The sequence below is a fragment of the Elaeis guineensis genome, chromosome 2, assembly GCF_000442705.2.
Source record: "Elaeis guineensis isolate ETL-2024a chromosome 2, EG11, whole genome shotgun sequence".
Classification (NCBI taxonomy): Eukaryota; Viridiplantae; Streptophyta; class Magnoliopsida; order Arecales; family Arecaceae; genus Elaeis; species Elaeis guineensis.
The window spans coordinates 114,251,508-114,375,046 of record NC_025994.2 but is presented as its reverse complement, the minus strand read 5'-3'; the positions used below and the strand labels follow the sequence as shown (position 1 = coordinate 114,375,046).

The window sequence follows — 123,539 nt, the reverse complement described above, 5'->3', positions numbered from 1 at the left end:
ACCGCCTCCACCTCCGCTCCCTCCCCTCCCCTCCCCTTGTAACTTTCTTCTATTTCTTTTAACAAATTCTCTTTTCCCACCTCACGCACAATTCATGGCCCTCGCCTGGATCATGTTTGAGAGAATCGTAGGAGAAAACCTGTCTTGCTCGCACCTCATTTCTTATTGGTTTTAAACCTCTAGCTCGCACCTCATTTCTTTTTGGTTTTTTCTTTCAAATAAAGGATGCCAAACCCTAAGACCTTAGGTTAAAAACCCTTCAGAAAAATAGAGGGCATATAAGAATATTAGACAGAGAGCAAATAAGACCAGCTTCATAGTCAGCTAGAGCCACTAGAACATGGCTTTTCATGATACACAATCCTTACAATCTCTGATTGGCTAGCAGCCGATCATCAAGAACAATGACACCAATTTCATGTTTCTGCTAGGATATATACTAGCCAGAATATAGCACTAATCAAGAAGTTCACCAGCTACAAAAGCTTTAGTGCTATGTTGCCATGGATGAGTGCCACATGTTAACTCGTGATAGTTGCCATCGGGGGTCACATCTGGATTCAATATGCCATGTACCTTCTGACCTTAACGGTTCTTATTTTGTTGCTGAAAAAAAAATATAAATTCATCAAACATCATTACTCACGTCAAAATATTGCAACATACAATAATAAATTACATGTATAAGATCACTGCAAGACCGATCGTATCTGCTAGCCTTAGAAAATAAATTAGAACTTAAATTCTTGTTATATCATGTGTACCACTTCACAGATAAATGACAATCACCGGTTCAACGCATTTTATAATGCTGAGTTCTGGAGACCTGGCAACGCTGTCCATTTAATGAATATTTGAGCATAATCTCAATATCCCGTGGATTTTTCTTGTTCGGCTCCACGGTCATGCTACCAACCAATGCTTCTCCCTCACAAATGGTCAGAACATCTTCAAGATACAGGACAGTTTGCTTCCAGTGGGTAGCCTTCGATCTTGGCCCTGCAGAAAGATCATCAATCTTCATGTGGCACAGTCTATTCATCAGAAATTATCAAATTTAAACATATGCAGAGCCATGTAAAATCAAGAATGTGCAGCCCAGACATGACCATCTAATTTTCTGAACAATGAGACGATCCTAATCTTTAGGGAGGATGATGCACAATTAAGCCTATAACTTGCATCATTCGTTTCAATCTAGTATATGATGCTGTATCTTAACCAAGGTAGATAATGACAACACATGCTATATATCAAATGCACAACTGCTTATTACCGTGTATGATGGTCCTAGAAGCCATACCTGTCAACTATATTGATGCCACAAACCACCTGTTCACCACATTAGCCTCTCAAAACGTGTGATAACTTATAGCTCTTTTATTTGACTACTCTCCAGATCCTAAGGACTAGAGGCACCATCAAGATTCAATTTAATATCAGGTGAATTCCCATGTTACTAGCAAAGTTTATAGTTGAGAGGAAAACTTTTACCTGTGGGAACATGACTTTCAGTTATTTAAGCAATGTTCTTAATCAATTTTGCCCATTTATATAAGAACTTTTTTGAAGCATAATGATATAGTATTATTTCCCGCTCTCTGGTCCAGTGAATTTCTTTGAGACGTGGGTTAAGTTTTGAATAAAAGGCAGCAGTTGTAAAATTCCAAAATGCATAAATAAAGAAAATGACATGGTACTCATGTCAAAATGCACTACCCTTTTCATAAATGCAAAAGCCAAACTTGCGCACAAACGGCCGGAAGCCACAGTACACAATAAATCCAGAACATAAAATCTTCCAAGATGGTTCACAATTATAGCTAAGACAGAAAAAGAACCTGTAGAGAATCCCATCATCTTGTGACATTTGGTGAATGAGACATCGAAGTAAGCCACAAGAGCATGGATGTAATCATTGCGTTGTGCCACAAGTTTAAATGGTGCTGTGAAAGAGGCATCCCCTGGAGCCATTTTTGAAATATCCATGGTCTGAACGCAATGAGCAAGGAAAGAAAAAAAATGAAGAAACCCATTAATCAAAGGAAGAAATACAGGGACAGAAGGATAAAAAAAAAAAAGGATCAACCAAATCACCTTGAGCAACTGGCAGTTGGTGACTATTTGATTTTGGTCCACGGTATCAACAAGCGGTTCCATCATAGCCTGTTTCTTGATGCAACTCATGTCAAAGCCATATACATTGTTCCAGACTGGAGACGGAGGGAGATATGCCATCAGAAACAGAACTAACCATAAGGACAGACAGCATCTTGGCGCAAACAAACTTCACAGCATGTTTGAAAGGAATGAGAAGTTCGACAAATGTTGCAGGGATATAATGTTCACATGTAATGGGTGTTGGTGATTATAAGCATGCACAAACCATAATTTTTTTTTAAAAAAAAAAAGAAAGAGCTCACATTCAATCTTGTCCTCCTTATATTCAGCATCCTCAATTGCAGTCAAAAATAGAGAGGCTTTGTCCGGTAGCACAATTCCATCATTAATCTGCATCACGGACAGGGAGAAAACCAAATAAGTGAGGTTCCACTTACTCTTGGATAAGTAGGATTCAAGCAATATAGTGATCAGAAATTATGAAAAAGAGTATTTAACCTCCAGAAGATATTGAAATGAACTGGCACACCTAAACATAATCAAGTAACCAATCTACAGCCATAAAGATTCAAATAATTATCATCACTATAAATCTTATTGGTAATGCAAGGGTCCGTTTCCAGTGGTTAGACTCTGGGTTTTTTTTTGTGAATATAATCATATTTCACCAAGGTTTCAAGTATCAATGTCAAGTGGGGCCAGTGATCACCCACTGGCACAGTACATGCTGTGCTATGCAGCAAGCACGCCACATTGTGCCAAAACAGGTAAAAATAAAAAGATCCCTTTTGTAATTAAAGAATATTTTAAAAGGGTTTTTTTTTTCCTTGAAAAAAGGGTTAAATAGGCAAACATGCCAAACTGCATTGGGTGCCAGTATTGACCAGACACTCTGTGATGACAAGTGCAGAAAGGCACTTGAAACCACACACTTCACATAGCTATGGTGATAATGTAACAAGGTTGAGTTTGGATCAAAGTAGCAGCATGATATGACAAAATTTTAACACATTGCCATCATGTGACAGACCTACCTCAGCCTGAACAAGTAAACCACAAAATTTGAGAGACTGAGTTGCATCCACAATTAAAATTTCAGCTAAGGTCAGTAAATGCTAGACATTTAACATCATTTCATGATAATTTAACAGCAATGTCCTATACAACTGCCTCAAAAATGAAAACCGTTTTCTTCCACTTATGCTATCACAACCTTGCAAAAACTGTTAGGATGGTGACAATTGGAACATGCAACTGCCAAAATCAACCTACATGTTTAATTGATTACACCCTTCCAATAGGCTACTCAACTCAACTAAGCCTTAATGCCAAGCTAGTTGGGGTCAGCTAAATGAATCCTTTTCCTCCATTCTGCACGGTTTAGGGCCATACTTTCAGAAATATGTTAAGGTATCAAGTCTTAGTTGAGCGAACTTCAATAGGCTACTAATTTGCTAAAATATATTTTTGATCTGATTGAGGCATTGCAATGTCTATGCCCACGTTTACTCTCAGTTTTGGCGTAATTTGTAGGCCTAAAACTTCTTACACGTCCTGGACTTGGTCCTAGAAAGGCCAGCTGATATGGACACATGACAAATTCCCAACTGTCAGTGGGTTAGGATCAACCTAAATAAACCAGTTGACAATCCACAAGCACATGGCAATATCCCACAATCAGAAAACCACTGTGAGCTGCATGAAATTTGAACTTCATGTGAGGCATGAAAAAGAAAATAAAATGAATGTGAAGCATCACTTACAAGCCATTTATCGCGTGCATACAACACCGTGTTCAACATATTCTCAAAGAGTAGGAAATAACCCATCCACTCAGAAATGATTACATCGACATGGGTGACCGGAAGCTCAATCTCTTCAACCTTTCCCTTCAAGACTGTTACAACTGAAACATTTAATAAAGAACAATAAGATGCACAGCAGTGACAGAAAATAAAAATACAATATGAAGTAAAGAATCACCATTAGAAAATCCATTTGCTTGAACAATTTCTTTTGCCATGTCAGCCATGAGGGAGCACTCTATCTGCAGAAGGGTTTTGATTGCAATTGAATTAACAACAAGATGAATTCATATTGACAAAAAATAACTTGAACATTGAAACAAGCATAAGTGATCATCAGAGGAAAAGAATTCATGCTGCATGACAAATAGTAAATAGACCATCTAGGACAAAAACATCACTTTCTATGCTACAAATGGGAAAGAAGCCTCCTAGATCTGATTTGGCTACATGCACTTGGAATTCACCAGCCACCTTGGGACGTCCTTCCACCTTGATGTCAAACCATTGAGCTCAAACATTTCACAGCCTAAAATACTATGCAAACCATATGGAACATCTAAATCAAACTTCAGATAAATGACATATTCATGTTCATCTATCAATGAGGTAGATTTTTAACAAAACAACTTCAATTATAGCTCTATCAGTCAAAATTGAACTGAATAAGCAAAGCAAGTTCATACAAAGTCTATTACTAACATAACCATTGTAACAACACAGAGGATTATTAGATCCACTACCAAATTGATAATAGATAGACCTTAATATGAAATCCAAACTTGTAACAGGAAAAGTTTAAAGAAGAGAAGAATATGACAGATGTCAAAATGCCGCCAAAGAAAAACATCTTTCAAATAATCAGTATCCAAGTTGAAAATTTTCTAACTCCTTAAACCCTTACATACATATATAGAAAAAAATAATTCCAAACAAAATCCTGATAAATCTAGAACCTTTCTGAAGCAAGTTTTTTTTTTTAATCCTATTTAAACTAGCAGCTGAATGAGACAACAATTTAAAGCTTTCACACCGAGAAACTTATAAACATAATACAAAGTTCTTTTTTTATATTTCTAGTACAAGTATAACTCACTATAAAAACCCTTCAGTATAACTGCCTTAATTGTTTCAGTTAACCCCTCCATAGCATCTTCTACTCCTGCAGCTAAATAACATCTTGGAGCTAAATAATATCTTGCAACAGGCTTTCATTGTGATGATATGAGGTTTGTTAGTAAGATACTACTCTGCTGGTGGTTCTGATCAAACCCTAAGTCATCACTATCTGAAGAGTCTTCAGATGAATCAGACCTTATCACTACTACAGTGTAACAGTACCTTAGTCTTCCTTCCTCTTAACTAGGCCCTTCAGTATCACCTTGACCATGGTAAACTCCATGCAACTAAGCCTAATAAGTCATAGCTGTTGAGCAATCTGCCTGCTCATCTCTTGAAAGCAAGTGAATAGAAGCATACTTAGGAAGTACTTTGGTCCTCAGCCTTGCCAGGTCGGTCAACCTTGTTACACACTAAAACCATATGGAAGAAAGAAAACCAAAAAAGACACTCTTAAAGCACGAACAAATAGGAAGGAAACCTACCGCGTATACATGTTTTGCTCCTGCTTTTGCACAGAAAAGAGAAAGAATTCCTGTTCCTGCACCCACATCAAGAACCACCTTATTCTTGAAAAGAAAGGTGTTCTGATAAATGACATTCTGATAAGTCTTTGTCCTGACAACATCTTTCAACATTTCCTGCAGAATGAATACAGTCACTTGAAGCATTCCAAGCTCTAAAATAAACTAACATTTCCACAAAAGTTAACAAACACTTCAAAAAATTAGTGATGGCTACACCATATGATACATGTAACATTCTAAATCCACAAGATTCACTCAGATAAAACTCTCACTTAAGCTGGTTTATAACCAACAAGTTCGTTGTTGCAGGTTTATCATTTTATGGAAGGATAGCAAATCTTCTCTTCTTATAATAAGATTTTCTCCTTAAAAACAAGGACAACAAGACAGTAAAGGGAAACGACCAACATAGAATTTATTCGTGGAAAACATGATTGATCATATGCAATTAACGTATATAATTGTTACAGCCCTCAAAAGATGCACACCTATTATTTGATCTTTCTAGTCATACTGGTTGATATATGCAATTAACATACACAATCATCATAACTCTCAAAAGATGCATACCTATTATTTTATCTTTCCAGTCATATAGGATGAAATATCAACCTTAAATCAATGTAACAGCAAAAAGCACCATTTAAAAAGAAAAACTTAATTTGAAATCAAACTTAAAAAAAGAAAAAATTTGCCCTAAAACAACCTACTTCTGTGAAACAAGATAAGCACTCCTCAAGATGTCACAATCCCAGAAAAATTAGGAAAAAAATTCTTAAGACATGTGACCAGATATGTCTCAAGAGACATAGATGGATATGGTCATTAAGGAAATAAGAGAAAGCTAGCAGTTTCCACTTGGAATGGCCTTTGATCATTTATGCTCCTCTGAACATTCATGCCCTTCTTTAAGAGAATTGGTGATGTCAATTGGTCTCAACTTTTGTCAACCTCCTGACTCTAAACATAACACAAATACATTCTGGAAACTTAAAATTACTCTGAAAACATACCATGATAACATAGATTCACTGAATACATGGCTATAACAATTCCCCTTCTTTAAAATAAACCAAATAAAGGCTAAAGCTCTGATTAGAATAACTAAATTAACCACCAATTGCAAATTCCAAGAATTCAAATACTAACTAGTCTAAAAGGCAGAAAAGAAATGCAATATCATCATCCTTGCTTTGAACATAGACCAACTTGAATTGCTATGCTGATTTAATTGAAAGTAACACCTCAGTGAACTGCCAAAATGCACCTGGAAACATGTTCAATATTATATTACATACAGCTACTTCAACATAAGTGATTTAATGTGGTCACAAACTCCTATAGCAGAAGCAAAAAGGGAAAGGGGAGGGGAATTTGGGGGGATGAATCATGGATTGCTCTGCCAAAATAAGAATCCATGAGTACCAACACATCCTCGAATTTCGGGAGCATATGCCATGAAACTGCTACTCTCGCAAGTATATCAGACCTCCCTAGAAAAAAAACTAACAGGATTATGACTTGTCCAAGCACTTAAAATATCATGAAACACACTTATAATGCAAAAATAGTATCAAGCAAAATAACAGGTTATCCACAACGCGCTATACAAAGCATTATGTACATTGTTTTTATATCACAAGAGGGAAGCACATATACAGCTATGAGAGAGATTAATTCAGGACATTTCAGACAAAGTTAAGCAGAATACTAGTTAAAATGTTCAGATGTAATTTTATAGATCAAAATAAAGCATGCTCGGTCAGCTGGAATCCAAGACTCTTGATTATGCATTTGAATTATTCTGTGTTAAGTTTCTTGATGACAAGGAGCAAGATACAAGCATGGCCAAGAATCACCATGGAGTAATATATACAATTTTCTCCAAGATTCTGGATCCAAGCTTAAAATAAAGTTAAAAACACTACTACAAAAACTGCAGCACTATATAGTGCGAAGTCATATTTAACTTAAAAGCCAAATCTGACATGGCAGTCAATAATAAGAACACCGAGAATGCCATCTGCCTGTCTCTGCGCTCTTTAATGCCATAAAATCCGCTCTTAAATGACAAAGAACATAACAAATTTGACTTTCTAATGAAATTATGATTGTACGCAATTCCTTTCATATCAACACCATTGACAAATCATGATTACCGATACTTCCTCGCAAAGTTGAATGTGATGTACTTACTTCATGAATGCCTGCAAGTACAAGGAGAAAAAAAATAAGTTGCTGAATTGACAAGAACAAATTCAAGAACAACTCTCACATATAAGAAATTCCTATAGCTAACTTAAGAAAACACGCAAATATACTATCAGAGCTTGAAATAACTAAATAAACAAAATTAGCTTCGTTGAAGAAAATATGATATCAACAATGATCCTATTTGAAGATAAAGAGAGCGAGAGTAAGAGAGATGAACAAAAACGAATTTCCTTATTTTGCGAACCAACATAGACTCTGCATTAATAAGAAAACCAAAGAAAGGTCTTTCCCCAAAAACAGAAACAATATCTTGACAACCCAGAATAAAAATTAGGCATCAGATAAACAAAATAAAAATTGAACAGGGCGCAAAAGGATGGAATCTTGAAGAGAGCAGAACAAGGAAAAAACACGATATTAAATCAAGATCAAATATCTTTTTCGGTTTAAACAACCAAAATCACCCAACTGAAGTCAAAACTCGCAATGATATATAAGACCGGATCAATTTCGAGTCATTACAACGCATTACCGAAGTGGGAGTAGGAATCGAAGTAATAGTCGGCGCTGGTCTTGTCGCTGCCGATTAGGGCTAGGGATTCGGCTGGGTCATCGAGGTTGGAACTCTCCGTCCTCTCCTCCATCACCTCGTCCACCTCCTCCCCGCCGGCGATGCTCATCCTGGTGGCCGCGTCGAGGAGGCCATTGCTCGAGCTGCCCTTCTGGCCACCTCCCGGAGCGGAGTTCTTGTTCCCGCCCTTCCGCCGTCCCATTTACGGAAAGATTAGGGTTTTAGGAGTGCGCGCGCTCAGAAACGTTTAGAGGGCAGCGCAAGAAGGGTTTGGACAGGGAGAAACATTTTGACTTATATATGGGGGTTCAAGTATGGAGGATGTTTTGTGGCGCTTAACATGTCTCGCGGAGAAGCATTATCTTGCTATCGACTCCCGAAGATATGTATGCTAATATATTCTTTCCACGTGCATGGTGCAACCGGACAAGTAGAGGTGAGCATGGTCCAATTCGAAACGGTTTCATGCTCAAATTTAAATCAAATCAGTCTTAAATAATTTAATATTTTTAAAAAATAAATTAAATTAATAAAATATTAAAATTACGATCTGATTTGATTTAATTTATCAATTTATTTTATAATTTATAAAAAAAATTATATAAGAATAAAATTAAAAAAATTATCAAATAAAATAATTTAAATTGACTTAAGATATTGTCACTCGATAAAATAAAATTTTCAAATAAACATCATCATTAAAAATTAAGACAAAAATTTTCGATACATTACAATAAAAATAAATAATTCAGTAAGTAAATCACTTAAGATTTAAGACTAATCAATATAAAATTAAATTAATAAATAATATTATAAATTAAAAATAATTTTTTAATATATTAATATTTCAATATAGATAATATTTTAATCAAAACAACGTCGTTTTATTAAAATCGATTCGATTCAATTTAAAAATGATTTTATTTACTGATAAATTTGAATTAAATTAAATTTATTTTTTATATATTAAAAATTAATCAAATTAAATCGAATAAAATTTTAAAGTAAACCAACTTTATGGTTTGATTTATTTTTACTAGTTTGATTGGTTCAAATTTGATTTTTGCTCACTCCTGCGGACACGGATGCTATACATGGGCTTGGTTATATTTGGGCTTCATTGTATGGCCACGGAGGACCAAGGGTTACATCCGGATTCAAGTACAAAATTGCTTTGTTGCTGAGCCACTGAAATCTCAACATCTATGATGCAACTATTCAATTAATAATTAGTTTTGCAATGTATTAGAGTTAAGAAATCTATGAACTAAGGCTTAGTCAATGCTGTTGGAACTTTTTCAAATGCAATTTCATGAAGTATTGAGTATTAATTTTTTGGGCAATAAAAGTATTAATATTGATTCTGAATTGTAGAGATTGCAAGGGTCAATGCCCACCATGGAGGGCCTTCATATGACAAGTGGCATGCTTTGGCATATAGTTGATTTTAGATACACACATAATAACAGTTGGGCTTAATAAAATAAGGCTCGGATGTTGTTGACTCGCAGGATTTATTATAACAGATTAACAATGCATTTGTTATTCAAATAAGTAATAGTTAATACAGGATTTAGCTTAAAAACTTGCAATCCTTTCTATTTTGAATAATGCTATAAAGTGCCCATTCCGAGGATAAGAGACAGTTCCATCTCCCACCTGCAAGAAGATTAGTGCAGCAAACCATAATTAGAGTGAGTGACATTCGAATTGTTATTTGCCAAACAATAACATGTGGATCAAAGGATTTTTTCCTCTCATTAGAAACTAGATATTAGCTTAACCAAATTTATTACTTCAAACAATTGTACATAGTAGAAATTGCCCTAAATTGCTTTATCTTTTTCTTCTTTGGGTACATGTACATTTCTTTATTTGATAAGTAATAATTGCTAATCAACTAATCACTTTATTCATCATCACTCAATACATACATGCAAACACTAATTAACCACTAATAGAGAGAAAAATGACTCTTTGGTAGTAGACGTGATTGTTGCATTAAGCAAAGAATAAATCAAGCTATATATAGATAAAAGATCAAGTGGTAAACTGTTGGAGTTAATTTGTATTCCTAGAGCAACAAATTATAATTTGAATGTTATCATCTTTCAAATAAAATAACATTAAGAATAATGTACTAAAGGATAGAATATTAACCTATAAATTTATTGCTTCATAAATATTCTCATATGCTTTTGTCCTTTAAACTATGTAATCATGCATGTTAGTTGAAATGATTTTATGAGAGCAACTTACAAAATGTACATGGAGAGAAATCCCAACAAACACACAATATACATACATACGTGTATATATGTGTGTGTATATATATGTACGTATATCTATATATGTATGTATGTATGTATACATATATACATACATACATACACACACACACACACACACACACACACACACACACACATATATATATATATATATATATATATATATATATATATATATATATATATATATATATAATCATTTTTCACAATAAACCTTATTAGATCTCTTTTATGGAGATTTTGGCCATGCTAAATTTTTGTAGCCAATGGATGTTATAATGCTTGGCTATAAAGATTGGAGGAAACTCTCCTTAAATTGAGATTTTTCAAGATTCTATACACACTAAAAAATTCTAATTGGCTGAAAAAATTTAATATATTATATAAATTTAAATATTTTATAAGAAAGATATTTTAACACTAAAATATGCTACAAACTCTTCAAAATTTATTATTTTATTTCTTAATTATTCCATGTATTTGCACATATATTATAACTAACATCAATTAAATGTTGAAGTAAATAAGAAACACTTTACAAAGAAAGAAAAAAATTAGGGGTATCAAAATGAAAAACTCCAAAGCTAAAACATCCAAATTCCTTCTTTGTTGACGTTCCCATGCTTTGGCTTTGTTTTCTGATAAGATCAAGCGATTCTTCCGTTCTAATCAAACAAATCCATCTGGCACAAATCTCGAGGCAGTTTTCATCACCCATGATCCTCTGCGGAGCCCACACCTCCTCCCGGCGAACAGTCACCCATGTCCCGGCCACCGCCCACCCGACGCAAAGCGCCGCCACCACGACGGCGGCCCACTGGCAGCATGCCGCGTATGTTGAGTGGCCTTCGCAGTGCAGGATCGCCACGGCGGAGCCCAAGGTGGCAAAGAGGCGGGCGGCGACCAGGGCTTCGAACGCCTCCGGCCGGTCGTGGAAGAGGGCGACGGCGGGATCAGCTCGCCGTCATACTTCCCGTAGGGGAGCTGGGCGATGGTGATCCCCGCGACGACGATGGCCCAAAAGATCAGGGCTTCGGGCGGGACCCAGGGGTTTGCCGCAGGGAGAGGGAAGGGAAGCGCGATGCTGATCTCTAAGAGTTCCCATTCTTCTGAAAAAGATCTCTCGGTCGCCATAGAATTCGAAGTTGGAAGTGGAAATGGACGGGGATTGCATTTTTATTATAACATCCAATCGGGGTTGGAAAGCTTTGGTTGGATTGGATTTCGAAGAGAAAGGGGATGACGGTGATTTCTAGGACTGCTTGCAGGATGGAATCAAGAGGATGTTACCTGCCTAAACCTTCGCCGGACCTGAAAAAAAATAAATGGCCAAAATGATGTCTGCCTTCGCACAAATCCATCATTAAATCGTACAACGGTCGTTTCGAGATCTGTGCAGATTGATGAATGAGAGTATCCGGAGTGCTTTGAGGGCTGTGAAATGGTCGACGTTTTTTTTGTTTTTTGGTAGAACTGAAAAGCTTTCATTGAAGTATGCAGTAAATGTTGCAGATGATATTGAAAGAGCAGACAATCCAAACAAGGTTTAAGCTTACATTCAAGATCCCTAAACACCGAAGAAGTAATAGAGGTAACAACAGGACTAACCACAGAAGAAATACGAAAGGTAGCAAGAAGACCCAAATATGATATAAACCCAAAACCATACAGCATTGACAGACGCCACCCGAAACCCAGCAGGATTGATTCAAAGAAGACAACCGCATCTTCATGAGACAGAAAGCCAAGACAAGTTGATATGCTTCAACATACAAGATTGAATGGAATGAAATGGTCGACGTTTCGAAAGAAGATCCTTTTGGGCGAAAGAGGCAACCCGAACCCATTTGAGAGGAGGGAGAGTAGGGGGAGACTGTACGACCGATATTTGCACAAAGAAAAGGCCTCACGAGATTTTTTCTGCCCTTTCGCGCAGGATACAAAGATACAAATTGGGGTGGACAGATTGAGAAAGGCAGGCTGAAGTAGTTGTCCAATCTACAAATCCACCAAGGACTCGTCCAGCCATTCTTGCTTGATTACACCAGCCAGCTTTTAACATTTCTTAAGACCATCCTATATATGGGTCACCCAAGCGCGTGGATTGCATCTTTTGCTTGGAAGAAATATTGATCTTCTCTCGCGACGTCGATTGTTAGATCACATACTACACAGATCTCAAATCATTCTAATTTTCTTCTTCCATCTGTCTTTATAGATCTCGGACGTTGCGCGATCCAACGTGCAAAAGATACAACCCGAACCACGAATTTACCAAACAGCTTTCTTATAGACGTTCAAGTTGGACTGTTATAGAAACCCATGTAATGGCTAGGCTAGGGTGAGAGACTTTATACGGAATGAGTTTGGGTTGGGTGAAGCAAAAGCCAACCATAAAAATGAGAGTTACATTTGGGTTGTACAAGTATTTTAACTCATACTCTATCCAAATTAAAATGAATCAACTTGAAGCAATATGAGTTTTGTCTGATAGTGTTGGTTAACGTTCTCAAATTACTCTCCTAACTTCTAGAAGGCATTAGACTTATAAGTTTAAATAATTTGAATTTTTGTCAAGTCTACCTTTAAGCAGAGCTCAAATTCTTGGTATAAGTATAATAAAAATAATGCTTATGACTGATATTATTATTATGATTATTATTTATCTATGTATTTGTCAAATCTCACTGTATGATGCAAATTTTTAAGAGTTTTTAACTAATCTTCACCAAATCTTTCAACTCCTCTTTAATGTACCGAACACTTTTTAATGACAATGATCAGAGGTTCTAGCTCTCCTTGTATTACAGCCTCTTTTAAATATTAAAATAAACTATAAACATAGTTATCAAGTTCATTACAAATAAATTGATTATTTATGTCATAACCATCATCAAACGCCCCCATCTTGGTTAAAATATGTTGACTTGAACTTGTCAAACACTAATTGATCAACTGATTCAAATTATAGTTGACAATAATGTAAACAAATCTCATACTTTTGAAAACATGATGTATTACTGTCAAATATTTTTGCTATCGAAATCAGGGGCTACAAAAGAATATTATGTTCCATGTGTACCTTAAAAATGTGATTAATCTTTGAGTTAAAATTAGCTAATACATTACCTAGCAACACTTGCAGGAAAATAAAGCAACAACTGCTGCCACAACATCAAAGAAAGATGTTTGGTAAACTCATGGTTCGGGTTGATATTTATCCGTGGATAAATATCAGGCTGCATGAAACAAGCATGATAACCATTGAGAGTTCTCACAAATATTGTCTGCATACAGCCTCATATATAAGATGACCAACTTAAACATATGCGCATCCGCACCAATTATCTTTGCTACAATAAACCAAAGATGCTCCCATAGCAACACACAACTAATCATTCACCAAGAGCACAATAACCAACTCATTTCCTGGCTTCATTCATCAAACTGCCTCAAGAACACCAGTGCGCTACTCTGCTGTTCGGTGATCTGTAGAAAATTTTGCCAGTAAAGAAGCCTTTCAGATGATTAAATGTTGTTCACATGTTCTATAAGGACCAAGCATCTCAAAATTTGTATAATGACATGCCTGTCTCTGACCAAATCAACCAGCATGAGCTGAGAACATTGCCAATACAAAGTCATGTGCAGCATGGCCGCCAAAAATCAGAAAGCAGATAATGAAGCTTTCTCCATCTCCATTTCCACTGAGCGCATCAAAGAGGCTCGTTGAAACCACGTCACCTGATTATGACTGCTGATACTGGAAATAATTGTAAACCATATCTGAAACTTCAAGATAACAAGCATATGTATGACAAAGCCATCCATTCCTGGCATCCCCAATTTAGTTACAAGTGAATATGCGGCATTTAATAGTTAACCACAGCATACCAAACAAAACACAAGCATTCATTCAACCATCACTTATTCTAATGATAAGCACAAGGCTGGCAACTCTTTCGATATTTAAAAAAGGGTTAGCACTGAAGAGATGAACAATAATAATGATAACAAACTTTAACAAGCCTTAAAATGCTTGTCCTAAAGATACAAGCCCCCATGCTCATGCATGACAGGCAGCAGAACAGCCCTCTCATAGCATCTGAGACACAGACTCTTGATCAGCCTTTCGTTTGGTTGTAGGAGAGCTACAATCACACCTTGGGACCTAGCTGAACATTATAACAAAAGATGTGAATCTTTTCCCAGAAAAAAGAAAAGAAAAGAAAAGAAAAGAGAAAAATCAGAGCTGAGCTGCCCTCCCGGGAAGAAAAGATGGATTACTCCCTCATGGATTCTGACAGCTCCTCTGGCCCCAATTTTAAACACGTGTGATCATTTAATGGCACACCCTCCTCCCGGCTTTTGCTGGTTGCATGAAAAGCAAATTGCTTTCACTGGAAGCAACCCCTCCCCCCTCGCTGGAAAAAATTGCTTGCTAATTCATTTCCTTCCATGGCCTTCTCTATGCATAATACATGTACAAGCTGTTGGCAGCAGCACAGGCAATCGAGTTCTCAGTTGGGTGCCATGCTAAATGGAGCAACTTGGTTGTGAAATCATATGAGTTTCCATTTGCATCAATGCCCGGGCTTTCAGCTCCTGCAACAGGTTGGTCTATGTGTGTGTCTTAGAAGCAGCAAAGATTTCTAAGAGAAAAACAACTATGCAGTATAAGCTGTTGCAAGCTACCAAAATTGATGGCTGGATACTCACCTCGTCTGACAACACGTGTCAAACTGCTCAGAGACCTTGCAGTCCTCGCAGGGCTTTGCACTTGTCTCCTGAATAACAACATCAAGGCAGGATCGAGCAAATACGTTATTGTACACATCTCAAACAAGGCATCTTCTATCACTCAAGTAAATCTCTCTCTTTTAATATCATAAACATGGTCCCTTAATGCCTGTTTCACCCAGCGTTGGTTTCATACACCACCAGCAAAGAGTTGCAGTATGCAAACAAGGAATCAACAATAAGGAATTTCTGAACATTTAACATTTTCTATTGTTATAAACTAATGATGTCAAAAAAAAAATTGTAGTGACTCAGAAAACCTAAAACTGCTTTATCAATGTCATTGACATATTGACAGGCTAAGCATCTATAATTGGCATATCAATGTTGTAAAGACATCAATGCCACATCCAACAACTCATCAGCGCTCAATCATCTCTGAATCATCCAATCACTTTATTCAAACCTATTATACCAGCAATTCTAGCATTCATCCTAGCAGGGTTGTACAATACAGCAATAACCACAGGCATTCATGATGATGTGATTCATGCCTCAAAGCAATTACTGCTGCTGCTATGCCATCACTCCACAACAAATAACAGCTGAATTACAGGCATAATTTTCTACTTGTAGCTTCTCCGCCACCACAGCATCTTCTGGTGCCTGCTCTTGTGCATTATAGACATTAATCAGATAGCTTACTATACAAGAAATTTGATTACACTGCATATCCTTCCCCAGCATTCACTAATATAAAAGGCTAATTTTACCAAATCCAGATCCTTGTAACTGAAGCTTAATAAATAAAAAAAATTTAAAAAAAAAAAAAGAAAAATCAGCACATGTTCTTTCAGCTAATATGATATTAAGGTTAAGTATACATATTTCATGTGTTTTCAACCATACAACTTAAATTGTATTGGCCAGATCTGGATATGTGCAAAGACACAATGCCTTCATATCATGGTATTTAAGCAAATTCTAAATCAAGAAAGATAAAAATGTCCATCTGACTATTTTCTCTCCCTCAATCCTCAACTTTGTTTTGAGTTCCCCACTTTAATCAATTTTCGTTAGAAATTAAATACTTAAAATTTCAATAGTTATTACGGTTGTACCTCATAGGATTTTTGCTGGCCTCCAAAGTCATTGCCTCTGTGCTTCCAGCAACACAACCAAAAACACGGAAGAGATTGCTTGTTGCACAAACAGCAGTAACATCGTCAATATTAAGGAAAGAAATGGCAACAAACTAATAAACAGGCCAGAAAAATGTATACCTGTAAGAACCAGTTGCTACCCGTAGTCCATCACCACTTAGGCAGCACTCAAATTTGTCGAAGATGGAGTCATTTTCATATAAATCACATAGCTGTGTGAAAATGGAACTATCATAGCCTAAGTACTGGAACATTGAACTGTACCAACAATAATTGAACTGTAACAAAACAAATTACCTTAGGCCTTAAATATTCATGGACCTGGAAAGTTGCAACAGGACGAGAATCCATGTTGATGTCCCATAGCTGAAAAATCACATGAAAAAAGAAAAGAAAAGAAAAGAAAAGAGCAGATTTAAATGAGAGGCAACAAAATACTATAAAAACCAGCATCATGAGCTATGATCTCTGCTTGATCCATAATACTGCAAAAGACATAACAGAGTTACAAACAGACATCAACATGACTACAGGTAGATCCTACAGAAACCAGAAATAGTTACACATAAATCAAGGTACAGCTGCAATACTGCTACACTAATAGCACCATTCTTCATATTAGAAAATTAACAGGAAAGGGGAAAACTTCCATATGCCTCAATTAAATGGCAGAATTACTAGCTCATAAATGAACTAGAATGAAGCTGTACCATGCCAGGGGACAAAAATTTCACCTATATTTGTTTTTTTTTTGTGTCCATGCCAGGGGACAAAAATAAAAATGCATTCAACCATAAACCATTTGCTATTATCACCTTGCAAACGTGAGGCACATATGATTAGTTTTATTAATGTGTTTGTATGGTCGAGAGCTTGTACATAAAGACTATCAGCCTTGCCAATCCAGGATTACGGGTGCATCAGTTTTATAAGGATGGGTATTTGACTTTATCTTCTACTAACTTCTCATGATACCAAATGGAGTAAAGCAGTGTCTAAGGCTCGATTGGTACTGATCAATACCAGGCACCCCTTGAATCCTCATTTGCCTTCAAATTAGAATCACAAATTGTATAACAAGGAGAAACCTCATTTCTCCATCAAAACCTTGCACAGCTTAAAAAAATTGAGAGTCCATTCTTTGATCTTTTCAGACACTGGCGAAAGTCATCATAGACTTGAAAAACTAGAAGGGCCAACTGCAAAAGTTACATTGTTGCGCATAATGGCAGCATACTGTCAAATGATTTCTAAATATCTAGAATGTGTCATCCAAAAGAAAGCTGTAAGAGTTACACAGCATAAGGACATAAGTAGTGTTCCATAAGCTTGTGAGATGACTTAATTGTGCAGCTTAGGCACTTAGTTTGCAACACTGACATAGTTCTGATCCACACAATTTCTCCTTATGATACTGCAGTATATAACTTCTTCCTTCTGTGCGCATCTTTTAAACACCATTATTACCTTGTTCTAGTATCATCTGGGCCAAAGAATTGAAAACTCACTAAAGATACTTCATGTCTTAGACAATCTAGTTCAGCATTATTGTATGAGAGAATGTCATGATCAAATATAGATGTTCTGAAACTAGTAAGTTCTTCTTTACAATGGATTTGAACCTCTCGATCCCAGCAGTAGTAGATCACAACCTTCATGGCTCAAGTATCCATTTCATGTGACTATTAAATTTTTAAACCATTTAATTGTCATCGTATAACTGGAAATTATACAAACTATCAACTCAAAATAATGTGACCAAAACAGCTAACAAAGCCTGTTAAAAAAGTCACAATATTAATTCAGCTGAACTCCTCTCACCAATGACATCTTCAGAGTATTACATACTTTCAGCAATTACTACAAAAATTCATATCATTCACCACAACATCTTGACCATTCTTGATTAATTAAAATGATCCATCAAGTGCTTAAAAAGGATGTCAAATTTATCAAATACTATTTTCAGAACATTTCTGACTCAGGTCCTTCATAAGTACTGGTTAATTATCTTATCCCCAAAATTACTGTCAAATTTAGAAACCACTGCACATGAATTCCAGAACAAAAGACCATTTACTTTTGGAATACTACATTAACAACATATAAAATATGATGCTGTTCCAGCAAGCATAATTCATATTGCTAATCACTCAAAAAAAAAACAAATAATTAAAAAAAATAAACTGCAAGACAGATACAAATGTATGACCTTAAGCGTCATATAATCACGACTTAGGATGTGTCTTCCATCTTTTCCAAATTTAATATCTGAAATTGAAGCAATAATCTCGGTAAAAAAGGACCTTGAACTTGATGCCTCATGCTCCTCGAACCTGTGAATGGAAAAGTCTCATTACATAAAGCAACACCAGACATGCTAAAGAGTCCAAAAAGATACTTCTTCTTCGAGCAGTAGATTGCAATTTCATTGTCTGCTCAACATCAGCATAGTTACTTGCAAGATTTTCATGTGAAAAGTGAAAAAAAAAAAAAAAAAGAGTGGTTCCTTACAGCTGGGAATGATTATCACATAAAGCAGATTGACGCAGATCAAGAAGCCGTATTGAGCCCTTTGAGCTACTGTATGCCAATGTGTTGCAATGAGTAGGGTGAAACTCAGCAGATGTTATCACCTCTGGCAGGGTCAGAAAATGAGTTAATTTCGCTTATTTTCTTTGTTACAACCATATGATACATAATGAAAACCCCACAAATCAGTTGAGCTATATTTCAAACGAAATAGTGCTAGAAGAACTGTAAATAATAGAACATGGAGTTCTACATAGGAGTGCTGGTAGGCTGGTGCAGTTCAAGCAGATAGAAGGCCTACCAAAGAAATAACCATCCTGAGCTCAAGGACAAGCCTTTTGGGCCAGCCCTTGACTTAAGAGATGGGAAAAAATGACTCAGGCCTTTTTGCCCAGCCCAGATAAATAAGAAACCTATGCTTGAGTTAGCTTCGGGGATGGCCGGTCTCAAGCATAAGGTTTGAACTCAACTCAGGTAACAACCAGGCATTGCCCATTGACACCCTTAATTTTACATTTATCATTAACACTACATGACATGTGGATTAGCATCAAATCATCAAAATATGTAATTTTACCGGAAAATCCTTTATATATGTTTGATTAGCTTCGGCAAACTATGATGCTTGGTAAACTCAAAAATTCCAGCTCCAAATTTATTAGATGGAAGTATCATCCATGCAGGCCAAATATTCATACCAGTAAGATCTTCCATATTTGCAGGTTTCACATCAACAATGTTAAAACTCTGGTTGCTAATTTCCAAATTCCAAAGGTTTATTCGCAAATCATCTGCTGATATGAAAGTCTCACCATCACTGGTCAATAGGAAAATAATGGAATTACATAAGTGACTATCTAATAAGAAATTTACAAGAAGAAAGAGTGCAGATATCCAAACAAATAAGGTAAGAATATGCATAACGAGTTAAATCTAAATTAAATACTACATCCTCCTAAAAACATTAAGGGCCTGTCTGGATATTCTTGTAGGATTTTCAGTCCAATCCTACACATATTGGGCCTGGCCCGTGTAGCACATATCTTCTAAACTATATGCACAGATTATGCCTAATATTATAGAATATAAGGCCTAGGCCAAGCTGGCCCAGCCCATGTCAACTGGACCTTTTCCAGTCCATTCTTGTTTCTTGTAGGATGGAAAAAAAGACCGGGTGAGGTCTTCTTTTTCTCCCTATGGGATTTGGTCGGCCCACTCTAAAAAGATACCCGTGAATACTGTGAAATGGGCCTGCATGACCTGTGTTCTTGTGAATCCTGTTGGATAGCACAGGATTATCCAAGCAGGACCTAAAGGTTATGTATTGCTGTCAAGACAGAGAAAAAACACCAGGTCAGGCATAAGCCAAAAGAATTCAATCATATGCAATCCAAAACATTACCATAAGGTCAGGAGAACCAATATTAACAAACAAGAAAAACAAATTAAAATAGATCACTACAGTTAATCATAAAAGTTCCAAAGGATATGATAGTTGAGTTCAGTAAATTCATAATCTTCAAATTTTAAAAAAAAAAAAAAAGAAGGAAAGAGAAAAGGATTAAATTGAAATTCTATACAAGGATATAAATGTAAAACGATTAAGGTTATTTTTTTGGAGAATACCAAAAAAATAACCAGTATACTATCCAATCCTCCAAACACATTAGCCATGGTCAAATGCTAAAAAGAAACTTTGTTAAATCACATTTTCATGTACAATCTAAACCTTGCCAAGTAGTTTGCACTCTCAAGGGATGTTCCAAACCAAGCCACCTTTTCAGCAGTGGAATTTATAGCCTTTTTTACAAACTGACAAAACATTTCCACCTAAACAACAAATTCTACATATAACCCATTCAAGTTTTTCAAGGTGTTCACTATATTCTTAAATTTCTAGCAGCATATTTTCCTCTTCCACTGTTCATCTCTATGCGCTTAGCTTAATTAGTAGCAAAACTTACAATCTGATTTAAGACACACTAAATTGTCCCTAGCAATAAGCATATAATCCAACAGGAGGTTCAGCTGTTCCCAACAAAGAAAAATGGAGAACACATGAAACTTGCATCAAAAATTTCCAAAGTAAAAATATACAACATCTAAAGCAAAACCAGAGAATTTATAACACTAGAAGGAAAGATGAAAGGTGCAACATGAACCTGTTATTGGAAATTGAATTGATGTGATAATCATGTGCATGAGCATATATTCTCCGACATTTAGCAACCAGGCTTGTTTCTTGGCCTGCTACCTGTTCATAATATATAAATGGATGCAAGAATCTTAGTGATCAGTTCAAAAGATGGAAATAATTATAATTAATGGATATCACATACGCACACTGATAATTCATAAGAAGGTCAAGACAAAGAGTTAAAGAAAAAAAATATATAACTGGACGACATAGGATAGTTGATGCATATGGTGTGAGAAAACACAACAGGGCAACTAATCCAATAGATATACATGAGTGACACTGTGACATGTGCAAACACAGGCATCCCTCTCCTCTTCTTTATGAACACATGTATATTAACATCATGTGTGTGCGTTTAACGATTCAAAAGTTATACATGAATGACATAATAGTCAGTAGATTGGGCTCAGTACAACTACCACAGGCAATCGTAGTGATGGAAATCCACCAGGAGGAAAGGAAAAGTCGTTGCACATATAATTGTATGAACATCCACCATTTGGAAGGCATGCTCTTGGGCCAGCAGTACTTGAGCTAGCACTGCTATCATTTCCCCCAGCTTGTGAAGGATCCAAATTCATCTCAGAAATTCTTTTCACCTTCTTTTCCTGCACCTGTATATCGGCAAACAAACTTTAGAAATTTAACAGGGAATATTTGCAAGAAGGTCAAACAAAAATGCCCAGACAAACCAATCAACAAGACAGGGTGAAATCACACCCTGAAACAGCCAACAGCAGGCAATAAGAGCAACTGTTTCAGAATTGTTACAGTATGTGGAATTCCTAACTCAGATCTGTTTTAATTGTTACGGTATGTGCACAATGACAGCTATGGATGGTTTTTCTCGGGAAAGTTAAGAAATTTCAAAAGCTTTCAGTCAGAATATATATTAACGATATAAAATATCTGTAATAGAAAAAGAATTATGACAGATCAAATATTCCTCATTCATGACTGCCTTGAAGAGAATGATTCACCGTATATGATCTTTAGATAGTTTATCATTCCAAAGAACAGTTCTGGTTTGTTTAATTCACCTGATTGATGCTTGCAATTTACTAATTTATGTAGCAAAATCTCTGATGAATGTCTTCAGCAATAAAACTGCAGAAAAACATTTAGGATTTTACAACAGATAGACAACACGGATACATTTTTACCGAAGAACACCATTAGATGGAAGAACATATCACAAGATTATAATGCTCTTGCTGATTTTCAAATTCAGAAACTTAAAGAAGCATGACAAATCTTGGAGAGCACACAAACAGACCAGTGGGGCACATAAGAAACAAATCCATCAGCAATCATGTTAAATCATGATTCACAAATATCTTTCTAAAAAAAGGTAATAGATGCTAAAGGGAACTGCACGCCTACCTTCCAAAATTTGATTGTCTTATCATTGGTGGAGAGGAGAAACAGTGCACTGTTGGCCGTTTGGCACCATCGGATCTTGTTGATCTTCTCTTCTATTTCCAAGCTTTTGAGGTAGTCAAACTGATGGTGCAAACATCAAACTAGACCAAATCACATGATTGATCAAGCAAGAAGTATCACATTTCTATCAGTAACACTCCAGAAGGATGGTACCTCTGGTTCATGACTCTGAAATTCTGTTTGATAGCGGAATTCAGGATGCCTGCTGACAGGATAGTCTAGCCTCTCTAGATCCCTTCTGCAACCATGCTATGAATCAAAGAGATAAAAGGTGTAAAATAATATCAGAAGCGGAAGAACAACAAGTCAAACAGAAAAAAGCAGCAAAGAGATAAGTTGTAGAACATACAGCTCTAACATCTGTCCTTTCAAATAAAACTACACGACCACCTCTATCTCCGGTAGCAAGATGGTCCCCAGATTTATCAAATTCTATTGCTGAAATAATGTCAACTGCAACACGCAAGATTAAAAGCATCAGCAGGCACACCAGAAATATCACAATCCTGCCAGGAAACCAAGAAAGACAGCAACTAGCTAGCGTGCAACAAGCACCATAGTACAACATCATAAACTCAGAATTCAAAATTGAGTAGTTCAAAAAAATAATCCAGCACTGTCTGCACATCAAGTGAAACATGTTGGATGGGGAAGGGGGGCTGATGAAGGTAAATAGACAATGTGATGTTCATTCATTCACAAAGGTTACTTTTTGTGTTGCTTCATTAATTATTGATTCAATCATATTTTGATGTATGAGAATCCAATTTGTTGAAGATTTTGATTTATTTTTTTGGGTGGTATAACAAAACAATGGCTGACTATCTATGAGTTAAGAGATCGAACGAAATAGTGCTTAAAAAGAGGAGAGAAATATTCGTTAAAATGTAATTCACATTGTTAAAGTTCCTTTACATTTTCCTATTTCAGCTATAACTGAAATAATAATTTCGTAACGAAAAAAACCACTTGAGTGATGAGTTGGAACCATTCGAGGAAGGCCTCTCTCCTACACAAATAAGATAAAGCGATAATACCCTTTAAAAAAAATAAACAGAAGCACCAGAATAAATAGCACAGGTCCTAACCTTGCTTCACACATGCAACGTATTGATCTAGAATTATCCTAAGATATGACTCAAATTCATAGCCTATCCTAATCTTAACCTTGGTTAGGTTTTCAGCATTAATAGAAGTTGAGATGCAAGATTTACCTTTTGCATTAGAGCTCAGACATGTTAAAATTTCAACATTCATCTAATTATGCCATTGGAAAGGCAGTGCCTTGAACCTAAAGGCCTCTAAAACCCTGAATTCTAAGAATATATAAAAATGGGACTCAGAGTACAAAATTTTAACCTAAGAAAAATTCAAAGTGATTTCTGTTGGCAGAACAAGACAAAATGAACAGTTGTTGCCCACATGTATTGATTGTAAACAGCTTTTAGATCAAACAAAATGCAGGTGAAGCCCCTGAATCCAGCACGCCTGTTGTTAGATGTGAACTGTTCTACTGCAGTGTGCAGTTTCATGAAAGCACCTTTCGAAAATGTAGCATGAACCACAAATGGACTGGAGTAATGAAGAATGAGATAGCCACCACAACTATTGCGTCATGAACCATGATTTGACATGGTCAATGTTAAAAAGTATTGACCACGGAGGTAATGGATGGTTATAAAAGGTGATTCTTGCGATAAGATGGCTGGGACCGACATGGTGTCGATGCTTGGATACTAATGAGTTCAGTCAATAGCAATTGTAATCTTACTAGGATTGACATGACATATTCTAAAGGTTGAGAAAAGCATTGGGTAGCTTGTGAATAATGCAAATAATCAGTCCTTGTTCAAAGACTGTGCCTCGGATGAGTTCTGAGAAGTCAGGTATGATTGCAGTCGCAATGCTCAAACCCTTCAATGACACTAGGCAAACAACAGTGTTAAGTCATTTCTATTCGATAACTCATATCTAAGCAACAGTGTCCTCCAGCTACTATAGACTGTTAATTGCAAAGTTTCAATTTAAAATTCAGCTAAGAATTCTCTTAGATCAATTAAAATTTCACAGTTTGACACAAGTTGGGGTTCTTGGTAAACAAAAATATGGCCAAGCAATTCTTCCTCGATGCTGATGTCAATTGTTGTCCTAAAAGCATCTCAAAGTTTAAAGATATAATTAATCAAATTTGCAGGTTTCTCCTTCAGGCGTGCTATCAATAATAACTAAAGGGCGGCCAATCCAAAGTATTAAACAGTAACCTCAAATAATGTAAAGAAAAAAAATTAATGAAATGCGAAAAGATGATGGAAATCCATATCCAAAACAGTCAGTGCATGCTGTCACTCAAGTTCATTATTCCTGAAGGCATGAGATCATGTTGAGTAACAAATAAGACAGTATACTTCCCACACATTTCCCTCCAACATTCATAGCAAGACCCACCCTCTTACAAAGTTGCATTACCAGGAATTGAAGACCATTTTGTCAAGGATTGACATTAAATAGAGAAACTATCTGCAACATTTCCTTCTTGACACATCCATATTTCATCAGCATCGTTTAAGGTAATGATCTATTCCTTGTGTTCAGCATTTAATCCATATGTTTATAATTAGCTACCCTAGAGTACACACAGAGAGAGAAGAAAAAATTTTTGCACCCAGGAACAGCAGATAGGACTAGAATCTGGAAACTGTTTCGACTGATGACAAACAGAAATTAAAAAAAATGTTCTGATTATTTATGAGCCAATTTTGGCATTAAATGGTTACAGAACCCGGCTAAACAAACACATTCAGATGAACCTTGGCCAAATGTCACTTCCAAACTCAAAACAGGTTCACCAAGCTAAGGACAATGGAAACAGCAAGTACATCGTGACATTCACTAAAAAAAGGCAGTGGATTTCACCTATAAACGACGCTACAAAGCAACAAAAGTAATGACGAGGAAGTTCTTCCACATCTACTAGTAAATTCCATAATCCAATGAGTAAAAAAAAAAAAATTCATAAAAACTCCCGATTAGGAAACGAAAATAACCAAGATATTTAACTCAAACATTTAATTTCTATCATGAGGGGGAAAAAGGCCAGATTCATGTATCAAGTTCCATTCGTTTAAGACATACTGCAATATACCATTCCGCATCAATCTGATCGTATTTTTTCGATGACATATTTCACACTTATTCATCAAAAACTAATCGTATGAACAAAAAAAAATGGAAGGTTCGGTGACGATAATTTCCAATCCAAGCAAAAGGCAAAAAAAAAATCAACCGGTTACAGCTACGCCAGACTCAAGAAACCCTAAGCCCCAACCTCGGCTATCGGAAGCCCTACAGTCTCAACAATCGAGCGGATCTATACTGGATTGAAAGAATGGGACGAAGGGCAAAAAGAAGATCGTACCTTCCTGGACTTCCTCTCCCGCGGTACGCTCACCGAAAACCTGGGCGAATTTCCATTCGAGAGCGGGCGGCGCCGCCGGATCCCTGGCGTCCTCGGGTCCTTTTCCGTTCATTTTCCAATCGGAATTCCGTCGAGATCGGGGCCGAGGCGGTCGGGCATCAACGATCCGGGCGGCTATAGCGGCGAGATCAGCTGTCGGGGCTCGCCGGGGCGCCGTCTCCGATTTCTGCCATAGGAGAAGGGTCGCCGAGGGGCAGAAAAAAAGGCGAGGGTTTTGGGCGAAACAGGGGGAGGATGTGGTGGCGAAATGGGTTGGTGATTGGGATTGATTTGATGGAGGAGAAAAATGCTCCCCTTTCCTCTCTTTCTTCTCTTTCGCCCTAGCGAGGTTCTGCGTCCCTTTCCCCTTTGTTTTCTTCTCCCCGCCTTTTTTATCTATTATTTTTGGATACACCTTCTGTTAGAGGATGTAAAATGACCAAAACAATCCTCTGATTACGCAATCCCGGCTATCTTATTCGGAAACCCGGAATTGTTTGATTTGGTTGCATATCTAGCTATGATCTCGGATTGTTTATGAGTTCCATGAGGGTTTCTTGATTGCAGAAGGCTCTAAATGGCAACAGTATTGATTGCTTTTTTTTTTTTTTTTTCATGAGTGTGAACACATGTAGCTTCAACTTTAAAAAACAATTAGAATGCTATAACTTCATCCATTGGATATCAAATTGCAGTTGTTCAAGATAACTAAGAATGGTTTTTCGAAAGTCATGCTCCATGTATCTCGAGTTATTTGCAGTCGTTAAAGGTAATTAGGATCATTACAAAGATTATTTCAGATATAGCAGGAGTTGTTCTATATAAGTAGTTGATCTAATTTCAAGTTTATATGATTAGTAATTAAATGGCATGACGCAATTAGTCCTCTTTCAATGTGTGAATGCAAATCTGCCAATAAAATACAAGAGTCCAAGCTCACATCAATATGCATCTTCCAAGAGGAGACTCTGTGCCTCGTAATCTAATCAGCAATCAAAATGGTTTCGGATTGAGTAGTATATGGGCATTACACTGATTACAGTATAATGCAACTATGGGTTTTTTAAGGCTAATTTCTAAATGTACCAACAAACAATGAGAGAGAGAGAGAGAGAGCAGGTATGTAACGTTATTTGATCTACTGAATCTATGTACACATTGTGCCTCTTGTTGGACCCTCAAAATGATGACAATAAGCCAAGAGTTCTTCAAAGCTCCTGAAAAGTGAGTGTAGTGCTAGGCTTTCTGGTGAGATAACCATACGCTGCATTTGATCTTGGGCATGCGAGTACCGGAGGATGGAAGCAGAATATGGAATATTTAGTATTATGACTCCAGCATCATGATGTGGGAGGATAAAAATGGAATATGAATTTTCTGGGCATGTGGTAATAACTGTTATTGCAACCACCTAGCCCTGGCGCCCGTGAGAGTGGAATACGTTGGTATTGGAATCATGTGCTTGGTAATCTTGAAAACAATGAGAGAGAATATATTATCAGGAAAACGGTTTCACATCTCACCTTTCTTCATAGATAGTGACATGGCCTGCCAATTCCATGCGGTAGAAAATTAGAAATGCATGGATGGCTCTCTATGTCCCTTTTTTGATTCTCTTTTTCACCAATTAGCATTATCAGATTTGAGGTTTCTTGAGTTTTAAGATTTTGTTTGTGATAACCCATGGCCTCACAAAAAAAAAAAAAAAGATTAATCAAAAGATACTATTTAAATTTCTCGATCCTATATCAGCATCCAAAAGTCGTCCAATACATAGCTAATGTGGGATTAAATATATGCTTGTACAAATTCTCACATATTCTCTCTATTTAAACTCTAGCATCCTCGCTAAGCTAAAAATTAAAATTCAAATAAAAACATCATGCTCAACTTGTATAGCCAAATGAACCCATGCTCCAATGTCTCTTAGCCTATAAAGCTTATGAGTTGGGTCCACTCTGGTATCATTTATCACAATCTAGAAACTTATCTACCTAGTACACAGCTGATGTGAAATTAGACATATGTCCATAAAGATTCTCACATTGTTTGTTTGTTTTACAGTTCCATAAACTTTACCAGGCAATATGTCCTAGGCATTACCATTCTCCATCTACATATATTTTTATTTGTGATTTCTAATGCTAACTTCTTTTTTTTTTCAAATTTCTATGATTTATTATTTTCATCCATTTGTCGTATGCTATTTCATGCAATACCCACTTCTAGATGAATTCATCTATTCTAGCCTTGTCAGTTGGTCCATGTAGCACAAGGCTTACATGGGCAATTGTTGATTTGTTGCGAGGAGAGCCATCTGTACTCCAATACTGTATGTCAACGTAGTTCATGCAGACCTCCTTCCCATCTTTTTCAGCTCTACCAAGACGGGAGTCTAAGGGATTAGAAAGATGTAAGTGGGAGAATCCAAGCTGTGCCACTAGTAGAATCAGTATCTTTTGTCTCAAATATGCCAATGATTTGCCCATAGATGTTATTTAATTCTGGCAGAGAGACAACTAGGCAATCAGAGGCACCCTTCGGAGGGCCAGGGGAAGGATATATTAGTACTACAATGGCATCTTCTTAGACTTGCAACCTATGGCATTGCTGTAATTGGCGGTAATCATTCTGTTGATGAGCTGCAGGAAAAATCTTTATAGTTTAATTCTTGCTATTACTCTATTCGTGGATCTCCTTAGGCAGCTGACTGTTGCTACAGATGATTCCCACAGAGAAATTGCAACTTCGTACATAGAAACGATCCTTTCAGATATATTTTATTATGTAACAGTCCAAGCTTGATATGGTTCATAAAGTAATTGCAATGATTTGAATGTGCAACAATCTTCGGTATATACTAAATTTATCAATTAGTTTGTCTAAGATGTGCTGTTGAGGACTTAAAAGCAAGTATGAAATGCCAAACTCTGCTCTGAAATTTTTTGGAAAGTCGTGAATGTGTTCTGAAATCACAATTCAAGGTAGTCCTGAAAATGATAACTTGAGATCTGACTGAGGTTAGAAAAGATCGTTGTTCTGATTCGTTTTTTTAAGATAAAAAAGAGAAAAAGGAAATCCCAATTCAATAATAAAGTTACTACTGACAGAATGTTGAACTGAGAAACTACTATAGCTGTTTAGAAAGATTGATCAAGTTACTGTTTGAAGGGATGACATGATTTTTGCTTTACTGTTTGCAGGTTATGAAGAAGATCAGTAATCCTTTGCATAATATGGGCAACAAAAAACGAAACAGAGATAACAAAAACATCATAATTCATAAAGAAAAGGTTTTCTTGGCTCTTGGAAATATGTAACTGTTATTTTTCAAGAGGTAAGATAAGAAATAAAAGTTATTTCACACAAGTTTTAAGGGCAGAGGCCGCAGCCAAGAGAACAGGCAGTGAAGTCATGATAAAGGACTCAATTTCTCATCAATATAGCTTGGGTTGGCATTGATCTCCGAGAAGCACCTCTAGAAACCCTTGCTGTTTGAGAATTGTCTCTAGGAAGAAGAAGCAAGCGCCACTGACTGCTCCAGCGCAAACTTTTGAAGCCCTGTTCACTTACAGAAAAAGATGGAATAAAACCTCTGTAACTCATTAACCCACTTATTCCTGCTATCCTTGTTTGACATTCTTCCAAAAGCTACTTTTCTCCAAGATAGTATTGGCATTTTCAGAAGCCCATATCACCTGTTTTCCCTTTAAAAGAAATGGTATTTGCGGCTTGTATATATGCTTGGACCCTGATCCTGGTGAACATAAATTTGTCCAGGAAAAATAGATGAGATGTGATTGAAGTCATTTATTTCCAAATAACTTATCTTGTAATTAATTACGTACTCTGTTTTTCCCTCTCCTTTCTAACAAAAAGTTCTTTTCTTTTAATTACAAATTTCTGTTATCTGTTGCAGTAAAGAAATGCTCCATAGGATTTGCCAATATATCCATGCATGCTGGTCATTCTAATTCAGAAATAAAGTCCTGCACACGGTGAGCGTTCATACCTTCATATCTACGCTTATTAGCCAGCTAGTCTACACATATATCCGCTTTTCTGTGTATATTATACCTTTGAAGTCTTGAAGAAGTGTTTAAAAACATAGATAATATCTCCTATCATATTGCATTATCCAACGTACCTGTTCACCATGTCACCATGAGTCCATGAGGGAGCCACTTTTTTGACAATAATCCGTTGTATATCATATACAATGACCACCTAAAGCAAATAAAGGCCTATTCTTGCAAAATCTTGAAGCCCCAATCTTTTGCAGGAAAAGATGGAATAAAACCCCTTTAACTCATTTTAATACACTTATTACTGCTATTATTGTTTAAATTCTTTTGAAGGATACTTTTACTAGAACAGTATAGACATTGCAAGAGACTCGCATTTAAAAATTGATAGGTGATGCATTCCTACGTTGACCTCGATCTTATGAAGTGAAAATAACTTTGTCCAAGAAAAAATATGTTAAACATGGTCTAATTCATTTATTTCTAGACTAACTAATTCTATAAACAAATAGGTACTAAATTTTTTTCTCTTTTCCACCAAAAAGTTCTTCTTTTTTTTATTAACAGATGAATATTGTTGTTGCAATTAACAATGCTCCATAGAAGTTGTTGATATATCCATGCGTGCCGGCCATTTTAATTTGAAAGTCCTGCATATCGTTAGTATCTATCCCTTCATGTATACTCTTATTAGCCAGCTAGTCTACATATATATATATATATATATATCCACCTCTCTCTCTCCACACACACACTATACATGGAAGTATTTGGGGTGTGTGACATTTTTCATCGTGTATTTAACACCTCAGTGACATAAGTTCCAATGTTTAACAGGTTAAAAGTTTGTGAGTCCAATTGTGAGAAATTAAAGTTTAGGATTTAAATTAAACACAGACACAAAGTTAAAAATCTTATCTGAAATTAACCCTAAAAATGTTGTCAATCACACATAATGAAACCTAATCCAGGTGAAGAGAGCCATCACTGCCAACATTTTTCCCATCCCAAAGGGAAAGGCACCTATCATCTCAGCATCCACTGGTGTAGCTGTGGGAGGTTTTGCATATTCCATCACCATTCTTATAGCTTTTTTATTGAACATCCAAGACATGTCCTATCTACTACTTAACAAAAAATTAAAAAAAAAAATTCTAAATTTGCCAAAATGTCCAAGAAAACAAAAGGCAGACGTTGATCCACTGCCAATATTCCATTTATCCGGGCAGGGATGAATAACCAGTGATTGGCTATTCAAAAGTCGCCAAATCTCATTAACATGGCGACATTTAGAAAACAAGTCCTATATGCTTTTAGGGTGTAGGTTACGCACCAGACAAGACTTTTCAGGATACACCATCGTCGATAGGTTCTGATAAGCAACTTTTCTTGCATTCATTTCTAGGTAAGGTGCATACCTACGTATACCAAGCTGAGCCACTCCCATATTCCCATCTGTATGAGAGAGGAAAAAAAAACTTGCCATTGGCCAATTAAGAGTTGCCAAATCTCATTTGTATGGCTGCATTCAAAAAACAGAGCCTAAATACTAATTAAGATGCAGGTCATACACTCAATAAGACGCTTCCAAGATGTACCTTATTTTGGTGAATGTAAGATTTAGTGGTTAACTTTTCTCACATCCATTTCTAGACAAAGTTAGACCTAGACAAAGTACATATGTATAATGCGATCAGGTTTGTCGCATCTTCAATCATCGATCTTTCGTATTGCTCGGGAATGCCGAACAAAAGCCGCAATAGATGAAACAAGAAATATATGCTGTGCCATGCCATGAATCCATTATCTGCACCCAATTATTGTTCACCTTGAATTTGGAAAGAGGTAGGGTTTTCATGTGGTCCACCTTGGTCTCCACAAACCACTCAATTATAAGTCTGATATTCCCTTCTCCTCATTCATGAGCTATTCTACCTTTATATTACCATTTGACCTATTCAGATTAAATAAACATCATTTAGTCACCATGACACTCTTAGCTGTCTCAGGATCCTTAATAGCAAGTCGGCTCCCATTGTTAGAAAGCGCGGGTACAAGCTAGTCTACATGGTATAGGCCTTTTTACCTGAAGGAATTTTCTAAACAATCTTGTTACTTTGTTTAAGTATTAAATTAGTATTTGGAACCAGGCTGCTGATTTCTTAGCGGCAACAGCTCTGCAAGGTGACTTCATCATCCAACAACGAGAGCAGCCTCAACCGGGTTTATAATACATCATTCAGGAGGACTATTTTGGTGTTTGTTTCCTTGAAATTAAAGTTGTGTTTTTCTGTATTCACTCTATCATAGTTCTTGCTTCCAACTTCTAGTTCCGCTTGTAGGGGGGGCCAAAAACACATAGCCAAGTAAGCATAAAAATTTCAGCTACCCTAGTATGAATTTTTTTTTCCATAAAAAATTGATGATTTTGATAGAAAAAGTCCTCATATTTTAGAATCTAAATAATTGAAGGAATAATGATGAACACAAAGATCAACAGTTATGAGCAACCATAGACTCCAATTCAAGATAGCGTCCAGCTAGGCAAGTAAATAGAAGACTTATCCTTGTGGACTCAATTGTTGGCGAGGCAATGATAGTTCTTAAAAAATATGTAGTATTACAAACATTAGTTGAAGCCCTAGCAACAATCAACACAACACTAGCATATAAAAAAGCAGCAAAATATATTAATATCATCTGTAAGATCAATACCTTATAAATTATAGTGGGTTAGTCAAAAAGTTAAGATTACATTATAAATAAATATAGTGAGAGAGGATCTCCTTATCAAAAATTTTCGTATGTCTATTTGGTATAAGAGCAAATTTGTTCTCTATTGATAATATCATCAATTTGGTCTTTTGTTTTAAATAATAAACTAATTTTGAGCCCGCTCGTTGCGTGCAGGTTCTAGGTCACATAATGAATAATTTTTTAAAAAAAAATATTTATAAATAAAAAAATAATATTTATCTAAATTTTCGATGTCCATCCATATTCTTAACTGCTGGACTTTTATTGTAAGAGGATAATAATATCAAGCTTTAAGAATATCATTTAAGTCATATAATAGGCCTCAATACAGTCCATTAATTCATCATACTTTAATTCAATGCTTTAAAAATTATTAGATAGAAAAGTCTAGACATGTGGTATATTGCAGGTTGATTTTGATCTAAATAACATTCATAAATGATAATGTGTTACTTACATGGATAATTTAAATGGCTAATTCATTTTCTCTGAGTTTTTACTTTCACACACACACACACACACATATATATATATATATATATATATATATTAGATTAGATAGGGTTCTTATTGTTTTGCTTACAATGATCATAATATTAATGTATTTGGCTGTTATTAAAGGTATATAATATATATATCAATGACATTGTTGACCATTATTAAAATTCAGTACTTAATATAGCTATTGAAATGTGCTATTTATTATAATTTATTAATTATTATATCATGATGTGCCATTTTTAATGATATTTTGTATTGATGACAAAAATTTCTGCAAAGCTCTTCTTTTTTATTGGGAATGTCTACAGCACATAACAAAATTTTATTACTAAAATATTTTTATTTGTTATATTATATATATTGGTAAAATATATTATATTTTAAAAATAATCGAAAAAACTAAAATTTCATGCGTTACTTTATTTTTATGATAATTTAATATATATATTATAAAATAAAAATTGAGAGAAAATTTTTTAACATTTGAGATTGTCTATATAAATAATTTTTTTATATTATATATTTTTTTATCTAATAATTTTTTAAATATTAAATATATATTAAAATGAAAGCTTTTCGGTGGGAAGGCCTCCGTTTGACGCATGCATCTTTGAGAAAAGCGGAGGAAGCCACGTGGGAGCGCGGCGGCTTTAGGAAAAGTGGAGGAAATTATCTGAACGTGACTCTCAGCCTCCGTCCCCACTTCATCGATCGCACCCTCCTCTGCGCACGCGACCACACGTTCTGTTGCCCGAATATCGGGCTGACGAGCTGGGTCCGGTTGCCGATCCACGATGCCGACTTCGGGTCGGGCTGGTCGGTGTTCATGGGGGCTGGCCTTCGTGCTTCCCAGCCCTGTCGGTGACGGCAGCCTCTCGTTGGCCATCTCGCTGCAAGTCGAGCACATGCACCTGATTGAGACTCCTGAGGAAGGGGCCGTTGGGGGCCCCGGGCGAGTGCGGGGGCGGCGGAGGAAGGGGCCGTTGGGGGCCGCGGGCAAGTGCGGGGCGTGGCGCTTGGAGGTCGCGGTGGCAGAGGAAGGGGAGGGGAAGGGGCCGTTGGGGTCACTGGAGAAGGGCTTGAGGAACCGGTGGAGACCAGCGGGAGGTGGCGGTGAGAAAAGATCTATGGGAAGGAAAGCACCTGAAGGAGATTGGAGGAGGAGGGCCGTTACCGTCTCTGTCTCCGTCTCCGCTTGGACGCCACGCACACAGTCCGCCGAGGAGTTGACCGGATCCTCTGCTCGATCGCGTCAGGATCTGGTGATGTCAAGAAAAGACAAAAAGAAGAAAGAAAAATAGCGAATCACGATTTACGTCGGTAAGCATATCTGGCCACGACGAGGCCACGGCCACAGCGGCCATGGTGGTAGTGGTGCTGGCGATGGGTGGAGCAACCGCGTGGGTTGAGGCTTTTGCTTGGAAGGGAGGGAAAGCAAGAGAGAAAGGGAAGTGGAGGGCGGGAGAGGAGATTGACGGGGCGGCCGAACAAGCCTCGGTGAATGATGTCGGCGACGGCGGCCCCAACATCGTCCTACAGTGGCTACGGCTACTGCTGTTGCCCCTCCCTACCATCTTCTTCGAGAGCAGAGTGGAGAAGCCGACGATGCCTGGGAGGAGAGCTCGGGAAGGGCGCTGCTTTGATCCATGGGGCAATGTACCAGTGTTGCTTGGTCGGATCGAGGCAGCGGAAACAACTGCTAAGTTGTGGATGGGAGAGCAGAACTGTGCTTCCATCTCTCTCTCTCTATCGCTCTTCCTATGGGCTAGGCTTCTCTTTTTCTTTTAGAGCAGTTTCTCCACTCTTTTTTACTTAGTTTAGGAGGTGAGCCAAAAATGACTAGTGCTAGATATTATGACTGCTTCTCCACTCCCATGGCGCCATATTTTTGTTTTACGGCACATTGGAGGTTAGTGTTTTTTGCTTTCTCCAATGGGAAAAAAGAGAGTATTGCAATATAGTGAACTAAATAAATAAACATTCGGATTAACTTTGACATACATGTGCTACCCAATTAAGCTAATATTCTGTACAATTGATATTCTATATATAAGAAAAAATTTGCATATAATATTAGATTCATTGAGGATATGTGGGTAAACATTACATCTAGAAAATTATAGATATACAGGAGATATGCCCAATAACAATCATTTGAGAGCAATGTTAGGTAGTAAAATAGATAGTTCAACGATGGATATATAAATAAACAGATAATATTTCAAATAAAATTTTAAGAAATATTATTTCACCTATTATCATGTTATTTATTTGTACATTATTTATTTTAATAAATAATATCTTTAATTTTTTTAAAATTTTTTATTTTTTTTTGCTACATCCAAAATCCAACAGCAAATAATTACAATATTAGGCCATCAATTAGAAATACGCTCACAAACCAATTTTTGATTGAAATCTTACATGACCACTGTTTCTTCTTAAAAGGAATGGAAATATGGTTGTCGAAGATATTTTTATGATCAAATTCCGTACATTGGTATATTTTTTCTCCATCCCAAATTTAAATATGCTACTGTTATTAATGGCAATGATGATTGACAGACATTGCCGGTGCCACTGAGAGAGTTAGAGGTGTGAGAGGATAGGATTAAAGGAGAAGGGGAAGGAGAGATAGAAGGGCTGAAAAATAGTTAAAAATAAAAATAATAAGAAATGATGGATTTAGAAAGGGGCTTTATAGAATCAAGTTCGTCATATCTTCATAAAATTTGTTCGATAGCTTACAGTACATGCCATGCACAAAATATAGGTTTTTAAATTATTTTAACTATTTTAAATATATATATAGAATAGATATAATAAAATAGATAAATAAAATTAAATATTATTTTTAAACAATCATATCCCATACATTGCATGAGGTTATAAACTATTTTGTTATATTTTTTTTATGTATCTATTTTTTTGAAAGTCACCGTCCGTCACGTGTCTTAAGATAGCACCCTTTGTGTTTTTTGCTTTGGTTGGGAGGGAGGTGTCGGAGTTTGGAGGCCTTGCAACGAGGATCTGTGGTGATGATAAAGGCGGCATTGCGGAAGTGGGCATTGATCTGGAGGAAGGTCAGCAGTGGGGCGGATGGAAGAGATGAGGAGGATCCTATAATAGAAAAGGAAATTAAGAAAATACCCAACACAAAACCCCAGCCATCGTTGATTTGGAGGAAGCCTGCTATCCAGTTGGGACTCTTGAGGATGGACAAAATAGAGGAAAGATGGATGAAAACATACGAGAAAATTCTAGCCATTGTCTAAGCTTCCCTATTCACTTCTTTTCCTTTCATTTTATGATATATTTTTTCAAAGAAATAGGCTTAGATTGGGATAATTATATAATGCGTGCACATACAAAGGTGACGGCGGTATCAGCGAGGAAGGGGTAGAAGAGGTGGTGGTAGTGGAGACAGAGGAGGGATCAAGGAGGGGAGAGATGGTAGTGGTGGTGCCATCGAGGCTTTTGCTGTGCGCAAGGTGGATATAGGATTTCGACGATAAAGAAGCCTCAATGAACGTTGTCGACAACAACGATGGCGGTTGAGAGCGTGAGGAGGAGGGTGGCTGCGGCACAAGCAAGGGCGAGGGCGACATTGGTGAGGGAGGGATAAGAGATATGATGGTAGAGGCGGAGGAGGGATTAAGGAGGGAGGAGGTGGTAGCGGTGGTGTGGCCGAGGCTTTCATCGTGCGTGAGATGGACGCAGGGATTTCAGTGATCGCGAATTGCCCTATCATGAAAGTTCTGACTGTCCGATTTCTCATAGTAACAATGAAGGCCCAAGGTGCATCCAGGAGAAATTATTGCATGCACTAGGTGCAAGTGAGGCAGGGCAAATCTCAAAGTATATGCACGGTGGATAGTGCATATGCTTTGAGGTGTGATTTTTTAAAAATATTATTTAATTTTATTTATCTATTTTATTATTTTAAAAATAAATAATTATAGTTCTTGCTTCATACGGAATTTTAAACCATATGTGTGTGTATGTACGTGTGTGTGTGTGTGTGTGTTAGATTCAGCTTCTTTGGATTCTGGCACCGATAACGCACGTGCCAACGCCCGCGGTTAATATTGCCCGGCGTTCACCCAATCCATGTTCACCACGCCATCACTTGTTTATAATCTGAAAGGCCAAGCCTCCATCTGCGCACCATGGCAAGCTTGATTTTTTGTTTTTTTCCCTCCCTCTCTCTTAAATTCGTTAACAAAATCGAGTTCTGTGCAACCGCGAACGAATCAAATGAATCGGCCTTCTCAATTTTAATATCTCAAATCAGATGCACGTACTAATCCGGAATACGTATTTCCCGGGCTGCATGGCGCCTACAATTGGCACGGACATGCGCCGACAAAATCGTCAGTGAAATAAAAACCAAGCAATGATGCCCGCGCTCTACTCTCTAAATTTCCGCAACGTTCGCTCACCATCGGAGCCTCCGCGCTTCGATCGCCATGCTCTCATTCTCTCCTCCCCTCTTATTAATTCCAGGCCAGCCTTCATCCTTTCTCCGGGATCAAAACCTTATTCCCCCTGATGGCTCTTCTCCCGCGAACCGCCCGCCTCGCCCTCCTCTCCTGCCAGCGAACTTCGGCCGCGATCCCCGCGGCGGTGCCCTACTCCTCCTCCGCCGCCTCTGCGCCGCCGTCTCCGGCCCCGTACGCCCGCCCGCCGCCCCCGTCGTCGAAGTCCTCGCCGACGGGGTTGTCGAAGGCAGGAGTACGTGGTATCGAAGGTGGACGATTTGATCAACTGGGCCCAGCGCGGGTCCATCTGGCCGATGACCTTTGGCCTCGCGTGCTGCGCCGAGGAGATGATGCAGATGGGCGCTCGCTACGATTTTGATCGGTTCGGTGTGATCTTCCGGACCAGCCCTTGCCAGTCCGACTGTATGATTCTCGCTGGTACCCTTACCAACAAGATGGCCCCTGCCCTTTGCTAGTAAAGCCCTGACATTTTCAATTTTTGAATTAACAGTACATTTTGATCTCTCTCTCTCTCTCTCTCTCTCTCTAATTTTGTCATCGTTTTGGATTTTTTATTATGTACTCTATGCTTGTTTTGGATGTTGGTCAAGGATTAGATTCTTTTGTGATTATGGCTATCAAATATGGATTTTGACAAACTAATTAGTGGTTTTCATGAGAGGGAGGGGTGGGCTGAGGATCTTAGGGATAGAAGGCCGCTAGTTGTTTTGTTTTGTGGATTTCGGGTGCCTATTTCCACCGGTTAGCTTGAGCATTACTATGGTGGAAATGTACAGACTTTCAAATTTCTGCTCAGCCGTTTGCTATGCTGTCATTTTATTTGGCTTGGTATAATTTATGACATGACGAACTTAAAAAATTTTCTAGTTCCGTCAAAATCTTTTTTATCTTCTGATGAAACAGGGTGGATCGGCTACCTTTTTTCTCACAGAGAGAGAGAGAGACCTTCTGCAGAGATCTTCAAGAATTAGATAGAAAAGTACATTTCCCATTAAGAATAGGCCGTATGACTGCAAAACGCAGCCAGTTAGATGAACACCACCTTTGTTGGTTGATCGGGGAATTGAGGGTTGTCTGGTAGATTGTTTTCACTTGTTGGATGAAATAATCTAAACTGTAAACTACCTATGAGGAGTTTACGTATTGGTCTTAAATACGAGTTTGCTATTGCTATCTGTGGTTGTAGTAGATTGTGGATCTTGAAAAGCATGGACTGGGGATGGTCATATGTAAGTTAACTTGATAAGAGTTTTTCACAGAGATCCAATTTGGAAAATTTAAAGTTCAAGGACTTGATGGAGCAGGGGCCTTTTGAGCTGGAAAAGGCATTTCATTATTTGAGAGGATTAGAGATGCCTAATTTGGGATGGAAGGAGAGAAAGTTTTGGGCCCAATGGTTTTGCGTATATCCTATATCATGACTTTTTGGACACTAGTAAGAATGATTGTTTAGATTCAACAACATTTCTCTATGTAGGTAACATGTTGACCAGGGTTATGTGCCACTTTCACCACTCTCATTCTAAATGAGGGTGCAGCAAATCTTATGGATCAGGGATCAATTAGTTGCTAAATAGTGTCTCCTCCATGATTTTAAGAAAAAAATCTGTAGTAATGGGTCAGAATGGTTTCTGGAAAGTTGGTTTATAATAATTGAATTGCTTTTATCGTGGATAATGCATTTTTCATGGTTTTAATTAAAGATCAATGTATAATGCATTTTTCATGGTTTTAATTGAAGATCAATGTACATTGATATTTGAGAATATGCTGAAAATATTCAGTGAAGGTGTATGATAATGTAATTTGGGTTGCCTGTTTCATACTACAAGATGGGATCTTTGCTAGAATCTGGAACAGGATTGATTCTACATTGCTTTTACCTTCTATATGCCCTAGTTTCAATTGAAGGCTCTCCTTAATGGTATTTTGGATGTGGAAAGGGATCAAATTAAGCGATCTATCAGTTTTTCACGTATGATATTGCTTTTCACTTGTATGAGCTATGCATCCAGTTTTTAAATCACTTGACTGTATTGCAACTGAACTGTCTCAACTTAGGTGTACACGGACACCTCCAACACGATAAGTAAAGTCAACAAGGTTTTAATGCTGTGGGATGGGGTTGTTTCGATTTTTTCATTGAACGGAATGTGCCGCTGTCTTGTCCCGTCCTGACATTTGGAACAGAGGATGTCCCAAGACGTCCCGATCGGAATGCTCGAACGCTAGTGGGATGGTCCTGTCCCGACATATGGGATGGTATCTTGTCCCCATGTCCCGTGGGACATCTCGCTGGGATCTGAATCATTGAAAATCATTGCTTCTATGTAAATATAAGTACAGATGACCTTAAAAAAGATGTAGAGAAAACAAATGATAGACTGAACATAATGAATGCCGGAAAAGGAGAGTGGGCTATACTAGAAGAAATGCAAGTTACATTAGTTGAATGAGTGCTGTTCATATGAACGAATCATGTATTCTTATGTCTGTACAGAATAAGATTTTCATTTGAGAATGAAGAATGGAGTTGAGTAAAACTGGTGAGCTTTGTTCCAAGAGACGTGAAAAACTTTCATCTTTTCGCAAATTGCATGTTTAACTCTCTGAGAAAGCTTTGATGTTGTTTGAGCTAATTTGGAGTCTCTTGATAACTTTCATAAGGAATAGCCGATGCATAGTTGGAAAGAGTTACTAGAAATTGGTGGACTGTGTAACTCATAGATACTTTACATGCTATTTGAAGCTATGGAGGGATTGGAGTGATAAGGATTTGAAAAGTCCATCAAGGGAGATGATGGCACCTGTCAGACAATCTTGACTGATGATGCAAAGTAGGCTAAAATGTGGGACGACTTCAGTGCCTTGACTTGTACAGCTTGGGAGATAAAGTAATCATTATGTTTCTCCTTTTTTTGGAAATTATATTTGGTTGCTTGCAATTTATCCTTCAGATCAGAGTGGTATGGACTCTGAAAGACCTTCTCATCATACTTCCTGCATTTCTTATTTTTTTAATGATTATCCTTGACTGGTTGTTGAAGAAATGAAACTGAAAAACAAATAAAGGTTCATTTTTCTTGCGAATCTAGTTTTAGACTCATTTCCATCTTGAATAATTTGCTAGTGTTCTGAAAATTAGATTTAAGAAGCAGCAGGAATTTGCTTTCTGAAATGCAATTCATTTTAAGCAAAGGGATATTGCCATGGTTGAGAAAACAATACCATCTGAAAAAATTCAAAGCTGCTCTGCAACAAGACTTCATGCTGTATAAGTTGAAGGATGAATTGATTCTCAAAAGAAGCCCATGTTGCAACTTAACTATGCTGTGTGACTGTTGAAATCTTACATTTGATCATGGGTGCGAAATGGCTCAGTCAGATTACTCTATGTTGTCGTAGGTTTGTAGTTGACTTGACATTTTACTTCGAAATTGGAAGTTTTCTTTATTTTGGCATTTGGTAACATTTCAAAATAGTTTGAATACTAGGTTGGAGATGACCATGTTTAGAAATATAGGAGTGATGAAGGAACCTCCTCTGCTTCTATTCCTCTTTGATGCATGTTAATCTTGGGTGCCTGGATTGCTGAAATTATACCAGTCCTGGATGGAACTTTGCCACATGTTAATCTTATATTCCTCTTACATGACTTTCTCTGTCCTTTGTAATACATCGACTACTCGTCATCTTCCCATGGAAAAATCAACTTTCTTTCAATGTAGTCTATAATCTTGTCTGCTTGTTCTGGTTTGGAGCATTTGTATTGAACTTATGCCAGTCCTGGATGGATTGCTTGATGCTCACAGGCAGCATTAGCCATAATGGTTGCGGATTTGTCATTTTCAGGGATTAAATGAAGATATTAAGTCACAACATTGACTGGTTTTTGCTCTTCTTTCTCAGGTTGATATCTTTTTTTCTTTTCCTTTTTTCTGTTACAACTTGGTTGTGTTTTCCACTGATAAGTTTGTGATGTTGAAATGGTGGTATGGTTGGTCTTTTTGACTGAGTTTCTCCTTTCAGAGTATATGATGCCTGGATTATATTCCTGTTGGTTGCTTCATCTGAAAGAAACTGACAAGCCATCTAAGTCATAATGCTGGTCACCCTTCTTTCATGGGCTTGGAAAGTTGCTCCCGAGTTATCTGTTTTATGGGCTGCTGAATGACCAGTTTTGGCATTCCATTGTGGAAATGAGAGACAAAGAAGCGTCCAGAGTGTTCTGACCCTTATGGGTAATAAGATGCTTAGCCTTATTGGCTTTGGTTCATTGCCCTTTAATAGCATGTTTGTTGGGTTTTTATCAACAAGGCAGAGGTTGATTAGGATTATTAGGTTGGTGAGATGTTACTTTGTGCTTGTGTCAGTTGCTAAATGCAGGGTAATACTTCTATAGGAATGCAGAACTTAGTCGTTTTATAATACAATGGTTTGGATGTCATATTTGCTACTTTAATAGTCATTTACCCAATGAAAATGAATAAAAGAATTGGAGCCGACTTTTGTTGTGTTGGTGTAATTTTATTAGGGGCAGTGCAATTTGTATTCTTATTTCAGTAAAAACAATTTCTGATATGGTCAAACAAGTGACATTTCATATGAAGAAGTTGAAATGCTAAAATTGGGTTCTCATATCATTTGCACATAAGGTATTATCTGTTTTTAAGCACAGTATGTAGGAAGATAAATTTCAAGTATTGAAAAGAGGATGATAACAAGTCTTTGATATGGACTAGTGAGTGTCAGGCCAAATTAGTTATCAGATGGAATGTCGGATGATAAATAACCTGTTTAACTTGTTTCCTGCACAGATAACGATGAAACTCTGGTGCTCAGGCTTCAGGTTCTGTGCAATAAGAGTTAAGGTTCATGGATGTAGACACAAGAGAGTTTCCAGGAGGACATGGGGTTGAGGTTGACAGGTTTAAGATGAAATGTTGTGTGAGTGTGAGGTTTTCATAATATTTCAGATTTGCTGTTTACAATCATATCAAACCTGATGGAAAACTGATAGAAAAAGGGGGTGCTATGAGTACTGGGGTTTGAGATGCATTTTAGATCTAAGGGATAAATAGAAAGATTTTTACAAGCTGAATTCAAATCTGAAATAAACACTGAAAAGAGGTTTAGGAGAAAAAGGAAAACAACATGCCTGAGAAGTTGCAAGCCAAGCTGACATCTGTTTTTTCTTGGGATGCCTGTGATCAGGTTACCTAACAATTATCTAGTCTGCAGGTTGAGTAGATCATTTCTTGTTTGTAGACAACCAATACACAAAACTATCTATTTGCAGTGTGAGTTTGATCAAAACGGTTTTGTTTTGATTTTGTAAAGAGTGCCTAGGTCATGCTCTCAAACATTGCTGGTCATTTGAAATTAGTGAACTAGTTATATTTGACTGTGCCTAAAGATTTGGAAGTTGAAATGATCTTGCAACTGCTTTTGTTCTCGCAGGGTTTATGACCAGATGCCTGAGTCTCATTGGGTCATTTCCATGGGCAGCTGCGCGAATGGTGGCTATCGTCCGTGGCTGTGACAGGATTGTCCCCGTTGACATCTATGTGCCTGGATGCCCACCAACAGCTGAGGCTTTACTTTATGGTGTTCTCCAGCTCCAGAAGAATATCAACAGGCGAAAGGATTTCCTTCTCTGGTGGACCAGGTGAAATCCTCTGAGCTGTTTGGTTCAGTTAAATGAAATGTTTCCTGTCTCGACTTCAATGCTGAAATAAAGATAATATGCTGGATTATGCAGCTGGTGTAAACCTATAACAAGCATTCTTGTTCCATATCATGTAATGACCTGCTTCATGTAGCTTTTGAAATGAACTAGACTGGATAACATGCATGATGAAACGTTTTTGACTTTTGAAATTATTTGTAAAATTGTTTGATCTTTTGGGAGCAAAGTTTTATTGCTTTAAAAAAAAAAAAAAAACTGTGATAATAAAAACAAGGAATAAAGCAGCAATGATGCTGTAATAACTATAGTTTCTTTTTCCCAGCAGACGTGCTATGCGGTATTGTAAGCAAAGGAGCTAGTGCGTTATATATACTTACCCAGAAATAGCTATATACATAAGCAATATCAACATTCTTGGAACAAGATGACTGGTGTTGACTTATAGGTAGTGGTACAACAGAGATTGACTAAAAAATATATTTTACTATATAATACCAACCCCACCAAAAATACCAAAACTGTCCATATTTCCATATAGTACACCTATCCATTGTACCATATAGTACCAACTGCAGAAACACTGAAACTGTCCATATTTTCATATAGTATACTTACCTATTTTCTCTTGCACATAACCATGGTTTTCGTGCTGGAACGATGCAAGCTTAGTGAATTTCTTGGGTGTTTATCAATCAGTATTATGATCCATAATTGAGCGAACAATGCAAGCATTTTCCTTTTTGATAAGTAATATGACAGATAAAACACCGTGAAATATCAATCAGTAAATTGCAACATATGATCCATAATTGAGTCATTTATCTTAGATCCGTCTAGCACAACCATATATTTTAAAACTAATAGCAAAAGATAAAATCATCCCCTCACAAATGACACGGTAGTAGATGGCTCCAAATAAGGCTTGTATTGAAGCAGGATCTCTGTGGTTCATCTTTGCATTGTCTAGACTACTGCGATATCAGTAGTCTTGGGAAGAGAAGGCTGTTATTTAATTTTTCTATCCATAGGTTTAGCAATTATCTATGCATGCTCGTTTCTGTAGTGATGCATTAAAATAAACATTTGATGAATGCGATATAAGAAAATGAATGGCTGTAATTAATGGCAAGAATTCAAATTTTAATGGGATGTTTCGTGGGATATCGGAATAAGATACCATTTCATATATCAGAACACGATCATTTCGCTGGCATCTTAATATTTCGGTCAAAATATATTGAAATATTCTTTATCTTTAGTATCGGAATGAGACAGAATGGGGTGGCGATGCTTTTTATTTCATAAAAAAATCAAAAATATCCCATCGCAGTAGGTGCTTTTGGTTTTTAAGATTAGGGACGTAGACGTGATCCATGCGCAAAAGATGCAAGGTGGAGTATCTGAGCTCAACGTTTATCCAAAAAAATCCAATCTCTTGAATAAGTTCGGAGGACCATGGTAACCGAATCCCGTATAGCCAAATGCTAGCTTACTTATCCAACGGCTATAATCAGTCCAATCATCATCACGCTTGATCAATTGTACGGTTCTTGCGTAGCGGCTAGGCTATGCACTCGCTAGGCAAAATAAACTTGCTTTTTTATGGACTCAACTAGAGCAAGGCGTCCATTCCAGATCTTTTGCACGTTCTGTAATATATATATATATATATATATAATAAAAAAATATTTATTTATTGTCGAAAAAAAATTATAATGCAGCTAACCAGAAGATAAATATTTAATATAATATAATTTTTTTATTTAAATTTTTTTATGATCTAAATATTTTTTTTTTATTTTATTTTATTCTTATTTGATCAGAATATAATTAGGATTGATAAAATATGATTCGATCTGTCAATCCAATCTATATTCAATCCGTCGTAAACAGATTTAGATTTAAGCTAAACAGATTTGAATTATAAGCGAATCGATCCGTTTAATCTATTTAATAATTAAATTAAATTTAAATTTTAGATATTTGATCTGTTTAATCCGTTTAATATTTAGGTCGGATTGAATCAGATAACCTATTTAAGCTATTTAACATGTTTAATCTATTTCTGATCCATTTAATCTGATTTATTTAATATATTTAATCTATTTAAAATATATTTAATTTATTTAAAATTTATTTAATATATTTTTGATCCATTTAACTCGATCTATTTAATATATTTAACCTGTTTAATCCATTTAATCTAATTTAATTTATTTAATAAATAAATTAAATAGATCAGATCAGATTATCTATTTAATAAACAGATCAGATTTAAATTTAAATTTTTATTCTATTTAATAAATAAATCGAGTTTGAATTGATAATTTTCTGATCCGATCTATATTGATCCGACTAATTTATGATCTGACTTGATTCAATTATCACTTTTAGATATAATAGATAATAATAAAATATTATAATAATATATAATATTTTGTTGCATCTTATGATACTGCATGTTAAGATATTATGTTGTATCCTATAAAATTATAAAAATAATAAAGTATTAAAATAATAACGAAATATTCTATTACATTCTTTCATTCATAGCATTATTTGGAATGCCTGACATTCAAGAGAAGGATATTTTGAAAAAAAAATTAAAAAAAAAGAGTTATATTAAATGCCTTTCGTTATTAATTATAGGACGGTATATTTTTTCTCCGTTCGCAGTGGGCAAAAAAAATTACTCATATAATTTTATTCGAATATCAGGGCCGGGTTTCATATTGAGTCCTTTCTCTCCACCGTCTCGCCTTCTGTTATCTCTCATCTTCTGATTCTCTGATTCTTCTTCGAGCTCCTATCGCTTTAATGGCGGAGGAGCTCCAGTTTTCTTCTCGCCTCGACAACAAGCGAAAGTTCGAGGACGTGGCTGGCTCTCCACCGTCGCCTGTCGCCGCCCCGCCGCCCGGGCGGCGGCCGACAGGATTCTCGGCGCCGATCGCGTCGCCGGACGGCCACTCCACTGTGGCCGCACCTCCGCCATCGTACAATAGCGTCCCGCCTCCCGCCGACGGGATTCAGCTCGCCAAGCAAAGGGCGCAGGAGATCGCAGCGCGGCTTTTCAGCGATGCCGAGGCGAAGCGCCCAAAGGTCGAGAACAGCGGTGGGGGCGCGGATGATGCGGAAGATAAGGGGTTTAGCACTGGTTTGTTCTTTCTTGGATATTTTACTGGGCGATCTTGCCCTGACTTTGAAGGGTTTTCTGCTTTCGTGCAAGGATTTGCGTGATCTTAGGGTTATTTTTATGTTTTTTTTTTTTTTTGTATTGCGAATGCCTTCGATTTTAGGGTTTATTTATCATAGTGTCTCTTTGTTTGTTTAAACTCCACTGGTGGAGGCTTCGGCTCCGGTCTGGATCTTTTCCTTTCTTTATTTCTTTCCTTCCTTTTTTTTCTTTTTTGTGCCGCTTGCTTGCTTGCTTTTGTGGACGACTTATTTTGAAATTTCGTAGATTTCAGTTGATTGATAGCATAGGGTTTCATATCTGCTGATTTTTTTTTTTTTTGGCATCTTGAGTTAATTGGTTTGTAACGAGGAATGGTTCTGGTCTATCAATTACAGGTTGTGTTCAATGATTCGTTTAATGCTGATAGATGATAATTTTTCTGCTTGATTGGGGGTAGGGTCATGTTATTATATTTCAGCTATTGATTTTTCTTTTTCTGCACTTGTGTTTTTTGCTTATTGTATCGATGGTACAATAGCCTTTGCTTTTTTATGGTATCTTTGATGCACCGGTTAAGGTTTTTTTGGTGATGCCTTGGTTCTATAATCACAGGCCATGTACCAATCACCAAATGTCACCGGATAAAATTAGTAGATTTCTTTCGTTTCTGAGCATTAAATCCCAGATCCTAATAAGCGGAAGAAAGAAACGAATGGCTTATTCTTATTTTCCACAACCCACATGTATAAGGGCGTTTTTTTTTTCCTTTTTTTCGGTTCGGAAGAATTTGCCAAGGTTTTCAACTTTCAATTCTGAGCATTTTCTACTCTTTTTCTTTTAATATTGAAGCATGAAATGATATTTAATGCATCTAAATAATATGTGTCAAGATAACAATGAATAGAATAACTTGCTTCTGTCATGTGCTTCAGCACATCTTGCTAAAGTGTTCAGTCTATTTGGGTTTTCTGACTCTGTGCTTCCGTATTGATGTCTTCATGTATCAGATCATCTGCAGAAGCCCCTAGGTCAGCAAATAGCATCACAAGTTGGTATGGCTCCCCCTCCCTCATATTCCATGTATGGCTATCAGGGTTCAAGCAAGGAGATCCATATTCCAAATGGAAGGGTACTCATTCTTTCTTGATGGATATTTTGCTTTTATCTCGTTATTTTGATGTGAAAGCTGGAATATTACATGGTTAATACTCAACGATTGCTGCACATGCATAGTCAATAGTTTCTTGTTCCTTTCTCAGGTAGGTGTAATCATTGGTAAAGGTGGAGAGACGATTAAATATCTTCAGCTACAGTCAGGTGCCAAGATTCAGGTTACTAGAGATGCAGATGCTGATCCCAATTCAGCAACTAGACCAGTGGAACTCATGGGTACTCCTGAGCAAATCAGAAAGGCTGAGCAGTTGATCAAGGAAGTGCTTGCAGAGGTATTAGTTATGAGTCTGTTGGTTTAGTAGTTGATGCATTGCGTGTCCTGTTTCAGACACATGCTTGTTCACTTTTTCGAGACATGATCACCGTGCAGGCTGATGCTGGGGGTTCTGGCATTGTTGCTGCTCGAAAATTTGGAGGCGGACAAGTTGGTGCAGAACAATTTGTAATGAAAGTTCCAAACAACAAGGTAATCTAATTTGTGATATGCACTGCTTGGGCAAAGTTTTACTCCTGACTTATTTTTTACAGACTTTAATAGATCATCTTCTTCCAGGTTGGTCTGGTCATTGGTAAAGGTGGTGAAACAATAAAAAACATGCAAGCTAACTCTGGGGCTCGTATCCAGGTTCCTTTTTTCCCGTAATAGTTTTATAATTATCCACATATGTCGGCACACAAATATAATGTGATGATAGGATTAAGCAAACTTTGGACTCCTTTCTTGACAAGACTTATATAAGCTGGGTTATTGAACTGAGATCTTGGTTTATCTTGATCAAGATGGAAAGTTGCAAAATGGGTGAGATTTTCTGAATTTCTGCCTATATTTTTCAAACTGCGATATCAAAATCTTGGCCAATATGGTAAATCAAGAATTAGCAAAATTTGATTTTGAGATTTATAAATTTAAGGGGATGGGTTCCATGCTACTTGGGCAGTGTATATAGCATCCTGTACATGGATACTGTATTGGCAAATAACTTGGCATTTATCAGTTTATATTGGCCAACATGATAAGGGCCAAGAGTATCCTTATATAATATTTGTGAGCTACTGATACTGATACAAACTGAGATCTCGGCCGAGATGAATTAATCATATATATGAGAATTGCATAGTCCTTAGTTATGGCAGTGAGCTCTTAGAATTAAAAGAGATATGACACAGACACAAGATATAAGGAGTACTATACGGACTGCTTATACACTCTAGGATCTTGAATATACTAATGTCTTCTTCAGTTCTTTGAATCATTTGGAAGGAAGCAAGCACTTGATTCTCTACTTCATGCTGTCGCTATTTCTCCATGTATTCTGCGGAAGAGAACTTCTGGGTCTCGCTGCTGCGATAATAGATTGTTGGATTGAATTAATAACTTATGCGATAGTTTGGATATCATTTTAAGTATCAGCTTAATGCTTATTCATTCGTAAGGTGCATAATGAAATGCTTGTTCAGAGTAGCTTCAATTTCGAGCTTCATAGAACTTTGAGTGATCTCATATTGTACTCTCTCTTAACATATTGTTGTCATTATATTTCTGTCATTTTTTTTTTTTGGGATTTAAGTTAATTTAGCTTGTTGTGGTGATATAATTATTTTTTCACGCACTTCCTTTTTTTTTTTTTATAGTATATATATCTGGTCTTTGCAGGAATTGGTTGTTTTCCAATCTTTCTTATGTCACAAATCTTTTCACTTTTTGTTTTTTATTTCCTTTTCTGGATAGATCATACATGCACTAGAGATAGATTTTGCTGTATCTGTTTCTTTTCTTTTTTTTTTTTTTTTGATGCTTCTTGTTATTCTATCATTAAGTTAAGATACTGAACTATGAACATTTGTCCATTTCATTTCAGCTGATACCTTTGCATCTTCCTCCGGGTGATACATCAACAGAAAGAACAGTGCAGATAGATGGTACTAAGGAACAAATTGAAGCTGCAAAACAATTAGTCAATGAAGTCATTAGTGAGGTATGTATAAAGGCCACTTTTTGGGTTGTAGGTTTACACATTAGCTCATTATCTGCATATTGTTTCTTGAGATCTCGTTTAAGAGCATGCTTGGTTGGGGGGAGGAGGAGTTGGTCTCTAGAATGGGAATGGGAATGGGAATAGGTGAATTTCATTCCAGCTGTTTGGTTGGAGGGAGTCCCATTCCCTTTCTAATTCCAGTGGGGATTGAGGCATTTAAAATTCCAAAATCTAATCCGGACTCTCTCCTACTATTCAAATTCCATTCTGATTTTTATTTCAGTTATGAGCCAAATGCATTGAGAAATATTGTCATTCCAATTCCCATTCTAATCCATTCTGATTCGAATTCTGGTAACCAAAGGCACCCTAAATGTGTTGTGGTTATTTGATATATTGGATATACTTCTGCCATATGGGATATGGGACTTTAGTTCATATCTGGTGTATTTAGGTTTGCATTGCTTAATAGTTATGTGCAGTGTGCTGTGAGCAAGCATCTTAAAGGACCTGATCATTGCATGCAAGGTTTGGACATCCTTTTTTAAAAATGTATCGGGGAAATTATAGATTTCCTGATATGGTTTTTTCTTTCTGGTATCCATCTTAGCGAAATCATAATAACAATGGAACATGAATTAAATGGTCACTTATGCTGATGCCCTCTCATTTAATTTGTTTCTCTAATCTGGAGAACGATCAAGTATTTATCCAAGTACATACATATAATGAGATATTATACATATACGTGCATATCTTTATATGCAATCTTTTTCTTTTTTCTTTGTGGTTGTTTATTAAAATGCATTGTGGTATACTTTTGACTGGAATAAATTCCAAGCATTATTAGCTTTCTTTTGTCTGAATATGCACTTTATTTTGTGGTAAGCTATAGCTTGGTCTGGTCTGCTTTAATAATTTTTAATAATTTATTGACTTCAGTTCACAACCCATATGTAAGTGTCAATATTTTGTATGGTATGAGGCTTTTATATCTATATGGTCATATTGCTTGACATTGAGAAAATCTTTTGTATGATATTTGCTTCGTTAAAGTGAAAATTCTCTTGACTGTGAAGTTGATATTACATCAAGAGTTTTTGGATATTGAAGAAAAATCTTGGTTGGTGAAACTAGTTTGTTATATCTGTTGTTCTTGTTTATCACTTTATGTGCATCATGTACAATGCACCTCTAATAGAAGAGTTGACCTTCATGGAGGTTGACAAGATTGCATCTGCATCCTACACAGAAACAGGAGTTTGTAAATTATCATGTGCAGTCTAACTGATCAGTTTGGCACCTTGATGGTTGTGCTTTTTCTGCAAAGCAAAATTGTCAATCTTTAGTTGGGTTCATTACCTTGTATGGAGGAACAAAGATCATGCTCTGGAGCTTTATGGGTGGTAAAATTGTGGAGGATATTGTTTAAATTTGAGTAAATTGGAGGGTCCCAAGGGGTATCATAGGAGAGTTTGAAGTGAGAAAAGATTATTAAGATCTCTTAGATCTGCAAATAGCAGGAATTGCACAAACTGGATGAGAGGCCCTGGTTAGGGGAAATACAGTTTCCCATGTCTCTTAAATGGGGAAAACTAGTATACTGATTATGGGCCCTGGTTAGGGAACAGGATAGGCCCTGGTTATGAGAAACATAGTTTCCCATATCTCTTAAATGGGGAAAACTAGTATGCTGATTCTTGTCTTCAATCTTGGCTTCTATAATTTGTTCAGCACCCACCTTGATGTATGTATGCTTGGTTGCCATACAATGTTGTAGAAGATGAGTTTGAAAGTTCTGCTCTAGTTATTCATATTATATTTGCTATTTTAAGTTAACATTCTGAGTACTATTGATAAAGTTTTGTTAACTTGTTAGCTAATGAAGAGTCATTATTTCTTAAATGTGATATTTTAGTATTTCTCAGGAGGAGCATGGATAAGGATCCCTTGCCTAAGTGGTCAATTTCTTTATCAAACTCCCTTCCGTCACCTTTTTTCCCTGTTTAATTTTCTATCTTTCATGTTAGCTAACTTGCTCTTGATGAAAATATATATGTTAGAATCTTGGGTATTAAATATGTGGGTTTCTTGTTAGAATGCTTGATTTTATAGTAGGCATGCAGTTTGCTGCCGTTTTTGCTACATGGCTAGATTTTAGCATCTAAGGATATCCATAAAGTAACTTGGGACTTTTCATTGGAAGTATCAGCTGAATCTATTTGTTATTAGCAGGATACCTTTATTTTTTGTCTCTAGAGGTTTTCTGCTTTGTGAATTTCATGCCTTCCAGGATCTTATGCTGGAGTTCCGTTTGTGCTTCCGGGTTAAATGTCTTAGGCAAGCTTGTTGCTGTATCTTTTGCAAAGATGAATGATGAAATCAATGGATGAGTGCTGATTTTTTATAATATTTTTTGAGCTTATGTTCTTGGGAATCATTGTAGGATTAGCAATGTGCTGGTGACCCCAGCATGGTGCAGGGGTATAGACAACCTGTTATCAGTCTTTTCATGGCTTTTCTTGGCTTGGCACTGGTATGGTCTTGAACCTCCTCTCCAGAATTAATGCTCATTGGTCTCTTGAAGAGGATGATTAATTAGAAATATTGCAGAGATTGCTTTAAGTTTTATTCTGACAAGACAAACATTGAGGTTTATTAACTATTTGCTTTCAATTTTATAGTCTGCAGTTTTGAGTGTCCGGTACCTTATTATGGTCTGCAAGGAGAAACTGTTATGACATGCTCAGCTATGCTGAAGTATTTGGAATAAGAACCTTGCAGTTCTACTTTTCTGAACTTTATAACTGTTCTATCCTGAGCGTATCCCTTCGTCATGAGAATCCTTCACTGCAAGTATCAATCTGATATTCTCTAATTAATAATTCTGTGATCATCAATTTCAAACTGTTCTAGAGCTGACTATTTTGTATAAATTTTGCTTTTAGTTGTAGCATCTACTTTGTCACAGTATTAAAAGGCTATTATTTCGTATATTGTTGGAAGCAACAAATTTGTACTCTAATACAGTCTTACAGTCATCAAACATTTGTTTGACTATTGAGGCCTTTTAGTAATTGACTTTGGCAGGGGCAATGGGGTATATCTCCAATTTGATATATTGCACAAAGTAGTTAGCTGGTTGGTTATAACCATTCTATAATTTCATTGTTTAATTTATCTCCCGTCTTTTCCCCTTGCTGTTCTACATTTCACGATGGAGTGCTCTCCATAGTCATTTCTTATAATTTTCTATGCCTGGAATGATAATTATATCTGCACCTATGGACTGGTGATACCTTCTTTGTTGTCCACTTTTTTGTTCTCATTTATCCTTCTATATTGGAGGTATTTGCATTTTATACATCATTTATGTTTTCTTCTGGGAGAAATGCTTCTTGGTGTTGTTCCAGTCATTCTTTGAATCTTGTACACGTTTCATGTTTAAATTTGCTTTGCCAGCATAATGATGCCTCTTTGTATATATTGATGCTTATTTAATTTAATCTCGTTAGTGTCATTTATGCAACACTAAAGCAGTGAGCATCATTGTTATCAAAAGAACACATTGGAGCACCTTTTTGGCTGGTCTCTACTGTTACCACTCAAAATAGCATTTAATTTCCATAGTAATGTTGTTGTTTGTCAATAAGAATGGTGAGTGGATTCTGGTATTCAACTGCAGCATATTGACTATGCCATGTATAGGGAACTGATGGCTGAACTTTGATAATTTTCCTGACATCCATTAAGTTGCTAGCATCGACGTCTAAAATTTGTCTGGTTCTTTTCCTTAGCTGACATTATTTCTTGTTTGCCTCCTGAAGTAGCACAGGATCTTCTCCATTCAATTGTATCCTTGTAGCCTTCATCTTAAGGGCTTATTGTTTTTTTTTTTATGCCTGTAGTCTTCATCTCAAGGTTTTATTGTACTTTTAATGCCTTTGCTGAGTGGTTTACATATACCACTGTTAGATTCTTAAATGAAATATTCAAATTAGCCCAACTGAACCTTATACTAGAGTCAATTGATATACGTGTAAAGCACATGCTTTGATGTAATCACCTAATGCTGGTATCTTGTGTAAGATTATTCTGACCTGCCTTTAACAGGACTCTGTAAGCAGGATATTTCTTGCATCTGTTGTCTTTTCATGATTGTCAAGATGTTAATAAGACAATGGTTTTCACCTTCTTCACAATCGATCTCAGCCGAGTAGAGTAGCTAGAGGCTTGAGCTCGACTTGATGCAAGATAAATGGACTTGAAACTCGACTTGAGATCAGTTGTGTCTTAATATCTAAGCTCGAATTCAGCTCGAACAAAAAAAAAAAAAAAAAAGCAGTGCTTGAGATCGACTTGACTCGAATATCAATGGAGACATACTCGAGTTTGAATCTAAGCTTTGGTCATAGTTAAAAAATATGGTTAAAGCAAAATTAACATAATATTATATTTTAAAATATTGAATTAAGAAAATATATTATAAATTAAGTCCAATATTATTAAAAATATATACTTGAGTAGGCTCGTGAGTTTTTGAGCTAAGTATTTTGATACTTGAGCTCAACTCGAGATCGTTAATAGTTAGTCGAGCTTGGACCCAAGTTGAGCTCGAGCAGCTCGCAAGCTGTCTGGCTCATTTGCACTCCTACACCTTTATAGTTGGCATAGACTGTCTTGGGTTATTTTTTACTTCTCCGACTGGCCTTCTTTATGGATGTTTTAGAAACCTTGTTTATGTTATCACTCAGTAGCTGATGGTGATGGCAGCATTATTTTTGTCTCGTTCTTTAGTCTTCTGGACTGTCATCATGGTTTTGGTTACCTGTATCACTGTAATGTGTCTTGAATTTTTTTTGTCCCTCCCTTTTTGGCTCCTTATGGTGGTAAACAAGGCATATCATTCAGTCAAGTTGCAAGTCATCTTATTTTTAGTAGTCAGTGATATTTCAGGTGCATTTACTTGTCATTTACTGATATAATTATGGTCCTTTCCATTGGTCATGGAAAATACAATTCTGATATCTGGAAAAATACAATTCTGAGATTGTATTTAATATCAATTATACATGTTAATTTATAGAAATTTGTTGCCTGTGGCAATATATGGAATTTGTTTGAGAACATGTCTAGCTTTTGCAACTTTTCTATTGTTCAAATTTGTTTTGGAATGTGGAGAGGATGGACATCTGCTGATCTAGCTTGATACAATATCATCCAGTGTGTGGTACGTTTGTGTTTCTTTCTTTTTCTTTTTCCTTTTTTTCCTTGCAAGTCATGCATAGTGTTATTACCTGTTCATTAGGATTTGAATTTAAATTGTTGAATTCCCTCTCACTTGGCCACTCTGTTATTCTTTGTTCAGGTATATTTTGTCTCTCTGCTTTGCTTGCATTGGAAATTATTTTGCAAGTTTAAAAGAGATGTTTTTGTGCAGAATCGCGTCAGAAATCCACAGGTGGCTGGAGGATATTCTCAGCAAGGATACCGTCCACCCCGGCCTCCTATGAGTTGGGGTCCACCTGGACCACCCACAGTGCAGCAACCTGGTTATGGCTACATGCAACCTGGTGCATATCCTGGGCAGCCCCCTCAATATAACATGTCTCAACCTCCTTACATGAGCTACCCTCTACCTGCATCTGGTGGATTCTCTTCTGGCTGGGATCAGCCATCGAATCCTCCCACTCAGCAAACCACTCCTGGAACTGGATATGATTACTACAACCAACAGCAACAGCCACACCAGCAGCAACCTCTTGGGGGATCTTCTGCTTCAGCAGAGAATACAACTTACAGTTATGGCCAGCCACCTAGTTATAACTCGCAAGGGCAATATGGCAGCACAACTTACTCCCAGGGTGCTGTTGGCCAGCAGCAAGGTTATGGGCAAGACAACTATTCAGGTGGCTATCATGCTCCTGCATCACAGCCTGGATACTCTCAGCCCCAGTCAAATCCCCCAGCTGGCTATGATCATCAGCAAGGTTATGGATCCACTCCAGCATATGCAGCGTCTACTAACCCAAGTCATGATGGATCTACCTCCACTTATGGAGCTCAAAGTGGGCCTACACAAGTTCCTTCATCTCAACAGGCTCCACCAGTTCAGCCTACTGGGCCCCAGCAAGGGTACGCTAGTCAACCACAAGGCACAACATCTCCAGCCTATCCTTCTCAGGGAACCGGACAGCCTGGATATGGCATGCCTCCAACTTCACAACCAGGGTATGGGAACCAGCCCCTCACTCAGACTGGATATGGGCAGTCCATGCCTTTTCCCCAGCCTGGTTATGGTCAATCTTCTCCAGCCCAGAAACCACCTACTCAGCCAGTTTATGCTCAAGCCCAGCAGCCGCAGACCACTCAAACTGGCTATATTCAGCCTGCTCCAGTTCAACCAGGATACTCTCATGGACAACCACCAACAGCACAATCAGCTTATGGGTCTGTAGGTCCTCAGCATGGTTATGGGCAGCAGCAGCCGTATGGCAGTGTGCCACCCCAGAGCCAGCCAGGCTATGTCCAGCAGCAGCAGCAGCAGCAGCAGCAGCAATACACTGATTCTTATGGTGGCAGTGTTGGTGGGTATTCACGGCAATCTGGTGCTGTGCATGGTTCCTATGATGCTCCTGCTACGACACAGGCTATTCCCAGTGGAGTAACAAAAGCCTCTCCTCAGAGTTGATGTCATCTAGCACTTTTTTGTGTGGTGTTTCCTCTCAATAGTTTCTACTGTTTCGGAGTAGCCTTGAATTTCTGAGGACTTTGTGGATTGTGTAGATTTCATCTTGTTGAAGTTTCCTCTTTTGTCAAATGACAGCTGCGCGAAGTGTTGTTAAGTTGATCGAACCGTTTGTAGGCTTATTCCAACTGCTTTTAGTTTCTTTGTTGGGAAATAAGTTGTGTGGCTTGCATATTTGGTGCTACCATTTTAAAAGTGCATGCCGGATAGCATTTAAGCTGATCATGTTTCATAGATGTTTGCAATTGTTGCTTTGAGTTAAATCTTGTAAGTCATATTATTGCGTTCAATATAGACTAATGCAGCCACTGATGGCTGCCACAGAATTATGTTTGGTAAAATTGTTTCAGGTGCTCTTGCCAACAGTGTCGAAGACATTTGAACATCGTTGACGCGGATAAGCAGCAGTCTTGGTGCTATGCATTTACTCATGAACCCAACCTCTTTGGTATTTGAATTGTCTGTATGTCCTCACAGGGGTTTTGAGAAAAAAAGTGATCCATATATGTTCTATTTTTCAGCTTGGCTTCTGGGAGTCCAAGCTGATGGTCTTTTGAGGGGGAACCCAAGGGATTGGTGTGGGTTGACCCGATGCCACCTCCTTCACCTAGACATTTAGAGCTTCTCACTCGCTAGGTTTCTGTTACGTCTATTTGCTTGTAAATCAGAGGTATGGATCTGGATGTCAAAGAGGCTGCTCTTTGGAGTTGGCGAATCTCGTTTTGAAACTACATCATATATTCACAAGAATAGAAAATTCATGTAAATTTGCATATATAGCTCCAAGTTCTTAAGAAGTGCTTATATTTCTATTCAATTATGAAGAAAGGAGAACATTATCATGTCATTTGGCAATTTTGTCACTTTCTAGAAATGTGTTTTTGTTGACACCTCAGAAGGTTCTTGCATCTATACGTGAAGGTATGAATGTATCTTTGTATTTAATGAATTTAGTATACTTTTAATGAAGTAACTTATAATCAAGCCAAGTTAGGGTAAGCATGAAGTGAATGAAAGTTCAAACGGTATAGATGCAAAATTCAGATTTTTGGGGAGGATCAATGCAATTCTGACCTTTTTAAAGGCTCAATAATGAAATAAGGAATTCCGAAAAGATAATATGTGGAAACTTTGAAAAAATTGTTTCTAAGATGTTTGGTTGATTTTACGGTGGGCTCCTGGCCTTCGGTTTCAACATTTTTTCAAGATATTCCACACGGATGGAAATAGATCCTAGGCGTGAGACGTGGCCTGATGGGTTGTTCATTCTACCGTATTTGGTGTCACGTGCGGAGTATGATTTTACGAGGAATTGCCGGAGGAAACTTTTACACGCCAAAAATATAAAATAAAAATCTAAGAATTGCGATATAGTGGCCTCCGGTGCCTTATTTTTTGGTAGATAAGGAGGCTAAGCCTCAAACAAAATTCATTGGATATATTGCTCAGTAGTCTACAGTCTTATCAAGTAATGTAGAATGACAGAAGTATTGTAATGTAATTTCTTTGAAGTACCCGCTTTTATTCTACCAAAAAAAAAAAAGGTACCCGCTTTTAACTGATGATTTAAATAAGATGGAGTGGACAATGAAGATATTGTGCCTGCATTAACTTGCCGTCTACAATCTAAACAACTAAATTGCTGCCGCAGGTTTTAGATCAGCGCTTAAGGCAAGCTATGCAGTTAATTTGATCAAATATTTCATCTGAAAACCTAGCAGTATTGCCTAGATCCTATTCCAAAATCCAAGATGACTTGGTTAATTATCCTTCGGAGTGATAAAATTATTACATCTTAGTCATCATACTGTAGTCTGGTTCTAATAGGTTTGGCTCCATACCAACGGTCATGGTTTTGGGATCCATAACCAGCCAATGGGGCTGAGATGAGAGATGGAACCAGACATGATTAAAATATGAGAAACTCTTTGTGCACTGCAGGCGGTGATCGGCTCGGGTGTGGGACTGGGCAAAAAAAAAAAAAAAAATTTCCATGCTGCTCCCCAGTCCCGCACTTGAGCTGATAATCGCGAGCGGTGCACATCAAGTTGTACCGCCCATGATGCACATAGAGTTTCTTTTAAAATATTTAGGCCTGTTTGGATGGTTGGGCTCAGGATCTAATAGAATTCATGAGCTAGCTGATCATACAATCATCAAAAATATAAAATTATAGATTGGACTATGTTTATATCTATAATTATCTTGGATAATATTTTGAGTGGATTAGTCCGAATCTCATGAGAAGAAAAAATAATCAGGATCTGGTTGAATGTCCAGACCCAAAATTCTTTGAGATTCATAAATTTAGATTGGTGTAACTAGAAAAGAGAAATCTGGACTAGATATATATTCTCAATATCTAGAGACCTTTGGAGTGGACTAATCCGAATGCGAAGAAAAAATGATCTGCAGCCTTTGGAGTGGGCTGGTTGAAATCACATATAAAAGATAATTTTGGATGGTTATAAATATAAACTTAGCCCAATTACTAATTTAATATTTTTTAATGGTTGTACTGCCTCAACCTATAAATAGGACTGAAATCAGATCATATATGGATCGGATACCAATGTATGTATATTTATATTTATTTTATCTAATAGATATAAATATGAATACGGATATTATTCGAATGTAAAAATTTATATCCATATTTGTTAGAAACAGATCCGAATATAATTCAGATATTAGAAATACGGATATAATTATGAATATAATTATGATAATTAAATTTTATGATTATAAAATTAAAGATATTACTAAATAGATGATAAATCAAATTAATAATATATTTATATAGTTATATATTTTTTTAAAAAATTAATAAGTGTTATATAAAATTATGTAGGGTTACATGTAGATTCTGATATGAATCAGATAGTTCTCTATCTATATTCATATTCATTTTTTTTGACGAATATGAATACGGATACGAATATTAATCAAATTTTTAAATTTTTATCTATATTCAAATTAATTTGAATATAAAAATAAATCCGAATGAATAATATTCATATTATTTTTATTTCTATCCATAAATTTTATAAGATTTGAAATTTACCCATCTAAATAGGCCTCCAATCATTTTTTTTTCTCTCCATAAAATTCGAACCAACCCACTAAAAATATAGTCCAGAATCACTGTAAATATTGATCCAGCTTAGTTTATCATCCGATGTTTATAATTGTTGGATCATAAATTTCATAAAATTTTGAGATCAACCATCTAGACGGACCTCGGAGATAATAAGATTTCAATAAAATATAAATATATATGTTGCTCCAGTGGAAATGAGAAATTTTACACGTTCGGATCTCCCCCGAGAGGCCCTCTACCAAACCCAGATCCAAAATAAAACAACATAAAAAACCCTTCTCTTCTCCGACGTTAACCACCATGCAATGCCCTAATGATATTCGTCAAATTACAAAATTACCCGCTACAGGTGGACTATAAATTCCTAGAAACCCCAACACCCTCTCGCTCGCTCACTCGCTCGCTCTCTCTCTCTCCTCCCGGACTCCGCGACACTTCTCGGACTCGCCCCCCTTTCTATTCTCCATCTCATTCGCGACCGTGGAAGAGGTAATTCGTCATGCTCTTTGAGCGATCAAAATGCTCTTACTTCGCTTTCTATTCGGATCTCCCCCTTTCTATTTTCCGTCTTTCCTCGCGTGTTTTTTTCCTGATAAACTCCTGGAATCTAGGGTTTTTCTCGCAATTGCCGATCCGTTCGTTTCCTTCGTATCAAGAAAGGGTTTTCTCGTACATATTGGGGGTTTTTTCTCGTGTTTTCTGGATGTTAAATCAGGTTTTCAATTAGGTTAGATGTCAAGAGCTCCAGTTTCTGACCTTGGTCTGGAGCGGTGTAGATCTGTGAAGAATTTGATGGGTCTTTCCGAATTTTCTTTTTAGTTTAGGGATTCTTTGCAAATGTTTCTTTTATAATCCTTTCATGCTTTCTTGAAATGATCGACTGATTCTTTTTGTTTCTTTTATGTTTTTGGGTGCTGTTGACTTGTGATTTAGGGAGTAAATGGCGTCGAAGCTGCACCAGCTTCGGTCCAAGGCTGTTCAAGCCTCAGAGTTTGTGGCCAAGCATGGATGCGCCTACTATAAAGAGCTGATGGAGAAAAACAAGAAATATGTTGTGGATCCGCCCACCATTGAGAAGTGCCAAGAGCTGTCAAAACAGCTATTTTACACACGTCTTGCCAGGTCAGTCTTTGTGCTCATGTGATTTAGCTATTTATTGAGGTGTGCAGATTTTGTTAATTTGGACGGTTTACCTATTTTGTTGGTCCGAACCGGTGACTGTGCGCTGAAAATTACATAAAAATACTGAATGTGAACCTTAGCTTTTTCATATATGTGTAAATGTTATATGAAACTGGGTGAATTCAAATGCATGCAATGTGCTTGTTATCTTTTCTGAGGATTCCATGGCCAGAGGAACTATTTCATGTTACCTATCGTGCTTTTCTGATTTACATCATTTGGTCAGAGTGATTACTCCATAATTTGCTTGATGTTCATTTATCTCCCTCTGTTTTTGTTCACTTTTATTTATATGTTCAATACATGGTGCTGTTTCTCTCGCTCAGTGACAAATTTTAGTGAAGGTATGGTTTCTGAAAATATGATCATAAATTGATTTTTGTTTTTTTGTAGGATACATATCAACCAACTGATTAGAGCTGAATTTCACAGATAAAAGTCTTCTTGAGATTTTTATATGCGTATTTTCATTTTTCTGTTTTCTTTTCTGTCCTTGTTATGTTGCAGTTAAAGCTACTAAGATGAATTTTCTTTTTTTGCACATGCTTAAGTTAATGTAACATAAAATCTCGTTCTTTGAGTTCTTGGCCCTTATTTGTTATGTGCCTGCACCCATGCAACCTGCGCGCCCCCCCCACCCGGCGCCCATGCCCCTTTTCTTTTTTTTCTTTTTTTTTTCCCATTTTTGGGGTGGGTGGATGTTTATTATGTTCCCCTGCTTATTGATATGGTAATAGTACAATGTTGATCAAACATGAGACAGTTCTGATGAAAGTGTTTTTGTTCACCGGGAAACATATGGATGGTTATTTTTACAAGCCGGTGGTGGCTATCATTATGTAAAAATTACATACGTACGTATGTACGTACATACATATGCATATATATATACATACATATGTACATACACATACACATACACATTCACATGTATATACGTATATATAATGTATGTATGTATATATTACATACATACATACACACATGTACACTTGTAACTAGGCGCATGCAATGCATGTTTGAGGGAGAAAAAGAAAAAAAAGTATTATATTGTGTACAATTATAAAAATATTATTTCTATATTCAGTTGGTTTTTAATTCCTAAACAGAGAGTAGTTTTCATTCTAATTCTTAGAATCAATTTCTTAGAAAAGTTTCCCTATCTTGATCCTGAATTTCAGATTTCCTTATATCACAAATTTGTGCAAATTTATAATCAGTCCTTATTCAATCCTTTCCTAATTCTCAAATAGATCAGCTATGCATTTTAATTCATAAATAGATCAGTAGTTTAGCTTAAGGTTCTATTTTTTTCCTAAAATATTTCCTTATTTCTGAAATTCTAGAATCCTTTCTAAAAATCTTTCCTTAGTAGATCAGAATTTTTATTTAATTTTTAAAATCAATGCCTAATTTGAAATCCTTCCAAAAATCAATTGTTGATGGAATTTCTAACATTTTACTAATTAAATATTGGATTGCAATTTTCTTAAAATATTTTCTAGTCTGATTTCCCCGATATGACTATTTTCATCCAGAATGGTCCATAGGCATTTCATAGATTTTATGAATAGAGAGAGCATATTTTTGGAATTAAAAATAGAGGGAATTTGAATGGAATGTTCCCAGATGCCTGCCTGCATGCACACATGCATGCACAAATTTTGCATTTGTTTAGTTTAAGGCAGGCATGAAGGACACATTGTTGCCCGGTAATATGAAATTTAACTTTGTTGAATAATTGGGTGTGATGCAATGTAATATAGATGTGAAATGGTGATTTTTTAAAATAAAGGTTAAAAATCCTGCCTGTGGTGGCCCCTTTTTTTTAATAGGATGCTGATTTAAATCTCATTTTTAAGTACATGATGTAGAAAGGAAAAAGAAATTCCATTGATCCACACCACTGTGACAAATAACAAGCACATAAAATACAAAGGGGGGTAAGCTTGCACTTTGAACATTCAATTATACAAATAATGCAATATGGAACAGATTCTTTGCCTATCAAATATGAAGAAAATAACTAACAAGAATATAACTGCATCATTGTCTTTGTTTTAGGGTATTTCTGAGTTAAATGTTGCCTCAGGGATATGCACATAAAATTGCAATAAACATCATCAGGACCTGTGCAATCTCATCTCTGCTACTTTGCCTTCACTTGTTACAAGGGCCATGCAAGTTTACTCCTAATCCATTTCTTAGGCAGCATTGCTGAGGGGTTCGAATGCCTAGATCTAAATTCAGCTGTTAGATGGTTTTGCAAGTCATCTGTAGACTTTGATATTAACCTAGAAGTCGTGATTATCGCATGTTTTAGATGTTTTTATGTGGAAAATCAGTTCGCTAAAAAGTTACCAACATGAAAATTTTTGTGGTTGTCTTGTAGTCATATTGGTATAAAACTTACTTGAGGATCAATGATTGATATCACTGAGTGGATTTTGCTCTGAAAAGTGCATGTATACAAGATATGTTGTCTGGCTTTTTTTCTTTGTTTTTAATGGAGTTAGTTGTTCATGTCAAATTTTGCCTTCTCATTTTGGTGTAGAGTTTTTCAGCTTTTGTTGGACCTTTTGGAGTTTGTTCCTTTGCTGCATGAGCTTAAACTATGTAACCAATTAACTCCTGGTACTTGTGTATTGGGCTTCTGATTTCGTAGCTCCTGCCCGAACTTTCCATATCAATTTTTAAAGGATTGACATCAGGTTAAGACTTAGAGCAAATTGTAAAATTTTCTTTGATTCTGATGGATCATACCTGATCTATAGTTACAACTAGTCCTGCACCCGTGCGATGCACGCAAATTAGGATAAAAAAATTATAAATGATAACAAAAAAAAAAAATATTTATTAAATTAGATAAAATAAAGATGAAATACAGTTAAAGATGAAAAAATTAATAATAAATAATAAAATTAAACTCATATAAGAAAAAAAATTAAAGAATGAAAAAAGAAGATCCATGTCTCCAATGTTAGAAAATTCCAATATGTTCCTATGTTTTGGAAAGCATTTCTTATTGTTTTAAGTCTTCAATACAAAAGCAAATATGCATTTTTAGGTTCAGTATCTACCATTTAATTCTCAATGAGTAACTAAGCAAAAAGAAAAGATCCAATGAGGAAAGAAAATAGTATTTATGCCAAATAGTTATTGTAAAGCAAAAATGAAAGATCCAATGAACATCACTGCAAAAGAGTAAGTAATTAAGCAATCATTTGGAAGAAACAAAAGTAAAAGAAGGCAGGTTCCTTCAACAGAAAATATCATCATTTTATATTTCTAAAAAAAAATAAAGACATTCTAATAATAAAATCTTTCATGTTGCACCTCAATCCTTTTCTTGCTTAATGAACTTTTTCTGTTTGATGCAATTAGAAGATAATTCAGCAGCCAAATCTTCATTAAATACTTCATCATCGAGCCTCTTGATAGGAGTAAGTTCCTTAAGAGGGATCACACCACTCTCATTTTTATCCTGTTCAGAAAAAAAAGATCTGAAATAATTTTAGAGTTTCACATACTAATTAATGATCTTGTCGTATACAGGAAAGATCTCAGACATAACGACAATAAATTAATTTTATTTCTAATTCAATAAAGTAAGCACTATCAAATCTTATCAAGATTATTTTCATTTTCGAAATCATCATCAAAACTCTGAGACTGTTTGTACTCAACACAATCTTGTTGCAAAAAATAAAATAATTGAATATAAAAATCAATAATAATATGATGATTAAATAGATAAGCATGCGGAAATTATAAATATATAAGCAGAAAAAAGCAATATGTTTATCGAGGAAGAATAAGGAGCAGCACTAAAGCAATACAATTAAAGATGAGAAAATTAATAACAAATAACAAAATTAAACTCATATAAGAAAAAAAAATGAAGAAAAAGCAAAGGATGAAAAAATAGAATTGATTATAGTTAAAAGGGCAAGTCGTCTAAGCCTGGTGTGCTCAAATCCTTTATATCAACTCATACTTTTGGTGTAACATGCACTTTCATCTGCAATGAATATAGATAATATATGCTTCCAAAAATAAAATTATGTTGGAGACATGCTATTTTTTTAGTGATTTAATTTTTTTATAATAATTATTTTCATTAGCGAAGTCATAACAATAAGACCGTTGGGATTTTTTTAAGGAAGCAGCATCCATAGCTAATTTATCTCACAGGCACTATTTCACCTTAATTTTTCTGTTTGAAAGCGATACTCATTCATAATTCAGAATATATATTTCTAGACAGATAACAAATTCTCATTTTAAAACACTTACCCCAAGCCTTCAACCTCAAGTTCTATTTTTTCTTAGATTTTTCATCCTTCGTTTTATCTTCAATATCTCCAACCCTAGTAAGCAAACCAATAGCATTTGAAACCATATGTAACTACATAAATTTTAAATATCATTATCATAATAGACAAATATGATTAGCATAACAATAATAAATACATAGATCTCATTGTATATATCAATTAAATAAGGATATTCCTTTTCGCTGGCATATGAAGCAATATCTTCAAAAGACATGAATGAGTAGCAAGGAAAATCTTAGGATCTTCACATGGATGAACAATGGTCTTGTATTGGAAGTTAATTTTATAACAATTTATCATGGTTCTGAAATTTTCAGATAGGACTCCAATTAAATAATGATCCAGCATATATACATTGCCTTCAGTCAGCAAGGGCTTAAACTTATAAATCAATATGCTCTTCACACTTGCATGAATCTTTTCACCCTAATGAAGTAGTTAGAATGATTAACATAACAGAAGTTAAACCATGCATACACAATGATAGAAATGCATTAGATCGAACAGAAAAGATAAGCGAAAGAGAGAGAGACTAGGGGTGTTAATCCGGACAATATTGCTGATAGTTCATTAAAAACACTAATTTAACAATACTAAATTTTAGTAGTTACTTACCAATTTATTCAAAAGCATAAGCAAGTACAGTATATGATTTGAATCAAAGATGAGGAACTTAAACACTATAACAAATTATTAAAAGGAAGGTCAGGCAGTGTGTGGGGGGTGGTGGTATGAAGGCATGCAGAAAACATCTAATGCAAGAAACTAATTAGAAGGAAATGCTCAAGTTTCATATAACATCTTAAATAGTATCCACTGTTCTTAAGATGTGCGTTAGTACCACAGCTCCATTGATCAACAGAACTTCAAATTTACCCAAAATTTAATAGTGCCAATGAGACAATGACCAGATCATTAAAGCTTCATCAATATTTATAGTTTACTATGTCCCTCATGATCCAAATTTTCAGTACAAACATAATGAGTACAAAATTACCAGTATTTCTAATTGACCTAGGGGTGTTAACCCACGCAACATTCATAATAGTTCATTAAAAATACTGATTTAACAATACTAAAATCTAAGTAGTTACTTGCCAATTCATCCAAAAGCATCATTTCAAGGATGCATTCTTCCTTTTTCAGATTGGAACGGAATAGAACCTTCCACAATCTTATTATTCTAATCTTAATCTTCTGTGGTTCATCAGCAGTAGAAATATCCTTGATATGATGAATTCTTCGAGCCATCATCGACACTGCAATTTTGCCAAGGGATCACTGACATTGGTAGTGAAATTCTTGTGTGGTTCCCAAGTATTACTAAGGGATCAGATTTATGGTTTCAAAGAATAATTTCAAAATATGATTGTTAAGAGAAAATTTTAAATTTTAAATGTTGGTTGATGGGCTAGTAGAGGAGAATTTTAAATGGAGAGGATAAATTCTCTTTTTTTTAAGCTGGGATTTTATTGAGATTCTATTTTCAGAAGAAAACAGATGGTGGGAATACTACTTATAAGAAGGAGCTGGGGAAGGGGTTGGAGATCGATACCTCGGCGACTGACCACCATCTCAGGCCACGCCTGTAACCCAGTGGACCCACAAATCTACCCGCACTCTACCTCGATCTCCGTCATGTGTGCAGAGGAGAAAAAAACAAAAAAAAATAAAACTCACAAAACTCGCGCATACTTGCCCCTAGAAAAACAGAGATTTAAAGGAGGATTAAAGATGGAATTATAGCTTCAATATTAAAACCCTAATCGTAACACCTATGAGCTAGAGAAATCGAATCGTCGAAAATGAAATCTAGAATAGTAAAAAAGTGAAAAGCATGGGACAGAGGTATTGAGAGAAAGAACGCTGATCAGATCGAGATTGATTGTCGGAAAGTTGCGTCGGAGGTTTCTTCATGCCCAACAGCCATCTCAAGGGGCGGTCCATTTGCCAATGAGTGAATCCTCATCTATTTCGGATCCAACAGTTCTCATAAAAGCCCTCTTAACATCTTCATAAGACCCTCGTCTCCGCACCACATCGGATTCGCGCCCGATTTGGATTCTAAAAAAAAAAAATTTAATTATGATACGGATACATAATTCGATATAATTTTAATATATCTTTTTTAAATTATACTAATTTTATATTATTTAAATGTATTCGATCTGATCTAATTTTAAATTGTAATATTGGTTGATGGGTTGGTAGAGAGGAATTTTAAATTTTAAATTAAGCAGTCAGATTTCAAATGATCAAATTTAAAGAGAGGATAAAATCTTTTTTTTTTCAATTGAGATTTTATTATTATTTATATGTATCCGATCTGATCTGATTTTAAATTTTAATATTGGTTGATGGGTTGGTAGAGAGAAATTTTAAATTTTAAATTAAGAAGTCAGATTTCAAATGATGAGATTTAAAGAGAGGATAAAATCTTTTTTTTTTTCAATTGGGATTTTATTAAGATTATATTTTCAGACGATGACACATGGCAGGTTCTCAACCATCATACCTCTGTTTTTATATAATATATTGATGAGATTAGTCTAGTTGGTTGAAGCCTATTATTGAGATAGGCATATAGGTCTCTATATGTGCATGCATCTCCATATTTGTGATTGTCTGTTGATCAAAATTTTTATTGTTGAATTATGAATTCTGTCTTTTGAGGATTGCATGTATTCTTTGTTTTCTTATGTTTTTGTATTGCTTCTTATCATTTTCCTGTTTTTACCTGGAAGAGTTCTTCTAAGTGTTCAAGTACGTACTACTTGCATGTCTCAAAAGACATGCTGGCACACTGTTATTAAAAGTTGGTCAAGAATATTTCATGATGACCATTCATATCAATTTTTTTTTTTGCTAAATAAAATTTCATGGATCAATTAAATCTTATAGTGCATGGCTATCTCAACACCTTTTAGAGGAGGTTTATCGTACCCATTGTTATGATCATCAGTCATTTCCTGACTACCATTGCATTTTTGTATAGTTCTAATGCATTTGGAGATAACGAGTTTTCAATTTTGCATCATCCAAATCCCGGATTCAAATCCAAAATTTGGTTTGACATGCTTAGCGAACACCATTCACATTTTTGCTAGAGGTTTCGTTGTCATTATCAATTCCTTTGTAAGAGAGCTGTGGGAGCACCAGTAAACATATTAAAGATATGATTTAACTTCCTGACAGTGTAGTGCTATGATTGTCGGTGGTCCTCATCCCTGAATATTATGAATGCTGTTATTCCATTTTATCAGTTTATTGTTTTGTCCCAACTATAAATTAGAACTTACAATGCTTTGCTGAATGTCAAAAAAGCATTACCTTGATAATTGCTCGGTTATCTGATGTTGAATAGGCCATGGAATTGGTTTAGGGTAAAGAAAATTTATGGTGAATAACTGTTTGTATATTGATTGTTTTGTCACACAGCATTCCTGGCCGATATGAGGCGTTCTGGAAGGAGCTTGATGCTGTGAAGCATATATGGAGAAACAGGAATGAGCTCAAGGTTGAGGATGCTGGCATTGCGGCTCTGTTTGGGCTTGAGTTGTATGCATGGTTCTGTGTCGGTGAGATCGTGGGAAGAGGATTCACTTTCACTGGTTACTATGTGTGAGCAAGCTACCATGATTGGAACACCACTTTCAGGCTTAACTTTTTCAGATTTATTGTCCCTGGGGTGATTGAGTTTATGACCTCATTTTACATGCAAAATTTTGTCTTCTCATAAATTTTGAAGCTGTCGGTCAGCAAGACAAGCATCATCACCTTAATAATTTGTTGCCTTGTCTGTGTTCTGGTTGTTATATGAATTGACTTCTGTTCAATATTTTAATCACCTTCTGTTCAACATTGAAAAAAATTGATCAGGTTAATGGTTTTCATGTGTCACCAAATATTCCTTTATTTTAATTTCGTTCAGATCCTGCAGTAGTGAACCCTCATTTTATGGTACCCAACTGTCATTGAAATTACAGATGAATTTACAGGTGTCTTGAGCAAGTCCAATGTATATCTAGATGCCTGTCAGAGATATTTTCTTTTACTTTTGTGGTATTGCATGCTAATGGTTTGTTTGGTATTTTTGGAGAAGGATTTAAACTTTGCAGGTAGGCAGCGTATTTGCTGTCACGGCAATCGTTACGCCCTTGGACTCAAAAAACAGTGATTGCTCGCCTACCGAACCGAGGCTGTTAGCTCGTTCTGGTATTCCTAGTTGCTTGGTGAGCTGAACTTTCAGTTCAAACTTCAAAGCAGGAAAAATATAATCAGAATGCTTTTTTAACTGCAAGTGGGGACTGAAGGCGTGATCTAAAATTGAACCTGTGTTAGATACGGCAAGAGGCTGACTGATTTAGTGATGGCCACCAGAACAACTTTCTTTTAGTGATCCCCAAATTCTGTACCGTTAGGAGCCTAAAACCAGCCTGGTTCGTTAATAGAGGCAAATTGATATTCTCCTGACAGAAGTCTTAGGCGCAAGTGCGGCGACAAGTTTCGATTCCGTCGCGATCCACAATTGAATCGATAAATAAACCTTAAAGCCTATGTAGTCTAAGGAGGTGGTTCATACTCAAATGGTTGGTTCGTTGCGTTTGTTGAAAAAGAAAATGCTTCGGATGATGCACTCCAATTTCACCTGATACTAGCTTGTCAAATTTGTATTCACCCACCCTGCATGTATCACACCAATTTCTGCAATTTGCGCTGATCCACTCATGCCACGTGGTAAAGGAAAGTTTTCATGCACAGAACGGTGACCTCATCGCATCACTCTCATCAAACTGTTGTAAAATTCTAATGTGATATGATAAAAGGCCTACCATGGAAACTCATATATATAAATGACCTCCTAGCTAAGGGCCGAGAAACAAATAAGAGATTCTTGCATTAAATTTGTTGCAGGAAACAAGAAACTGTATCATCCAATTGTTTCTCATGAAAAGGCATTTCACGGTCTGAAACACTAAAAACATTTTTCTGAAAGTCACAAGCACTTCCCACATGCTTTCCTTCAGTGGGAAAACAGACCAAATTGGTTTCCCAGATAAATCTCACAAGGTCAGAGCTAAATTGGTGGTCATTGGGAGTCGATAATAAAAGAATATCCAAACACGTGACAGAAATAAGTTTATCAGCTGAGCTGAGAAGAGCAAGGATCTTGATGACATGTTCCTGAGACATCATCTCACAAGGATAACAATATACGCATTCTGCAGCTAAGCGAATCAGTAAATAATTAATTATGCATCAAAAATCAATTTTGAGTTTAAAGAGCTAGACACAATTAGGTATGTTTGTGATCATCCTAACCCATAATAACTAGTTATTCATTTGAGTAAATTTTTAGCTCTCCTAATTTTGCCAATAAGGCACGGCATAATTTGCACTTGTATTTTCCACGGAGGCTTGTACTTCCATCAAAATAATCTATTATATCTATTATATATATATATATATATATAAAAACGGAGCAACCGCGTTGGTCCGTCTCCGTCTGCCACGTAGCCTTAAAAAAAAGATAAGAGGCTGCCATGTGTCCTCGGAAAAAAAAAAAAAAAAAAAAAGGCTCAGTGAGGAAGACAAACCAGCGGACAACGCGAAGGCCATTGGGAAGGGTGGTGATGCGGGTCTCCGGGGCGAAGAGAATCGGGGTGGGGAGAGGCGGAGCAGAGGAAGCGGGGGTCTCGATCGTCGAGGCACTCGATCTTGGTGCTGACGGCGCAGGTCGTCGAGGCCGTTGGATGAGGATCGGACGATGATTTGATCGTGGGGTGGGGGAGGAAGGGGTCGGGGAGGGTGTGGGCGATCGGGTCGAAGGGGGCGAAGGACAGGTGGAAGACGGCGGAGGAGAAGATGCCGGAGATGGAGCGGTGGCAGCGGGTCTGGGTGAGGGCGAGGATGGGGGAGGAGCTCAACTCAACGCGCTTCGCGCTTCAGATTCGAAGCGGCGGCGAAGGAGGAAATAACAAACAGGCCGCGTATCGGACGCGGAGATGATAAAGATCTTCCGTAGCTGCACCACCGGCATCCTCTGGACATCACCCGCTACTCCTCCCTCTTTGCCTACCCCTGCACTCTTGCCGTCTACCTTCGGACAAGTACAGCTAGACAGATTCTTCCTTCTACGAGTCCCGCATATCCAAAAAATATATTTATCGAGGTATTTGCAGGCACCCACGATCGGACAGTGTGCAGGTACACGTGATCTTAGCTGGGATGGGGAAGATGGAAATAGCATTTGTAATTATTTTAATTTTAATTTTCACCGTCCCACTTGAATATTAATTAAATAATTCAGCTACTATTCAAATGATGATGATCTGAAGTTTAAAGACATTATTCACTCCTCTAAGTTGTCCTTTTACTTAGACCTTTCCAATCAAGAATTATGGTGGATCAAGACAAATTTTTACCCTGCGCAGCAATGGGGCCAACCATTAGATTACTGTGGCCGCTTCATTTTATCATTTTAGATCATTGGGGAGAGACTTCAAGGAGAAAAATATGCTCACCAAAAAAAAAAAAAAAAAAAACAATGTTTGCATGGTGTGTTTCTCTGTGCATGTATGCGTGTCTGTGTGTATATATATATATATATATATATATATATATATATATATATATATATATATATATATATATATATATATATATATATATATATATATATATATATATATATTAAAATAAAATTTTTACGTTAGTTTGCCTTATGCTCATCTCTACCGTAAAACTCGCAGATGCATGGAAGCACCGTTCGTAGTTGCCATCGGAAGATAATGGGCATCGGGATAGGATAGTGACTGACTCACTGGAGTAGGTACCGGATCCATCCTTGCAATCGTCATCATCGGAGAGGTCGTCAAGATGGGGTAGTGGCCATTATAAGAAAAAGAGAGGGCGTCGGGGTGCAACAGTGGCCGTCGTTCGCAACCGCCACAGGAGAAGAGGGTGCTGGATTGCAATAGCGGTCATCGTTCATGACCGACTCGCAGGAGTAGGCATCAGATCTATCCTCTCGATCATTGTCAGAGGAGGAGGGGGTGTCGAGGTGGGGCAGTGGCTGTCGTTCACAACTATCGGAGGAGGAGGGGCCATCGAGGTAGAATAGCAGCTGGTTCGAGAGTATTTTCTTTCTTCTTTCTATTTTCGAGAGCCTCGATCGCATGAACAGAGAAGCTTAGACGATGGCTGGGCTTTTGCATTGGGTATTTCCTTTCTTCTTTTCGTTCTTGAGAGTCTCAATCGCAATGGATGCTTGAAGCGATCGAATATTTTAAAATTATATAAAATATTTTATTTTTTAAATAAAATAAAATAAAATAAAATTATAGTTACATCCAAATTGTCTTGAAAGCACAAAAGGAAAAACTAAAGTATGCAAGCAATTTTATGTGGGGTAGAAGAGAGAATGATAGCATGTGTTCAGTTCTCGAAAGCCTCAATTAGAGGTTTGAAACAGTAGAATATCTTATGATGATATAAATATTTTAATTTTTTTAAAAAATAAAATAAAATAAAAAAATTATAGTTATACTTAAGTTGTCTTTAAAATATAAAAAGTACCTGGGGTATAAATAAAACTAGATTAAAATTGAGAGAATGTTTTCGTAATTTTTTTAACTTTTTCATATGAATATGATATGCAAAATCATAATATTTTAATTTTTTCAATGTCAGTCCAATCTTAAATCTCTTTTTTACATATTGAAATAGATGAAGGCGAAAATTCTATTATTGATATGACTACGAAGAAAAAAGATATACGTGGAATGTAAATAAGTGATCATACTTTATTTGATAACAAAGATTCTGAAACAACTGATGCTGAAAATATTAATTCAAAGAACAATTTCTCTATCAACAAAAGACAGGAATGATTACGTTATTTTTACTATCATGTTATTTAAATAATCTAAGATAATATTTTCTTTAAAAAAATTTGAAACCATCTATGATATCTTTTATATTATATTAAATTTTTAATTTATAAAAATATTATTTGAAGTAATAATTACATACCGTGCAATGCACGGGGTTCTAAGTTAGTTCACCAATAATTTTCGAATCATCAATCCATGATTTAATCACTGATTAATCAAAATAATCAGTAAATAACATTACAAGAGTATGCATCATCAGTTGTTGACAAAAACGTGCAGAAGGAGGCTAGCACTTACATTTCAAATTTCTTTTCTTAAGATTGTTAAATTTGAACTGTATGCTTTAAAAAAGAAGAAAAATAAGTTTGTAGCAGATCTCCAAAACTATTTTAAACGACCAAATGGTTTAACTTATTCAAGATCCAACATTGCTCATATTAAAAATAAGTAAAATAAAGAATCAGGCATTGCATTAATGTGGGTGCCTGTGTACCCAGAGATGCAGCCACATCAAATCCTCTCTCTTCTCGCTAAAATGCTAAATTATGATTGATGAGGAAAATTGCAGCATCTTGTTGGGACATCAAGGCCTACAATTGTAAGAAAAAACCACATTATATGGATGACAGCTTCATATTTTAGTATGTGCCAGGATGATCGCTACCAGTTGTGTCAAAAAAATGAAAGGGCCTCACATTTGAGGCAGCTGGGAGCATTCCTTGCATTTAATGTTACTACAGAATATCTAACTACAGTAATCTGATTAGGATTTGTTTAATGTCCATATACGAGCCACAGTTACATCCAAACTAGCATATGCTAAGTATGAGATTGAACGCCTTCCAACAGATTGGTTATCTGATTGTCAGTAATTTGGCGGTGGATTCCAGATATCCCACTTCTTAACAATGATTGAAACATGCACTCTTTATTTTCATTAATACCTATTTCTTCCTACTAAGGATACAAGTTCCTGGGTTGGGCTGCATTGCCAATGGATCAAAGCCGGGCCAGAGTAGAAAGATGGTCAAAGCTGTATAAATTATAAAGAGATTATTGAAGAAAAATGAGGCCAATATGAAGAAATAACATCCCATTATACACCTCAAACAACATGAAAAACAGCTGCAAGGCGAGTAGCCAATGCATTGTCCCTCAAGCATGACGGTGGGACACAGTCTCTCAATCTGATATTGCCTTAAGTCAGGCATCTGATATTATATTTCTTAAAGAAAAATGCTTATTTAGTTACATATAAAAAAAAAAAAAGCTTTAGATAAAATAGAGAAAGGTTTTTAATGATTCAGGGCCAATCTTCTGAGGACCACAACGTCAGTTTCTTTAAAGCTTAAACATATTATTAACTCAAAAGTACTAGACATAATCACTACAACAATTAGAATGTCTTGACCAATCATTCAAGCATGCTTTTGTACATATGTAATTTTCTAACTTTTCCAATCAAGGTCTTGATCCTTTATCAATGAAAGGCATCTCTTCCTTACTAAGTCCATCTAGATTCAGTTTAGCTAGGCTCTCATTGCCAACCGTCCAAATATGTATTAGGCCCTTCTATATCAAGGCATCTGTTGACCTGTCTTCCACAAGCAATGATTCTCAAATAGTTCTCCATCAATTAGTCTTCTATTGGTGCAATCTGCCCTCAACATTCCTTTCACATCCATCAATTATGATTGGGATATGCAACCCAAAGCTGCAGTTATCATATTCATTTTAAATATGCCTCGCCAACCAGGCTTCCCTCATCTAGTTGGCACTTCTTACAGTTGGAAGAGGTACAGGGTTTGAACCCTGGTGGTGGTATCTCCACCATATTTTTCAAAAAAAAAAAGAAAGTGACACCACTATGTCGTGGCAATGAATTGGTCAAGAAGAATATAACTTAGTAATGAAGATTTCAATTCTCAGTATATCCTCTTTTCTCTTGCAGAACAGGTATTCAATGTAGTCATCAAGAACTAATATTACATTTTGTAAACCCTTGTTTTCATACGACTACTATCAGACTGTTGCACAACACCCCCCCACCCCACTCCCCCGCGCACCCACACCCCCCCCCCCCCCGCCCCACACCACCCCCCCCCCCCCAAAAAAAAAAGAAGAAAACCTACCATAAATTCAAATAGTAATCACCCAATTTATCTTCTCATCTGTAAACATTACAATATCTAAACAATAACTTCATCAAAAGAAACCTGCAATCAGATATAAAGCTCAAGTAAATCCTTGATTTAGGCACACAGGCCACATGAACCATGATCATACCACAACTAACTCTTGAACTTTGATGTTGTCAAAGATAATCCCTCCTCAACTTTCGCCAGATAGTTTTATGGGGTGCTTCATCAAATGCATTATCTAGTCAATAGAAAACAATATGCAGATTCTTCTTCAGCTAGTAAATGACATCTACATGAACCAAGTGTGATGTTTGAAAATAGTTTTCACTTCTTGCATCTATCTCCACAAAGCTTCATGATGTGCTGTTGCAATTTTGTACATCACTTTTCTTCTATGAACATTTAATTTGCTACCTGACACTTGGTATTTTGGTATTTCCTAATCCATGAGTTCTCAATAGTCATTAAACCATAACAAAGTAGCAAAAATTTCATTCAGATTTTCTCGCTTAATCATCATCAATTTTCCCAATACTTGATTGCTTTTCAGCCTCTGTACAAGGAACCATGATTAATAAGTTCATCAAATCCATTGGCGTAAAGACAAAGATATTTAGCACAATGATATTCCCATATCAAAAAACAAACTCTCAGCCAATTGGAAGGGCCAAGACTTTGTAATGTCACGATTGGCACATTAGACATCTTCCATGTGATGTTTCTGCATCCAGCTCATGCCAACTAGCAAACAAAACCATGTGTACCAAGAATACCCTTGACATATCCCACAGTGGATACCGATGCAGCTTTGACATGCTAAAGTATTTAATGGATGTGCATTTACGTATTCAGAAACACTACACTACACTGATGCTGACTTGTTTACTGATAGCTAAGGTTGCACCTCGGGCACGTTAGTTGGGCTGTGCCATGCTAATTGTGTTGAATAGAAATTTTAAAATAGGGAAAAGATATTGAAATATTTTTATTGAATTAATATTTGTTGAATTGAAATCTCTATTATTCATAAATTTCAATGACACACTTACACATAATTTAGCAAGTTTAAAGATGCAATTATATTAATATATAAGTAACCTATATGAAACATATATATGATTTATTTATTTATATATCATGTAGGGTCGGGTCACGTTTAGGTTGGGTTGGGCTGGATCAGGTTCAGATTGGGTTGGGTTAGGTTCAGGCTGCGTTGAAGTTCAACCACAACCCAACCCTACTTGAGGTTGCATTGGAATTTTTGAGCCTAAGCCTATCTCAAGTTGATAAGACCTCACCCCAACCATGTCCAATGAGTGCGTCGCGCAGGCAGGTTTGGACTGAGCCCAATCCAAGTTGCAACCTTACTGCCAACACACTCACATGCAGAGGTACCTAAGTTGCAACCTTACTGCCAGCACACTCACATGCACCAGTATATATAGCATAAATCCAAAAACATTCACATTGAACTCTTTCAATCCTTCTCTTCTCACATCAACATACAAGTGCAATATTGGCACTTTTAAAAGCTTGCCCAGAAGCATAAAGAAAAAAACCTCCACCTTGGGGCATCCAGTTTTGGTTTATTGTATAAGACTCGAACTTTTGTCCAATCAAACATATACCTCGTTTCTCAATCTCCAACACAACAAAGAGGTCTATGCCTCATAATACTTTTGTGCAATATCCCTTTAACCATATCAATGATATCAAGTTGTTGGATTCCTTTCAAGGTTTGACGGTTTGGTTTTGGTGTTGGTCAACCTTGGCAAGTTTTGTCTTCCACAGTTTCAGTTTTTTTGGCGGATGCAACCCTAGTTTTAAAGTTTCTGATAAAAAAAAGAGAAACTAATAATACAAGGAAAAATAAGATCAAATTGAATAAACCAATGAAACATATATTACGAAGTTTTGAAGAATAATGCATTGTTTGTAAACATCAAGCTTATGGTTTCCTTTTGTTAAAATGCCAAAAGCCTTAAAGCATGAAGAATTACAAAAATCTTGGAAAACAAATGAAATGAAAAAGAACCATTCTTTGATAATAATCTCAACAGAACCATGTATTGATTTGAAATTTTGAAATAATAATTTATATCATATGAGTCTGTTGACATAATTTAAATTCTAGAAAGTATGAAAAAGACAATGATTGGATATATCCGGGAAGGGACCCCAGATATATTAAGCTAAGAGCTAAATTGAGTATTTAACCTAAGATCTAGCAAATTCAATCTTAAATCTTGTAATAAGCCCCCTTTTCTCCATTTTCTCTTCAAAAACTATCTCAAAGAACTAAAAGATTCTCACATATCTGGGAAGGAACCCTTTGTCTTAAAATTTCTTAGAACCAAACACCCAAATGTTTTATCTTCTTTAAGAAAATTCCAAAAATATATGGTTAATGTTAATAAAGTACTTCCACAGCTTAGATTTATCATCCATATATATTTCATATTTTTAACTGAAAAATGAAAAGATGATCAAATCGACAATATTTATCAGAATTTACTTAAGAACTGGACAAAGAAATTCAAAACTATGGTAAATTTAAAAACAAATGTACAAGCAATCCAAGTATGATATTAAATATCCACAGCATGAATAAAATAGCATATACAATCAGCTTCAGCCGAAAGTGGTTGAAACCACTTAAATTAGACCAAAGTGGTCAATTTTGCAAACCAGCCAAAACTTACTAGAACTAAAAACTTCAGTCAATTTCAATCATTTCTAGGCAGAGGATTATAACCACAAGGCCTAGGTCCCTATCTCCTTGGTATAGATTTAGAAAATGGTTTGGATAAATTTGTCATGCTTTTGCGTTAAACCAGTGGCACTAGCTACAATTATCTGAATCACGCAAATGTGCTTATTTCTTGCCCTTCTAGGCTCCACCAATTAATTTGTATCTCACATCTTCACTTGTACTAGCTTTGCTTTAAGGCTTTTTAATGCAGCATGAAGTGTGAAGGATGGTTCTCGGAGTCAAACACACAAGTGAAGGTAAATTAGATCGAAGAATCCTTTGCCCAGCGAAGTTCTCTCTAAAAAATTCTTATTAATATGTAATACTTAACCAAGTCTCCTTATAATAGATCAGAAGCATATATAGGATCCGACCCCCTAACTCAGCATTGAATCCGATACAGAGGCTCATATTAGAAATAAGAAAACATACTTAAACTATTGAATCCAAGAACACAGGAACTTAGTGAAAAATCAGTGATGTCTCTAATGGAAAATTCATGGGAAAATCAGGTAAAAACCTCTTAATTCCGTATGCTCACAAGTGAAGTCTTCGCCCATGGAGCCATTGGCTCCTACAAAACTTGGTGTTTCCACCTGGTCATAGTACCTACCAGCTGTACTCTGCACTGCCATTACTTCCCAAAGATTTAGCTTCTAGTAGCTTTTGATCCTTAAGAAACCACAATAATTGCAATATGCTAGGAAACTTCTTAAGTTTCTTGGCCATCTCATTTTTGTTGCACCTCCACATGGTCCAAAATTCCATTTGCGCTTTATAACATGCACGTAGAGGCATAGGCACCAGATTTAAAACTCTAATTGACAACTATAGGCATAAGTTTGCTTGTGTTGTTCATAATGCACAATTAGATTTTGAATATTAATAGCTGTGATTTTTTAGCCAATGAAGGTGTTTCAGATGATGGAAGTTGGCCAAGTGAAGAAAAAGTCTTGACCAGAGAAAGAAGCAACTTAACAATCTTGTTGTTTGTGATGTATGGTTACTTTGGAATGGAGAGAGTCAGCAATTGAGGGCCAAAAATACAAAGTTCTTATACTCCATTTTTTCCCAATATGAATTAGTTCACATTGATTGGTGTAGAACCTTATTTTTCTATTTGGGCCATCACATGTGACAGACATAGCATTGTACAATACAATGTGGTATCATGCTGGCCTATGATTGTCATGGACACACCATGCTGTACTTAAATCTTTGTGCATACACAATTTTCACAGATCACTTGGATGGAGCATTATCAATTGACCAAGCTATTCATGATCAGTTTGTGCTAGCTCAAAGTATGGCCCTGTACCAGCTTGATCCATTAGTTATTAGCCATTCCTGAGCTTAAGATCTTAGCTCAAAATATTAATGAGCTGAGCATGAGATCTTCCCGATTAGCTCAGCTCAATTAAGCACGAAAAAATATACTAATATAACTAAAATTTATTTAGTAAAATATCACTTCATAGTTTATAATTATTCTGAAATATAATATATTGTTAGTAATTAAGAGAGCATCTCAACTACAAGATATCAACCAAATGGCTAAAATATTTACATATATTTCAGACGCTAAATTCAGATACAGTAGATGAGATATCAAGGACTCTTAGAAACTCCATAGCCATAGCATTCCTGATCCTCTCAAGGCCGCTAGCCCCGTTTCTACAAGTCTTGATTTTTCCTATCACCAGGATCAACTGGAATTCAACCAAGCCAGCCCTCCTTATGAAGTTGCCATGGAAATTTCAGAAGAAAAAAAGGTGATTCGTATTCCTTATCTTTGGCTATAAAGCACCTCACCAATGGATTAATCAAACCAAAATCGACTGACCAAGCCAACCCTCAGATATCCTGCATTTGGAAATGCCTTATTTTTCTCAACCTTAGCCTTCCTTGATGCCGCCACTCCCATCTCCCCCCCCCCCCCCATCTCTCTCTCCCTCCTCCATGTGTCCAAGCCATGGAACTCTCTTTGGAGCTAGAGGTGATGGAGAGACCAAAGGAGAAATCCTCTTTTACCAAAAAAAGGGAAATCCTCCATCGCCTGTTAATCTCACTGCCATCTATGTCATAGCCTATGGATCTAACAGCATAAAAAGAGATGGTCCTTGTCTCTGGTTTTCAATGGCCAATACTTGATCTCTAGCAATCCATGACAGGATCACCATCGCACATCACCTCCTTCCCATTCTCATCCTTCGTCTGAATCTTAACTAAGCCACTCACATTTTAGGGAGAACAAACTTAGATCAGGCCAAAACAAAATGAGTTCAAGCTGCAACTTTGGGGATCGCAACAAATGCAAGCTGAGTTTGAGCTATAGTTATTGACAAATGGATCACCCAAATATGATTGATTTAACTGAAAAAGTCAATCATAGACAATCACAGTGGTTTCTATTGAAACTTAAAAATTATCAAAGCCTAGACAAATCAAATGTATTTGGTCTAATAAACATGCAAAGTAATAGAAAACAAAAGGATATAAAATTATTCTTTCTTTCATCTTATAGTAGTCATATAGGATGCAAGTGTCATGCATGGTTTTGGATAAGAGAGAAACACAGAATCTTGAGTTGCTGCAATTTCCTCAAGCATAGAAATAGTCTCATCTAATATGATGATCTCATGAAACCTTGGACCCATAAATATAATTTAAGGTTTTCACAGTCATTCATCTGATTAACGAATGCTAAAGACTTATTAATTTAGGGTTTCATCTAATATGATAATACCATGAAACCTTACCAATTTAAGGTTTTCATAGCCATACATTTTATTAATGAATGTTAAAGACTTAAAAAACAACCAATGCAAGCTAGCTTTTGCTGCCATGACCATATGAACATTTGATGTGTCTAACATTACTAAAACAACAGGCAAACCATACCACTATAATATGATCATATGTTCCACAATCATCATTCTCTTAACACAACCACCATTGCAGAGATATGACTAATCAATATTTTCCCCCAAAAATGCAATGCTCACAGAAAAGGAAAAAAAAAAAAATCAGTTCCTGGTCATTGATAAGTGTCATAGTCTTATGGAAATAATCACAACCGAACAAGAAAAGAAATGGTAAACTTTTTATTGACTAACCAAATACACACTATGGAAGATTTGATGCTCAATACTTGAATCCTTAGAACATGTTTGGAGCAACCCCAGAGATAAAGCACCACTGTTAAAGTTGGGTTACTCAAAGACCTAATTTGTTGGCAATGCTAGTGACTCCAACCCAGGATGATAACACATAGGAGACAGCTAAAAACCATGTATACAAGATAAAACTTCCAACCTACCTTCTCAATGACAAAGGCTGATGCGCTTTGGGAACCATCCATCTCCTCTCTATGAAGCATGATGAGGCACCCTTGCCGCCATGCTTGATACCTGTGCCTGCACCTGAGCTGCCCGTACCTTGGCTGACATCGCCCGATGGAAGTACTGGTCCCTCGACAATGCCCTCACGTTCTTCAGATACATCTCGAACGGGATGGACCCCTCCTGCACCGCCTTGTCCAGCGAGTAAATTGTGTCTTCCACCGCCAAGTCTGCCGCCGTGCATTCCAGCATCTGCCTCGACAGCACATCTGCAGGCTCAAAAGCATCATCCACATCCACATCCCCAGCCCTCCTCCTCCTCCCCTCATTCTCCCTCAGCCACCCCTCCAGCACATCCGTATTCATCAAAATCAACTGCAACTGCTGCTCCAATCCCTCCTTCTCCTCCAACATCTCCCTCAAACCCTTGGAAAGCTCCTCCTCCCTCCGTCTCAACTCCGCCTGGGTGCTGAACAGCCCCTCCATCTCTGCTTCCCGCGCTCTCCGTAAACCTGCCATATCGCCGTGCACCATATCGATGATCTTGCTGGTTGCATTGCGGTGGTAGACCTGGGCCGCGTCCTCGGTCGGCCTTGCGGCCGCCGCCTGCGGCGAGGGCGGGAACCGCCCGCCATAGGGCGACAAAGAAGAGTAGATCCGAGACGAGAAAGATGAAGATGACGGAGACGGAGCAGGGGACGGGGATGGGGAAGGCGACGGATTGGGGTTAGGGTTGGTGGGATTGTTACTGGCGTTCTGGCGGGTGTAAAGGGGAGGATCGAGGCCGAAGAGGTGGGAGAGGGAGCGGACGAGATCGACGAGGTTGGAGGAGGGGAAGACCCAGGACCGGAGGTAGGGGACGAGGACGGAGCCGGAGCGGTCGACGTGGGGGTGGCCGGGCTTGACGACCATGTCGCGGGTGGGGGAGAGGAAGACGGCGGGAGGGGAGCGAGGGTAGGGCTCGAGGAGCCAGATCACGGCGGGGATGTTGTAGACGGCGCCCTGGTAAGCGATGGGGATGGTGCCGTCGGCCTGGAGGAGGTTCACGGTGCGGCCGTCGTTGTGGGTGAAGGCGGAGGCCTTGGGGTGGATGGAGGGGAACGACTCGGCCAGCGCCACCAGGTGCTGCCGGATCAGCCACTTCACGTCTTCCGCGTACGGCAGCGCCGACGGCCCGCGCTGGGAGAGGGCGGTGCTGAGGAACTGCTGGGCGTCCTGGGCGCCCGGCGCGCCCGGGACCGGCAGCGGCGGCGGAGGGGCCATGTATAGACGAGGGTGGGGGCGGACCGGAGATTCTAAGCGCCGGAGCAACGAGTTCTTTCCCTCTCTTGATTTCTCCCGTCTATCGTCTTCTTCAAGAAAGGTTTTTTTTTGATGGAATCTTCTTCAAGAAGGTGTTTTCTTGTTTTTCTTCCTTCGCGTCGAAGGATTGTGCGCTTATTCTCACGGCAGGTGCCGTCATATATTTATTCGGAGGCACGTGCGATGCACCTGCACGACCTACGATCTGTGCGACGTTCCGGATCTGATTTTCCTAAAATTATTTTATTAATTTTATTAATTTAAATTGGAGGTCATTGAGGAGAAATATGGAAAATATATACAAATGTAGTATGAAGCTATATCTGTATCTATTTAATTATTTGTGACTAGAAGAGGCAATTGAAAATAAGAAAAAAAAAGAGAAAAATAGTAGAAAATCAGAGACCCAAATAGGATATGATAGGAGAAATTATATCTTGGTGCACCACATCAATCATAGTTATTCATTCGTATGATAGTGCATCGAGATGAGCATTTGATAAATGAGATTCATAAAATTAGTGTAGTGCACCGTCAATAGAGTATCAATTTATATATTTAAGATAGATCAGATAATATTTATTTAGATCTATTTTTTCATATCTGAATATAACTATAGATAAAAAAATTTGGATATTTGGCTCCATCAAAATAAAATAGATATAAATAGATAATTATCTAATTTGTGTCTGGATATCAATCCTATTTAATTTTATATAGTACTCATAAATATTTAATAAAAATATGTGACACATTAATACGCTATTAACTTGATTTTCTATATATTTAATAATATCTTTGATTTTTTTGATCATTAAATTTAATTATCTATCTTATATCCATATTTATATCCATATTTTTACTATCTAATATGTATCCATATCAATCTAAAACACATATGGATATGACTTTTTGCATCTAATTAATGTCCATATCTATATCTATATTTATTAAAAAAATAAATATAGATATGAATATATTAATTTCTGACTCGATTTTGGCCCTACGGATAAACAACTAAAAGGGAGATAATGTGGTCGTTAAGTTCATATTGAGCACATGCTCAGCGTCGAAACTGATATAATGATACCATGAAATTTGCAGTTTACTTTTAAATAATAAGGCAACAGGTAAGATATATCCAATATAGTATCCAAGCATTGGTCAGAGCAAGCCTTCCTCTTGTCCCGGGAGACTTCCGTAGGCCAAGGAACATCGTTGTCGAAAGCTTCAAAGGCTTTCTCAGCTCCCTCAAGTGGGGCATACTTCATGAAGCTGCACATTGGAAAGCCTAGAACTCGCCTATCGCGTTCAAACTATATATCACATATGCTAGGCCTGGGACTCCAGGACACCGCAACTACAGTGATGGCAAAGTTCTTAAAACTCTAGTCAACCTTCATTTCTAGCTTGGCTTGCTCAACCATGAACAAAATGAAGAACCGATTCCATATAGAAATGGTACCAAGCACAAGCATTTCCTTTTGAATTCAAGCCCTGTGCTCCTTTTTCTACCAAAAAAATGGTACAAGCATACGATTATAAATTAAAACCGTGTGTCTGAAAAAGAGCGCATGAATAAGTCCGAAAAGAAGTGCAGCCAACTAAATTAATACATCTTTTGACAATGAAATTAATTTTAAACCTTTTCTGCATGTCCTCCATTACTTTGCTCATGAATAGCGACCAAATTCACAGACAATGGGTCTCTGATACTGAAAGATGATAAAATAAAAGAAGTCAGACTCTATGGCGGAGTCCAAATGCCAAAGTTCGCTGGAACAAAGGTAGAGATACAGTTGAGATAGAGCCTAGAGGCGAGTTTTTGTAGTCAGAGGGACTGTGAGAAGAAGGGATAGGCCCAGAGTCTGTTCGGTCCGAGGGACGGGCCTGGCCCAATATAGCTGTGCACCTCTTATTTTCCGTGGCGAAAAGGAATGCGTTTGTTTTATATGTAGTTTTAAGCAGCAGGCATTAACGGGGGGAGAACGTTTCATCTCGTCAAAACAAACACAAACAGCAAGAACGATTGTACCACCGCCACCACCATTAACAACAATAATATTGAGGGAGTTCTTGTGCTCGGAGGAGTTTCCCCTTTTTCTTAAACTAATTGACAACTAGAACACAATATCCGATAGAGTGGTGAAGCTAAAGGGAACTGATCAAGCGGCATAACATCGATCTTAATATAACTAACCTGGTTATTAGATCTGAGATATTTAGGATATGTTTGGTTGGAGGGAGTTTAACTCTGAAACGGGAATAAAAATATATGACTCATATTGCAGCCATTTAGTTGGAGGGAATAAGAAGGCATCAATCTATCAAAATTCAATTTTGACTCTTCTATCACCATGCAATTTCTATTCTATTAGATTTACTTTACAAAATTAATTATATCTTTTTGTTTAATTGACTTCTGATCTCATTTTTGATTTTCATCGTAAATTAAATATATTGGAGCATATAATCATTTTGATTTCCATTCCAATTTATTATGGTTTTGATTCATATTTCGATTTCTATTATGAACCAAGTGCATTCATAATCATTAACTTCCAAAAAAAGTATGTAATTCGACGTGGCATGACAAAAATGTATTATATAAAATCTAATTAATTGATAAAGTTTTTAAATAGTATTTACAATAAGAGTGTGTAATTTACGGTGGCATGACAAAAATGTACTACATAAAATCTAATTAATTGATAAAAATTTTTAAATAGTATTTCGATTCATATTTCGATCGTGAATCAAATACATCCGTAATCATTAACTTTTGAAAGGGTGCGTAATTTGACAAAAATTCATTATATAAAATCCAATTAATTGACAAAAATTTTTAAATAGTATTTACAATAAGCTCCAAATAAGCAGGGATTGCTAATAATATCCTTTAAAAGCACATGCTTATGGCCATCTAAGACAATTCGGCTGGCTAATGCAACATTACCCACACTGTATTCGAGAGTATATAGGATTTTCTAATATATGTAAAGCTTAGGACCGCATGCTTAGACAGTATTTGGACGATCACATTCATAACAAAAATCTTTTTTTTAATAAATCTGAATTTGAATTAAAATCCTAGCAAAATATGTCGTGATCAAAAGAAGAAAAATCCCTTTGCCCTCATGCATGACAATATAATCCTAGAAAAATCCTAGCATTTCCTCTTTTCAATTTTTCCAGTATGGTGCTCCTTATCGACGCCTAACTGTTATGCCCTAACCACTCCTGCATGCCTGTCGCTACCTGTCACCATTATATTACCAGTGCTGCTGCCACTTGAGACAAAAAAATATTAACCATTCAACTTGAGGCTTAAATAGCTTGCATTGACTTTGATTTTGTTTGATCTGCAAATCTTCAACTGATAGTGAAAAGATAATGACAAATGATTGAGAATAAGATGATAACAAATGATTCAAACTTTGGCCTGGATCATTCACGTTAAAGATAATAGCCGGGAAAATTAATCCAATAATTGGCATGGAGGTGATTTGAACTTATGATCTCTGGCAAATCTGGACTCCAAAAACTTGAGCTAATAAAGAAAGCATCAACAATATATCACATTTAACAAACCCATTGCTTGTAATTTCAATTACATATGGTTTCCACTTGGATTCAAGAATTGGAACTTCGTTCTATCCAACCACTTGTTGCTGAAGCAATAATAAACCATCCTCCCAACTATAATAATAATAATAATAATAATAATATTATTATTATTATTTAAAAACTATCCTACCCTTAAAAATGGCCAATGGAAGTCTCTCTTCATGGGTATAGTTCAGTTGGAGAATGGCAAGGGGATAAGGCGTCCATCCTCCTACTGCACTACTCAAATTAAATTCAAACACTATAGCGGAGGATTGCAAGCTTTACTACTTACAAAATGGATATGCCAAATAACATTTGAATTGGCGCATTCAGGATTCGATACCATATGGTGCAACAAAAGGAAAAAAATAAAATAAAATAAGAAACACAATACAAATACATAGATCAGCCTCAAACCTACCTCTACGGGGTGTGCAAGCTTCACTATGAGAGAATAAAATAAAATCAATACAAGAGGAACTCACCACTCAATCTTTATACAAGAGTCTCTAAAAAAAAGTCTCAAAATCTTCATAAAAGCTCTCTGAAATCTCTGTTGAAGCATTTCTGCACCTCTAGGACGTCACCAGCTCTCCGACACAATAAACGGTTCGTCAATCGGAGCTATATAGGCTTTAGAATCACAAAAATACTATTTCAGTAGGAATACAGAGTCTCAATCAAGCCTAGAACCATTCGTGACCATCCGATCGTGACCGGCTCGCACCAAAGCCGTCCGATTGTGCAAAATATCCTATGATCATGTCGGATCATGCTTGGATTAGCTCTCAGCCATCCGATCGCAATCGGCTGCGATTTAAGTCGTCGGATAGGGAAGAAAACCACCTGAACCATGCGTGGAGCGCGACTTCGGTCCATGCAGTTCCCATGGACTGTCAGTGCCCCGCGGTCCACGGTGGACCACGTGGGGATGCTGGCCTGGGCGCCCGCGAGCGTTGGGCCAGCTTGCCTGCATGTGCAGGGCCGACCCATGCGCGTGCCGGTGCTGGGCCTGCCCGGGCGCTGGGCCGCACATGCATGGGTCTCCGCCGAGCTCGACGGCACTCCGCCGGTCCCCATCGGCCCGCTGCCATCTCATGCACCGTACCGTCCTTCTTTCGCACGTATCTTCTCCGTTTAGACTCCGTTTGGGCTATTTTTGGGCTTGTTGGATTTCGTTCGTCATCTTGGACCTCGCTGTGAGCTCAATATCGATTGAATCTCGAGACATATTTTTTAACAATTTTCACATCGACTCGATATTTGATTTCTACCTATCTTTGAGAACCTGTGATCTATCTCACCCCCACACTCTGGGGCATGCCTGCTGTCTCATGGATGGACAAACGTGGAAGTCAAGCCAGGCCACTCGATCCCACCTCCATCATGGGCTGTGTCTACTCTGACCAAAGATCTGCTCGGGATATCATCCTGCGGTAATATGAATCTCATCCTACGACGTCGCCTCTCGTCCTCTTGAGTCTTCTATCTCATGCCCGATCCACCTCCACTTGGAGCTCCACCTCGTACTAGGCTCCACCTGGCTCTTGAAATTTCACCTCGCACTAGGCTCTTCGTCAAGTAGTAATATCCTCTCATCCTCTTCTTTCCTTCCAGAATAATCCTATCGCCGCACAGTACCTTCATGATTCCTCTACCAGCTACCATCCTATAGCTTTTCGAATCCAGTCTGCTCAATGAGATAAAATTTCGTCTGAAATCGGGTATGTATCGGACCTCCCCCAATCTCCTCATTATACCATCATGTATCTTCTAACTGACCATCCCGATGCCTCTGATCGCACAGCTCGATCCATTCGATAGATAAACAGTATCCTCACTGCTCTCCAAGGAGTCAAACTGCTCCTCTCTGCAACATACATGATAGGTGCATGCAGAATCTAAAATCCACAGCTAGGAAGAAGTAGATACTTCATCAGATATCTCTAGGACATCACCCTTTGAGTCGCTACGGACCATCGCTGCAGTAGCCTTCGTCTGATTCTTAAGTTAAGGGCAATCTCTGGCTAGATACCCCAACTTGTCACATCGATAACATCTGATTTTGCTCAGATCTCTCATCCTGGATTTGGACCGCCTTCGCCGCAATCTCCTATTGCTTTGTCTGCCGCCTCTCGCTCTTCCAGAACCTACCAAAGCTGAGCTACCACCACCTGAGCTCAAAGCTGGATTCTCCTTTCTGAGAATTTTATTATGGAGAATCATCGTGGTAACCTCATCCATCTTGATGGTATTTTTTTCATTAAAAGAGCAGTCACCAAGGACTCATACGAAGGAAGAGCGATGTTAGCAAGACTAGCATCCTGATCTTCTCTTCAACTTTCTCGTCAATGCTGAGAAGGTCGGTGATGATCTTCTGAAAATGGTTGAGATGCTCCTGCATACTCTGTCTCTCAATCATCTACAGCTAGTAGAACTGCCTCTAGAAGAAGAGAGTGTTGGTGAGAGACTTCGTCATGTACAACTCCTCGAGCTTTGACCACAGCATCGTCGGAAAAGTCTCACCAAGCACATGGATCACCACCTCATCCGCTAGATATAAGCGGATCATACTCATCACCTGCATCTGGAGCTGCCTCCAATCCTGCACCTCTATGGTAGTCAGCTTTTCGTCGCATAAGAGAGCATCGATCAATCATTGCTAGATGAGCACATCTTTCACTCTTGCCTGCCACAAGGAGAAATTACTCTTTCCATTAAACCTGTTTATCTCTATCTTGATTGTGTTTATGTTCTTCATTTTCTATCTTGTTTATCATCGCTGCAACTTATGCTCTGACACCACCTTGCTCTGATACCAATTGATGCATCCAAGATCCAGTACCACACAGTGCAACAGGAAGAAAGAAAAAACAAAATAAGAAACAAATATAAATACATAGATCGGCCTCAAACTTACCTCCACGAGGTGTGCAAGCTTCACTATGAGAGAATAAAATAAAATCAACACAAGAAGAACTCACCACTCAACTCTTGTATAAGAATCTCTTAAGCAAAAGCCCCAAAATTCTCACAAAAGCTCTCTAAAATCTCTGTTGAAATCTTTCTGCACCTCCAGGACGTCATCAGTATTCCGACACAGCAAACAGTTTGTCAATCGGAGCTACATAGGCTCCAGAATCATAAAAATACTGTTTCAGTAGGAATACAAAATTCCAATCAAATCTAGAACCATCCTTGGCCGTTCGATCATGATCGGTTCATACCAAAGCCATCCGATCACGTAAAATACCCTCTGATCATGCTCGGATTCGCTCTCAGCCGTTCGATCGTGATCGGCTGCGATCTGAGCCGTCGGATCATGTAGAAAATCACCTGAACCACACGTGGATCGCGACTTCGATCCATGCGGTTCCCATGGACCACCAGTGCCCCGCGGTCCATGGTGGACCGTGCGGGGATGCTGGCCTGGGCGGCCGCACGTGCTGGGCCGGCACGCGGGCGCACCCGCACTAGGCCTACTCAGGTGCTGGGCCGTGCGTGCCTGTGCACGTGGGTCTCCATCGGGCCCAACAGCGCTCCGTCGGTCCCTGCTGGCCCACCGTAGGCTGCCACCATCTCGTGCATCGTGTCATCCTTCTTTCGTACGTATCTTCTCCGTTTAGACTTCGTTTGGGCTGTTCTTGGATTTGTTAGACTCCGTTCATCGTCCTGAACCTCGTTGTGGGTTCAATATTGACGGAACCTCGAGATGTATTTCCTAACATGTACTCATTTTCAAAAGCAGAAGTTCTGCACTACAAAATCCTGTAAAATTAAGCTCGAAGTTTCAGCCTCCAAAATTTCAATGGTACACTTCAAGGAATGGAAAAAAGAAGTATAATTTATATTGAGAAGATATTGCAACCAAGCCAAAATCTCCTGGTGATCAGTGAGAACTATTAATAAAAGAAAGAGGGTCAGTCAGACAACAAGGTAACGAGGGTAGTCATGCTGCTACTTAGCGATACCAAAAGCTAGCAACGATTTGTCCCGCATGCCTTCTCGGATTTACGTGTTCTAAATAACATCAGGATTCGATCGCATGCTAATTTGAAAAGTGCAAGTAATGCAAAGAACAAATTCACAGAGAGTACAGCAAGCTTTTTGCTATCTATGGTTTCTTGATTGCTTTGGATCTTCTCAACATTCCCTCTGCAGTTGATAAAAAAACAAATGACAAACATTAGCAACTTCACCGACATGCAGAATTTTGGTTTCTTCTGATCATTAGCTCCAGCTTGTAGTAATAGCACTTTCATTTTCTCTCAAAAAAAAAGTATGATTATGTTAGGATTTGACGCCTCGAGATTCAGTCTATATTGAGCCCACAGCGAGGTTCGCGGCGAAAAACGGAGTCCAACGAGACCAAGATCACCTGAATCGGAGCTCGGATGGAGGAGATACGAGCTTTTGAAGTCGGCACGAGAATCGAGGCGGTGGAGGACCGTCGGCGACCGGCGGCGGGCGGCAGCGGCGCGCGGGACGCGCGACCCAGGCCCGCACGGGGGGGCCCGCGGCCCAGGCGGGCGCGCGGTCCAGCGGGGCGCGCGGCCCAGGCCTGCACGCGCGGGCCGGCCCAGGCCAGCGGCCTGCTGGCCCCTTGCCCCGGTCCACAGTGGACCGGGCGGTCCACGGCATACGAGCTTTTGAAGTCGGCACGAGAATCGAGGTGGTGAAGGACCGCCGGCGACCGGTGGCGGGCGGCAGCGGCGCGGCCGCAGGCGGCGGCGCGCGGGACGCGCGACCCAGGCTCGCGCGGGGGGGCGCCCGCGGCCCAGCCGGGCGCGCAGGCGCGGCCCAGGCCCGCGCGCGCGGGCCGGCCCAGGCCAGCGGCCTGCTGGCCCCTTGCCCCGGTCCACCGTGGACCGGGCGGTCCACGACAGGGCCTGTGGACTGCGTGGGCATTTCCTACACGTTTCTCGCGGTCCACGGCACTATTCCGTGGACCGGAGCGCGATCCAACAGCCTAGGTGGCTCCCGGTCTTGATCCGACGGTCTGGGACGCTGATTTGGCTTGTTTAGGACTCCTAATCCCTCTCTAATCATGTTTTAAGCTCTGTTTAACCCTTTAAAAGGGCCTGAAGAAGGCAGAGGGTTGGTTTCTCGCGCCGTACGAATCCGAGAAGAGAGAGAGAGGCGAGAGCGTTGTGAGAGAAGAAGCAGGAGGCTCCTGGACAGCGATCGCCAGGCTCTTCAGGGGTTCTGGGGGGTCTTCAAGAGAGAGAGAGCTTTTGTGAGGGAAACTTCTAGTGAGAGAGAATTGGGTGTACAAGGGTTGAGGGTGAGGTCTCCTCTTGTAAAATTTCTTTTTAATAGTGAAGTTTGCATGCCCCGTGGAGGCGAGCCCTTTTGTGGCTGATCCACGTATTTTGATTGTTTTTTCTTTTATTTTGTTTCTTCTTTCTTCCTGCTGCATCACGTGGTACTGAAAGGATCTTGGGAGGTGGTGTTCTGGCCAGACATCCACCCAACAGATTAAAAACAAAAAAAAAGTTGTTGAATCCATGATCTTTTGATAAATAAGAAACATCAAACCCATGATTGGGGGCAAGGCTGCCTTGTATTAACGACATTGTTGCACTTAGCAGCAAGGCTGCCTCACTAAGAATGTGTATCCTGCCACCAATATGCATGCACAAGGTAAGAGTTGAACACTAAACATTCTCAAAAAATGAATGAGAAGCAAGACTAATGATTTTCAGGGGCCTGAAAAGAGTTTTGAGATTGCACAGGACCATTTGTCCCTTGGTCTCTTCTGTACCTAGGTCCCTGGGAGTCGCTTGTTTTAGCCAACCAGCAGGAGTGGACTGGGTGTTTGTATACCACTCAAGTTTCTTCTTCGCTATCCACCAGCTTTAATGCTGGATCCTGTAAATTCCTTTCTTCTTGAATAAATTCCTGGTGGCATTTTGCCTCCTCAACACTCAAAAAAAGAGAAGCAACATGATCACAGAACCACAATCTGTAGCTTGCTTTTGCTTGAGACAGGACCAGGAACAAAACTAGATAAAACAGTTACACATGTCTAAATTATAGAGACAGGACAAAACTCAGAGAAGACGATCATTGGCTAGACAGCTTGGCCTATGTTTCTATATTTGAATCTTCAAACTTTTATTTTTTATTGAGAGAAGATTGGGTTGCCCCATTTGATTCATTTCATGACGTAAGAAACTAGTACAAGAGAAAAGACAACAAGAGGACAACAAACAGAGATTAGATACTGCATGCTGTCTTGAAAGGAGAATGCATGTTTCAAGAGGAAACACAATGCCGCAGCCCAGTAGGAGAATACTTCAGAAGTTGATGCCGGAATTTTTAGGCTATGTTAACAGTTGCTAATCATACCTTAATTGATATCTGTTTTCAGATCTTCTTTAGACTTCTTTTTGAACCGCCTATAGTTTATCCTTAACTGGAGGAGATATTCTTGCTCAGCACAACTAAAAGCATCCACAAACTAATCAAATGGAACTTGCACCCAAATCTTTATTTGATTAAGTACAGTATGTGTCACAATTTGAAGGTTCAACTGTTTCCAAATGAAATCAATGTCAACAATAATAAACATGGGCCTTTCCATTGAAGGTCCAACTGTTTCCGAATGAAAGCAATGTCACCAATTTGAAGAAAGAATTTATCAAGCATTCTTTTGCATTCCATCATTTTTGTGCCTTTCCATATGCTTTAAAAGGAAATTATTGGGTTTTAATTGTCTGCATTGCAATGTTACTAGATTTCTGAACTTCTTTTTCTTGCAATTGTAAATATGATGCCTGAACTGACCAAGGAAAGTCAAGCACTTTTAGTCTATTGCTCATGTTCACTTAACTGGAAAAGTGCAAAGAAAATAAGAAGCTACTAGCTACTTAGTGCAAAAAAGACGGAACACAAAGCATAGAACATATATTAAGCACTAACAGAGAGAGTCCACTCTCTGACCTCAGATAGAATTGTCTTTGACCAAAATATCTAGCTGAACCGAGACGGCGGATTTCCAACACTTCAGCTCATTAACTTCCCTTCTCCTGAAAGGATATAAAAGGCAACACCAGCGAATCAGCCAAGGGGCTTCTGTTCTCAAAGGTTTTGGTGCTGTGTATCTGCTACAGTAGATCAAAATGCATAATGTAATCTAGGCCTGGCTCAGAAATGAAAAATCTGAATTTGGAACATGAGATTCGCATACCCTAGATGCCTTCCATTCCTTAAGATCCTTGACTTCGGATTTTGTCTTCTCCAGTAGTAAATTATTGTGAGAAATCTCCTTGTGAAGATCTGGGAGAATATCACCAAATCTCCGATTAAGCTCTTTAACATATTCCTCCAAAACCAAAAGGCTCAGCTCCAATGATACTCACTTTCTGCATCAAGATCTTTAAAACTGCATCACTGGGTATTCTTCCACTTAAATTGTTTATTAGCCTCTTTTGAAGGACGAGGCGGACTGCCCTTCGAAACATCACTCTTAGATTCATTACCATCTATGCCTTTGATAAGAACATCAACTGCAGAATGAGCAGCCTCATCTTTCTCACTTGGACTTGGCTCTGATCTCAGAGAAACAGCATCAGCTTTCTCATGAGGCACTTCCATAAGATCTTGAAGCATCTTCTCAACAGCATCAACACCGTAAACTTCTAGGAAGCTCAATGTGCAATAATTCTCTGATCCATAATGGCTTACCAGATTCAACCTCATATATCTAGGAAGCTCAATGTGCATGCTTAACATTCTCTGCGGTGAAAGTCCCAAGAAGGGTCCATGTCTCAGTGGGGTAGCTCAAGCTTCCTAACAACCCAAAATCCTTGAAATTAGAAGAATAGTGCTCCCAATTTGCAATCTCAATAGCATCAACCAGGGTCTCCTCCGAGAGCTCAATGACAACGAACTTGTCATTGGTCGAACAATGATTCCTAAAGTACTTGTCCCGATCGCTGCTTAAGATATTGTATACCCCTTTGGCCTCCTTGTTGTGGGTCATAACCTTAGCACCCTTTGCAGAGGATGCATAATTATATTCTGCACCTCCAGGCTCTAGCCTATGTGCCACGTCCCAAAGCAGATTGTTTGCCTCATTTTCTTTCCTTTGCATCGTCAAGTTTCGGAATTCATCGAGCCCAATGTTTGTAAATTCTGTGAATGACTCACTCTTGTCATTGATTGGATCATCCTTTTTTTCTTCAATATTTTCTTGTTTATGTACTTCGGGTTCTGAGATCATTTCATTCTCTGTATCATGGCCTCTTCAATCCCGTTAGTTCCTCTAACTGGGTTTCGAGGACCTTTTGAGCAATAACTGGCAGAACAGTTTCAGCGAATGGAAAGGAAATAGGAATCTAGCTACACCTCTGTGTACTGTACTGACGGTTTTTATCTTTGTTGCTGACATAAAAATCTAAATAAAATTGAAGAAATTCAATATTAGACTTCACAAAGTGAAGTTCGCGATGCAAATATGTACATTAAGAAAACCTCATTTAATATAACAATAAACAACACTTTCCTTTTGACATGAGTTTCTTTCAATATGTCTTTATTCATCTTTATTCATCTGTTTTTTCGAGGCTGAGAAGGTGCAAATCCCGATTGCCATGTACCAAGCATGGCTTGAATTTAGTGCGACTCGTAGGGATTTAGCGGTTATATATCTATATATTATAATCATAACTGTTATCTTTTGTTATTTGAGTCTGTCATATACTCTTTGTATTATATATTTTTTGATATAGTGAAATTTTTATTCATCTTCATTTATGGATGTAGAACAAAGATTGAATTATATAAATCATTATCTTATTTTTTTTGCGTATTATTGTTTGTTATAATTTTATATTTCATACTAATTAATAGATAATGTTGTAATACTATGACCACAGCCGAGATGAGGGCACCACAAGGAGAAGACAAGAGGTACAACTCTTAAATGCTCTTGGCTACATATCCGGCTTGCTTCTTCTTCTTCATAACCTTCCTGTTCTTCACATGTAGAGAGAGTGGCAGGAGATGATTTGCTTTGACCGGAAAATTGTTTAGCCGGGTTGATCTCGAAGGAGTCGGCAATGGATTAGTCGGATGTTGGCTTTTGGCAAGAGTGTAGGAGGGGGAAATGGTTCCCTGGTACAAGGGGATTGGACCGTCGGGATCTCACTTCCTGTTGGATAAGGATCTAACGGTTGTGCATGGCTTGGAATCCTATAATCATTTTATTTAGTTTTATTTTTTTTATCTGTTTGTTTGTTTGTTAATTATTAGAAGGGGTTTGCAAATACTAAGTCTCTGACTATTTACTCTCTCTACTTTGTTTAATAGGCTCTCAAGCAAAGGAGAAGAAACAGAGGCAAGAAGTCCCCTAGATATTTCATGTCTTTTTAGATCTTGTCAAATGGAACACCAACTGAGATTTTGGTATGCAAATACGTAGAGATTTTGCCAACTTGATCAGCTATCATATCAAATTTATTAATTTCTGGCTTTCCTTCTTTTCATTAAACCAAAAACAATACCAAACATACTCGATACGTGAAGCTTGATGTTTTTTATTAAAATGAAAGTAAGAGGACTACTATGGGATACAAGTAGTTTGGATATGTCATGGCTTTTTCAAAATTATCATTTCCATCATTTTCCTCAACAGTGATGACACATTATCTTGCTATATCTGAAAGGTAAATAATAAAATGAAGTAACCTGCTTGAAAAATCATATTATTTTATTCACTATCAACAAATTGATATATCCTAATATTTTCAAGGACAGAACAGAGTTGGTGGATTTCACCATTAAAATCCAAATGGACATATTGGCAGACAAGCCTGAATATAACCAAGCTATGACACAGACACAACTAAAGCAAAACCAAAGGTAGCAAGTCAAAATTCTTCGTGGCCTTCAAATCTGCTACCCTGCAGCGGGCTTCTATAAATTAATCTAAGCCCTGAGCATAATAATATTTATAAATCCTCTTTCCTCGAAAGATAGCTGGCCTCCAGTCCTCACGCCGTGCCACATGCCACAGAAAACAAAAATGCACGGAAAGCACGTGCAGAGGCGGCGGGTGTCGAACAAATGAAACTCGACTGGATCTAAAATTCCGTCATCTTGTCGAAGTATCGCTTGACCTGAACCAAGTTGCCCATCCCATGGTGCCTAAGCTGCTGCGAGTATTGTACGTCCACATGCCATAATTTCCTTGTGGAGACTCTCTCTCATCCTATTACTTGATGTGGAGTCAACATAGTGGCTGCCCTTTGTTCCATCTGGTTCACACCTTTTGCTTCCGAGCATGAATCTTTTGCGGTGCCGTAGGATGCGGTGCACCGTGTCGACCATCCATCACTCAGCAAACAACGCACATACAGACATATTCGACGTAGAATGGACGGCCAATACGATGCACCCCACTCGCGCGCCTCAGAGGATCCGGCACTTGATCTGTTTCCACCTCTAGCTTCCAAAGCCATCAAAATAAAACTCATCAGAAAGCACTGAGAAACACGAGATGCGCCACAATAAAAAAGAGGCCCATTAGCCTCTCAGCATTATTACTGCATACTCCTTTTTTTCTTTAATATGTTGGTTTGCATCACAGGATAAGGGACGGACAAACGCCACCTGCAATGCTTCTTTTCTTTAGTGACACAAGGTTGGCTTGGATCACGAGAATGGACACACACAAACACCACCTCCAACGAGCACTTCTCCCCCTTGTCCTTCTTTTACCCTTTCCGGGTACAGAGTCGGTGGCGGGAGCGTGACATGAGTTATGGACAAGGGCATTATCTTGCCTCCTGAGCCTACGCCGCCGGTCCCTCCATGGACTCCACTGTAATGGAAAAGCCGCGGTTGACTGCTTGCGTAATTAATTACCGATCCATACGACTATTTTTCTTCAACATCTGGCCCCTATCCCATCCCTCCCTACTCTGAAATCCCAACTCTACCCTTCTCCACCCACGTCCTCGCACGCCCAAAAAAATTTCCTATCGTCATGTGCACAAACTTCCCCATCCCATCCATCTTCTTCTTTGATTCCTTATATATCCACCAACTCCGAAGGAAATGGTTCTCAACCACGAAGTAGGGATGCATCGATTCCATCCCTTGTATCCTCACCTCGGGATCGAGCTTCAACTCGCAGTGCGGTGCCACCGCACTAACGCGCGATCCCTTGTATCCTCCCACGCTGCAGCTGGTGAAGAGAACACATCCGTAATCTCCGTGCATGATTGGCCAACCATGCCACAACATCGCCGCCCGCAGCATGGGACGCCGTCCGCTTGAGCGCCGTCCACGAATCCTCGCAGGATATAGGCAACGGATGCTTGGGGGCCGGGTGGTTGTCCATCGAGACGGTGATAACGTTGGCTTTGGTCACCGGATCTGAGTTGTCCCTTTCGTGTGAAAGAATGATTGGTTTTCTTTTATGATGTCAACCGTTAGGTGGTGTTCTACATAGCTTTCAAAATATGATAAATCTCCTCTTTTTCGTTGCAGCACAAATCATGAAAATAACATCATGCTTTGAAATGTATGTAAGGTACAATCCAATGGTTGATATTGTGATAAAAACTTTCTTTCATGCGAAAGATCGATGCAGCCCAAACCCTTGACCACTGGAGAAGTGAAGTAGTCATTACCCTAAAAATTGGTTGTCTCGTTATATAACAGGGTTTGGGTTGTATCTTGGTGCCAAAGAATGATTAATCTCCTCCTTTTACAACGTCGACCTTTCTTTTTTTTTTTTGATGAAATGAGTTAGAAAAGCCTAACTCAGAGAATATTTTATTAGTAGGCTTAGTAATACATACATATATATATATATATATATATATATATATATATATATATATAAGCTTGTACAGGTATTTATAATATGCAAAAAGAAAACTAATTATTTAACAGCACCAGAGTTTATAGACTCTGTTAACTATGAATGCTGCATACTACAAATGAAAGACTCAGAAGCTGGGGACTGTTGTGGGTATCTCTTCAGTCTCTCACAAGAGTAGATACCATAATTAGGTTTCTGATAGTCAGGTATTCAAGTCTAAGCCTAAACATCCAAAATCGAAGGGGCTCAACATCAGCTGCATCCATTGATTTCTGAGATCCGGCATCTGCAGCCTAGGTCACCAAGCTGTATTATGAATCATGTCTGCAATCATATAACGCTAATTTTCAGAATTGCAAGATCTTGGCCGCATTCTCAGTGTTTCAACCATCATCTTTTCAAAGTTTTCCTAACCCCTGTATTGCTAATGTTAATTTTTGATAGGTGGGCTATCTAGCAAATTCTTGACAGCATTTTTAATTAAACGAAGTTGATCAGTTTCTTCACCTGTAAAATGTGTTGCCCACATCATGAAAAGTTTTTCGATTTGCTGAACTAATACTCTAGGAAGGTAAGTATGAAACTCAAATCATCTTTTGTTACGTTCCTTCCATACACACCAGAATTCGACCGCTAATAAAATGTCCAACCCCATCTTAAGTGAGTGCATGGGTTCTTGCGATCTCCAGTGATCCCAAAGCTGGGCTTGGGATGGAGGTTGTTGGGTATAAGATACCCTTCAGCCGAAGTTCGTATCAGGAGTGATCCTCCTGAAACTCTACCGACTTCCGACTTTGGGCAACATCTTCCCAAACTACTCCGACGGTCGAACTTCCACAGTGTTTCCAAGTTCTGCCGATGGATAAACTCCCACAGCTCCTTCCACAAGTGTTGATCGGATTCTCCTGACGGACGAACTCCTGCCGCATCTCCCGGGCTTCTCCAATGATAAGCTTCTTCAGTCATCTATCAGGCTGCTCCAAGTGCTCTCTGGATTCCACTATCGGCCGACCTCCTACAATGGTCAGCCGTTCTCCGGACCTCTTCCAGATCTTTTCTAACAGGATTCGATCGACTCCAATTCGAATTTCTTCCAGAACTTCATCAGTGGTCGAACTTTCCCAACAGCAGATCTCCACGATGGACGGACTCTATCTAAGTTTCTACAGCGGTCGACCGTCTTCTGGATTTCATCCGAGCTCCTACGGGAGCCAGACTTCTGCTTCGAACTCTGACTGCAGGTAGGCTTCATCCGAGCTCCTACGGGAGTCAGACTTCTTTCCCGAACTCCGACTGCAGGTAGACTTTGTCCGAGCTCCTACGGGAGCCGGACTTTTTTTCCAAACTCCGACTGCAGGTAGACTTCGTCCGAGCTCCTACGGGAGCCGGACTTCTTTTCCGAACTTCGACCGCAGGTAGACTTCGTTCGAGCTCCTACGGGAGCCGAACTTCAGCCCCAAGCTCCTATCGCGGCTGAACCTCATCCGAATTCTGGTAAGGGCCGGACTCCGGGCTCCTACCACAAGCGGTCTGCTCCAAGCTACCACTACAAGCGGTCTGCTCCGAATTTCTACTACGAGCGGTCCACGTCGGATTTCTACTGTAAGCCTCCACTCGAGCTTCTATTGTGAACGAATTTCTTTCGAACTTCTATTACAGGCAGGCTTCGATCGAGCTTCCTCGACAAATGATCCCCATCCGGACTTCTACGGAGACCGGACTCCGACCGAACTTCTGTAGCGGACAGATTCCAGACGAACTCCTATGACACACGGACTCCAGCAGCCGGACTCCTCCAGCGGATGAACCTCTCCAGCGTCATCCGACATCCACTGTCGGTCGATCTTTTGTCGAATTCTGCGTGAAATCGAACTTCGTCTACGAAAAACCTCTGACCGAGCTCCTACAGCAAATGACCCTCGCCTGCAGTACTAGCACCCAAGGCACCCAACGGTGGAGGGCTCGCCAGCAACATCCGAGCTCCTCTCAGATGGAGAGCTACTTCTCTCTGCCGGACACCTCAATCGAGCTTCGGTCGACAGGCCTGGACTCCCTGGCAGGCCACAGTAATAGCCACGACTCTGCTCCACTTCCTGTGACGGATTCCGCATGGCTCCACCACTCTCTGGCAAGTCGCGACAACAGACACTACTCCACTCCCCGCGACAAGCTCCACGTGGCTCTGAATAGCCCCTGACGCCACTACTCTCCACAACAAACTCCTTATGGCCTTGAACGGCCCACTATCAGGCGGTTACAAACGTCGCTATCAGTCTATTGCATCCTCCACCTATAAAAAGGGGACCCCAGATACGTTATTCTCTAAGCTCTAATCTCTATCTCAAAACTCTGCAAAAATTTTCGTTCGAGCACTCCATTCTTGTTGAGGCAGAGAACTGACTTGAGCGTCGGAGAGTCTTGCCGGAGCACCCCCAACACCGGTTTAGACTTTCTTTGCAGGTCCCGACGGCGACCGCGACTCCCTTGACTCCAGCTTCTCCGACGTCGGTGGATTTTTGCACCAACAGGATTGGCGCTAGAGGAAGGAGGGCTGTGTCTTCACAGTACCCTTGTTCTTAAAGGAGCGCTCAACGGGACCACCTCCGATCATCTTCTCCGACATCCTCTTCTCCTTCCTCTACTAGATCTTCGCCCGATGCCTCCCCGCAAAGCATCCACCCGGCGATCCACGGCCTCCGCGGCCAGATCTCAGGCTCCGACCTCACCTTCAGTTTTTCAGGCTCCTCCTCCTCCGACAACGACGGTTGGCACGGAGCAATTTGACCTACTGGTTCAGCAGGTCAGAGGCCTCACTGAAGCGGTGCAGGCCATGCAGCAGCAGCAACAGCCGCAGGTGTCAGTGCGACTGGAGAGAACGTCGTCGGAACTCCAAAATCCAGCGGTAGGATGGGCCACTTGGGCCAGTCACCCCGCCTTTCTCGGAAAGACGAATCCAAGGGTGGAGAGCCCTCAGTCAGATCACGATTCTACCCTGGAAGATCTCTACCTCCATTCTGCCAGAAGACCCTCGAGATCCGTAGTCGAGAGGATTTCCTGGATCGAAGGCTCCAGGAGATGAACCGACGGATCGAAGAACTCCGCCACGCTCCCCTCGTTTACGGTGAGGACATCTGTACTGACCCTCCTTTCTCTCAAATGATCATACAGGAACCCATCCCACCGAACTTCAAGCTCCCTCAATTCGAGAGCTACGACGGGACCTCAGACCCGGTCGACCACCTGGAGGACTTCCGGACCATGATGCTGCTCCATAGCGCGTCAGACGCCATCTTGTGTCGAGCTTTTCCATCTACCTTGAAGGGAGCAGCAAGGAACTGGTACTCGGCACTGAAGCTGGGTACAATCTTCTCCTTTGACCAGATGAGTCACCAGTTCGTGGCTCATTTCGTCAGCAGCCGGCGTCCCCAGCGAGGTTCGGAGTCCCTCATTAACATCAAGCAAAAGGAGGGAGAATCCATCCGAACTTACGTCAACCGCTTCAACACCGCCGCCCTGGAGGTCCGAAACCTGGACCAATCGGTTGCAATGACCATCTTAAAGAGCGGCCTTCAAAAGAATGACCTCCTCTTCTCACTGAAAAAGAAGTATTCCAGAGACTTTGCCGATCTGCTGGCTCGGGCCGAAGGATATGCTCGAGCGGAGGAAGCCTTCAAGCTGAAGGACGAGGCCGTGAAGGAGCGACAGGCGGGCGACTCCAGCAAGCCCGTAGTTGAAAGAGGACCGAGTGAAGCTCGGTCACGTTCTCGGACTCCTCCCGGGCATAAGCGCGCCCAGACTCCTCTCCGAACACACAGGCAGAGAAGCCCGGACCGCAGAATTCGACGGAGCTCGCCCCCAGGAAGATTTCGCAGCTATGCCCCCCTTAATGCATCGAAAACCCAAGTACTGATGGAGGTCAGGGAGTAGCTCCCAAGGCCGGAAAGGATGCGCACACACCCCGAGAAACGCAATCCTAACAAGTTTCGCCTCTATCATCGTGACCACGACCACGACACAGAGGAATGCATTCAACTCTGAGACGAGATCGAGGAGCTCATCAGACGAGATCGGCTCGACAGGTTCATTCGATGCCGGCCTGAGGGTAGAGAGGATCGGCCAAGGGCCCTGCCGCAACTTGAGCCACCGAGGAGGGAAGAGCAGCCCGGAGATCGGCCTCCAATCAGGATCATCAACTCCATCTCTGGAGGACCTCGACGGGGAGCAGACCTTCTACGATCATGGGACTTGAAAAACCTGTAAATGTATTACTAACAACTTTACTTTAAATCAAGATTCCTTTCAGATTTGCATATCTTTTTCTTTCAGCATGGACTCGTAACGACAGGGGATAACCCCTTTAGACAATCAAAACAAAGCTATGTTAGGAACAGGAGGAGAACCTCATCCTAACATGAGCAAAGTTGGAAGTCCGGTTATTTTAAGACCGGACGAGGGGAGAGGCCCATATAACGGCCCTTATGTGCCCCCACAGCCATGTTAGGAACGGAAAGAGAACCTCGTCCTAACATGAGCAAAGTCGAAGGCCCGGTTCTCCTTAGATCGGATGGGGGGAGAGGCCCTACAATGCCCTTATGTGCCCCCACAGCCATGTTAGGGACAGGAGGAGAACCTCGCCCTAACATGAGCAAAGTCGAAGGCCCGGTTACTTTTAGACCGGATTGGGGGAGAGGCCCAACAACGTCCTTATGTGCCCCCACAGCCATGTTAGGGACAGGAGGAGAACCTCGCCCCAACATCAGCAAAGTCGAAGGCCCGATTACTTTTAGACCGGATGGAGGGAGAGGCCCTACAACGCCCTTATGTGCCCCCACAGCCATGTTAGGGACAGGAGGAGAACCTCGCCCTAACATGAGCAAAATCGAAGGTCCGGTTACTTTTAGACCGGATGGGGGGAGTGGCCCTGCAACGCCCATATGTGCCCCCACAGTCATGTTAGGAACAGGAGGAGAACCTCGTCCTAATCTGAGCTGAAATCGACTATATCAGGAATAGGAGGAGAACCTCGTCCTGACGCCAACTAAGATCTGGTCGTTCAAGACCTGATAAGAAAAAAGAGAACCTTTTCGATGGCTCTTCTACGCTCCCGCGACCCCGTAAAGAGTTGGGGAGAACCCTTACTTAAAAAGAGGAGGGAGATGCGAAGGAAACACGACGGACTACACCAGCGACAAATGAAAAATAAATTACGTCAAAGATACAGGGGGCCTCATCTTAGTGAGGACAGAGATTCTTATCAAAAATCTCCAGTCTCCAAGAGGGCTCTCAACACAGGCCAAGGATAAGACGACTTCCTCAAGGCGACGAGAAGTTCAGACCCCCGAGCTCGAGTTCTGAAAGGAAGCATCAAACTCAAGTGGCCCCGGACAAATCTGTGGCCATAAACAAAATGGACAGGTCAATGCGATGACGATTGGGTACCTTCGAACGACATCGATGTTGAGCAAGGCAAAAACAGAAAGAAGTTTGGCAAACGACAACTCAACACATGAGTAGAAGAGGTAATGAAAAAAAAAAATTTATTTCATTAGCTAAGTATGCATTACAAAGCCCTGAAGGCCAAAAAAAAAAGATGCCAAGAAAAGCAAACCAACGTGGTGACGACCTGAAACCTTCAGACAACATTGACATCGAACGAGACAAAAAATAAAAGAAGTTCGACGGATGACAATTTAACACAAAGTGCGGACAAGGTAACAAAAAATATTCTTTTCATTTCGATTAACAAGGTATACGTTACAAAGCCCTGAAGGCCAAAGAAAGAAGAACAACATGACAAGACCTGAAAAGAATACATTAGAGACTGCTTCAAGCTTTCGACTTCTCCTTCCAGTTCCATCTTTCTCAATAGTATTTTCCAGTACGTATGGTGAACCCATCGACTCTCACCCTCCGCCTCGTTCCACCCCATTGCCGAAACTCTAACCCTAAGGGAAAAAGAGCGGGATAGAACCCAAGGGGCGACGGCGGCAACGACGACCTACTTCAAGAAGAATCGGAAGTACCCCGGTGGCCGCGGTAACATCGGAGGCATGCACCACCACCATATTCTCTCCGACAATTACCATCCCAGGTACTTCGGCGAGGTCGGCATGCACTACTTCCACCGCCCCCGCAACAAGTTCTACTGTTCCGCCGTCAGCGCCGACCGCCTCTGGTCCCTCGACCCCGACGACGTCAAGAAGCCCGCCGCAGCTTATGACGGCAACTCCATCCCCTTGACCGGTGTCGTCCCGTTCGACTACTTCAAAATTCTCGGGCAGGATGCACCCACCGGCCAGTTCCGTTATTAAATCCCTGTTGTTAAAGGAATTCTCCCTCGAGTCCCCTTCGAAGCTGTGGGAGCCTTCAGTGGTAGCTCGGCAGCCGCTGAACTTGCGGGCCACCATTTCCCTTCTCCTCCTCCTCTCGATCCTTGGCATCCCCTCGAGACGGACCTCTGGGGCAGAAGCCCTGGCGGATGAACTTCTCGAAAAGGCTCGGGGGACTGAAGGCTCGGCGTCGTAAGGGACATCGATGGCGAGGGCCGCCCGGGCAACTTCTACGTCCGTGCCTGCAATAAGAGAAAAGAGAGAAGGAAATCTCGAAAAATCGGGAAAGTTTGCGAATAAACCCTCGGAAGCTAAAAAAACAAAGCAAGAAGAGGAAGGAACAACAACAATGATAAGAGAAGTTTCAGGACTAACCTAGACTGGCCCAACGAAGGCGGGGAGCCGGTGGAGATGGCGGGGATTGATGCAAAGAATGCCTAGGGTCGAAAAGGATGTCGATGGGTGGCAGAACTCTCAGATAGAAGAAGGGCGCCAACTGGACTCTCAGGCGAAGTGAAGTCCCTGGAGGGAAGGAGTGGGTTTAAATAGGCAACAGGGCCTGGCACAGTCATGACGGCGGATATCCCTAGGCCGACCAATGCCTGCCACGTGTCTCACTCACCATGGCGTACGGTTGACTACGGACGGGGCCATTATTGCGTGGCACTTGGAGCAACGCTCCAGCGGAAATTTCGAAAAGTCTCTTCGGATTGTCCCGATTTGAAAAGACTCCGGCACGCGTGCATTAAATGCCAGAATATCTGAGGGCGATCGCATGCAGAATTCAAGGGAGCAACTTCGGCTGTGAAAATTTTTCTATACTTTCTTCATTCGAAACTCGAAAGTAAGGGGACTGGTGTTGGGTATAAGATACCCCCCAGCCGAAGTTCGTATCAGGAGTGATCCTCCCGGGACTCTACCGACTTCCGACTTTGGACAACATCTTTCTAAACTACTCCGACGGTCGAACTTCTACAGTGTTCCCAAGTTCTGCCGACGGATAAACTCCCACAGCTCCTTCCACAAGTGTTGACCAGATTCCCCTGACGGACGAACTCCTGCCGCATCTCCCGGGCTTCTCCAATGATAAGCTTCTTCAGTCGTCTATCAGGCTGCTCCAAGTGCTCTCTGGATTCCACTATCGACCGATCTCCTACAATGGTCAGCCATTCTCCGGACCTCTTCCAGATCTTTTCCAACAGGATTCGATCGACTCCAATCCGAATTTCTTCCAGAACTTCATCAGTGGCCGAACTTTCCCAACAATAGATCTCCACGACGGATGGACTCCATCCAAGTTTCTACGACGGTCGACCGTCTTCTGGATTTCATCCGAGCTCCTACGGGAGCCAGACTTCTGCTCCGAACTCCGACTGCAGGTAGGCTTCGTCCGAGCTCCTACGGAAGCCGGACTTCTTCCCCAAACTCCGACTGCAGGTAGACTTCGTCCGAGCTCCTACGAGAGCCGGACTTCTTCTCCGAACTCCGACTGCAAGTAGACTTCGTCCGAGCTCCTACGGAAGTCGGACTTCTTTTTCGAACTCCGACTGCAGGTAGACTTCGTCCGAGCTCCTACGGGAGCCGAACTTCAGCCCCAAGCTCCTATCGCGGGTGGGCCTCATCCGAATTCTGGCAAGGGCCGGACTCCGGGCCCCTACCACAAGCGGTCTGCTCTAAGCTACCACTACAAGCGGTCTGCTCCGAATTTCTACTACGAGCGGTCCACGTCGGATTTCTACTATAAGCCTCCACCCAAGCTTCTATTGTGAACGAATTCCTTCCGAACTTCTATTGCAGACAAGCTTCGGCCGAGCTTCCTCGACAAATGATCTCCATCCGGACTTCTACGGAGATCGGACTCCGACCAAACTTCTATAGCGGACAGATTCCAGACGAACTCCTACGACACATGGACTTCAGCAGTCGGACCCCTCCAGCGGATGAACCTCTCCAGCACCATCCGACATCCACTGTCGGTCGACCTTCTGTCGAATTCTGCGTGAAACCGAACTTCGTCTACGAAAAGCCTCTGACCGAGCTCCTACAGCAAATGACCCTCGCCTACAGTACTAGCGCCCAAGGCATCCAATGGTGGAGGGCTCGCCAGCAACATCCGAGCTCCTCTCAGATGGAGAGCTACCTCTCTCTGCCGGACACTTCAACCGAGCTTCGGCCGACAGGCCTGGACTCTCTGGCAGGTCACAGTAATGGCCACAACTCTGCTCCACTTTCTGTGATGGATTCCACGCGGCTCCACCACTCTCTGGCAAGTCGCGACAATAGACACTACTCCACTCCCCGCGACAAGCTCCACGTGGCTCTGAACAGCCCCTAACGCCACTACTCTCCGCAACAAACTCCTTATGGCCTTGAACGGTCCACTACCAGGCAGTTACAAACGTCGCTATCAGTCTGTTGCATCCTCCGCCTATAAAAAGGAGACCCCAGATATGTTATTCTCTAAGCTCTAATCTCTATCTCAAAACTCTGCAAAAATTTTCGTTCGAGCACTTCATTCTTGTTGAGGCAGAGAACTGACTTGAGCATCGGAGGATTTTGCCGGAGCACCCCCAACTCCGGTTTAGACTTTCTTTGCAGGTTTCGGTGGCGACCGCGACTCCCTCGACTCCAGCTTCTCCGATGCCGGTGGATTTTTGCACCAACAGAGGTATTATCTTAAGGCCTAGAGTGGTTTACAAGTATGATCATATCTTTTGAGAGAAGCAACATCGACCACTGGATCATGCAATCACCACTTTGAGATCTGCATAGACAAACAGATGAAAGAGATTATAGTGTTTTAAAATCTATGCAATATGCGATTCAATAGTTGACGTCGCAAAGGAAAATTAATCTTTCTTTTGTGCAAAAGACACAACACAAACTATGAATGATGATTGAAATAATTGCAAACAAGGCACCAGATAATATACCATAACACAAGTAATATACTATGGTATACATTTAATATAACACAATATATGCTTAACATACTATAGTACACAAATAATGTACTACAGTATATAGTTAATATGCCATGATATACAATTGAATAACACAATACACAGATAATATATTATAGTACATAGTTAATATCATATAGTGCGCGTGATCAATATCCTCACACAGTTAATATATATAATATAGTATACAACCCTAGGTACGTGCGCCCCCATAATATACTACTATCCATGCTTAATATACCATAATACACACTTAATATACTATAGATAACTATGGTACACAGATATTATATAGTACACAGTTATAGCATATAGCCCACAGTTAATATCCTCCAATTAATACATAGTTACTAGATACGTATACATACTTGACATATCACTATACATATTTAATATACTATAGTACATAGTTAATATTATACTATGATACACAGTTAATATAAAATAGCATACAAACGTGTACGCACTTAATATACTACTGTACATACTTAATAAGTACACAGTTAATATAATACAGTATATACACTATATATATACCAAAGTATTGAGAGTGACATATATCATCTGTAGTGTATCCCTGCTATTTTCTCATGGCATTATTGTACTGTTCCCTCTTATTGGCTGCTAGTTCTAGAAGGACGGTAGGCATGCCAATGGGCACACGACGGCCAACACCAAGACCTTCATGAGGGGCATTGCCTAGAAGATCCGGACCGACAACATGCGCCGCTACTTTGAGTTGTTCTGGGAGTGTCATCAAACACCTGCCACGGGCTTCTCTTTACATGGTAAATAAATCTCTCACACCATTATTCTAAAGTTTGCTAGTTTCTTATCAGGTGGTAGTTGGGGATCCGGTTGCCAAGGGTGGAGCTTGACGGGAGGCAGCCTAGTTGTAGCTCAGCATCGCCTATCATCTGCTGCCGGCCAAACGCCCAACGAAGTCCAACTCCATCATCTCAAATCTTCTGAACACACATCTACTCGGTAAAAAAGGATCTAAATACACTTTTTTTGGGTAAAAAATATCTAAATATGCTTCAACGAGGAACTTCTGTCAGATGAGAGGGATGGGATGAGGAAGTTAAGCACGTGAATTTAGGAATTTTTTTGAGTCGGTGAAGGGGTGGGTGGGGAAGGGTATGGTTGGGATTTTAGAGTGAGGGGGGATGGGATAGGGCTGGATGTTAAAAAAAACAATGGCCCTGTGGACCGGCAAGCACACAACCGGCCAATGGGGACCTTTCCATTACAGCGGGGTTTCACGGAAGGACGTGTAATTAAATACGTTTTTTTATTTGGTAACCGGATGATTTAGATTAAACAAGAAAAATATATCAATGACTCAAAATGATATATTACATATTTAGAAAGAAAGTTCAAACATAGACACTCATATGGTATACCCCATTATATATATATATATATATATATATATATATATAAAGAGATAGATTTGGATAAGATCGATTGGATCTGGACTCTGATCAGATCAAAATTGGACAATGGAGATTGGATAAGATCGATTGGATCTGGACTCTGATCAGATCAAAATTGGACAATGAAGATCCTACATCGATGATAAAGCTATTGGACGTGATCTACTATCTCAAAATTACTTGTATACCAACAATCATATGATTTGAAGATTTCTAGTCCATGCATCAAGTGATCAAAAAATATATCTAATTTTATTTTATTTAGACTATTCAATTCTTGACTATTTGATATATAGATCAGGGATCTTCAAATTATATGATTTTTGTATACAAGTAGTTTTGAGATAGTAGATCACATTCAATGATTTTGGATCATTGATATAGGATCTCTATTATAAAATTTTGACCAAGCTGATTCTAAATCCAAATCTAATTGACTTGATTCTGACTTGATATATATATATATATATATATATATATATATATATATATATATATATATATATATATATATATATATATATATATATATATATATATATATATATATCATCCAATCAGTAGTATTGTTTATTTCTTTATAAATATTTAAGGTCTCAAAGAATTGTAATCATTGCGATAGTTTTCAATAATTCTATAAAATAGGATTATATCTACACTCAAAATGAGTTGGACCAAAAAGCCATTTGATTTTTTTTTTTTTTTAGCTTCTATTCTCCCTCCTTGCTCTTGGCGACTTTAGGGGGTAAGGTTAGACTGGGGTCCTTGATGCCCTTTGGGTGGTAACGCTTTGTAGCGATATCTAAATAGCATGTCACCCAACAAGTGGCACTTATTATTATATTGTTGGATGGATGGAGACTTTTAGGGAATGTCCTTTTCTAATAACCAAGTCTAAAATATTGGATGCAAAACTTTCACACACAATATGCATTTTTAAAACAAGGCTTTCAAAAGTAATGTATTGGATGCAAAAGACTATCTCACTTTTCACCAAAGTTTATTATCTCTAAGCAATGGTCTGAGGCCAGACGGTTTGACCTTTGTACCGTGGACTCTCTATTATGGTTGCCCTAGAAAATAGTCGGTTACAATAATATAAAAAAATATTTGATTCATGATTGAAATCAAAATAGATTGAAATATGAATTAAAATAATTATGTTCCTCAAAGTGTTTGTTTATAATCGAAATCAGAATTAAAATGAAGATTTGAATATTCAAGAGAGAATCAGAATTGAATTTTAGGAAGATTCAATTCGAATCATATCTCTCAAAATATTTGGTTTGCGATAGAAATTAGAATTAAAATAATGATTTGAGTATTTAGGGAAGAATCAGGATTGGATTTTAGGGGGATTGGACCATTCTAATTTTATCCGGAATCAAAATCAAAATAATTTTTTTTCAACTAAATAGTTAAAATAAAAATTATTCATTCTTATTTTTATTTCTGACACCAATCCTCTCCAACCAAAGCATCCTAAATATCCCATCCTAATATCAAAAGCTACATGTGAGCAAACATTACGAAACTACAGTTCAATAGCAAGTCCACTATTCCGGATGATCTCCTTCTTAAATGGCTTACTAGTATGGTTGAAAGTAGGCTCCACAATGGATTGTCCACAATCAATGCTTTTAACAATCGGAAAAGCATCAAAATCGCCTACTTAAAAGCTTACAAGCCAAACGGGGTGTTGGGGTGGTGGGGGTTGGGGTGGTGGGGGGTTTTCGTACCGCCAATCACCGCCTTTTCATGAGACCTTTGATAAAGGCAGAGCCCATCAGCCCTTTCCTCTCCCCATTTAGGGTTCAACGTGAATAAGAAATAAGATAAGGGTATTTACGTCATAAAATATTTATTTGATGTTCACCGCGCAGTGCCGTAGCCCCAAATCCCCAACAACTTCCCATTAATTACGGAGCCGCATCCGCTCTCGCTTCTAAATATCCCCACTCGTTGCTGTTCCCTGCTACTCTGGCCTCCCCTCCCATGGCGATGGCGGTGACCAGACCCCACCTCCTCCTCTTTGCTCTTCTTGTCCTCCTCCTCGTCGCTAATGGCGCCTTGAAGCCTATCGAGTACCAAACCCTCGTCGTCACCTCTCTCCGGAGCCCCTCGGCTCTCCTCCCGGACGACGACTTCCTCACCTGGACCACGGACGTCCAAACCCTCTCCGACGAGACGGGCCTCTCCGCCGGTGCCACAGCCGCTTCCTCCTCTCTCCGCGTCCGCTTGGCCCACCTGGACTCTCTCCTCGCCGCGAACTCCACCCCGGAGCACCTCCTCAGCCTCCGCCTCGGCCGCGACGTCGCCCGCGTGTCCAACCTCCACGAGATCCTCGCGGCGGCGATGGCGGCGGGGAACGCCACCCGCGCCATCAGGGGTCGGCGGAGGGGGTTCAGCTCCTCGGTGGTGTCGGGGCTTGCCCAGGGCAGCGGGGAGTACTTCACCCGGATCGGAATCGGCACGCCGGCTAGGTACGCGTACATGGTGCTCGATACCGGCAGCGACGTGGTGTGGCTCCAGTGCGCCCCCTGCCGGCGGTGCTACTCCCAGACGGACCCCGTCTTCGACCCTCGCCGGTCCCGCTCCTACGCCGCCGTCCCCTGCGACGCGCCGCTATGCCGCACGCTGGATGTCGCCGGGTGCGACACCCGCCGCCGGTCGTGCCTGTACCAAGTCTCCTACGGCGACGGGTCGATCACCACCGGCGAGTTCTCGACGGAGACCCTCACCTTCCGCCGCGGCGTCCGGGTGGGGCGGATCGCGCTAGGGTGCGGCCACGACAACGAGGGGCTCTTCGTGGCGGCTGCGGGGCTGCTGGGGCTGGGCAGAGGGAGACTCTCCTTCCCTTCCCAGGCAGGCCGGCGCTTCGGCCGCCGGTTCGCCTACTGTCTGGTAGACCGGACCTCCTCCGGCTCCGGCGCCTCGCCCACGAAGTCCTCGTCGGTGGTGTTCGGCGACTCGGCGGTGCCCCGAGCTGGGGCGGCGGTAGCGTACACGCCGATGGTGCGGAACCCGAAAATGGACACGTTCTACTACGTGGAGCTGACGGGGATCAGCGTGGGGGGTTCCCGGGTGGCCGGCGTCTCGGCGGTGGACCTCCGGCTGGATCCGGCAACGGGGAGGGGAGGGGTGATCGTGGACTCGGGGACGTCGGTGACGCGGCTGGCGCGGCCAGCGTACGCGGCGATGCGGGACGCGTTCAAGGCGGGGGCAGCGGACCTGAGGGAAGCGCCGGGCGGATTCTCGCTGTTCGACACGTGCTACAACCTCGCCGGAAAGACCGAAGTGAAGGTGCCGACGGTGGTGATGCATCTCGGAGGCGGGGCGTCGGTGTCGCTGCCGGCGGAGAACTACCTGATCCCAGTGGACACCAAGGGGACGTTCTGCTTCGCCTTCGCCGGGACCGACAGTGGGGTGTCCATCATCGGGAACATCCAGCAGCAGGGGTTCCGGGTGGTCTTCGACGGCGCCCGATCCAGGGTGGGGTTCATGCCTCGCGGGTGCTAGTTCTGGTGCCTGCGGCCGTCGGCGTCGGGCGGAGAGCTCGAAGGATTCTGTGTTCCGTCCGGTGTTGTTTCGGAGCCGTTACGTTTTATTACCAGTATCATATTATGTTGACAAGCTTGAAAAGAAGCGAGTGTGTTGTGGATTAAAAGAGCGGAAAGACGGTAAAGCTAGAAAAGCAAATCTGCATTCCAAATTCTGAGATCGCTTTTGTCCTTGTAACTGGGTTGCTGGTTTCCGCTAACCATATAAGAAAATAGCCATTGTAATGACCACGTTGTGGGCGAGCTTCTTATTTTATTTATTTTAACTAGTGCTTTTCCGTTGCTTCTGAGATATATCATGGGCCATGAGATGGACGTAGGCAAACAATGGGAGGTGTTTTTTTTTTTTTTTTTGGTAACAAACAATGAGAGGTGTTTGAGGTGTTTTTTTTAACCTGGACCAGCAAACCATTTTCGGAACAGAAACCCAAACGATATCTCCAAGAGAGCATCAGAAAACGAAATTAGAGTACCAGTTTTTTTTTTTTTTTTTCCGCTAGGAAAAAAGATGCAAGCAGGTAAAAAGCTGTTGGGAAGAAAGAGAAAGGAAGCACATGGGGCAGCGCGGCGTGGCATCGCCTGTCGTCTTTCTTCCGCCTCGGGTTCCGCGCGTGGGGGCCCGGACAATACGGATGCTCTGGGCAGCAGTGGGATATGGGCTCATCACCAGCTGTGAAGGCACATTACATACTTTTTTTTTTTTTGGCAAAAACACATTGCATACATTCATCCGAGTAATTAATCTGATTAAGTTTTGTTCTGGGTCTAAAGGATAGCTCTCAGTGTAGAGGAGTTCCACAATATTGTTTGCTGATCAATTGATTAGATAATTTAAGAATTCCTTAGGCCAAGGTTTTTATGACCAATTATATTTTCCATTTTTGAAACACCGTCGCCTTCAGCTGATCCCATGGAAGTTGCGACTGCATCTGTATGTAAAATAATGTGATGAGAACCAATCTCCTAAGTACCAACCTGTTGCTTTTCCGCATTTTCAAACAATGCACGTTGTGTTTAGTGAGCCCCATCCGACCTTTAAGGTAACGAGGGCACATTAAATCTAATGGCATTGCGCTATCACAAGGCCGATAGCTAGAGGACGTCGTTGGTGTACTGGCAAGGACAACGTGCCACCGTCCAGCTCCGCAGTGCAAAAGTAGGGCTCCGACTCTTGAGACCTCAGCTCTCGCGCAACTTCTTACTGGCTGGGTGGGCCATTTAAGAACTCCGAGTACGATGCTGGGGCGGCAACAATCATTTCGCGCAGGTGACGGTAAAATTACTTGCGTCAAACATTGCTGCAAGCGTGGCGAGAACACAAACCACTCTCGTGAGAAGCGTGGCAACCTTTTTTCACCATCAGGAGCAGGTATTACATTTGAAATCTCGTCTATCCATCTAACTAATGAAAATTCCTAACTGGAGATATATGCACGTTTTAAGAGCCCGCTCTTCAATGATGATGGCTCCAACCTCTCTTTTTCTTCTTGTTTTTGTTCTTCTTCTTCTTTTTGCGTGCGTGCGTGCGTGATGAACAATCTTTTAAGATCCCACTAGTTCTGATAATTCATTATGGATTGAATCCTGCTGGAAAAAACCGGAGTGCACTTGCATATCCGAAAGAATAGAAGCGAGTCTCCCATTTAATGATTCAATGGTTCAGGGTAAACGTACTCCATAAGCAATGTAAATTGACATTGTCTAAAATCCATATCTTTACACAGCGGCGGATTCAAAAATTTTTTTTTGTATGAGATCAATATAATAAAAGAAGCAAGGAATCCACGAAGAATAAATAAAATAATAATAAAATATTATTTTTTAAAAATAATAAAAAATATATAATAATATATAATATATAATATTTTAAATATTTTTTATAATAAAATATTATAAAAAATATTATAGTAAAATTTTAGATATTATTAAATATTAAAATTATAATGATTAATTAAAAATTATTCTAATCATATATATTTGATATGAGTGAAAAAATGAAAAAGATAAAGAAAAAAACTAAAAGAGTGTTACAAAAAAAGGAAGTTAAAAGAAACATACGTAATTCCTGTTTTAGAAGAGAAACATGAAAAATATAAGATTTTTCATTGTATTTAGATTGATTAGGATATAAAAAATAAATTGATATAGGATTTAAATATAAGAGGTGGACGGATGGAGATCATGGGGTTGAGATGAAATATTAAAAGATAAATAGAGAAGTAATGGATAAAGAAAAAAGAATGAGAGAGAGAAGGAGAGAGGTCAAAGTGATGTGAGAGAGGGAGAAAGATGGGATATGTGAGTTATTAAAGAGAGAGAATATAGATTATAATTATTCTTCTCATTTTTTGATGTGGTCAGTCCTTCTATGATATAAAAAATAAATTGATGTAGAATTTAAATATAAGAGATGACGGATGAGGTTGGGAAGAGGTATTAAAAGATAAATAAAGAAGTAATCAATAAAAAAAGAGAGAAGGAGAGAAAAATAGGACATGTAAGTCATTAAAAAAAAAAATTCAAATCATAATTACTCATTTTATGTGATCTTCTTTATCCTTTATTTTTTTAAAATTTTATATGAGATATGGAATCAATTCATAAAATTAGTATGATCAATTTTAAATTTTCAATTAATTTATGAGATATGGGGTCAATTTTTTTATCTTTTACTTTAATTTTTTTATAGGGTTAATTGATCCCATATTTACATGCATACATCCGCTAATGTCTTTATAGTTGCCTGAGAGGTATGAGAAAAAGAAACGGCTAAAGCTTTGCACAGTGCTTATCGGCTTTTGTCAGGAGAAGGCAAATTTTTTGTGCACTGCGGGTGGTATAAAAAATCTGACGTGGAGCGCACTGTCTTATCCGATTGGTCCACGTAGTCACCGCTTTTCAATGTGCATTTTATACATGCAATTTGATTTTTTTATTTAAAAATTTTGTATGATGAAAATATCTCTGTTTTTTGATAAAATTATGACATCCTGCATCCAAAAATCATAATTTTATCTACAGGATGTCATAATTTTTTTAAAGAACAGAAGTATTTTCTTCATTCAAAATTTTCAAACAAAAAAATAAAACTGTAGGCATTAAATGTGTATTAAAAAGTGATTGGATGAAAATACTCCTTTCATATTATGATATTTTGGACCATATTATGATATTCTGAACTATAATACGTCATAAGATGTCATAATTTTTTTCAAAAAATAAAAATATTTTCGTCATACAAAATTTTTAAACGAAAAAATCGATCTGCAGATATTAAATGTGCATTGGAAAGCGGTGACTACGTGGATCAATCGGATAAGATGGTACATTCTACATCGAATTTTCTACACCACCCGCAGTGCACAAAAAATTTCTCGTCGGGATAAATACAATAATCCGTCCAGCCATGGAAATTACAATAAGCTCATCCTTTCAGCCAAGTGGTAATTCTAGATGGCTTCTGTTATAGTTCTCCTATTTGAAGCAAATTAATGTTCCCATTCGGGAGAATGGTGCGCTCAAAAGTAAATGTATGCAATACCATGAAGATCATATTGTAGGGCCAAAGTTGAGTGAAATCATGAATTCTTGGAGCAATATAGTTCAAGCAGTTGGGAACACTTTTCCTTGATCTAAAGATAGATAGATGTAACGGTCAGCATGTTCATATCTCAAGAATGTCTAAAAACAAATCAGCACTTGCATTACTAAACAAGTCATTATGCTTGAGGTTCTAACAAGAATGAATTTTTATATTCAAGGAAATAAACTGAAGTATTAATTACAATTGCAATAAAATCAAGCGTCATTACCAGCAGAATAAATATCCTGGCGACAGTCACAAGAACACATGTGATGCAATATATAATAGTAAACATTTGACCAAGATGAATTTGTAGGAAAATATGTAACTGTTGCTTCATTCATAAAACTAATATGCCAATTCTGAATGCAATTGATGGGCAAAAACTAGATAAGAGGGAAAGCACGACATCCATATTCACAAAGTTTTTGCTGCCAATGAATGGTCTAGAGAATTTTGCTAGCTTATACAGAAAACGGGCCTAGAAACCAAATCAGAGAAAATAAATTGAAGGAAAGGCATGAAGAAGCATAGTAAGCCATATCTGCTGTCCTGATGTTAATTCTGCATTCCATGCTTCCCAGCTTTTTGACAAAAGCTCCAGGTAGCTGAAATTAAAACAAACATAATTAATTCCTTGGTAAGCAAAAGTATTCTCCATCATTAAATAATAATTAATAATAATGATAATATTGGAGTGTGATAGATGCAAAGCATGATGTATATATCGATCACCTAATTGGTAATAATTTCTATGTCCTTGATCAGTAGGCTGAAAGGCTGCAGAAAGTAGTCTCCTGTAAATGACACAGTGCTGCATATGTTACATCTTAATAATGTGCAACAAACAGATTAGAACGTTCAGCACCACCTTAGACATTTGTTGGGAGATGATACGTCACCTAGACAGAAGACAAACTAATAGAAGATCCGTGATGAGACATACAATATTATCATCGTAACACTAATGGAGATGAATAAGCATAATCCCAACAATAAATATGCCACTCTAAAATTGCGAAACTTTGGTGATGACAGCCATAAAGCTACACTGAAAGAGGCCATTCAGTATACAATACAACAGTGGAAGATTCGGATAACTTCGGACTCCACCGATCCTCACTCTCAAATTGAATCTTCCCAGATGGAACTGCTTGACAAACTCTGCCGATTTTGACTTCGGCCCTGGACCCCGGCTTCAGCCACTAATCTTGACTTGAGGTGCCAGCTTTAAGCTTCAGTTGCATGTCTTAGCCACAAGCATCGGAGCAACTGTCATCTCAATCCGAAGTTCATTAACCAAGCCAAATTCCATCTGAAGGTGCCGTGCTCCTTTTTAAATTCAAAGCAACCCAGCTGGCTCTGAAACAGATAAGACAGGTGTAACTGCCGAGTCCTAGAACTTTCGGCTCCAAATTTCGCCACACTATGCCTGAATCGGTCAGAACAGATTGGAAATACCGCACCTAAATGGCTCTCGCCTCTATCCATAAATAGAGGTCTAAAAGGGACCCTCAAAGTACGCACACACTCTCTTCCGCACGCTCTTTCTCACTTGTTTCCTGAGATCTGATTTGAGCGTCAACAGATCTTCGCCTGAGCCAACTCTGATCAGAACTTATTTTGCAGGTCACCTTCCCAGAAGGATACGCTAGTTCCTCAACTCCAATCACTCCGGCCACGAGCCAGATTTCAGTGGCAGCAAAATTAATGTCAAGGTAATAAAAACAAACTATCGGCTGCCAAAGCTCCAAACTCAAGAGAGATTGCAAATAGTGCATTCGAAGAATATCTAACGCATTTGATGAATGGTTAAAAAGATTGCTAAAATAAAGTTCACTTCGAAATAGAAGAAATTTCCAGTATTAAGGCATATAAATAATGCTATATAACTTGAAAAAAAAAATCTGTACAGTTCATATACATGAAGTCCTTTCTTTTCTTTTTTTGTACATTTCCAGGATGAGTTCAGAGATTGGGAGGCCAAGATCGTACTTCCTCGTGTCATTTGCATGGAATAGACCCCAATGTGTCTCTGTGGGTTCACCTGATTTGAGGTTCTCATCAAAAAGAGAAAAAATAAAGGTCAAAACTGGAACGCCAGGTTTGAAAGGAGTTCCCTTTATCGGATGCCCTGTCACAGGTTTCACAAGCTTTTGATTAAATATAGCAGCATTTTGCAATGAAGCAGCATCATCATCAGGATGTCCCTCTGAAGGCCAGCCAATCTCCATGACAACTAGAGTTAACTTGGTGAACCCAAGAGAAAATGCAGCAAAATTCAATGAATCAACCAAAGGATCAAATAAGTTTGTGTACAGAAGTCCATTGTTTGGATTTGTGTAATTGAAGATTTCTGGATTTTCTGAAAATATAGCGAAGTCCAGTGGAATGTGTGGGGTCTCTTTGAAGGTCAGATATGGGTAAAGATTCAACCTTCTAAAATGGTATCCTCATTCCAGTCCATCTTACCTGGAAACCAGTTGGTGGGAAGGAAAACTTGAGTGTAATTGTAAGATAGACTTTTCACAGGCAGCTGAAATAGTAGGAATTAGACTTGACAGTCATAAACAAAGGCATAATTTCACTAAAAATGAAGCCTGATCTTACAATGATCAAAGCCAGCCAAAGGTTGATGGATATACAAGGATTGAAAGAAATGGGCACAGATGGTCGACATAAGATTTCATGATAAATTTATAATTAAAATTTTCTAAACTCAGTTCTAGGTGTCAACCCCTCAGAAAGGTATTTTCGTGCTATTCCATCTCACCTGGAATAAAAGTTGATGGGAAGGCCACTTAATGTAATTCTAAGAAGGACCTTATACGGGCAGCTCAAACAGTAGGAATCAGACTTGATCGTCATCATCAAAGCTACAATGTCATTAAAAATGAAGTCTGATCTTAGAAGGAATCCAAATGAACCGAAGGTTGATTGATATAAAAGGATTAGAATAGCTAGCCCTAGATAGTAGGGATTGATTTACTAATGTGTGAGCCGAAATAATTTAGCTGATTTCACAAGTAATCAAAGCCAACCATGGATTGATTTCCAACAGGATTCACAAAGTTAAAAATAGTAAAGACAGTAATTGATGGTTACTAAAGGTATTATAAAGAGTGCAAATGAAAGCATCCAGCATATTACCCATAGTGAATCAAAGATCTAAAGCATCACAATATTCATAACCAATATTCTTGTTCCATGCAATATCACTTACCACAAGCAACACCTAGACAAAGCAACAAAACAGACACCCTCGACAATCAAACCACATGACCATGGAACTACAGAAGAGGAAAGAAAGCTAGAACACAATGTCCAAGAAAATAGATGCAAAAAATAATCTTGGAGCTTGATTTGAACATATTGGTTCATTGTTTCATATAAATTTGTTCTTTTTCCATGGAAGTAATGAGCAGATCACCAAATATACTAGTGGAAAGAAAAATTCCGAACACTTTTACTCTAAACATCAACCATCTAGATAACCTTTTTCTCTCTCTCTTCCACTTCGTGAGCAGAAAATCCAGATATATGAGCAAAACCCAAGAAAAATCAACCAAGAACCCAAAATCCCCCTGTTGCAAATCATTCAAAACTCGAGTCAAACCCTCAACGAGATTCAAAAAATGATTCAATAAAATTAAACTAATAAGATCACAAATCTCATATGATGAATTTACTAGATTTAAACAGAACCGGTACCACAACAAGATTAACGATCAAGCTGGAAAAGAAAAATGAAAACTAACAATGGAGTCGAACAGGAAATTAAATTTATGAGGGAAGCCAAATCCATCGCTTTGAAGGTTAGAGGAACGGAAGCGTCACAAGAGATCAAACGAGGCGGCGCGATTCCAAGAATCGCCTGCATTTGGGCGCACCTTCGAAGGTTGGAGCACGAGAAGAAGATCCGATCGAGAGGATGAAGAGGTGGAAGACAAAAAGGAGGGATAGAGACGCCCAGCACTCTAGGGTTTGCTTCCATTCCGATCCCATCGCATTGCCTTACAAGAAGACGGACGCGAAGACGAAGAAGAAGCGGGAAGAGAAGGCCAGGGAGGGGGGAGCACGGGGAGGCGGTTCTTTTATCATTGAAGTCTATTGCTTCTCTGGCGCGCTTACCGCTCATCCAGGAACGAGGGAAGATACTTCTACGTAAGATCCGCCACCGATAGGGATCACCTATAAAACTTGGGTTATATATATATATATATATATTAAATATTTAAATTTATATAACTATTTTTTAAAATTAATATTTACAAATATATTTTTATAAAATATTTTTTTTACATATATATATATATATATATATATATATATATATATATATATATATATATATATATATATTCATATAATCTAACACCGTTAAAAATTAACGGTTTCAAATTAGAATGACGAAAATATCTTTATGGATAGATATGAAAAAAAAATTATAAAGATATATATATAAATAATAATTTTATGAGGATATTCATGTAAATTTGAATATTATACATACAAAAATCTATTAACATAAATATATCTTTTTTTTGTTTGTTAATTCTTTTCTTATTCTAATAGAGAAAAAATAACATATATAACTAAAATAATAAATTTACTTAATTTATTAATTTACATAAATAAAATAATTTTTTATTAGATCAAATTATTTTATCTAGAAAATAAATAGATTGTAACCATCCATGTTTCCTCTAATGTATAATAATATGCTTCTAAAAAATATATCTAAACCTGATATTAGATGAATAGCTTATACATTTGCATAAAATTGATATAATTATAGATTTGGACATTATATAATAATAAAAATTTATAATCTTATTATATTTTATTTTAAAATTTTTAATCAAAAATATTTTTGTGAAGTATGTAAAGTATATCATAGTTTTATAAGATGGACATAATCGTCCCATCTTGCATAAAAATAAAATATAATATAGTATTTTAATATATAAAATATTATATAATATCATCATCATATTAATATATTATGTAATATATTACTATATTGTAAAGTAAGAGGGCCTGAATTCATCTAGATGAAATAGATAAAAATTAAATTAGAATTTTTTGCATGTATATCCTTCTAAACATTCAAATTTGTATGAATATCCTCATAAAATTATAATTTATATATATACCCTTATATTTTTTTTTTGTACATCTATCCATAAGGATATTTTAGTTATTTAAATTTTAAACCATTAATCTTTTAATGATATTAAATGATGTGGATACATATACAAAAAATTAAAAAAAAAAAATATACATACAAAATAAGTATTTTATGAGGATATATATATAAATATTAATTTTAAAAAGATATTTATGTAAATTTAAATATTTAAGAGAGTATACATGTAAAAAAACTCATAAAATTTTTTAGGTTAAGAATGAATCAGTCCCTGCAATCCATTTAACGAGACTAGTTCAATTTTAACATAAGCCTTTTCACATACATGACCTCCTCCTTTTAAGAAAGTGACGTTAGTATAACATTTGCCCCCAGGGTTGTTACTTGGAAATATGCTAGTCGCGGCAAGCGGATTGCCGGCACTAGTTCAACCTTAAACATGGACATATTTATAGACAACCCCTTGATTGATGTAATACTAACGCACCTGTTCCTGTTCGTTGAACGACTAAGGCCAAAGTGCCGTCTCCAATAAGGAGTTGGCAACTACAATTATCCACCATCTATTAAGGTGGCTCCATTTGAATGATATAATAGGTGGTCACCTATGGTCATCTCCCAGGATAACGAGAACAATTTCAAGAATTATCCATACCATCTACCATTGCCGATCCTTGACACTAGAACGAGCAACTATAATACTTTTCTCATATTGGATGTAATGCCCTAACCCAACTTGTTGGATCCGAAACCACACGGCCCAAAATGCTATAGCCCAAGTTATGGTGGTAGCCGACTTAAATTATTTTATACCCCACTAACTTTTCTATCCCACCGATGTGGGACTATCACAATCTTTTTATTCATCCTGATGAGGTACCCTCAATTCAGTGGAGAAAATTTGACCACCGAGGATAGTGACAGTAGCGTGATGGGCTTGCCTCCGGAGTCTCATATGGATGTGTACTGGAAGAAGATTTTAGAGCCAAGTGGGTCCTAACGAGGACGTCAAAAATTTAAGTACCGGAGATTGTGAAAATCCCATATCGATGAGATAGAAAAGTTAGTGGGATATAAAATAATTTAAGTGGGCTATAACCATAACTTGGGCTATAGCATTTTGGGCCATGTGGTTTCAAATCCAACAAATTGGATTGTGGCATTACAAATGATATCAGAGCCACTCCTGGAGATACTATCATGTGGGGTTATGCTGGAATAGACTGTGCATTCCGATGAGGTACCTTCGATCTGGTGGAGGAAGGTTGACCACTGAGGACGGTAAAAGCTGCGTGATGGGCTTGCCTTCGAAGTTTCACATGGATATGTACTGAAAGGAGATTCTGGGGCCAAGTGGGTCCTGACAAAAATGTCAGGGATTTAAGTAGGGAAAATTGTGATTGTCCCACATCGATAGGAAAGAAAAGTTAGTGGGGTATAAAATAGTTTAAGTAGACTACAAACATAATTTGGGCTATAGCATTTTGGGCCGCGTAGTTTTGGATCCAACAAATTAGGTTGGGGCATTTCATTGGATGTATCTTTAGACAGTCTAGTGGGTTAGACGAGCTGGTCGAAGACTCAACAAAGTGTATCAAGTCAAGAAAGAACTCTCAGTGAACTACCGCTACTAAAACTATGGCATACAATCTCTGCATGAATTAGTTGGCAGTTTCTGGAGTCTTATCCCGTATTGGAGATTTAACCTTACTTGGCTGGACGAGTGCTGAACTTTCATATGGAAATTGACATGCGGCTCTTTAGGAAGCTGGTGTTGGAGAACAGACCCAACAGCATTACATCTTGAGAATTTCAACATATGCTCTCTCACTTTCTCCAGGTTATCTGAAGTACTGTCAGGTTGGGATATTCTTTTGTTTAATGTGCAAGATTGGCTTACTCATGTTCAGTTGCACATCATGCCGGGTTTCCTTCTTATTGGATTAATACCATTGCAGCACGGCATTTTCAACACCTTCTGGCTATTTATAGGTTTACCAACACTGTTCGCTGTATTCTGAGGGAAGTCCATATCTTCTCTTTATTATGCAGGGTTCTAATGGAGAGCAGAATACAAGAGAAGTGTTCAGATTTATTCAGCTTTCAGTATTGGGAGTTTGCATGTCTGGATGTAATTATCAATATTAGGGGGTCTGTTTATCTGGCATCATCACTGCTTTGACTCACAGGATTTCCATTCTCTCTGTGATAATTACCCTATAGGACCTTGGATTGCTGCTGGTTTCTAAGCTATTTTGGCCTTATATTTTATAGGTGCAGTGACATTGTTTTTGC

General features: G+C 38.8%; 8 protein-coding genes across 13 annotated transcripts; 4 read left to right on the top strand and 4 right to left on the bottom strand.

Annotated features, from left to right (window-relative positions):
- Window positions 1–294: 294 nt before the first annotated feature.
- On the bottom strand, window positions 295–8,634 carry LOC105042817 (probable protein arginine N-methyltransferase 1). 2 transcript variants are annotated; one of them, XM_010920158.4, is made up of 10 exons: window positions 8,319–8,634; window positions 7,769–7,779; window positions 5,531–5,686; window positions 4,105–4,168; window positions 3,885–4,027; window positions 2,424–2,511; window positions 2,098–2,213; window positions 1,842–1,992; window positions 765–999; window positions 295–606 (listed from the first exon to the last, which is right to left on the bottom strand). In XM_010920158.4, the coding sequence occupies exons 1-9, from the start codon at window positions 8,557–8,559 to the stop codon at window positions 794–796; spliced, it is 1,176 nt and encodes a 391-aa protein (XP_010918460.1). In that variant the 5' UTR covers window positions 8,560–8,634; the 3' UTR covers window positions 295–606; window positions 765–793. The 2 variants fall into 2 exon arrangements, with proteins under 2 accessions (XP_010918460.1, XP_019706119.1); XM_019850560.3 differs by having other exon boundaries at window positions 790–999.
- Window positions 8,635–14,616: 5,982 nt separating this feature from the next.
- LOC105042793 (serine/threonine protein phosphatase 2A 55 kDa regulatory subunit B beta isoform) lies at window positions 14,617–26,559 on the bottom strand. Of its 5 annotated transcripts, none has more exons than XM_010920130.4 (14): window positions 26,142–26,448; window positions 23,076–23,179; window positions 22,880–22,975; window positions 22,667–22,786; window positions 21,700–21,897; window positions 21,246–21,337; window positions 19,782–19,900; window positions 19,066–19,189; window positions 18,764–18,887; window positions 16,849–16,917; window positions 16,672–16,763; window positions 16,510–16,587; window positions 15,368–15,435; window positions 14,617–15,253 (listed from the first exon to the last, which is right to left on the bottom strand). In XM_010920130.4, exons 1-14 carry the CDS (start codon window positions 26,251–26,253, stop codon window positions 15,117–15,119), a joined length of 1,533 nt encoding a protein of 510 aa, XP_010918432.1. In that variant the 5' UTR covers window positions 26,254–26,448; the 3' UTR covers window positions 14,617–15,116. The 5 variants fall into 5 exon arrangements, with proteins under 5 accessions (XP_010918432.1, XP_010918418.1, XP_010918424.1 ...); XM_010920116.4 differs by having other exon boundaries at window positions 14,905–15,268; window positions 26,142–26,559; XM_010920122.4 differs by having other exon boundaries at window positions 14,905–15,268; window positions 21,703–21,897.
- A 10,967-nt stretch (window positions 26,560–37,526) lies between these two features.
- Window positions 37,527–43,837, top strand: LOC105042782 (NADH dehydrogenase [ubiquinone] iron-sulfur protein 7, mitochondrial). The gene is given in 4 exon segments (XM_010920106.4): window positions 37,527–38,193; window positions 38,195–38,419; window positions 43,426–43,488; window positions 43,490–43,837. Coding segments are annotated over 4 exon segments (615 nt in total). The 5' UTR covers window positions 37,527–38,014; the 3' UTR covers window positions 43,638–43,837.
- A 2,546-nt stretch (window positions 43,838–46,383) lies between these two features.
- LOC105042772 (uncharacterized) lies at window positions 46,384–56,962 on the top strand. Its single transcript, XM_010920093.4, has 7 exons — window positions 46,384–46,808; window positions 47,837–47,958; window positions 48,089–48,274; window positions 48,373–48,468; window positions 48,556–48,627; window positions 49,862–49,978; window positions 55,419–56,962. Exons 1-7 carry the CDS (start codon window positions 46,472–46,474, stop codon window positions 56,667–56,669), a joined length of 2,181 nt encoding a protein of 726 aa, XP_010918395.1. The 5' UTR covers window positions 46,384–46,471; the 3' UTR covers window positions 56,670–56,962.
- Window positions 56,963–60,183: 3,221 nt separating this feature from the next.
- LOC105042763 (uncharacterized) lies at window positions 60,184–69,260 on the top strand. The gene is made up of 3 exons (XM_010920082.3): window positions 60,184–60,315; window positions 60,760–60,948; window positions 68,784–69,260. The coding sequence occupies exons 2-3, from the start codon at window positions 60,767–60,769 to the stop codon at window positions 68,968–68,970; spliced, it is 369 nt and encodes a 122-aa protein (XP_010918384.1). The 5' UTR covers window positions 60,184–60,315; window positions 60,760–60,766; the 3' UTR covers window positions 68,971–69,260.
- An 11,956-nt stretch (window positions 69,261–81,216) lies between these two features.
- LOC105042755 (protein ELC-like) lies at window positions 81,217–82,903 on the bottom strand. The gene has a single exon (XM_010920071.4). The coding sequence runs from the start codon at window positions 82,735–82,737 to the stop codon at window positions 81,502–81,504; it is 1,236 nt and encodes a 411-aa protein (XP_010918373.1). The 5' UTR covers window positions 82,738–82,903; the 3' UTR covers window positions 81,217–81,501.
- A 9,311-nt stretch (window positions 82,904–92,214) lies between these two features.
- LOC105043046 (SUN domain-containing protein 3) lies at window positions 92,215–94,612 on the bottom strand. The gene is given in 6 exon segments (XM_029261534.2): window positions 92,215–92,390; window positions 93,407–93,491; window positions 93,578–93,742; window positions 93,744–93,835; window positions 93,879–94,105; window positions 94,107–94,612. Coding segments are annotated over 6 exon segments (1,251 nt in total).
- A 16,240-nt stretch (window positions 94,613–110,852) lies between these two features.
- Window positions 110,853–112,740, top strand: LOC105042749 (aspartyl protease family protein 2). The gene has a single exon (XM_010920058.4). It carries the CDS (start codon window positions 110,948–110,950, stop codon window positions 112,469–112,471), a length of 1,524 nt encoding a protein of 507 aa, XP_010918360.1. The 5' UTR covers window positions 110,853–110,947; the 3' UTR covers window positions 112,472–112,740.
- Window positions 112,741–123,539: the final 10,799 nt, after the last annotated feature.

Coding starts and splice junctions, on each gene's coding strand:
- LOC105042817 (XM_010920158.4), bottom strand. CDS start 8,559: ATGGGACGGCGGAAGGGCGGGAACAAGAACTCCGCTCCGGGAGGTGGC. Junction 2,214..2,423: donor TAAGGAGGACAAGATTGAAT/GTGAGCTCTTTC, acceptor CTCCGTCTCCAG/TCTGGAACAATGTATATGGC. Junction 1,993..2,097: donor CCAACTGCCAGTTGCTCAAG/GTGATTTGGTTG, acceptor CATTGCGTTCAG/ACCATGGATATTTCAAAAAT.
- LOC105042793 (XM_010920116.4), bottom strand. CDS start 26,253: ATGAACGGAAAAGGACCCGAGGACGCCAGGGATCCGGCGGCGCCGCCC. Junction 23,180..26,141: donor GGGAGAGGAAGTCCAGGAAG/GTACGATCTTCT, acceptor TGCGTGTTGCAG/TTGACATTATTTCAGCAATA. Junction 19,901..21,245: donor AATTCAATTTCCAATAACAG/GTTCATGTTGCA, acceptor CCTATTGACCAG/TGATGGTGAGACTTTCATAT.
- LOC105042772 (XM_010920093.4), top strand. CDS start 46,472: ATGGCGGAGGAGCTCCAGTTTTCTTCTCGCCTCGACAACAAGCGAAAG. Junction 48,469..48,555: donor TGAAAGTTCCAAACAACAAG/GTAATCTAATTT, acceptor ATCTTCTTCCAG/GTTGGTCTGGTCATTGGTAA. Junction 49,979..55,418: donor TCAATGAAGTCATTAGTGAG/GTATGTATAAAG, acceptor GTTTTTGTGCAG/AATCGCGTCAGAAATCCACA.
- LOC105042763 (XM_010920082.3), top strand. CDS start 60,767: ATGGCGTCGAAGCTGCACCAGCTTCGGTCCAAGGCTGTTCAAGCCTCA. Junction 60,949..68,783: donor TTTTACACACGTCTTGCCAG/GTCAGTCTTTGT, acceptor TTTGTCACACAG/CATTCCTGGCCGATATGAGG.
- LOC105042755 (XM_010920071.4), bottom strand. CDS start 82,737: ATGGCCCCTCCGCCGCCGCTGCCGGTCCCGGGCGCGCCGGGCGCCCAG.
- LOC105042749 (XM_010920058.4), top strand. CDS start 110,948: ATGGCGATGGCGGTGACCAGACCCCACCTCCTCCTCTTTGCTCTTCTT.